Source organism: Sorex fumeus, unplaced genomic scaffold (genome assembly GCF_029834395.1).
Source record: "Sorex fumeus unplaced genomic scaffold, SorFum_2.1 ptg000231l, whole genome shotgun sequence".
NCBI lineage: Eukaryota > Metazoa > Chordata > Mammalia > Eulipotyphla > Soricidae > Sorex > Sorex fumeus.
The window spans coordinates 474,990-619,168 of record NW_026606288.1 but is presented as its reverse complement, the minus strand read 5'-3'; the positions used below and the strand labels follow the sequence as shown (position 1 = coordinate 619,168).

Below are 144,179 nucleotides of genomic sequence, written 5' to 3'. Positions count from 1 at the left end.
GGTCGTTCTGTTGAAAGCAAATGGAGCATCAGGAACGAGGCTGTTTCTCATAAACATTGTCTTCATAAGATTCAGCTGTAGACCAACCTTTCCACACTCACGGTCAAAGTCGGCCAGCATTTGTGCCAGTTGGCTGATGTTTGGTGTTATTAAAACAATGTCATTAGCAAAGCGGAGGTGGTGTAGTTGCCGACCATCTATCTTCACTCCCATTCCTTTCCATTCCAGTTGTCACATGATGTTCTCGAGGATGGCACTGAAGAGTTTCGGTGAAATGGTATCACCCTGCCGAACCCCTCTCTTGACATCAATGATTACTTCTTTGTAAAATGGTGAGATCCTGGTAGTGAATCCGCAATACAGCTCACGGAGGATCCAGATGTATTGAGTTTGAATGCCCTGATTGGCTAGGGCTTCAGTGACCGCTTCCGTCTCAGCAGAATCAAAGGCCTTCTTTAAATCAATGAACGTTAGACAGAGCGGCATCTTGAACTCCCGAGAAACCTCAATGAGCTTGGTTATGTTTGGTTATCATGTGGATATGGTCGATGGTGCTGAAAAGTTAGGAATACTTTTCCTGGCTTCTGCTGCATCTACCAGCACTTCTGCTCTTCTCTCTTTGAGGTCTTCCTAGATCGCATTTATAATATATACCAGACATAAGGCGGGAGTGATAGCACGATGGGTAAGGCATTTGCCTTGCACTTGGCAGACCCGGGTTCGATTTCTCCATCCATCTCAAAGAGCCCAGAAAGCTACCAGGAGTATCCTGCCCGCACGGCAAAGCCTGGCAAGCTACCGGTGATGTATTTGATATGCCCAAAATAGTAACAAGTCTCACAATGGAGATGTTACTGGTGTCCCGCTCGAGTAAATCAATGAACAAAGGGATGACAGCGCTACAGTGCTACCAGACATAAGAGTGTAGATTAGTGGTCTTTAGGCAGCAGTTCATAGACAAGTGTAGGTCCATGGATGTAGAAAGATTGAAAGATACTGGTCTCAGTCCTAGCTGAGCTCTCTCGTATGTCCTCAAAAATTTAAAAATGTGTACTTATACATTAATGTTACTTATGAATAACAGCACATTAATTTTCAGCCCTTATATTTTATTTTTGTATTTAGTTATTTGTACATCATCCTGTTTAGGAAATCCTTGTCATATTCTTCCTTGAAAATTTTTGTGATCATGATTTACCATACTGTCAGAGATGAGGATTCATGCATACAGCATTTCAACAACCCGCCCACGCCCCGATAAGTGTTCCTTTCCCTCAACCACTGCCTCAGGGTGCCCCCTTGATCTCCCCACCCCATCATGGTGAGAGAAGTTATGTTGATCAATTCACTGATTCTACTGCTTTGAGTCATGTATATACCAGACGTAAGGCAGGAGTGATAGCACAATGGGTAAGGCATTTGCCTTGCACTTTGCAGATCCGGGTTCAATTCCTCCATCCATCTCAAAGAGCCCAGAAAGCTACCAGGAGTATCCTGCCCACACGGCAAAGCCTGGCAAGCTACCGGTGATGTATTTGATATGCCCAACACAGTAACAACAAATCTCACAATGAAGACGTTATTCCTTTATTATGCTGATTTATATTCACATCTGAGAGAGGTTATCTGTAGATATCTAACCCTACCCTGCTGGCTAACACCAATCCTTTCATCTCATCCCTTCACCAGTGTGCATTTCCTGACACCAATGTTCCCAGTTTTCCTCCCGCCTCCCACCCAGCCTGCTTCTATGGCAGGTTCTCTCTCTCTCTCTCTCTCTCTCTCTCTCTCTCTCTCTCTCTCTCTCTCTCTCTCTCTCTCCCCTCTCCTCTCCTTCTCCCTCTCCCTCTCACTCCCTCTCTGCCTCCCACTCCTTTTTTTCCTTTTTAGACACCGAGGTTTGCAATACTGTTATGGAAAAAATATCATGCATATCACTTTAACACCTTTCAGCACCCAGTTTTTGCTCAGAGAGACTTTCACATATTCTTTTTTTTTTTTTACTTTTTGGGTCACACCGGCGATGCACAGGGGTTACTCCTGGCTCATGCACTCAGGAATTACCCCTGGCTATGCTCGGGGGACCATATGGAATACTGGGAATCGAACCCGGGTCGGCCGTGTGCAAGGCCAATGCCCTACCCGCTGTGCTATCACTCCAGCCCCAGTGACTTTCACATATTCTTAAGGCAAAGACTTCTCTATTTTAGCATTAAATATACTATGCATATGGGGTGTGTGTGTGTGTACCTTTTATCAGAATACTTCTTATGTATTTGACATTTCTCTTGCTTTCAAATTTTTAGTGTAATTGTCATATAGCAGGTATTTAAAAATTGAATTTAGCAGTCACTTCTGAGTTTTTAAAAAACTATATTTTTTCATAAATGACTGCTGCATTGGGTTTAATTTCTTTCACTTGACTATTATTCTATTTCTTCTTTGCCATGTTTCTTTTTATCTGACCTTTGAAATTAAAACTTTTAATTCACTGATACATTAGAATCTTCAATAATACTTTTTATTATTATTATTTTGTGACTAACATAGAGACAAAAACATGAAACATTGAATTATTAAAATCTAGAACTCATTAGTACCAGTATAATTTCCTAAAGAATGCAAAGACCCTAAAACCTTTGTCCTATTTACAACACAATATCTTTTGTGCTATGGCAATCATAAAAAATATTATGATGTATTTTCTTGTTAGTATTTATCCAAATTTGCCCAGTAGTCAATTTTGCTGAATTGACTTTTATTTACTTTTATAAACTATTACTTTTATTTCTGAGCCCGGCAAGCTACCGAGAGTATTCGATATGCCAGACACAGTAACAACAAAGTCTCCAATGGAAACGTTACTGGCCCCGCTCGAGCAAATCGACGATCAATGGGAGGGCCTTTACTTTGCTTTACTTACTTTTATTTCTATATTGCTTAAATTTTATTTGATGTTATATTCCTTATTAGAAATAATTTCTTTGGTACCTTCTTGAGGATAAATCTGCCAATTATAAATTCTCTCTCTCTCTTTCTCGCTCTCTCTCCCTCTCCCTCTCTCTCTCTCTCTCTCTCTCTCCATCACACTCCCTTTCTCTTCCCCACCTCCTTTTTCCCTTTTAGGCACTGAGGTTTGCAATACTGTTACTAAAAAGGTATCATGCATATCACTTTTCTTCCTTTCATTTGAACATAACTTTGTTTTACATAGTTTTGAAGGGTGCTCTTATTGGGTAAAGAATTCAAGATTGACTTATTTTCATAATTTTGTCCTTTGATATTATCTTATCTTCTGACTGTCGTAGTTTCTGTTGAGAGTTATTGATAAGTCTTATGGCAGGTAATGTGCATTTTTTCCTTTGGTACTTTTTTTCCCTTCTGTTTTTATTTTCAGCAGTTTTTTTTGTGATATGCCAAGAATGATTTTCTTTTCTGTTTTCCTGTTCCAGACATATTAAACTTCTTGAATATGTTTGTTGGTGTCTTCCGTCAAGTTTCAAAAATGTTTTGTCTTTACAGTCAAATATTGCTCTTGTACCAATCTCAATTTCTTGTTCATATAGGACATGATTTATATGTGTTCTAGATATGTTCTATTCATTCATGTGTTCTTATATTTTGTGAATACTTCTCTAACTATTTTTCTATTTCCTGCCTCCACCTGGATATTTCCTTTTGGGGGGGGGGGTCACACCCGGCAATGCACAGGGGTTACTCCTGGCTCTGCACTCAGAAATTACTCCTGGCAGTGATCAGGGAACCATATGGGATCCTGGGAATTGAACCTGGGTCAGCTGCGTGCAAGGCAAACGCCCTACCCAGCTGTACTATCAGTCCAGCCCCATCCACCAGGATATTTTGGGGAGGAGGAAGGTTTGGGCCATTCGTGGCTGGCCACATGCAAAGAAAGTGTGTTAATCTCCATCTGATCTGCTTCCACCTGGGCACTTACTACTGGCCTCTTTGCTGGTCCTCTAACCCTCTCTTCAATTGCATTTGTTCCTAATTTTTTGTTGTAATATCTCCCTTATGGCACTCATATTTGATTATTTAAAATACATTAAAATTGTCTTGTAAAATTTTTTTATTTTGGCTATACTTCAGCATGGGATGGAGCCATAGCACAGCGGGTAGGGCATTTGCCTTGCACGCGGCCGACCCGGGTTCGATTCCTCCATCCCTCTTGGAGAGCCCAGCAAGCTACCAAGAGTATCACACCCACACGGCAGAGCCTGGCAAACTACCCATGGCATAATTGATATACCAAAAACAGTAACAACAAGTCTCACAACAGAGATGTTATTGGTGCCCGCTCAAGCAAATCAATGAAAGGGAGAACTACAGTGCTACAGTGTATACTTCAGCATAATCAATTGCTTTAAAACCCGTTAAAATTGTTTAAACCTTTAAAAAAATTGTTCTAAAAACTTCACAGATGGAAATACTTGTTTTCTTTTTATTGCTTCACTTTTCATCCGTGGTTCTCTATTATTGGGGCCTGTTTTAAAGTATGTGTGCCGAAAATTATACAAATACTCTGGTGCACTGTGTACTCTTTCTCCAGTAAGACTTTTTCTTAGCTTTCATCTGACAATTAGGCTAAAGAATCCTAATCCTATTTTGGACTGAGTTCATTGCAAGCCTGGTTTCTGTTACTGTGAAAGTCCTTTAACCTTATGTACCCACACACTCTCCCCTTCCCATTATTCCTAAGGACCCATCTTTCCAAAAAAATCAAAATTAAAAGCACTTCTTTTTTAGTGAAACTTGAAATCTATCTGAAGTCTCTGAAGATATTTATTTCTGAAGATAACTGGAAATTCACCACAGTTTTTCATGCCCCAGTAGTCTTTAAGTCAGATTGTGCCTTAAGAGGAAAATAGAGTTGAAGATCAGTTTTGTTTATCCGTGTTTCTTTTTTTTCCCTTGAGTTCTTTCACCCTCATACTGCCACAATAACTTCCCAGTCACTTCAAACTTATCATTTCCAGGGCCAGAACGATATAGTACAGTAGGTAGGGTATTTGTCTTGAATCCCAAATGGTCCCCTGAGCATCACCAGGAGTAATTCCTGAATGCAGAGCCAAGAATGCCTCCTGAGCCTCACCAGTATGACCCAAAAATCCCTCCAAAACAAAACCAAATTATATAGTTTCCCCTCTTTTCTATTTGATTATGAAAATTGTCAGCCGTAAATAAATAATTCGCTGAAATACTTTCTAGTGAACAGCCATATATTCTCAAACCAGACGCTATAATTTGTTTCCTTTTATAATTGGCTTGTCATACATTGCTCCAAATACTCATCACTTTGTCCAACCACCAATCTGTTTTCTTTCTAATGGATTTCAAAACGCCATGAAGGATTCTGAATCCTTTAAATACTTCAGCATTCACTTCACTAACCAGAAATTTATATTGTTTTATTTATGATTTTTTTGGGGGGGAGGGCACACACTTAAGAGTGCTCAGGACTTACTCCCAGCTCTGCACTCAGGAATCAATCTTGGGATGGATTGATGAAAGACATTTGGGGTGCCTGGGATTGCACATGGGGCATGCCTGCAAGACAATACCTTCCCCCTGCAGTATCTCTCCAGCTCTGTGATTTCTTTTCTTTTTTCTTTCTTTTTTTTTTGGGGGGGGGGGCTTTTTTGGTCACACCCAGAAATGCACAGGGGTTAATCCTGGCTCTGCACTCAGAAATTACTCCTGGCGGTGCTCAGGGGACCATATGGGATGCTGAGAATCGAACCCTGGTCTGCTGAGTGCAAGGCAAACACCCTATCCACTGTGCTATTGCTCCAGCTCCCAGCTCTGTGATTTATTGTTTAGTTATTAAAAATTTCTTTATGACCTAGGATATGGTATATCTTGATAGAAATACCTTGCCTTTAATAATGCATATTCTGAATTTACCAGGTTAAACAAATAGTAATGAAGTAGAGAGTTTCATACTATTATTTATTTAATAGGGAAGCACACCTAGAGGTACTCACTGTGCATCTGGTACAAGAAACCAAAGTCAGGGTGTTAAAATAGGTTCTACCACTTTGAGCTCTATCCTCTGGACCCAATATTCTCATTTTTGTCTTGTATTGTGGTTATGTGTCACTGATTTCTTATAGAGGGGTTTTAAGACCTCAATTATGAATGGACATTGTCTATAATTCCCTCAATAACTATATATAATTTTTACTAACTCATAATGCAAACTATAACATGCTCTTAAACTATTATTTAAATAAAATATAGCAAAATCATCCTGTCTTAATCTTCCTTCAGAATATGAGCTCTACTTATAAATCTAATCCTAAATTCCCACCTTTTTTCACTTTCTGGTCACTTAAGTAATTGTTTTCTATAGAAGGATTCATCTTGAAATTCTTACTCCATATTATACCACATGTGAAACATTCAGATGGTTTTTTATAAAATGTTCTCCAGCTTTTCTAAGTATTTTTGGTAGAAGAATTGGAGCCAGACATTGCTGTATCCAGTAAGTGTATTTTTAAAGGAAGTTTTATGTCACCATATATAGAAGTCATACATCAATAAAAATTAAATGCAATGATGATTAGTTTAAAATGTTTATCCACATAACACCCAAAATAATCTTAATCTATCAGTGCTAGAAACATTATGCCTTGGGATAGCTCATATTTGCTAAAGTGATAACTAACATATAATAACTCAAGTTTGAAGGATTAACAGTAGAATGAACCTTTTTATCTTGAAGTACAGCTAATAATGAAACCAAAGGTGAACTTTTTGTACTATTTAGATGCTACAGTTCAGCAGGAAGGTTGTGTGCCTTGTATACAGTCTACCTGGATTCAATTCCAGGTACTCCATATGCTCTGCCCAACCACCCCTCCAAATCTGAATTCCCCCCCAAACATTATTTTAGTGTAGTCTTACGATTGTCTGATGATAGAAAAGAACTCACTTGCTATGAAAACAATTGCTTATATAGTAAGAAACATCACCCTTCACTCATTTGAAGTCTTCACCCTTCTTAATGGGCTGGAGCGATAGCACAGTGGTAGGGAGTTTGCCTTGCACGCAGCCAACAATGGCCGACCCGAGTTCGATTCCTCCGCCCCTCTCGGAGAGCCCGGCAAGCTACCGAGAGTATCGAGCCCGCATGGCAGAGCCTGGCAAGCTACTGGTGATGTATTTGATATGCCAAAAGCAGTAACAAGTATCACAATGGAGACATTACTGGGCCCGTTCAAGCAAATTGATGAACAATGGGAGGACAGTGACCCTTCTTAATGTCTCTCATCCATGTTCATTCTCCCATTTGGAATCCTGAAGATCGGTAATGCTTCACATACACCATGATAGATATTTGGGTCTTTTTCAACTCCTTTTTATAGAATCCTCCTAAGTCTCCTGAAATTTATAATGATAGTGATTAATATCTGTGCTATCGCTCTAACCTAAGAAGGGTGATTCTTGATCCACACACGAGTCAAGAAGCCCAAATAATGACAGGAAACTTCATTTCAGCAGTGGTGCTTGGGGCAGATAGGGAGGGTCTGCAGAGGCTGTGATAATCCCCCCAGTTTCCTCTGCAGTGGAGAGTGAGGTTAGGACCCAGGAAGTCCCAGCAGGGACAGACTCAAGAAGGAGATGGCCAATGGGGAGCCAGCAGAGGGACAAGAGGATGACTTGCAGGAGTGGAGAAAGGACTCAGCTTGGGTCTCCTTTTAAGAAGGATAATTTAAGTGGCTATTCGCACATTTCAGACCTGGAGGTGGGTCCGGCTTGCAGTCACATCTCTGTGCTTCAACTCCCTCTGAGTCCCTGACTGGTGGCTTTTAACCAAATAAAGTCCAGGCTGGAGAGCTTCCAGAGCCATAAAAGCAGCGGGGCCTCCCCCAGCCTGGGGAACTGGGTTTCCCCTCTGGAGGGATCGAGTGGACCTGCTGCTCCCCCCCAGCATCTGCCCAGCCTCCAAAGAGAGGGTCTTTCTGCTCATCCTGTGTCCCTGCCTGCTGCCCTCCCTCCCCAGCTGGGGCCTAGGCTCAGGAGAAGAGTAGGAGTACTGGGACTGTGGGTTGTGGAAGGGGAGGCAGTGGGGGGGGGGGCTCAGCTGTGGGATCTGGTGCTGGGAACAAGGGGACGGTCAGTGCGGGTGAGCCTGTACCATGGGGACCCTCCTGTCCTATGGAGAACTCAGCTGTCCCTGGTGGGAACTGCCACCTTACTGAATTTTCAGCATGGGAAGGGAGGAGCCTGGCATGATGGAAAGTGGGGGCATTTGGGGGCTCTGAGCAGTAACTCTAGTGCTTCCCTGTGTAGTGTAGCGGATAGGGCGTTTGCCTTGCACATGGCCAACCCGGGTTCAATTCCTCCATCCCTCTCGGAGAGCCCGGCAAGCTACCGAGAGTATCCTGCCCTCATGGCAGAGCCTTGCTCCCCGTGGCGTACTCAATGTGCCAAAAATAGTAACAACAAGTCTCACAATGGAGACATAATTGGTGCCCGCTTGAGCAAATCGATAAACAATGGGAAGACAGGAAAGGACAGTGATTAATATTGATGTCAGTTATTTTTATAAGCGATAAGAGGTGTGGGGCTGGAACTATAGTACAGCAGGTAGGGTGTTTGCCTTGCATGTGACCGACCCGGGTTTGATTCTCAGCATCCCATATGGTCCCCTGAGCAGTGCCAGGAGTAACCCTTGAGCATCAGCAGGTGTGACCCCAAAAAAGCATAATAATAATAATAATAATAATAATAATAATAATAATTTAAAAAATAAAAATAAATTTAAAAAAGAGATAAGAGGTGAATAAGAAGCAAAGATGTTTTATTTTGTTTTGGAACCATACCCAGATGTGTTCAGGGCTTACTCCTGGCTCAGGGATCACTCCTGGTGGGTTCAAGAGAGAATATGGAGTACCTATAATTGAATCCAGGTAGGTTGTGTAAAAGCACACAACTTTCCTGCTGTACCGTAGCATCTAAATACTACAAAAAGTTCACCTTTGATTTCACTGTTAGCTGCATTAAAAGATAAAAAAGTTAATTCTACTAAAGAAACATCCCCTTAACTAGTCAAATTCTTTTGTCATCTTGATACAAGAAAAGTAGATTATATATAAAAAAAAAGAATATTAGGGTAAAAAATAAATTTCAGATAATAAGTTTAAATATTATAACTGAAAATTAGAGTTCAGTTAATTAATCCTCTTTATTCAGAAAACAACACACCTGTCATCAAACAGGAATGCACCCACTTAATTTTTTAATTATTTTTTAATGAATTGGGCTGGAGCGATAGCACAGTGGTAGGGCATTCACCTTACAAGCAGCCAACATGGCCGACCCGAGTTCGATTCCTCCGCCCCTCTCGGAGAGCCCGGCAAGCTACCGAGAGTATTCGATATGCCAGACACAGTAACAACAAAGTCTCCAATGGAGACGTTACTGGGCCCGCTCGAGCAAATCGACGATCAACGGGAGGGCCTTTACCTTTACCTTTTACCTTTTAATGAATCACTGTAAGATATAGTTACAGACTTAGAAACTTTTGTGATTACATTTCAGTCATACAATGATCAAGTACCCATCCCTCTACCAGTGCCCATTCTCCACCACCAATGTACCCAGCATATCTACCACCACCCCCACTCATCCCTCCCCCAACCTACCTCTGTGGCAAGTATATTCCCTTTTACTCTCTCTCTCCTTTTGGGTGCTGTGGTTTGCAATACAGGTAGTAAGTGGCCATCATGTTTGTTCCATAGTCTACTTTCAGTGTACATCTTCCATCCCGAGGAAGCCCTCCAAGCATCATTTATTTAGTGGTCCCTTCTCTATCCTAGCTGCCTATTCCCCCAGCATGTGAGGCTAGCTTCCAAGCTGACCCACTTAATTTTTTAAGCTATCTTTTGCTTCCTTCTTAAAACTCTTTTCCAGTCCCCACTGAAACTATGTCTTCTGCATGTTAAGTTCATTTTCTCTTGTTCTGCCAGTAGTTCACAATGGGAACAGAATAAAGGAAATGAAATATTAAAATAAGCTGAACTAAGTCACAAATAGGACTTAGGAAAAAATAGGAAAGGAATTATAGGACAATGGAGTAACATTTCCAGAAGGCAAACAAGGATGTCCCTCTCCCCTGGTGAGTTATATAGACAGAGCAGAGGAAGCAAAGCATCCTGGGAATTAGGAGGTTGGGTTCCACACTCTCATTGATACTTCTTGTTATCTTTTTATCTATATCACCTCCTATGATAGTCTGGATCATTTTCCTAGATCTTAACAGCTTACCCTAGAAAGAAAGAAAGAAAGAAAGAAAGAAAGAAAGAAAGAAAGAAAGAAAGAAGGAAGGAAGGAAAGAAAGAAGAAAGAAAAGAAAGAAAGGAGGAAAGAAAGAAAGAAAGAAAGAAAGAAAGAAAGAAAGAAAGAAAGAAAGGAAGGAAGGAAGAAAAGAAAGAAAGGGAAACCAAATTAAACTAGAGGGAACTCCAGTCAATTTACAACTCAGAAAAAAAAACCCACATCATTCATTTTTTAATTTTTAACACAACCATTTTCTCTTTTCTGATTGGAGGCATAGAGATAGACCAGTAATTCTTAGTGGGAACCCTCTGTCAATTATGAGTTCGTTCTCATCTTAAACGGACCCCTTGCTAACACATTAACACTGAAAAATAGAGGTTTTGCTTGGTTCATTTCCATATATAGGTGTTGAGCATTATCGACTTTGGGGCATATTCTCCTTATTTTAATTTTAAGATGTCAAATGCAGTCTGTTGGGGGGGAGGGTAATACAGATGGAAAGATAATCATTGTCATGGTTTGAAAATTTATTATTTCTATTTACTCTGAAAGAACTAATATCTAACTTCTGAACTCATTGTTGAAGGCTTTTGGCCAGAGACCTTCAACAGTGAGAAAAAGACCCATGGAATTCTCTTTTCCTTGTTTGGAGGCAGAGAGGCTAGACCTACAGGAATGGTGGAATACATGTCTGATGTTTAACGGTGATGGTCTTGGCATCAGGGCCAGACTTTAAAACTCATTCACAGGCAAGGTTTGAACTCTCTCTGGAGCTCCAGTAGATACAGCCCTAGTAGTCTCTGAACATTCCTGGAACCATCCCAGTGAGTGGCCTTTGTTGTCCCTCAAGTGCCCACAGGCCCTAACACCACCTGATGGGAGCACTGAAACTTCAGTTCCAGCATCCTGAGTTTTGCTGAGGGTGGTCCTTATTTTAAAAGAGAAGTTGTGGGGCTGGAGCAATAGCATAGCAGTTAGGGCGTTTGTCTTGCACACGACCAACCTGGGTTTGATTCCCAGCATCCCGTATGGTCCCCCTGAGCACTGCTTTGGCTGCTGAATCAGATCTCCAAGCGACCTCTACAAAGGAGAATTTTCACAAGTATGGCATTCAAATAAAGTATTTGCTCGAGCAGGCCCAGTAACGTCTCCATTGGAGACTTTGTTGTTACTGTGTCTGGCATATCGAATACTCTCGGTAGCTTGCCGGGCTCTCCGAGAGGGCTGGAGCGATAGCACAGCGGGTAGGGCGTTCGCCTTACACGCAGCCAACATGGCCGACCCGAGTTCGATTCCTCCGTCCTTCTCAGAGAGCCCGGCAAGCTACCGAGAGTATTCGATATGCCAGACACAGTAACAACAAAGTCTCCAATGGAGACGTTACTGGGCCCGCTCGAGCAAATCGACGATCAATGGGAGGGCCTTTACCTTTACCAAATAAAGTATATGTAACAAAAACATAATTAGATAAAAATAGCATTCTATAGTTTCCGAGTGGGCATTTACAAATTTACTACTAATTAGAGCATCAAGAAGCAACATTTGCTTTAAATGTTTTGTTTTGTTTTTTCTCTTTATCACTTATCATCAGGGAAATGCAAATCAAAACAGCAATGGGAGAGCACCTCATATCAGTGAGATTGGCACATAGAAAAATGTCTGAAAACAATCAATACTGATGAGGACGTGGTGAGAGAGGAATCCCCATCTACTATTGGTGGGAATGTTCTCTATGGAAAGCAGTATGAAAACTTCTCAAAAAGTAATAACAATTTTCATATGATTCAGAGACTTTCTCTCAAATGCAGAATAATAATCCATGAAGAAAGACATTTGCACTCTAGATTTATTGGGGTGCAATTCAGAATAGCCAAGATCTGGAACAAACCTAACTGCCCTGTAACAGATGAGTAGATAAAGAAACTATGATCTGGGGCTTTAGAGATAGCACAGCAGGTAGGGCATCTGCATTGCATGCAGCCAACCCGGATTCGATTGCCAGTATCCCATATAGTCCCCTGAGTACCTCCAGGAGTAATTCCTGAGAGCAGAGCCGGGAGTAAGTCCTGTGCATCATAGGGTGTGTCCTGAAAAGGAAAAAAAGACAAAAACAAACAAACAAACAAAAAACACCCTATGATCTATGTATACTACAATGGTCCCAGATCACATGGTTTGAGATTTACTCTTTTATCTGACCCTCCTGATTCTCATGCTTCTCCACCTAGATCCTCAGACCTCCCCCATTTGTTTGCAGAGTCTGAGAGCTCTTCCTAATTCTATCTTTCAGTAGCATGTATTTGAGGTGTAGGGGTGTTGGGCCATATCCCGTGGTGTTCAGGGGCTATCCTTGAAGACTCAGGAGTGCCCCTGGTGATGCTCTCAGGACCATATGTGGTGTGGTACTGCAGGCAAGGAAGTACCTCTACCCCTGTACTAGCTCTCTGACACTAGCATTCATAGACCTTTTCACAAAACCTTTGTTTAAGGTCTGACTTGCCCAGATTTATGCAAGAGGCCTATTAGGTAGCAATTTGAATACAATTCCTGGCATCCCATAGGGTTCCCTGAGCCTCACCAGGGTTGATACCTGAGCTCAGGACCAGGAATGAGCCCTGAGCACAGTTTGGTGTGGTCCAAAAACCAAAAAAAGAGAAAAAAAGAAGCGAGGAGTGTGAGAGATAGTACGTGAGTTAAGGCATTCGCCTTGAATGGAGATGACCCTGGTTTGGTCACTGGAACTACATGGTCCTTAAAGCATGACCAGAAGCAAGCTCTCACCCCTGCCAACACAAAGCCATCAGTAGCCCTTGAGGAAACCTCAGGTGACTCAAAGGCCAAAAAGAATTTTTCAGCAACTTCTTTTATTTTTCATTTATTCTTTTTTTGCCTTTTTTTGGTCACACCTGGCATTGCACAGAGGTTATTCCTGGCTCTGCACTTAGGAACGACTCCTGGCAGTGCTCAGGGGGACCATATGGGATGCTGGGAATCAAACCCAGGTTGGCCACGTGCAAGGCAAATGCCCTAACTGCTATGCTATTGCTCCAGCCCCACAACTTCTCTTTTAAAATAAGGACCACCCTCAGCAAAACTCACGATGCTGAAACTGAAGTTTCAGTGCTCTGGTCAGGTGGTGCTAGGTCCTGTCAGCACTTGAGGGACAACAAAGGCCACTCACTGGGGTGGTTCCAGGAATGTTCAGAGACTGTATCTACTGGATACAGGGCTGTATCTACTGGAGCTCCAGAGACTATGTGATGCCAGGGATCTAAGTTAACCTTGTTCATGCAAGGCTTGTTCTCTACGATTTGAGGCCCTTTTTCTTCTGCATATTTTGATGTGGCAAACTTTAGTCATTTTGATTGGAGACCTTTAAACCTTTGAAGCAAAACCCTTGGCCAGCCAGCCCTCTTGGAAGAATTTCCTCATCACCTGGCACTAAGTAGCTCTGTACTTCCTACCTGTGGGAGCTGTCCTCCCCAAGGTTGTCATGTAATTACACAGGCTGCCTTCTGACAGAAGAACCAGCTAAAGAAATGGGTGGGTGCTGAAACTAATCTTTCTCCCATGGACCAATTAAAACGTCCAGTGGAAGCAATATATGCCTTTCCATCACACAGGAAGATATCCAAAGGGCACACAGATGTATCTGTTCCTATTCCACTCACATCCTTGACTTCTCTCACTGACCTGGAACAACCTGGAGTTGGGACAACCAGGGAAGTCAACTCTGATGGTTACACCCTCATTTTTCTGGACAAGAAACAGGAGATCTGCCTCATGTGGGAAATCTCAGACAAGAAGCCTGTTTCCCCCTAGATCTGTTTCCTCTGACTATTTTTCAATAGTGGTAATAATAGTACCTACCTGGACCAGGGACATAGCTCAAGTGATAAAGCACAAACTTAGCATTAAAAGACCCTGAGTTTGGGGCCTGGAGCAATAGCACAGTGGGTAGGGTGTTTGCCTTGTACGCGGCTGACCCGGGTTCAATTCCCAGCATTTCATATGGTCCCCTGGCGGTGTTCAGGAGTGAGTGCATGAACCAGGAGTAACCCCTGTACGTCACCAGGTGTGACCCAAAAAGAGAAAAAAATAGAGTCTGAATTTGATCTCCAGCAACATGTACAGCCCTGGTGACCCCACAACTGTCCATATAAGGGCCACTGGGTAGCTTCAGCTGAAGTTTCATAGGAGACCAAGCCCCCACTCCAAACACTGCCATTTGCAGTACCTACAAACAATAATAATAGTGCCTACACATGTATCATTTAATCTTTAGAAAAACCCTACAAAGTATGTATGCATACACTGCATACAAACATATCTTAATATCTGTATACACACATACGCTTATAGTTATGCATATACCCAACACTTATGATGGTGCTTGGCATGGAATATCAATATTGATAGGACCTAGTACTCAGTAAGCCCTTTTCTGGGGGGGGGAGAGGGTCACACCTGGCGATGCACAGGGATTACTCCTGGCTCTGCACTCAGGAATTACTCCTGGCAGAGCTCAGGGGACCATATGGGATGCTGGGAATCGAACCCAGGTCGGCCGTGTGCAAGGCAAACCCTTTACCCATTGTGCTATTGCTCCATCCCTCAGTAAGCCTTTAATGAATGGTGTCCCAATTATCCTGATGCTGTTGACAACCCTGATCTGTGAAGATGTTCTATCTGTCGACATTCCTCCCTATTTTGGGCGTTTGTGGTTTTAGGAAAACCCAGCTGAGGAGCTCTCTGTTTTTGGAGCATTATTTCATCCTGAACAGGGGCCCAAAGACAGTCCACTACAAAGAGCTGGGAGCAGGGGCAGGCAGAACTGTGAGTTGATAGAGAAAACCATGAGCATATTGGTTTCTTGGGCATGTCTGACTGCAAATACATGTGCATTTTGGGGGTAGTAGTGTTAAGTTAGCTTATTTTCATATGAATTCCGTCCTCTATAGCCCCCTAAGGACTGTCTACACCTCTCTTTAGTGCTGAGAACTCTGGGCCTAAGGTTTGTAAAGCAAAAGACCTATGAACGGGGCTGGACAGATAGTACAGTGGGAAGGGAATTGGTCCTGCATGCGGCCAACCCGGGTTCGATCCCCAGCACCCCATATGGTCCCCCGAGCACTGCCAGGAGTAATTCCCAAGTGGAGTAACCCCTGTGGATTGCCAGGTGTGACCCAAAAAGGAAAAAGAAAACTTACGGACTCTTTCTCTCACCTTACTTTTTTCTTGATAGCTGGAGTGAAGACTCTTTCCAAGAAAACATGGATGATAGGACAAACTGCCTTTACCCCAACCCACCAGTCCGCCCTCCATCTGTCCTGTCAGTGGTAAAGGGAAGTATAGGGGACAAGATGATGGAAAAAGTGACTCTTGCCAGATTTGCAGGTCTGGAATTCTGAGGAGCAGTATGCGGAGGTGAGCAGTCACACGGCCTTTCATCAGAGGTTGTTGTCATCTGCTGGTTCTTCATTAGGAGATGGAACCCTGGATTTCTGTTCTGTGAGCCTTAGATCCATCTGTGGGAAATCTTGGTGTTCCCAATGAGGCACCAGATGAACAGACTGCTCTGAACTTCTTCAAGATTATAAAACCAAAGATATCTGCTTACTTCAAAACATCCACAGTGACTCTGTTTTTCACTTTTATCTCAACATTCGAGTCTGTCTAATTACAGCAGTGGAGGGCATGAAAAACAGCTGGAAGGTGAGTGACCAGGGCTCAACAGATAAGTGTGTTCCTGGTGGTTGTTCCCTGGGTGGCTTTACATGAAGCAGGAGAAAAGAGGTGGCAACTTTAAAAAGGAAATCTACCATTTACTTTCTCTCACCTCTGTCACTCAGAGAAGTGGTTAGAAAATTTAGGATTGATGGAAGTCTGCATTGAGTCCCTGCATGACATGAACACTCACATTCTGCCAGCCCCACGAGGCAGTGGTCAGGCTTTGAATCAAGCCCACTTGTTCTGCATGGCATGGAAGATCATCCCCGCCACCCAGTTTCTCAGGAAGCTTTGGAAACAGGCAAGGGAGAGGAATTGTTCTGTTCAGGAAAGGAAAATTGATCCTAATTGTTTTTTTTTTGTGAGGGGGGGGTCACACCCAGTGATGCTCAGGGGTTTCTCCTGGCCTATACTCAGGTATTACTCCTGGCGGTGCTCAGGGGACCATGTGGGATACTGGGAATTGAACCCAGGTCACCCACGTGCAAGGCAAACGCCTTACCTCCTGTGCTATTGCTCCATCCCCCAAATGATCATAATCTCGATGCAGATGATGCTGGAGCAGTTTGTTTGTGGTTCCCAAGTTCTTGAATGTTTTCAAGCATGAAAATATTAAGTAATAAAGATGCTCAGACTCAGAGTAAGAAAGTCGAAACGTATATTGGAAAATAGAAGAGAAAGGAAAAGGAATTCCCCAAGTGGGGAGGAACTTAGTATAGGACTTAGTATAGAATCTATGAAAATTGGGCACTTGGCAAGCGTTACAGAGGATGCCAAGATCTAACAGATCCTTGTCTAGTCATTTGCCTTATGTATTTTCCATTATTTTATTCACCCCATGATAGCACAGAGGGTTGAGTGTTTGTCTTGCACGCCGTCAACCTGGGTTCGATTCCTCTGTCCCTCTCGGAGAGCCTGGCAAGCTACCAAGGGTATCCTGACCACACAGCAGAGCCTGGCAAGCTCCCTGTGGCATATTTGATATGCCAAAAAGAGTAACAAGTCTCAGAATGGAGACATTACTGGTGCTCACTCAAGCAAACAATGGGAGGACAGTGCTACAGTGCAATGCTACCCCATGATCCTAAACTCTGGGGAGGAATTTGATGATGGGCAATTGTTAACTCCCTGTTTATCAGAAAAAGCCCAGGAATTTGCCGCAACTCAAAAATGTAGAATGGGCCAGCCAAAACCAGGACTGCTCACAGCCCTGGCAAAGGTAAACTGAGGCTTCCTTTTTCAATCTTTGCCCCAGCCATTTGTGTTCTTTGCCTTTCCCTCACAGAAAAAAGAATTTCAGAAGGAGACAAATGGCGAAGTACAAGTTTATCAGTGAAGTAAAGTAAGGTCAGGAGAGAGGTAGGTTAAGAAACATACTCAAGAGAGAAGATGAACTTCTCCAGAGCAGAGAGCCCAATGCACAGATCTCAAGAGGGGACATGAGGGCAGCATGTGTGTTAGCAAGGTGCAGCCTGGCATCATGGGCAGGGCGAGGACAAAGTCTGCAAGTCCTTCCCCCTGCCCAAGCTTGTTTCAATAAGTTTTCCTTAACTGCCCCAGACCAGTCCTCCATTAGGGTGGTTTCCAGGGAGGACGAGCTTAGAGCAGTTGATGGACTTTTTTTTCTCTTTGGCTTTTTTGGGGTCACACATGGTGATGCACAGGGGTTTCTCCTGGCTCTGTACTCAGGAATTACTCCTGGTGGTGCTTGGGGAACCCTATGGGATGCTGGGAACCAAACCTAGGTGGCAGCTTGCCAGGCAAATACCCTACCTACTGTGCTATTGCTCAGCCCCTGATGGTCTTCTTTTGATATTCTTTACATGGCCTTTGTTCCAGAGGAAAAGCCTCTGCTTCAGGCATTCAGCCATCTCTTCTCTCAGGCTCCAAGTTCTGCATCTCAATGGTTTCTGCACTATCCTTTGTGTTCAAAGCCTCCACACCTTTTGGGCTGGTTCAGGATTCCTACACTATTTTCCCAGCATGCATTACCAAGGTTCCTCTCTCTTCCTCCTCCTACAAGTGGAAAAGACTGATTCTGGCACTGAGTAGAATTAGAAATCTGAAAGGCTGGTGCACGTACTAAGAGAAAGTACTTAAAATCCAAAATCTATCGTTTGAAAATGAAATTGATGGCACTGCCACATCTTTGTCAAAGCCTGATAATACTACTTTCTATGTTCTTCCCTAAGTGATATTTTGTTCATGTCACTTGAACCTAATATAGTTTTTTTTCCTTTTTCACTACCCCACCCCCTCCCTCTTCCCTGCCCTCTTTGTCTCCAGAGGCCTAGTCCCTTTGGAAATGCATTAGTTACCTAGGAAACCTTAATGTCATTTTTTTTTATGAGTGGAGTTTGGTGCAGCATAAAGTTAATTTATAGGGTGGTTAGGAATTCATGTCATGACTGGTGAAATAGGAGACTTTATTATGATTTCTATATCCACCTGTGTGGTAGGGACGCATATCTTCCCTCTATCATTATGGGTAATTTCTTGAAACATAATTAAGAATATGTATGCTATTTCACAAAATGAGTTGATTCATTGTTGTTCACTGTAATATGTTATATTGTTCAACATAAGCCCTAGAACATAATTAGCAATAACAACAAACCAATAATACATCACGCAATCTGTTAAGAGTTGAAGGATATGATGGAATTTCCTTTTAAATGATGAGGTGATTCTGCCTTAAAGGCAAAGGAGTAAGATGAGATTTTGAAATCCTTCAACTCTGCCTTTCATGTTCTTTGAGGTCCACATTAGGAAGCTGTATAAATCCTAAAATATGTCTTCTACTCCATCCTGCTAATTTCTTTCTGCCTTCCAAAGGGGAAAATATATACCCGTGAAGTTACATTAGAGAAATGTTTAAAGACAGCTTCCAAGTAACAAACAGGACATTCCAGAGTCAAGCTCCTTTCTAAAGGTTCCCCAATAGGGGTGGGGGTGCAGAGGCAGGGTTTTCAGGGTAAGGCCCTTTAGACTGAAAATCGGTGCCTGCGACAGGCATTGCCTGAGTATTTTAAATAAATGAATCCATTGGGTGGGGTGGTCTTCATCCTACTTTTATAGACCTCAGATTCTTGAACTCAGGCAAGAGTAAAAGCAGAGGACGCGGTGGGGGGGGTGGAGGGACAAATTCAGTGGAAACTTTGAGAAAAGGAAGGGTATGGAAGCTGGTACAGGAGTAAGAAGTAGGAAATAGAAAGTAGGAAGTGGGAACACCGAGTAAGAAGTAGAAAGTAGGAAGCCCAGGAAAGGTGGAAACCCCCTTATATATAAAAACCTCTTTTTATATAGTTTTTACTAGAGGGATAAATGAATAGACTGCTCTGGGCTTACGACACGCAAGACGGCAAGAGAGAGGTGCAAGGGATGAGCCACATGTTTAAAAGGATAATCTTGTGTATATCCTGGTTGCCAGTCCTAGGCCCATTCTCAGGAATTTTCCTCCAGGGTGATCCTCTTTTTTCTATTTTCCTCCTGTTCTTTGATTGCTGTATCACGGTATCACAGTCCTCCCAGTCCGCTCCTCCCGTTGTTCATCGATTTGCTCGAGTGAGCCCAGTAACGTCTCCATCGTGAGACTTGTTGTTACTGTGTTTGGCATATTGAATACGTCACGGGGAGCTTGCCAGGCTCTGCTGTGCAGGCGAGATACTCTCAGTAGCTTGCCGGGCTCTCCGGGAGGGGCAGAGGAATCGAACTTGGGTTGGCCATGTTGGCTGCTTGTAAGGCAAATGCCCTACCGCTGTGCTATCGCAGCCTCCTAACTTGATTGCTGTATCGACACTATAACACCTATGAGATTGGTTCTGTACTCCCAGGCCAGAGATTCTGCCAAGGACTTCTGAGAAGTTAAGAAACCTGTTCAAAGTCACACAGCTACTCAAGTTAAAGTCCAGGACTGTAAGATTTCCAAATCCATTCAATGAGTTTCTGACTAAGGACTTTTTTTGAGGGGTAAGGCAAGGATCTTGTTCGTTTTTTTTCTTTTCTTTTTCTTTTTTTTTGGGGGGGGGGTGGGGAGCTTGCTTTATTATTAATTTTTCTTTCCTTGGAACAGAAGGGGATCGTGGGAAGTTGCCTCCACTGTGAAATTCAGGGCGGCAACTCAGAGGCTAAAAGAATTTAATCCAGAGCACCCTTGTTTGTTGAGAGAACTCTGCGGCTAATAGCAACACTGTGCTTTCTCAAGAGGAGAGGGAAGACCTGGGCCGGCCAAATCCACTGACAAGTCACGCACTTTCTGGGGACAACTGCACCCACTTTGGAAAAGAAATTAGATCAAAACTTCACATAGGACTCCTCAGGGGAACATGGAGGAACTGCTAACTGGCCTGATGTCTGCTTCCCCTCGACTGTTGGCTAATCCTGCTGTAGCTGGCACATGTGCATCCAGGTGTAGGCAGCAATGGAATCATTCAAGTGCAGGAAACACACAGCTCCCAGGATTCTTAGGTTCCCAGTGCCTGTGCAACCACCTTGGCTTCACCTTAACTGTTTCAAAAAAAAAAATACACTTTCTGCTTCCATCACCCCAGGCAGTTATCTGTGCCCGAGTGTAGGGTGGGAATTGCAGGGGAGGGGAGGGCAGCAGAGGCAACGAGGGGCCTTCATGCTGCCAAACTTCTCCACAGTGCCCCCCAGTAGCACGTAGGTACAACTTTCAAATCGTTTTAGCATCCGCCAGGATGGGAAGTTGAGTGGTGCTATCTCCTAGGTCCTGGAAAAAAAGAAAACAAATGACAAAATATTAACATTCCCAGCTAAAGAGGCTCTGTCGATGGGAGAAGAAACCAACTTTGTCTTTGCCACCTGCCATCCCAGAGCGAAGAATCCTAGGAATCCGCTGGGCCCCAGGGATCTCATTTCCTGGGTTCTTCATCACCATCACCTCCAACGACTGAGCAAATTCCCACTCCACCCCCGCCCCTGCAGACACCGAGATTGACATGTTTTTAGCTAAGGTGAACGAGCCTTCTTCCTTCCAACGTTTCTCTTGCGCTCCTGTTCGGTATTTCAACCACAGAGTGGTGCTATTGCAAAAGATAAGGTGGGCAGAAGGCGCGCTCGAGAAATGGGCTTTTCAGGGAGAGAGTTTCCGAGGGGGGCTTTCACACTCTCCTGCGGATTCCAGTTCTCGCTGTTAGGAGTCAGGGCCTGACACGCAGAGGCAGCAGGAAGAAAAAAAAAAAAGAAAAAGTTCAGTAGCCTAAAAATACAATCAACAGATGGACCGCCAAGCCGGGACCACGGAATCGACGGAGAGGTGAGATGACTCGCTAATCAAAACAGACCTCACTGGGGAAGAACTTCCCTCCAGCCCCCTCCTCTGCCCCCCACCCCTCACCCCACCCCCCCACACCGTCTAGGGCACGAATTCTTAGCAGACTTCTCCGTTCCGGTGGCTCTCGGACAGACCACTCCGTTTTGTCTCGGATGATTGCTAGGGACTAAGAGAGGAGAAAGAAGGGTGTTAGTTGGAAGTCACAAAGTTCCACTGTCCCAAAGTGATTCTGCGTTCTGTAAAAGATTCCCTTTATTCTAGCTTATAAAAATATATCTTTCTACTCTTGGTTTATTTCCTTCCTGGCCACCTTCTACTCTAATGGCCTTCTTGCTCTCTCAGAAAGCAAAGGGACGAGCAGGGAAGGGTGTTCCTGGGTCCTTTTTAGAAGAGAGAACGTTGTTTTTTGTTTTTTATTTTTATTTTATTATTGATTTATTTTATTTTATTTTGTTTTTGGCGCTCTTAAAGCTGCAGGACAGTGGTGCTGAAACCTGCAGGTTGCTTGAGGGAGAAAATGCCTACCAGAGGGAGAAAAGGGCAAATGTCACCCTCTGCTCCTAGCCACCTCACCCTGCCTTGGGCTTTCCCTCAACCCCTCCCTTCCTCCCCCTCCCAAAGGCACCGCACATATTTGGCAAGATTAAGGTGCTACCGCTCGAATTACAAGATTTGCTGATTGCACGCAAAGACTAACCCACCAGTTCAGGACAAAACCCCCCCGGAGTTGGGAAACCCTGCAAAAACTCACCCTGCCGGGTCCTGCAAGGTCCTGGACAAAGTCCCCAGAGTCAGTGAAGAGTCAAGAGACTTTGGCAGAGCTGCCCCCACGGGGTTTGAAGCCCCTCAGTCACTCCCTTTCCTTTCTTCTCGTATTGTTTTTCCTTCTGATTTTTCAGATTGAAGTTTGCCCCCTCCTTCCTTCAGTCTCTTCCCTCCCCGGTTGCCAGTAACCGACTTGCTGCAGGCAGGCCGGCGGCCTTGCACATGTTTTTAACCTCTGCCTCGCTGCAGCCGAGCCCACCGCGCCTTTGAAAGCTGCCATCCTCGGGTTCCTGGAGGACCCGACGCTCCAGGAAAGCGCCCTCGGAGCGGGGGGCCAGTGGAGTTCTGAGACGGGGGCCTCATCCCTCCTTGGACGGCGGAGGGAGGCAAGTGGGGGGAGAGGGGGAGGGCGGGGAGGCGGGCCCGCGGGGAGAGAGAAAAGACGAACTCCCAATCCCGAGCACGCCCAATCCAAACCTTCCCGGTGCCCTGTGGCCTGGCCGTGGGGACCACTCGGCAGCCTGCTCGGGGCCGGAGCGGGACCTCGACTCTCGGGAGCGAGGGGAGGCACGGAAGGAGGACCCCCATCTCTCCGGGGACCGCAGGAGGTGCCGCGCCTGGGCCTCCGTGGACGCGGTTTATTCGATGTGGCAGCCCACAGCCAGGATAATGATGAGGCAGGTACAATCTATCTGGTACGCAGCCCCCCACCCCTACCCCCACCCCCGCCTCTCACGCCTACCCGCTTCCCCCCACCCCACCCCATCCCATCCTTTCTCCAGCCCCGCAGTTTCACACTTCGTGGGGCGCGCGATGCTGTCGCTTCTCCCCGGCGGGGACCAGATTCTCCAGGCAAAGGCGCCGGCGGCGTCTGTCTGTGCGGCCAAGGCCCTCGCCCCAGGCGACCCCGGGGCCCATTAGCCACCTGGAATTGTGCAGGGTCTGGCAAGGGGCGGGGGGCGACGCGATCAGGGCTCCGCTCCCCCAACTCCGCCCGAGCTCAAAGGCCCCGGCGGCGGGGCGAGAGGGTTCGAGGTGGCTGGAACTGCAGGGATGAAACGCGGGAGGCTGGGAGAGTTGAGGTTGGCCTCGCCACCACCTCCACTTCCCGGGGAAGGGGCGCGAAAACTAAGCTCCCAGGCTCGGAGGTTTCTCTTAAAAGCTCCAGTGCCGCCCCTACCCCCGACTCCCCACATCCCCCACTCTGTTCCGTGGCAATTGAACAAAGGCTAGGTGACTTAACGCGGTAAATGTCGAGAGAGAGAGAGAGAGACCGGGAAGTTGAACAAGTGAGGTTTAACCGGCAGCTAAAAGGATCGCGAAATCAGAGGGGTTTGGCCCCAGACCCGGCTTCCATCCTCCCTACCCCCCTTTCTCCTCGCCCCTTTTGGCTGGAATTAACCACCTGGTTGAGAAGGGAGTTGGACTTTCCCGGCCCTGCGAGGAGGTTGGTTTGTCTGGTTGGGTCAGGTCAAGGCGTTCCCGCGCTGTCCCGCGTGCAGACTCGGGCGCTGGGCTGGGGTGCTGGGGAGGGGTGGGCGGCAGCAAAGCCCGATTCCCAGTTTGGAAGGAGAAGCTTGGGGCTGGGTGAAATGGGAGAGTCGGGGTCACCCCCCTCCGCTTGCCACGCACTCAACACACAAGCACCCAACACGCGCGCGCGGGCGCGCGCGCGCGCGCACACATACACACACACACACACACACACACACACACACACACACACACAGAACCTCCCCCCTTCCAGAGGCTCCCCGGACCCTCCTCCACTCTGTACCTCCGCTCTCCTCTCCTCGGCCCGCTTTGCGCCCTGGGTTCTGGTCCCGCCAAGGGAGCGGCGGCGAGCTGGCTGGGGAAGGATTGTCCTCGGGCGTGTTCGGGTTGGGGGGAAGGAGGGACGGGTGGGCTCGGTAGGGGGTGGGGAAAGATCTGGAGCTGGAAGGGTCTAAGGTTTGGAGGAGGAGTTTACACATTAGACCCAATCCGCCAGAGGAAAAGGGGCAAGAAAAGGTCCCGGAGACGCGTAAAGAGAATCCCCAATCCAAAGAAAAGCCCAAGATCCATAGTCGTTTCTGCGAGAAAAAGAACAAATCCGACAGGCGACCGCCAGGAACATAGAAAATGGAATGAAAAGTTGAATATTTCGTTGTTGTTCTTATTTCCCCCCCCCCCCCCCATCTTGGCTCGCTCTATAAAGAAAATCAAAGGGGGGGGGCGGGTGGTGGAGACTGCAGAAGACTACTGATCTGGAACGTTCCGTGGGTTTTGTCTTATTTAATTTATTATTATTATTATTATTATTTTACCAAGGGGCTAAGAAGGAATGAGTCCAAGTCCCCGCCACAGCCCCGCTCCAGACCCAACTGGGAGAGTCGCAGGGCTGCGGGGGCGCAGGCCTGCGCGGGGGCGGACCGTGCGGCGCGCAAGGGGTTAAGGCGCTGAGCGCGGAGCCATCTGGCCGGGTTGGCTGGTTATAACCGCGCAGATTATGTTCACGGGACTCAGAGTTGAAGGCTCCACTCCCAGCCCAGCAGCTCCGCGCACGGCGCAGTGACTTTCTCCCCTGGCCTTTCTCCTTCTCCATTTTAGCCCCCGGCTGGGTGTCGCGGTGGTGGCGGCGGCGGCGGCGGCGGGGTGGGGTGGAGGGGGGCCACTTTGAATGACCGAGCTCGCGTGCACCTTTCTCTTCATGTCGACGTCCCTGGAATCGCTCACACGGATGCCATGGTTACTTCGGCCACGGTAAGGGGAGGCGAGCACGTTGGGTGGGCAGATTTCAGGGGCGCAGGAGGAGGAGGAGGAGGAGGAGGCGCGGGCAGCGCGGGTGGACGGACTTTGCCGGGAACGAGTGCCCAGAGCGCCCCCCAAACTCCGCACCCTGCCCCCCACCCGCCTTTGCGCCGCGCTCTCATTCACTTTCCCCCCCCACCCCCCCCCCCCACCCCAACGGCTGGTGCTTTCGCCGAAGTTTGCGCCGGGCTCAGGCCAGGCCGGGTGCGCGATCACAACACCCCCTGCACACGCGCCCGCGCACACATGCACACACACACACACGCGCGCGCGCGCACACACACACACACGCACACACACACACACACACACACACACACACACACACACACTCGCTTGCATCCACACGTTCCTCCCCACCTCCTTGCTCTTGTCCCTCGACTGCCCCAGAAGCCTCCCAGGATCTGGGAAAGTGATCAGGTTTAAGAGACCTGGATTGGAAATGGGGGGCGGGGGGGGGGCGGAGGCGAGGGGAAATGGGGACGACGGAAGGGCAGGAGGAAAAGGGATTCTGCAGAGCCGCCACCCTTCCCCCCACGCCACCCCTCTCTCTACACACCCGTCCGGGCTGCTCGTCGGGAGTAAGCTCCCCGCGCATCCTGTAACAAAAGCGGCTGGCGGACAGACCTCGGGCGGTGGAGAGGCCGGGGTACGCCTGGGCTTCCAGACACCGCTCCCTGCGCCCCGTTCCCCGTTCTCCCCGCGCCTCTTTCGGGCCTGTCCCGGGCACGGGCTGCTGGGGGAGGGGACTCAGAGCCTAGGTTCTATCTGGACTGTGGTTTCCCAGTTTGGAAAGTCTTGTTGGTGGGTGGGGGGCGCGCAGGAGGGAGGGGGGTCTGTCTCCTCGCCAGAACCTGCCAGCGTACCTGCTTTGCAATCCCCCAGCCACTGCTGGAAGCTTATTTATTTTATTTTTAATTCCTTGCCAACCACCCCGCACCCGGTCTGGCTCCACCAGGCCAGCGCCCACTCCCGTGGCCGTCCCACCCGAGGTCTCTGCCGCAGATGGGGGAGCACCGCGCGCTGGGCGCGCATCTGGAAGCCCACCGGAGGAGCTGCGGGGGCACCCGCGCGCGCGCGCGTGCGCGCGCGAGCCGTCCCCAGGGAATTCCTCGCGGGTTCCTTGGAGCCAGCTCTAGGAATTTGAGGCGGAGGTGTGGGAAGGCGGGGGCACCCCGAGGACTCGTAGACTTTCGATCAGAGAGAAAAGTTCCACGAGGGACTCACTTGCGCCACTGCCCCGGGACTGTCCTCAAAACTACTCAAGAACTACGGGACGCTTGGGAGTTAAAGGTTCGAGAAAGGAGGGGGCTGAATGGGGGAGGGGACTCTGCGTGTAGTTTTGGGGTGCGCGGGGCGGAGAGGCGCTGCTGCTGTGAGAAGAAGGGGCTGCCTGCCTCATCTGTACTTCAGATGCCCCAACCAACCGAGTTCCCAGCTCCAAAAGGGGTGGGGGCTGCCGCTGACTCTTCGGATTTGCGATGGGGTGAGGGGCGCAGGAGATCCAGGTGGAGCAACCCAGGAACCAGACTCCACATCTGGATGTTCCGGCTTCGGGTTGTAGGTTCCAAATCTGCAGGCAGCTTCCGGGACCAGAGCGCTGGACGCAGAGCTAAGAGCTCGGATCCCCACGCGCTGTGTGGACTTACTAAGATGTGTGCAAAGCAGGGGCGACATCAAAGAAGGGTGGGGGGGCACTCCCCCAGAATTAAAATCTGATGTTTGTGGTTTAACCAAGGACAGAATGTGCTGGGGGTTGGGGAGTGGGCTTTTAAAAAAAATTCGAGGGCTACCCTCCCTTAGCCAGCAAAAAAAAAAAAAAAAAAAAAAAAAAGAGCAAAAGAGAAACACGTCAATCCTTTACCCTAAATGTCAAGCTGGGAGAAATACAGGGAACTTTGAGCTCCCTTCCTTTTTCATCACACACAGCGACTCTCCAACACACTCAATCCCCACCCCCACCCCCGACCCCACCCCCCAATTCCTTTCTGACACGTTGTACAAAGAAAACTGAGAGGTAGAACTCAGAGGATAAAATTCTCTGTGCCACAGGCTGCCTTGGGGGCTCAAACCTGAGTAGAAGGAGAGGAAGCCCGCTCAGAAAAACAGGGTGAGAGGACCCAAGAAACTCCTTGGGGAGAGGGTGGAGACAGGATGGCAGCTGGATGTGGAGGACTTGGCTCCTCCTGGGACCCAGGGTCTGTCCCGCCTGTGGAGTGAGATCCTGCCCCTTTCCCTTTTGGTCAGGGAAGGATAGGGAGGCTTGAGAAAAATGCACCCCAAGACGTGCATGGGGTGGTCAGAGAGAGAGAGAGAGAGAGAGAGAGAGAGAGAGAGAGAGTGTGTGTGTGTGTGTGTGTGGTGGTGATGGAGGGGCGGATTTCTGCATCTGTGTTTCGGGGGAACCTAGGTGTAGCTATTAAGAAATCAGCGCCAGCCAGGGATCAGACCAGTGTCGGGAGTCAGAGAGGCAGGAGGAGAGAGAGGGGCTGTGTGTTCAAGACAGATGGCTCCTGCATGCCTGCACAGACACCAGGAGGGGGTGGGGCGTAGGAGGGCGGTGGGGGCGGAGGAGTAAAAGGTGTAGTGTGGAGGGTTGCAGCCTTGAGATTATCAACAGGGTGTGGGGCGTGTGTACGCATGTGTGCGTGTGCATGGGGGGGAGCGCGGGGGTATCTCTGCTGAGCAGAGTGTGAACTTTATGAGCATGAGCTGGGAAATTGGACTGGAGTGGCATTGGGGTCTGCAGGGATTAGAGAAGCATTTGCAGAGAAGGATGCTGGGTTCCTCTTCCCTACCACCCCAGAGAGGAGGGAATTGGAGAAGGTTTCAGAATGAGGGATGGATATTGAAGGGGGAAAAGTCCTTGGGTATTGGCACTGGATGGGGATCAGGGAGGGTACAGGCATAGAGGAGTGAGTGGGGGGATAGGGTTTGGGTGTTAAGTGCATCTTGTATTCTGTCCTATAAAAGACATGGTAGTAGGGAGGTGCATTATAAAAAGTTTCTTATTTGATGGAGGAATTCGCTGCCATCGATTCCTATTGATGATCAGCTAAGATGTCTGGAATGCCTGCTGTATGTTCAGACCATGGCTGGCTGGGGAACTGGTCATGGTGGCATAGGGCCCTGACAGTAGTCCTTCCTTCCCTGCTCAGCTCACACTGCCACAGATTTTGCCAGGAGAAATGACTAGCTCTCCAGGCTAGTTGAGGTTTCTTTGAGGACTATAATTCAGTTTCTAGAGATGTGTATGACACTGGGGGGCCAAAGGGGGAGCTGACTTGAAATATATCTGTGGTTTTGTAAAGAGGGGCATAAAGATAGGGAATGATGTAGAGGGTTGTGTGTTGGGAAGAAGCCGAAGGTGTTACTGTTCACAGAGGGAGTCTGAGTGTGGATCTGGGGATGTGTGTTGTGTGTGCTATAATTCAGACCCAACTGCAGGTCTATCTGGGGACTGAGCTTAACTGATTGTGTTCTGTGTCACCTCACTAGATGAATGGAGGAGGGTGGAGAACAGCCAGGGAAGATGCTGGTTGGAAGCCTTCATTATTGATGTCTTCTAAGCTCTCAGTATAAAGCATGCTCTGTATATACATATGTGTGCATGTGGGTGTGTGGGTGTGTGGGTGTGCATGCATGCACACACACACGCACCCATAAACTGGAGAAAGTCAGCAGGGAGGGTGGAAGTGAGTGTTTACTGGCTCTTGTGAAGGCTGGCTCTTTATTTTTTTGCAGGAACTCCATGTCTTGATGCTCAAATGTGCATCTTAAATAGAAAAGATATAGGGTGGGGGAGAGAGGTGGTATCCACTGGGTTGATATTGTGAGAGAGATTCCGTGAGGTGACCTGACCCAGGAGGGAAGCAGGGTGCTCTTGGTGGTAGGGAGGTACATTAATTGGGTTAGGATTGTTTCGGGCATTTTGTTCAACTGGAGGAATTTTTTTTTAATCTATGAAATTGTAACTGTGCTAGTTGGAAGTTCTCCTTTATTTTCTGGGCTTTGCATTTCTGAGTGTGGTGCAGTGGCCTGGAAGAGTTTAATCCTGCCAGGGAATATTTTGATTCTATTTTCCATTTTGGAACAGCATGGTTTGAGAAAGTTCTCTAACCTTGCTCGTCTTCCGAATCTTTTTCTGTCAAATGGCAGTTCCTGTAAGAACCCCGCAAGGAGGAAAGTTCACTCTGCTTTTCCCCAACATTCGATGTGTTCAGGGATATGAAATTATGCTTGTAAATACAACCTCATGGCCTGCAGGCATCTGGACCTCTGTAAAGATGGGTGCAGGGGTTAAGTCACTTACCTTGCATGCAACTGACCCAGTTTCAACCCCTGAACTTTATGGTCCTTAGAGCACAGAGCTGAGAGTGTCCCTGAGCTCTGTGGCATGTCCCAACCCCTCACAAAATGATGGAACTTATGTCAATTCCCCTGAATAGTGGCAAATTAGTAAAAATAATCTTGTTTTGGGGGCCACAGCAATAGTAGAGCAGGTAATGCATGGCCGACCTGGGTTTGATCCCGGCACCACATCTGGTCTCCTAAGCCTGCCAGGAGTGACTCCTGAGTGCAAGCCAATAGTTAGCCCTGAGCACCATTGGATGTGGCCCAAAACACAAATAATAATGTAGTAATAATTATAGCAACAATAATAATAACCTTGATATCCACAGTTCGTTTACTTCTCCCCCACTGAGCAAATAGAACTTTTTGTTATGACCTCAGTTTATTTTTCCCTAAAATGGAACTAGCCAAATGTGTTATAGTTGATGGAAATCTATATCCATAGATTTTGTGAGCTGTTCAGAATAAAGGAGGTCCCAAGCATCAATGTTATTCATGATCCGAGGCAGATATTTTCTTACTCTCTAACATTAACTCTGTGGAACACAAGGCCAGAGAAGACACCTTTTTCCTGGACATCTCTGTCTCCCCCATCTAAAACAAAGAGGAGCAAAGTCTAGCCACACTGAGTTGTCAGACACACGTTCTGGGTGTGTGTGCCTGGCCTTGGGGGTTGTGAAATGCTTTATATCCGGTGCAGCAGGTTGCTCTTGCTCTTTCTCCTGAGACCCAAATGGAGACAGAGTGGGACATGGAAACCCACGGAGGCCTCCGACTCTTTCCAGAAGTCAGCGCACGCTGACAACTCCTGGCTCAGAGTCAGACTCCCATCCTTGAGTTCAGTGGCCAGGCCATAAATAGTCAGGAGCTAAGCTATTTCCATGAGGCACTAAACCAATTCTCTTGCTTTTCTTGGCGAGATTGGGCCAATTAAGTTGATTGGAAGAGGTCACTGCTGATGGGTCTCACATTCCCCAGACGGGACAGGCCGGCAGAGTTTAATTACATAACATTTCCCATCTCTGCAGTTTCTCTCCCAGATGGATCGGATGCTCAGCCCTCGCCTCTTCCCCTCCATTCAGGATGCTTAATTGAGCAGGCAGCTTCTGCGGCAGCCTTCCCCAGACCCTTCCCGGAGCCATTCCGACACTCCCACCCCCACTGGAGGGGAGCGTAAATCCACGTGTTGGCTGAAGTCAGAGGGGAGTCAGGCTGACATAGAAGATCTGTAAAACCCACCACCCCATAGCAGGACCTCACCAGCTGCTGTTTTACTCTTTAATGAGGCAGGCAATTTCTGGCTGGTTGGGGATGTTGAACTAATGACCCTTGCTAGGGTATTAGATTGAGTTTTATTTAAAATGGAGTTGGTTGGAGAAACACCAGCTCCTTTCCTGGAGAGGATCTGAAGCTTCCTCCTCCTCCTCCTCTCAAACTCTTCCCCGCCTCCCTGCCCTTACCCCGTGTGTTACTGATGTAGTGAGTCTGTGGATGCACATGGTGCATGAACAAGACTGCAAGGAGCAAAAAAGCACAAGTGTGTGTGTGTGTGTGTGTGTGTGTGTGTGTGTGTGTGTGTGTGTAGTGGGGAAGGGGACATGAGCCCAGAAGTGAGTCTGTATGGCAGGAACTTTTCATACCACTTTGATGATGGATGGTAGGACACCTGCTTTGTCTTCAATACGATGGCATAGCTCTTTGATGGAGAGCTAGTTGTTGCATGGACTTCTTTCAGGTCATTCATATTAGTGGATGGAGGACATGTGAATTTTAAGGATGTAGGAAGCCAACCAGAGCCCGCTCGGGCAAATTGATGAACAATCGATGAACAGGAGGACAGTGCTACAGTGACAGGAGGCCAACGTGATGGCACCTCACTCTTGCCTGGAAAGGTTTCTATTAAGTCAAGGCTAGAAAAAGAGTATTTCAGAGGATTTACTTTAGAACCTGTGAAAAGCACATGCAGATGATCCAAGATCCTTAAAATATACATATTTTTTGTTCTTGTTTATGTTCCGTAATCAAGCATTCTACTACAAAATCCAATGAACTTCGTGTACATGGGCCTTGGTATGGGCAGAATGTATTGTCATTTAACACTATCATGCATGCAAGGGCCCTTCTCTTTATTGTTAGTTGGGAAGCCCCAGGAACTGACTCTGGCTCTGGGTATCCTCACTGTACAAACTTTTGAGTGTAACTTTACTATGGTTTAGGAGGAGTGAAATTTGGTATGGTCTGTTGTAATTGCTCACTTTTCAGTAGCACCTCCAGCGAATGCATTTGTGGAGCTACCAGATTTGTTTTGGCTGGAGTGATAGCACAGTGGGTAGGGTGTTTGCCTTGCATGCAGCCGACCTGGCTTCAATTCCTCTGCCCTCTCGAGCAAATAGATGAACAATGGGAAGATGATGCTACAGTGCTACCAGTTTTTTAAATGGATTTGTGCAGGGAGGAACTTTTGAAAGAATTAAGGTTCTTGCTCATTTAAAGTCAGAGATGTAAGGGTAAACAATCTTTATGATGTCCGAAGCTTCCAAGCCAAGATTATCTCAAGCACCCCCGAACCTTCTCACTTGGAAATGTGGGGAACTAAGTTTAAGACTGAGCTCTATCAATAATTACCTGTTTTTGTGTGATTTTGGATATCCTCTTGACCTTCATTTATGCATATGTAAATGAAAGGTTTGATCAGAAGATCTCTGAATCCCATTCCTACTGGACCATCTAGGTTTTTACGTTAGCCCTATCCGTCTCCTCAGTCAATGCTTTTATGCCTCATTTGAAGTGCATCTTGGCACACCCTAAATAAGCTCCCGTTTTTATCTTTGGGGAATGTCTGAGTCAAAGGCAGAGAGGCATGCAAAGAATTTGCCATAGTATAATGTTTTGTTTGGGCCACGAATTCTCTGTTAGTTGGCTTAGCTTATCCGGGTGTGTGCAGAACTGAAAGGAGTTAGATTTGGCTTTCTGGTCCACCTGATACTATGCATACAGCTTCCATGTGAGTCCTTTCAGTGTCAGTGTTTCTGATTAAGATAAGTACCCATCTTTAAAATGATGGATGATGATGATGATAGTTAATATTTGAGTACTTGCTGGGTGTCAGGCCTTATTACCAATACCACATGGCATTATCTCAATGCCCAAAACAATCTCATTTGCAGATGGGGAGAGGGAGGTTACTTGAGGTTAAGGACTATACTCACAGCTACACAACTGAATGTTCGTGTGCTTGACTTTCCATTCTGGGGCCCGTGGCCATTGCCATTTCTCCAGCTGCCCGTCAGATTCTTTCTTCTGCCTTCTGTGATGTCATCCAGATGAGGAATCATTGGACAGCCTTCTACCACCCCACTGCCTGCTCCCTGCTCTGCTGGAAAGTTCCTTTTCATGTGCAAGACAAATGTTGAGGCTTCCTAACCACCTGCTGGCAAGCATGTGTCAGATCTGTCTTAGCTCCCTCCGGCCAGCCCTCCCCCTTAGGTTCCCATTCTGTTGACAAGGGAAATCGGCCCTTCCAGAATGGGGGTATTGATTTAAGCCACAATTGCCTCCTTGTAAACTCTATACGATTGGAACTGGACATCTGGTTTTGATCCACACACCCAGAAGAGGTGGTAGGTCCCCACATTCTTGAGTCCTGCCATAAGGATTACACAGAATCAAAGTGAAAGAGAATCTGAAGGGAGAGCACAAACGTAGACCATGACTTTCCTTGAGGGTCCAAGGAACTCTCTCACCCTAGACAGGGGCCAAAGTGATGGTGGATTTCTTGCTGTAAGGTTGGAGGCTGGGTTCCCTAGACCCTGGCTGATCAAGGCAGAGTGGCTGGAGAATCCTCCAGTGCCAGCCCTAGTCTGCTGCAGTCTCAAAAGTAGGGCCAGAGAGATAGTAAAGGAGGTAAGGCAATTGCCTTGCATGCACCTGTGTTGGTCTTGACCCTGGTTTGAATTTCAGGCACTGCATATGCCCCCGTAAGGTCACCAGGACTCACCCCTGAGCACAGAGCCCAAAAAAGCCCCTGAGCACTTCTGGGTATGCCAAAAACAAAGAAACAAAAAAAAATTATAAACAAGAAGTAGAAATCCCAGAGGGCTCTTGTTTTTATTTCTCCCCGCACATATCTCTGAGATAATGAATGAGAACGATTTTGTTATGTTGCTCAAAGGGTCCCTCTCAGAGAGCAAGCTACCGAAAGTATTGTGCCTGTACGGCAGAGCCTGGCAAGCTCCCCGTGGCGTATTCGATATGCCAAAAACAGTAACAACAAATCTCACAATGGAGACATTACTGGTACCTGCTTGAGCAAATCGGTGAACAAGGGGAGGACAGTGCTACAGTGCTGCTACTCAAAGGGCTGTGAAATGTGACCCACAATGCTGGTTACTAATTAATGCCTATGTGCTTCTCAGTGTTCAGAATATATGTTGGCTTTGTTCGAAACAACCCCTCACAGCCGATTTTTCTTCTTTGAAAGAGATGATGGTGCTGTTATTTTTGTTTTTTCTTTGCTTTTAACTGATAGCTCATTCCTTGTACTTGACAGTCCTGCTCCCTCTGTTTCTAGGTCTAAGCCCCCAATATTTAAAAATATCCTCCCTGGCTGGCTCCAAATTATCCCCAAGGGAATATATTTCACGTTCTCAGTCTGGGATTATTTTCATCCTGGGTCTTGCTGACCTGCCCTCGAGTTCATAGGGCGTAGCTTCTGGTTCCATTGGGTTCAAGAGGAAATGCAGATCTGGAAGGTACCTGATTGCCAGCCAGTGCATCTTATGACTGGGAACGAACCATCTCTTCTGACCCCCAGCTCTCTATTTCAAACAGCCAGTTAAGCCCTTCTCACAGAGGGCTCGACCTAGCTGTATGACTTCGAACAAATCACTTACCCTCTCTGGATTTCAGTTTCCTCATCCAGAAAAGGACTTGAACCTCACCACCAGGTAAAAGGGGCCATGCCAGTTAGTTGGGGCAGTTCATACTTTCCTCCATATTTTTGTGATTCCCTAAGCCTCACTCTGGGCCCTGTCTGGGATTTCCAGGTGTCCCTGCGATTGACCGTGACTTCCATACAGAAATGTGAGGGGAGTGGAGGAGGCAATTAGCCTTGTGATGCCTGACAAAGTATGGGACATATGAACGAGTACATGTTTACAAAGTGCCAAAGAAATCAACTTGCCAGATTTGTGACAGAGTTAGGATAAAAAGTAGGAGGTGGGGGTGAGAGGTTTATGTGGGATAAGATTGTCTGTGGTAGCTGAATTCAATCAGCAACCAAAGGAAAACCTTATATCCACAGAGATGAGATAAGACTACCCTGCCTCCCGCATCCGGTTTTTAATTGATCCAGATATCAGACTCCACCCCTAACTTTACCAGAAACTACCTGTGCAATTTTGGGCACTGGTCATACCATATTCGATTTCATTCTTCTCATCTCTTAAATAAATGATTTGAAGGCTATGGGCTTAGATTATTCCTAAAATGATTTTTGCTCATCACATTTGGAAGAAAATCTGGGGCAAGTCCATCAATAAGGAAAATACAGGGAAATGTACAATACAGGAAAATGTCTTCATATTGTAAAAGCAATATGAGTGGCAAAAATGTACTTCTGTTCATGAACTTGAATTGGCTTTGAGGAATATGTTCTGTGAATATGATGGGTTTAGAAGTTCCCTGTTCCATCTTCACTATAAATACCAGAACCTTTCTTCACATGTTTCCTTAACCGTTTCTGGAATGCTCCCTATATTCCCCTCATGCCACCCTCCACAGAAGTCTGGGGCTCTCTTCCAGTCTTCCTAGGCAATATTACTTAACAACCTAAATATTCTTTGTATTCTCACTAGAATAGGAGCTCTGGGAAGAAAGGATCTGGTCTTTTCATCCTTTTTTCTCCCAACACCTTGAACAACGTCTGCCACACAAATGTGTTGGGTAAATGAATGAAGGATGAGGCTTCCATGGGAGTCACTTTTTCCAACTTTCAGAACTGTGGTAGATCTTACCAGGGGACCAATTGACTCTCCTGTTGACTTGTTCCAAAACTGGAACAAGATCATGCTGCTCCAGGTTCACTCACTCGGAATGTGCTGCTTCTTTCTGCAGAGATCCTTTGCTTTCACGGCTTCACCTGCCTTATTCTTCTACTCGTCTGACTCTCAGTCATAGCAATTGGCTGTTACTGCCCATGAATGAGAACTATACAATTCTAGATGCTTGGAAAACTCATGTTTAAAGATTATTCACTCAGAGAAACCTCTAGGTGACTGTCAGGGATCAGGCCTTGTACTTGATGCTGGTGAACGTGCAGAGATATTGCCATGGGTCTGACGTGGAGGGTCTGAGGCCACGGAGAAGGAAACCAATGGGTGGTATCTTTGTGTTTCAGGGAGACACGATGACAGCATGGACCATCAAGTGCAGCATTTTTGTGAGTGTGTGTGTGTGTGTGTGTTTCAACAATGATGGTCATTGCACTGTGTCAGGAGCAGGTGAAATGGTTCATGAACTGTCTTTTCTTCTGTGGAACAGTTACCATCTTCTGGTCTTGGATTTCCCTGATGCCAGACACATGGCTGCTCAAGTCCATTGTGATGGATCCCCTTAGTTTTTCTAGGGGAGCCCCCGGGGATGGGCCATCAGTGCTGTGCAGGTGTTGGGGCATGAAGAAGGAGGCAGGGGTGTATTTTTCAGGGGTGTATTTCTCAGAAGTCCTTCTGCTCCTGGCTGCATACGCAGGAGGCAAGGAAAGGAGTGCCAGACACTCATGCTGCTCTTCCCTGCACCGAGGATTGTCCTTTGACCGTTTCTGACACAGGGACAGACTGCCATCTACTGTCCACTTCTGTCCTCTGAGTCCTTCCTGCGCAGAATGTGTACCTGTGGGGCTTTCTCTGCCTCCCACATCCGGTTTTTAATTGATCCAGATACCAGGAGGAGAATTAGAACATCAGGTCCTTATTTAGTCATTTCTTTGGAATTTGGGGGGGGGGGGCTTCAGAAACACAGCACATCTGTGAGATGTTTTTCTTAGCCTGTTCACACAAGTGTTATTTTAAGACAACCTGCTCCCTGTTGGCCTGAAGGTTCTTCTACCCTCCTTACCAGGTAGGATGGGAATCTTGGCAAGCCTTGCAGTGTAGTTGTTGTGGTAGAGTTGCAAAGAATTAAGCCGTAGGAAGAGGGCTATCAATATAGAAAGTGGTCGATGAATGTTTGGAAGGGCTTCCCAAGGGCTTTGGAAGTTGGAAGACTGGAGGAGTCCTCATAGACTAGACTGATTCAGAAACATCAACTCTGGGCAGCGAGACCTCAGGTTATTTCCAGCCATCGCAGGTTTAAGTGGTCACCTCACAGGACAGCTGGAAAATGCTGTGAATGGGGATCCGAGATCTAGAATGGCCCCATCGACTACTACCCTATGACTCAGACTGTAGTCAGTCTAAAGACCCTCCTGTCCCTGACTCTATCCTAAGACAGGCAGGGAGATGACTCCTCAGTCCCAGCGTGGGAAGGAGCTCTGTGTCACAAGTTGAGATAGGATAACCAACCCACTTGGACCCTATGCAGGGAAGGTTACATCAAGGTATAGGCCTGACATCACCCTAGTCACATGGGGGGATGAGTACCCTACTGCCAAGAAATTCCTTCTTCATTTTTTTTCTTTTTGGGTCACACCCAGCAATGCACAGGGGCTACTCCTGGCTCTTCACTCAGGAATTACTCCTGGCAGTGCTCAGGGGACCAGCTCGGTCACCTGCAAGGCAAACGCTTATTCACATCACTCCAGTCCCTGGCAGAGGGTTTGAATCACAGGAGCTTGCCCCCAAAGCTTCTTTTTATCCTTGCAATGTCACAGCTCAAGTCTAAGAACTCCTCAGGGTTAGGAGTTTTTCAGCCATTGCTCTTATTGAGGCTTGGTTTGGTTTTTGAAGTGTCTGAGACACTGCATGTCTGGGATGAAAAATGGGGAGAAGAGTGGTTTTCAGGACTCATTCTAACTTTCTCTTTTTCTCCTTCTCTCAGCACTTAAATTATCGCCAAGGGAATATCTAATGTGGGCTTATTTCATACCCTTAATTTTGGGTATATGTATCTGCATGAGGAGAGAGATGAGAGAGAGAGAGAGAGAATGAGAGAGCAAGAGGAGAAAGAGAAAAAGTAGGGGCAAGGAGAGAGAGAGAGAGAAGAAAGAGAAAAAGAGGAAAAGGAAGGTCAGGGAGAAAGAGAGAGGAAATCTTTTTTTTTATTATATATATTTTTAAATTTTTTTTATTAGTGAAAAACCATGAGGAATTTTGCTCCATGAATGAAAGGCCAGCCACAGGCTCTAGGTGAAAAGGAAGCTCAGATAGAGAAGAGAGTACCAAATGAAGGGTGTTGTGAGGGCCCTCCCAGGGTGGGAGAAGCATGCTAAAAGTAGTCGATAGACCAAACATGATTGCCACTCAAAGCCTCTCTTGCAAAACACAGTACCCAAAAGAAGAGAGAGAGAATAAGGGGGAATACCCTGCCACAGAGGCAGGATGGGACGGGGGGGGGGGGGATGAGGGTGGGGGAGAGAGGAAATCTTTGACTGTGGTTATATTAGCAAGTTTAGGAAATCAAGTTGAAGTTGGGTTGGGTTGGGTTACAAGAGACCTCAGCTTGTTACTCTAAACCTTTGAAATTTCCTTTTACATTTGGCTCTTAGTTGAATTGATCAATATCTCCTTCCTCTCCTGATCCCATGTTTACATCTCCTCTAGGGGCAACTGTCTATAGTTACCTACTATCTATGCATAGTAAGGTACCCACTTTTTAAGGGAGTTTCCTTCACAGACAGTCAAGAAAGGAGCCATTAAAGACAAAAAAGTTGGAGAGGGATGCTTGGTGTTTATTGTGAGTTTTCTTGTGGCAATATTATGACTGTGGCTATTTTCCAAAGAGAGAGAAAACAGAGGTTGGGATAGAAATACACCCTAGACCAACCAGGGTGGAGGGAGATAATCCATTTCTAGCAATAGCCACAGAGCCAATCAACTTTCAGAAAATATCTGAATAATTTTCTATTGTGATTTGCAGTCATGGGTAAAAATTGGGGTAGGTAAGAAAGATCAGAGTTCCAGGTAAGGAAATAGGATGAAGAGGGTCTTCAAGTTGAGAAAACAAAATAATGGGTTAAGAGAATTGTGAGGCATCTAAGGAGGGTGATTCCAGAGAGCAGTGTGGGAGGATGTATTTGGGAAGGTGAAGAGTAGAATGGAACCAGCAATGGCCAGGTGGGGCCAGGCAAGACCAGGGATGGGCCTGAGGCTGGTCCTACAGGACCACTTTGGCCAAAGTACAGATGAGAACACCCGTTGAATGGTCCTCTGTGAAAGAATGACTTCCAGTTACACTGATGGAAGAGTGAATACATTTGCAAACAAATGAATGAGTTAGGGTTGGGGAGTAGGGAGTTAAGCCAGATCTGATCTGTGGATTCTGACCAGTATTGAGTCTCGTGGATAATCCCAGCCTGGGCAGATGGCTGCAGTGTATTGATTAGAGTGACTCTGGCCAGGGGGATCCAGGGCTAGAATTATAACTGATAATGCCATGACCTGTCTTGCTCCTGAGCCATTTGCTTTCCATGGGCTACCCCTGGAATGTAGACAGAGGCTGAGGTTTCTGAAGCATCTGATAGGTCCAGATTCTTGAACATCACTACCAACAGATGATGTGTGTGTGTGTGTGTGTGTGTGTGTGTGTGTGTGTGTGTGTGTGTTTCAGAGTCTCTTGACAGGGACCAAATTCTCCAGAACTTCTTTTGCCTCTAGTGAATCAATGGAGTTAGCTGCAGGACTATATTGTTTAACAAAAAGGAGAGCATGTGTCATGTTTGATAGTGTCCCAGACTGTTGGCATGCGGTCCTGCCACTTGAGACGGAGTTCCCAAGGACTCTCCTTGGGAAAAGCCCAAGAGAGTCAAAAAGAAGTTCACGTAATGTCTTTCGGGTCTTCGCTCAATCATCTCTGCCATGTTCTCACTATTTTTATCTCAGCTGGTACTTTAGATTTTTTCACTTGGACCAACTCCAGTTGCAAGTTTTGGACGGGGGCAGAAACATCTATAATTTTCAATTATAGATGATTCCAGCCAAGGTTGAGAACCATCCATCTACTAGCAGAATTAACCCACTTGGCCCCATCCCTCCTTCTCTGGCACTTTGAAGGACACCATTTGTCCCCATTCTCCCTTTTAGCATCCTCAAAGAAACCTCTGTTATTATTTTTTATTGGTTTTGGGGCTACAACCAGCAGTGTTCAGGGCTTACTCCTCACTCTGCACTCAGACTTGTTCTTGACAGGACTCAGGGGACCATTTGGGGTGTAGGGGATCAAACCTTGGTTGGCCATATGCAAGGCAAGAGCCCTACCCGTTGTACTTTTGTCCCTCCTCTTTTATTTAAGGATGCTCAGCTAATTTAGACTGAGTTCTACTATTTCTTCTCCACTCCATAGTTGCCCTAATGAGACACTAGAAACCGGAGAGAGAGATCCAAGGAGTTCAGCAGATTCTGAAGTGAACCATTAACCCACATTTAGTGGAGGGGGTGTTGAGGATGATTGGAAGGAACAAAGGAGAAAAGGGAACATAAACCAGTATTTAGGGGACATTAGATCCATGCACATACTCTGATACATGTCATGCATTTCTTCTTTCAGCAACCCTCAGAGGCAGGTATTATATCAGACTGGATTACAGTTTTCATAAGATGTTCAGAGGGTGACTTTTGTGTATTCTCTGAACAATGCAATTGCCTACAGTAGTGCTCCGCTTGGTGTGATGCTGACTTAGGTTTGTTGAAATCTGGCACTGATGAGATTAGGGCTCCCTCTCATCCTCCTGGTTTCTGTGGAATCCATCCCAGCATGAGTCTTGGGAGGGTGTTTGTAAAAGGTCCTGCCTGAGCCATACTTTCATGGACTGGCTTCCATATGGCGGAAGTGGTGTACCATTTTCCTTTTAGGAGGTCTGAGGTTTGCAGGAAAGCTGAGTTGTGGAGGCCAGAGAAAGAAGCTAAAAATCAAGATCTGCCAAAAAGGATTTAGGTCTGAAAAAGTTAAATCTCCAACCATATATTTTTGAATTGTAAACTATACTGTATGGAATCATAGCAATGCTTGAGTTTTTCTCTATGAAAAGATCCTAATCTTGTGTATTATACTGCCAGTATGTGGGGACTGGAAGTCTAGTACCCATGGCTGTGTGTGCACTTCAGATGTATTTGGAATTTGGGACTCTGCAGTTCTGAGTGGCCTGAATGTAGTGTAGGGAATCTAAAGTGGGTCAACACAGAACAGATAAGAGGTTGAGGAAGGTTATGTGGGCAGTAGGGTGGGGACAGGTATGGTTCTGCACAGGGAACTGTGTCCCAGACAGAGACAGTTTCTGCAAAGAGTAGAGGAACCATAACACTCCCAGGCTTGCTCTCTACATCGAATGGAACTGAAGTCCATTCTGGGAGATGAATAGCTACTTCCATATACCTGCAACCCCAACTCACACAATCATTCATTTCAGCAATATTCTGTTTTTTTGTTTGTTTGTTTTTCAGTCAAGGAACAGTGTTTCAGGGGGAAGAAAGCTGAGCAGAAACATTGATTTCTGGGTGTGAGGTGACGTTTTGTTCTCCAAAGTCTAAAGCATCAGGGACCAGGAACCATATAGAAAGTTGAGGAACATTAGAACCTCTGGTTGGAAGAGGAGTTGAGAGTGGTGTGCAGTAATTTTCAAATGGGATGGTACACAAGAGTTTAAAGAGAAAATATTTCTTGGAACAAGAGAAAGAAAACCATATTACACGCAGCAGGAGAGATAGCACAGCAGGTAGAATAATTCCCGTGCACAGAGCAAACTCAGGTTTGATCCCCACTACTCCGTATGGGCTCCTGAACATCATCAGGAGTAATCCTTGAATACAGAGCTGGGAGTAATCCCTAAGCACTGCTAGGTGTGATTCCCCCTCCCCCCAATTTTTAAATATTAAACCTCGTTACAGATAATTCTGCTATGATATAACATCCACGCAAAAGCGCAGGTTCTACTTTGTCAGTCACTAATAGTTGTAAACTCTTAGAGCCGTTTTTCCCTCTTCTGTACATTAGGATAGCAAACCCTACCTACTTAATATAATAGCCTGTTTGTGCTCAGCATTTGGTTTGGAAGTAGCTCTCCTCTAAGTCAGGCAGGGAGTATATTTCTCAAGGAGACCCTGCAGGTACAAGAGAGATGGCTCGAAGGGCTATAGTACTGTACCTGGCATTCAGAGGCCCCAAGTTTTTTTTTTATTTATTTATTAGATTTTTTTTTATTAGTGAAACACCATGAGGTACAATTGTAGATTTACAATTTTTTGTGCTTGGGTTTCGATTATACAATGATCAGATACCCATCCCTCCACCAGTGCCCATTTTCCACCACCATGGATAATATCCCCCCACCCCCATCCCCCCATCCCCCCCGCCTCTGTGGCAGGGCAATCCCCTGTGTTCTCTCTCTCCTTTTGGGTGTTGTGGTCTGCAAAAGAGGCATTGAGTGGCAAACATGTTCAGTCCATAGTCTACTTTCGACATGCATCGCCCCTCCTGGGAGGATCCTCCAAACACCCTTTATTTGGTGCTCCCTTCTCTATCTGAACTGCCCTTTCCTCTAGGATACCCGGCTGGCCTCTAAGTTATGGAGTAATCCTCCTGGTGCTGATCTCAGCTATTCTTGGGTATTAATCTCATACTTTGTTACTTTATATTCCCCAGATGAATGCAATCTTTCTATGTCTATCCCTCTCTTTCTGACTCATTTTGCTTAGCATGATACTTTCCATATTGTACCACTTGTATGTAAATTTCATGACTTCATCTTTTCTAACAGCTACATAGTACTCCATTGTGTAGATGTACCAAAGTTTCTTTAACCAGTCATCTGTTCTTCAGAGGCCCCAAGTTTGATCCCCAGAGCCACATGGTTCCTCTGAGACCCTCCAGCACCTCTGTAAGGGGTCATGAAGAAACTCTATAGATGAATTACTTCATATTTCTTGATGATGTCAGCTGGGGTACAGGTTCAGGGGAGACTGCTGTTTGTGAAGGACTACTTCTGGACAGAATGGCCAGAGTGGATACACATGGAGCAGAAAGTGTCTAGTCCAGGAAAGTCATTTTTTTTCAGGATGAGTTGTCAACCCCTTCCATGGGGTTGGTCACCTAATGTGTCTCTAACAGCTCTTGTTAAATTTCCACTCAAGTACATCTGTTTCTTCCTTGCCAGAGCCATGGTGGGTCTGGTTCATAGGGGACAGTCACAACTGAGACGCACCTCACCTCTTTTTTTTATTTATTTTCTCACCATCATGAAAATCTGAAATGACCCTACTCTGATTTTGTCACTGTGGCACCTTTTGTCTTCAGTACCCAAAGTCTTACTCTGATAACATGTTTAATCACTTCCTTCAGTTTAAGTTTTGCTGATAATAGGGTTTTTTTCCAGAGAGCTGGCTCAGATGCTCAGATGGTTGGTGGGTTACTCTACTGCCAGTGACTTCTGTGGCCGATTCTCCCACAAAACTTTCCTGTGGCTTCAGTACTTAATGTCAGCTTCTTAAGGGGTCCATGGGTTCCTGAAATTGTGCCTTTTGAAAGGGTAACTATTTCTTAGCGTTTCTGGACCATAGAAGACTTCCTTCTTGTTTTCAGGCCCGGGCAATTTATACATTTATTCTTAATGTTCTTTCTATTATACCTATGGGTTGGATACAGGAGGGAGAGTAGTACAGTGTACACAGTTTGCCGTCTTGAAGCAAGAATCCATTCAAAGTTCTAAAGATGCTTCAGTCAAGTGAGAGCTTGAAGTAGACAGTGACATGGAGTTACTGGTGATTAGAGACTTAAATCACTCAGGCCAGGGCCTGCTCCTTAGCAGGAACTTCCCAAACAGTTTTTGTTAGCTGTATGTTGTTGTGATCTATGATAGAGCATCATCCTGTCTTAAAAACCCATCTCCAACTCTTCTCACCATCCCAATATGGTGAAATCTAGACAACACTGCTAAGTTCCTTCAATGTAAAAGGATGCCTTTACACAGTTTGGGAAAATAAAACATGGCGCCCATGACTGGGAGCGCTAAATCACAGTTGCTCCAGCTACAATAATTACTGGGATATGGTTACATTTCAAAACATCTGACTTGTTGCTATTCTGGCAATATTGTGATTATTATTAATGAACCCAGAGGGGGGCATATACAATGTCATCTGAAGGAATCCAAAGGCAAGGAAAGCCAGCCAAGCATTCAGAGAAGTTAGCAAAGAGCCTGGATTCCGTTCTCTGTGGATTCACCTGGCTCAACTCTCGCTGCATCTGTAAACCACCCCCTCTCATGCTGAGTCTACCAGCTAACTGTCCTAGGGCCCCAACTCCATACCCCAAAGAGATTCGAATTGGCTCCACCTGAGGTCCCTGCTAGTTCATTAGCTGTGAACCGGGGAGCAGGGTCAGGCCATGCAACACAAATAACTTCAGGGGCCCAGCCTTTCAACAGAAGCACAGCTGTTGTCGGAGCCCAGGCCTATGGACTGAGCTTTAACCCCCAAAGTATCCATTAAACCACCGGTAAATCACTGCAGGACTGAGAACAGCAGTGGGCTTGCAGGGATTCTCAGGTGCGTTGGGATCAAGCAGTGGAAGGGCCGGAATCTTCTGAGCTGTACATGGAGCCTCCACGTGCTCAGTCACATGGAGGACAGGCCTCTGCTAAGGAGCAGGGGGAGGTGTCAACCCAGTGCAGGTCAATGTGGGCGACAGATGATCAGACCAGATGTAGATGCGTCGAGTTTCGAAATGGATAGGCATGCATGTGCCTGCAAACCTCTAGTTCTTTATAGTTATTTGGTTTGGGGGCCACACCCAGCAGTTCTGAGGACTTACTCCTGGCTCTGCTCTCAAGGGATCATTCCTGATGGGACTAGGGGACCACATGGGGTGCTGGGGAATCGAACCTAGTTGACAGTATGCAAGACATAGGCCCTGCCTGATGTATTATCACTCTGACCCTAGTTATTTTTCCTTCCTTCCTTCCTTCCTTCCTTCCTTCCTTCCTTCCTTCCTTCCTTCCTCCCTCCCTCCCTTCCTTCTTTCTTTCTTTCCTTCCTTCCCTTTTTTTTTTTATCTTATCCTCAGGGCTCCTCCTGGCACTTATTCAGGGGTCATTACCAGCCCTAGTTCTTTTCCTTTTTCTTTATTTTTCCTTCTTATTTATTTATTTATTAGTTTATTTGGGCCACACCTGGCGATGTTCAGGGGTCACTCCTAGCTCTGCACTCAGGAATTACTCATGTCAGTGCTGGGGGACCCTATGGGATGCTAGGGATCGAACCTGGGTTGGCCGCATGCAAGGCAAATACCCTTCCCGCAAATACCCTCCACACTGCCCCCCCCCTTTTTTGAGGTGATCCTCAGGGTTCCTCCTAACATTTGTTCAGGGATCATTCCCAGCAGTGGTCAGGAGGCCATATGCGGTGCCAGAAATGGAACTGGGGTGAGTCACATGCCAGGCAAGCCCTCTGTCCCCTCCCTGTACTATCACTCCAGCCTAAGCCACGGGTTCTGAGGGAGCCCCAAGGACTGGACTTCCCTGTCCTTTATCATTATGTAACACTTCAAGCAGGGCCTTTACCACGGAGATGAGCTGGAGATGAAATCTGCCTGTGGTTAAGAAGGTTTGATTGAGCTTGGTGGGCGGGTCCTCTCCCCTCCCTCTTACCTGCTCTGCTAGCACCCACGTGGCATCTCAGAGCTAGTCTTGGAGATGAGAGATTGGCAAGGTTTGATCCCAGATGCGCATCTTTAACTTCCCCCAGAACCTTTCCTCTTAGTTCAGGTGGCCCCAGAATTCAGATCCTCGTCTCCACACGTTTCCAATGGGCATGAGCTTTCTGCCTTTTAGTGCCCTGTACTTTTCCTGCCTAACGCAAGATTAAAACAGGAAGTCTTCATGTGGCAAAGATTTAGATCTTTAAATCCCAGGCAATTAGAGAACCCACTTCTAATCCAGCAGGAGGGTTTCTAATGCGTTGTTTTTTAAGGACTTTCAGTCTTTGCGATCTGCTTTATTTGCATGGAGGTTGTGAGCTAAATCGGACAGTCCACTAGACTGGGTGCTTTCAGGGTGCAAGTGCAGCTCCTATAACAACGGGGTCAGACAGACCCAGACCTCACCTGTTTCACAGATGAGGACACTGAGACTCAGCAGCCGGGCAGATCTCTGATCCCACGGCTCACTGTTGGTGCAGATTCTATTGTCTTTATTTTCATTTGATTTTCGGCCCTCTCCAGCAGTATTCAAGAGGCTCAGGGTCTCATCAGTAGGTCTTCCCCAACCAGTAGCTCAAGGCATAAATCCAAGGATGCAGAGCTTTTCAGGGCCCATGGGGATTACCTGGGACATCCCTCTGTGTCACAGGGCCATGCCAGGTAGGTGAGGCTCAGGAGCCTGCAAGGCTGATACCAGCAACACTAAGTGGTGCAAACACTCGAGCCCAGCTCAGGCACATGTTAGGCATATCTGATCACTCTACTGTCTCCTGCCCACCCTCCCCACACCCGCCCCTGTTGTCTTTCCTATAAACCCTCCTGAACTGCACAAGGTATCTAGCTCTTGTCCTAGCTTTTCTTTCTTTCTTGTTTCCTATACTATCTGTGTTGTTTTGTTTTGTTTTTTTTTTGTTTTGTTTTGTTTTGTTGCTTTTGGGATCACACCCAGCGATGCTCAGGGATTACTCCTGGCTCTGCACTCAGGAATTACTCCTGGTGGTGCTCAGGGGACCATATGAGATGCTGGGAATTGAACCCGGGTCAGCTGCATGCAAGGCAAATGCCCTACCCGCTGTGCTATTGCTCCAGCCCACCTATGTGTGTTTTAAATTTAAATTTTAGGTAAACAGCAGTTCTCTTGCTCCTACCCACCTGCTTGAATAAATCAAGTGAGGTAGGCCCCTCTCTCCTCAGACTCCCAGAAACTCCAGTTTCCTCCTGTGTGGTTCCTACCTCCCTCTGCTGGTCCACACTTTGCCTATTTTGTCCTTCATGGAGTTTCTAGCAGCCCTGCTTTTGTTGTTGTTGTTCATGTGATTCCCCAAAGTATAGGATCTTTCTGAAACCCCAAACCTTTCTTTGGCTCTTGACTTGCTTCATTGTCTAGGCCTGTGAGTGGGACTGCTCTGGGATTCTGTGCATTTTCATGAATAGAGAGTTCCATCTAATTGGACTTGGTCTCCACCAAGAACAAGAGGCCTTAACATAATACCTGGTAGTTACATTGAACTGAACCCCAGCAAACCTCCAACACTGCAGAGGACCCCAGAATTCAGCAAAACTCTTTTCAGAACGGATGCATCGTTGTTAAATGTATCTTTGCGGGAAGGTTTGTGGTTATATTTAAAAGCCTTTCACCCCCATGGGAAATTTCAGCCAGATAAGCTAATAAAGCAAGCAGATTGATTGCTTGTCCGGGCTTTAAAGTCTTGGCTTTCAGTTTCTGATCTCTAAGAATTTCCTTTGGTGTTAATGTTGACTTTAGGAAGAACTCTGCTTATCAGGTCATTCTTAGACCAGGATCCAGAAAGGTTCTTCTTTATGGAGATATCTAGAATGGGAGTTCCTACTATATGCTAAACACTGTTTTAGTGGCTCTAAGTATCACAGTGAAAACTTAACTCCCTTCTTTCATGGAGCTAACATTTCATGGTGACAGTCCCTCAACAGAGAAACCAACCAGTATATTAACAGATAAAATTTTCCTCCAGGGGAATCGGTCGGGATGGGAGATGTATGCAGACAGTAGATAAAGGACCAATAATCTCTCAGGGTCTGTATTGCAAACCATATTGCCCAAAAGTAGAGAGAGATTATGGGGAATCATATCTGTCATGGAGGCAGAGGGAGGGTGGGAAAGGGAGGTTATACTGGGGATATTGGTGGTAGGGAATGTGCACTGGTAGAGAAATTGGTGTTTAATTATTGTGTGATTGTAACCCAAACATGAAAGCTTATAACTATCTCATGGTGATTCAATAAAATTAATTAAAAAAAATTTCCTCCAGGATATCCATGCCATGATGAAAAAAAAAAGTGACATGACAGACAGGGGTCAGATTGTGTGTGTGTGTGTGTGTGTGTGCGTGTGCGTGTGCGTGTGTGTGTGTGTGTGTGTGTTGGGCAGTGTCTCACAGATCCTTTATTTATTTATTTATTTATTTATTTATTGCTTTTTGGGTCATACCCTGCACAGGAGTTATGCCTGATTCTGAACTCAGGAATTACTCTTAGGGATGCTCAGGACACCCTATGGGATGCTGGGGATCGAATTCGAGTTGACCACACATAAGGCAAACGCCCTACATGCTGTACTACTACTCCAGTCCCTCACAGATCCCTTAATGGGAGTTTATGTGTGTGCTGAGTTGTGTTAAGTTGAACTACTTGCTGGGAAGTCAGATCATCTCTCTGACTCCTCCCTCCGAATATATTGGAAGTCTCCCAGATGGGATGGGAAGATGCTGAAGAGCCTAGAGCAAGGATTAACACCACGAGTTATTCTTTGTAAAGAGGCTTTCTACCGGCTTTGTGGGTGATAAACCACGGAGGCACCCTAACAAACCAGGTACCCATAAGAGTAGATGGCAGTGAGTGGAGGCATCAGGGTGGGCTGGAAATGAGGAAGGTGGTGCCAAGCCAGAACATAGGAGACCAGGGCTGGAGCAATAGCACAGCAAAAAGGGCATTTGCCTTGCACGCAGCCGAACCAGGTTCGAGTCCCAGCATTCCATATAGTCCCCTGAGCACTGCCAGGAGTAATTCCTGAGTGCAGAGTCAGGGGTAACCTCTGAGCATGGCCAGGTGTGGCCACACTAAAAAAAAAGCAGGATAGGGAAGACCAGTTGTGGAAGAAAGACTGGAGGCAACCTGCTAGTCGGAGTGAGAGTGGAATCAATCTGCAATAGCAGAAGAAGCCATCAAAGATGTCAGAAGAAGCACCTCGTCATTCTCACTGGGGTTCTAAGCCCCATCCCAAAGCGTTTTCTCTCCATGCCTGAGGACTGTGCACACCATTACCAGGAGCAGGAGAGGAGGAAGAGAGAGAATGTTCAGTATGCTTCATTTATCTTATCTGCACCCTGAATTCTGCTCAGTGACCTAATGGGCATAAATTCTAGTTCCAAAAAAAAAAAAGTTGCTCCTTAAGCAACTAGCTACCAATGCCTGATATGGTAAAGTCTTAGGTTCTGTACTGGGGGAAACAAAAATGCATGGTCCCTTACCTCCTGGATCGTATAGTCCATCTAAGGAAATCTGACTTCCCCTGCTAAATAAAACTTGAGCTATCAATAATTAGGGCCATAGGAATGTTTCTCAGGGAAGGCTGAAGTTGGAGAGACTTGCAGGGCTTGGGTCTGGGTAGTACAGACAGAGGCACAGAGGTAGGAGAAAGCAGAAAACAAGGAGGAGCTGGTTTTGAGCATAGCACAGCGGGTAGGGCGTTCGCCTTACAAGCAGCCAACATGGCCGACCTGAGTTCGATTCCTCCGCCCCTCTCGGAGAGCCCGGCAAGCTAGCGAGAGTATTCGATATGCCAGACACAGTAACAACAAAGTCTCCAAAGGAGACGTTACTGGGCCCGCTCGAGCAAATCTCGATTGGTGGGGCCGGGGGTGGGGGGGGGGATAAGGGGTAGAGGACTCTGCTTCACAGCACTAAGGGAAACTGCTGCTCTGAGTAGTGCCCTTGTTCCTGGGTTTGAGGAAAAGGGCCTATGGTAGCCCCTCATGGTTTATCTTCCCCTTTCTGTTTACATTATTTCCCTCCTAAAAGTGTTCCTTGAACTTTCTGGAAACTGCTCTTGGGGTCTTTCCCTCTTTTGCTTGTCCTACTCTGCTTCTTCAGGGGTTCTGCTTTCCAGGTTTGTGGATTGGAATGTTTGAGGCTCAGCCTTCTTGCAACTCTCTCTCTCTCTCTCTCTCTCTCTCTCTCTGTATGTGTGTGTCTCTCTCTGCCTGTCTCTCTCTGTCTGGTCTGTCTTTCTGTCTGTCTGTCTCTGTCTCTATCTCTGACTCTCTCTCCCTCTCCCCCGCTGCCCTCTGCATTTTGCACTCACTGCAGTCGACCCAGGCAGAGTGGAGAAAGACCCTCCCAGCACCAGCTCTAAAACTCTGCCAGTGTGGTTTTACAGGGAAGAGGAAAAGCAACAACCAGCACACCAAACTCTCAGGTGTCAAGTACAAACAAATCATTTAGCCCCTCTGAGGTTGGCCCCAAACAAGCTACTGGTTTGTGAAGCCCCAGGATAATCTGTCTGATGTCAGCCCAGCGTTTAGTTACTTAAAACATTCTTGCACTTCATGTTGGCGGGCGCAGCAGTGTGGAAGCACATCCCTCTCGCTCAGTGCCCTTATTGGCCTCCGATGATTTCTCTCCGCCCCAGGTGGCTGGAATCCAAGACATGATTCTGAGAAGCTCTTTCTCCTGCCTAGTAGGGGAGTTTTTCTTTCTTTCTTCCCTGGAATATGGCATGGGTCAGAGTGACGCCCTGATATTGAGCAAGTTAACTCCTCCCATCCGGGGCCAAGTCTGGGTGAGGGTCTGTGATCTGGTTCCACAATGCTTTGGGAGAATCCCATGGGTGTCTTTCATCATTCTTCTGATTTCTAAGAATTTAAAAGAGCAACAGATCGATTTTCCTAGGCCTCTTGGAGAATGGTTTGCTCTTAGTTGACCTTGGGGGAACCCCTGGAGGGATGGAGGACAGAGATGTGTGGGATTCACAGGACCAGGTGTCATGGGCTAACTGCTGTCCTCAAATAGGAGAAACCAGAAGGCAGAAGGCAGCTTTACTAAATGGTAGTGGGGTATGATCAGAAATTTCTGACTTCTCATAGAGTTGGGAAACCTCGAAGAGAGGACAGTTGGCTCTTGGTCTGCTTGCTCAGGAATCTCAGTGGTCTGTCTCTGTTGTTGGTTCCATCACTTCTCCTCCTCACTTTAGGTTGAGCCCCCATTGCCACTGCCACTTCTGAATGACTGCAGGGTGTGCTGGGGCCACACACAGTGATGCTCTGACCTTTCTCCTGGATCTGTGCTCAGGGATCAGTCCTGGGGGTAGGGGCAGGAGTGGCTCAAGAGACCATACACAGTGCTGGGCATTGAGCTGGGGTTGACCTTATGCAAATAAGGACCTAATGGCATGTACTATCTCTCTCTTCTGTTTCTTCTAATTACCCTGTGCTGTCACTCTGAGAGGGAGAGTAGTGGTGTCTCTTTTAAACTCAAAATAGCACTTATGGTGAATACTTATTGTCCTGAAATCAGTGATTTGTATGTGATTTCATGAATTATTAAAATTTTCAGATCCCCACTTCCATTTTGCATGCATGGATTTTTCTATATGTCTCCCTCAAATCACCTATGAAAGCATCTCTATTTTTTTTTCTAGTGTGCTAATCTGTTTCTCCCAATCCTATGTATGCTCCAGAGGGATAAAACTTTTTGTCTCTTTGCTTCACTGTTCTACTACTGGATGATTCCAATCATTCATTTCTTACCAGCACTGTGTTCAGAGTCACATCAATGTGTCCTAGGTACACAAATATATATCCTATAGCCTGGGTGCATCATAGGATACACTATCCAGGTTGGTATAATGCACTCCGTGATGTTTGCACGATAAGAAAAATCTCTCAGTTCTGATTTCTCAGAACAGATCTTCATTGTTAAGTGATGGCGGATTGTCCAGGCTCATGAATAATTCTATGTGGAGTGACTACCTAATGTCTCTAAGCTTAAATGACTATGAATAGGAACACCAAGCTTGGAATCACTCTTTTGATTCCCAACCCTTTCCTTCACATTGTTTATTGATTAGTACTTCCACTTCCGGCTGGAGCGATAGCATAGCGGGTAGGGTGTTTGCCTTGCATGAGGCCGACCCGGGTTCAATTCCTCCATCTCTCTCGGAGAACCTGGCAAGCTACCGAGAGTATCCCGCTCTCATGGCAGAGCCTGGCAAGCTACCTGTGGCATATTTGATATGCCCAAAACAGTAACAAGTCTCACCGTGGAGACGTTACTGGTGCCCACTCTAGTAAATTGATGAACAATGGGAGGACAGTGCTACAGTGCTAATTCCACTTCTGCCCCTGTCTCATGTACCTTTCACCCCCTTCCAAAAATTAAATAGCCTGGTAATAACTATAGGCACCACTGGGTGACCATCTGACAGCTCTCCTCACCCAACTAGGCTTCCTGATCTTGGTCCTTTACTGATTTCCTTTGAAATGGACATATTTCTAGTTCTTTTATCTAAACAGAGACCAAAAACAAACAAACAAAAACCAAAAAAACTCAGGTCATCTTAAGAGTTTCCACTTTTTCTAAATGAAAATTAGGACTCCAGTAGTAGCATACTGCTTATTGGAGCTATTCACAGCTCCCTCTTCTCTGCACCTGACTCATGGATAAATGGATGAAACAGACAGTGAAAGTCTTAGGGGTCCATCCAGGAGTTGTTCTAACATTCAACATTGTTTTCTGTCTATGAAACCATGCTCATTTCTAATATATGTTCATCTAGAGAAGCAGGAAAATGTTATCAGGAATAGGGAGGAAACAATTTCCAGAAATCCCATCAATGATTTATTAGAGAGTAGTCCTTCCATATTTATCTCTGGGGGATAAATTTTGCCAACCCCAGCAGATGATTGAAACCTAAGATAACATACCGTGTTTTTTTTTCTATCTGTGTATACCTACCGCAAGGCTTACTTCATAAACCCAGTAAGTTGTAAAACAATAAGAGATGGACAACAATAGCTGATGATAGAAGTAGAGCTGTATACTGCAGTGAAAGTGATGTGGAATGAGGTTTCCCTCAAAATACCCTATTGTTTTTGATTTTCATTTTGGCTCAGACCCTGTGGTGCTCAGGGTCCCTGCTCTGTGCTCAGAGGATCATGTAGTACCAGGTATCAAATCCAGGTTTATTGGGACCAAGTCCTTCTTGCATGTGTTCTGCCCTTGAACTGTCTCTCTGGGCTCTCAGAACAACTTATTGCAAGTACCATTTGCAGACCACACTTGGTCTCAGGAAAGGCTGAGAGAGAACCCGTGGAGAAAAAGGGGATTCCTTACAACTCTTATAACTCCTTTGAATTTTTTTCTCTGTGTGGTGACAGTTTTGTTTCTCTGTTTTTGTTTTCTTTCCCTTTCCTTCTTTCCTTTTTCTTTTCTTTCTTCCTTTATTTTTTTTTTAACGAGGAGGCCAAACTGGCGATGCAAGATAGTTTTGATTGAAATTTAATTAGAAAGACATGAGGCAGAGAAAGAGAGAAGTACGTGTTTGAGAGAGAACACAGGCTTCTCCTGAGTGGGAAACAAGCAAACAGAGAAACATGGAGATGAGAAAATGAGACATGTGTTCAAGGGAGAATGTGGGCTTGAAAAGTGAGCCTGTCTCTCTCGTTTGAATCAGGGCTTCTTCCTGCTCTAGAAGAAATCTTTCACTGGCGATTCCCCTGAAATTCTGCATCGCCAATATTGCATAGCTCAGTACTCTGTGCTTCAGGGGACACACCTGCCCAGTATCCTATCACCTGCCACTTCTTTTCATGCTGTGGCTCCTTTGCCTCGTCCCACCTGTTTTAGACTGCAGTTGACATTCCTTTTCACACCCAGTTTTTCTGATTCTTTTTTTGTAGCCTGGATTTCTAAACATTACCTCTCTGGCTAGAGTGATAGCATAGCGGGTGGGCCATTTGCCTTGCACGTGGCCAACCTGGGTTTGATTCCTTCGTCTCTTTCAGAGAGCCTGACAAGCTACTGAGAATATCCCGCCCACATTCCAGAGTCTGGCAAGCTTCCTGTGGCGTATTTGATATGCCAAAAACAGTAACAACAAGTCTCACAATGGAGACGTTACTGGTGCCCGCTCGAGCAAATTGATGAACAACGGGAGGACAGTGCTATAGTGCTACCTCTCTGAGCTTAAAGACATTGGCATTTGGGCTGGAGCAATAGCACAGTGGGTAGGGCATTTGCCTTGCACGCGGCCGACCCGGGTTCGATTCCCAGCATCCTATATGGTCCCCTGAGCACCGCCAGGAGTAATTCCTGAGTGCAGAGCCAGGAGTAACCCCTGTGCATCACTGGGTGTGACCCAAAGAGGAAAAAAAGAGACATTGGCGTCTCTGAGAAAGGAAGTGCTTCTCAGAGCTGATGGAGATGCTTAGGCAACAAAAAGATCCCAATGGCCACCCCCAAGGACCTGCCCTGTGGATGATGAAAGAGACTCATCTCTCCCACTAGATTGGTCTTCCACGCATCCCATGATCCGGTTTTTTAATCCCCCTCTTCATATCACCCCTCCCACTTGCCTGTCAGCTCATGCTCCTCTCCCCTGATGTCACTGAAAAGAACTGGGGTTTAGGAGCGGGCTCTACTCCTTGTACCCCTTGGTGGTAGGAATCCTATGGGAACGCTTCCCCTAACCTCAGGGTCTTCTCCGTCTGTCTGTGTCACTCAGGGCCTAACGCTAATTATCCACAACATTAAAAGGCTGACCCGTTTGTTGACATGTCCCAGAGCACAAGCTACAGCATCATGCACACGGTGGTATCTCTTCCTCAGCATCCTGTTCCGTGCAGTGGGAATCTTCACCTACCTACCTCGTGTAATTGCGTGAGGATGGAATAAGGGCTGACTTGTCAGTTGCTGGAGAGAGCGCAAGGAGCACAGGAAGCATTTAATAAGTGGCAGCCGCCTCTCAGCTACATGTTAGAAAGGCTCAATGGATACCAGATGAGGATCGTGTCAATTTCCGTGTTTTGACTTCCCTAGTCTGTGGCAAATGCAGGCAGCACAGTGACACACCCTCCCCCCCCCCCCCCCCCCGCCACCCCTCTCCATGCCAGCCCACTCCCTTTGGTCTGCCTTTTCCTGTCCTCTTCTATGCTTCTCTTCGGCTTCCCCATCTGCTCACATGTGTGTGCATCTCTTTCCTACCCTCTGGGACTCTCTCCCGCCTTATCAATTTATTTATTCCATTCCGGAAGACCACAGTCTGGCCAGCAGCTTTCCCCGGCAGCTCTAACTGTGCACTGCACCATAAAACTGTTGTCTCTGGGCCGTAGAAATCTCTTTGATCTCCACCAAGCTGGATTTGGTCCCCTAAGCAGATGTGTCTGATCCTTGGAGAATTTCTTCCTCCCGTTTGCCTAGCCTCATGCCCCTCAGTGTTCTCGCTTGGATGGTTGTTTTCCCTATCTGCTCACTGGCCCTAGATAGGAACCCTCTGTCCAGTGGCTCCCAATAGGACCTGGCCACCATTACTCTCTGGAGTGCCCACCTCGGACAAGAGACTAAAGGGTGGGACACACAGCAGTCTGAGATTCTAACAGGTGTTCCAGGATCTTTTTTTTTTTTCTTTAATCTACCATGTACATGGGGCTGGTGCGATAGCACAGCGGCAGGGCATTTGCCTTGCGCACAGCCAGCCTGGCCGAGCCGGGTTCGATTCCTCCGCCCCTCTCCGAGAGCCCGGAAAGCTACTGAGAGTATCTCGCCCTCACGGCAGAGCCTGGCAAGTTACCCATGACGTGTTTGATATGCCAAACACAGTAACAGCAAGTCTCAAAAAAATGGAGACATTACTGGGCTCGCTCGAGCAAATCGATGAACAACGGGAAGACAGTGTGATAGTGTGACCATGTACATGATGGTGCAGGTTGTGCTCTGAGACATGTCAACAAAGGGTCAGCCTTTCAATGTTGTGGATGATTAGCTTAAGGCTCTGAGTGACACAGATAGTTAGAGAAGACTTTGAAGCATTCCCGTAGGAGTTCTACCACCAAATTGTACAATGGGAATGCTTTCAAGTATGAAGGAGTTATCAGTCATTTTGCCTTTCTGGAGCCAGAGGGCAGAAGTCAAGATGGTACCCACAAGGGCCAGAGAGATAGCACAGTAGGTAGACCATTTGCCTTGCACACAGCCAACCCAGATTTGCACACAGCCAACCCAAGTCTGTCAGGAGTTATTCCTGAATACAGAGCCCTGAGCATAGCCAGATGTGCCCTCCCCCTCAGAAAAAAACCTCCCCAGACCCCAAGATTGCACCCCCATTCCAGGTAAAGAAGCTCGAAAGGCCTTTCTTTTAGCTTTGAGTGAGCCCTGGCTCAGAGATACACCCTTCCATCCTCCTTCTTCACACAGGGATTCTTCCTCTGTGCATCCACATTGTCTTCCTTCTGCATGTTTGTCTGTGTTCAGATTCCCTTTTTGGCTCGTAACAAGTAAGTTCCCCCTCTGAGGTACTGAGGGTTAGAACTTCAACTTGCATTTTTTTGAGGGCATGTAAGTGTATGTGGGTGGGGGGTGGTTTACAAATTAACTGAAAGCAGGAAGGAAGGGCACTGATTGAGATTCAGTAATTGTTGTGCAGTATCTGCCAGTGTCTACCAACAAAGAGCAGCTGAGCTCCTGAGGGCTCCGTGAACAGGGTTAAACCATTGAGGGGTGTGTATGTCTGTCTCAGTTATGGGGATAGCCAAGGAGGAGGGTGACCTGATCTTCTTGACCAAGGGCATGGAAGATTCTGCAAGCCAAGAGCAGAAAGCTTCAGGGAAGGGTCAGCTGGTGAAAAATAGAGGGGCAGGAATGGAGGGCCAGGGAGCAGAGGATGAGGTCATGAAATGGGTTTGGCGGTGGACATAGAGTGAGCAGACCATAGGATTGGTGGAGTTGTTCTTTTCGCAGCCCTGCAGGTAGGCCACTGACTGATGGCCCTGACTTTTTGCAGACCTCAGTTTCCCTCATGGGTGAGTCTGAGAAGTGATGAGCTTTCTTTAGAGTGACTTTCTAGTCAGAACAGAATTCTTCCAGGGCTGGAGTGATAGTACAGCAAGGAGGGCATTTGCCTTGCGCACGGCCTACCCAGGTTCAATTCCCACCATCCTATACGGTTGCCTGAGCACCATTAGGAGTAATTCCTGAGTGCAGAGCCACAACTAATCCCTGAGCATTACCAAGTGTGACCAAAAATGCAAACAAACAAACAAACAGAAGCTCCAGAATTCTTCCTTAACATTTAATGGGTGGAACCAATGGGAACACTTGCCTTCTGCCCTGCTTGCAGAGAGTACAGCAGCCCCCTACCTCCATCCCCCACCACTGACCCCCGTGGAAATATCTTACCAGCAGGCTTACCTGCCGGCATCTGGTGTCCCGACTACTCACAGGTTTCACCTCCAGACTCCCGTCTCTGCCCACATGTTAGCTCGCTACTCCTTTTCATGATTCTCATTATTCTCTGACAGCGGCACACATCTGTCTTCAATCGCTGTCAGCCCGGGGAGGTGAGACCAGGCTTCTAGAACCCAGTTCCTGGCTGCCTGTGCTGACCACCATGCACTAGCCCAGGTGTGGAGGAGTGTGTGTGAGTGAGTGTGTGTGTGTGTGTGTGTGTGTGTATGTGTATGGCATTGGGGAGGGGATATGCTCCAGCCTTGACTTCAAAAAGTAGTGTATCCACATGGGTTAAATGAGCCTGTGATCAACCCTCCTTTGGTCTTTCATCTGCATCACACCAATCATGCATAAGTGTCCCATGCACACACAAACTTTATTGTACTCAACGGTGCCCTAGGAATACCATTCATCCCTGCTAGTCTGCCTGTCCCCTGGGTATTGTGAGATCCAAGTCTGCACTGTGATTATATGAGTGACAGTGGACAGGAAGAGAGATGAGCCTGAGAAGTAGATGTCTTATTTACTCAGCCAGGAAACCAATGGGAAACAGGACTGTTGACCCAAGGATACAGTTTGGAAAAAATCTGACGCTTCACATGGTCATGGTCATGGTCCTCCCGTTATTCATCAATTTGCTCGAGTGGGCCCAGTAACGACTCCATCATGAGACTCGTTGTTACTGTGTTTGGCATATCGAATACGTCACGGGGAGCTTGCCAGGCTTTGCCGTGCGGGTGAGATACTCTCGGTAGCTTGCCAGGCTCTCCGAGAGGGGCGGAGGAATCGAACTCGGGTCGGCCATGTTGGCCGCTTGCAAGACGAACGCCCTACCGCTGTGCTATTTACTAAAGTCTCTTTAAGATTGATTGATGCAGAGGTGAAGGAGAAGCAGGGAGAAGAGGCAGGAATGAAGTCCAGTCATTAGCACATAGATTCTCAGACTTTCTGGCAGGCTAAAGTGAATACTGATCCAGCACAAACTGATGACTGTTGATGATAGAGGGCAGGGGTGCAGGAAGTGAGTAAATAGGGGATACTTCTATTGCACGACTATCAATGACAACTTTCTATTTTTTTTTTCTTTTTGGGTCACACCCAGCGATGCACAGGGGCTACTCCTGACTCTGCACTCATAAATTACTCCTGGTGGTGCTTGGGGGAATCCTATGGGATGCTGGGAATCGAACCGGGTCAGCCGCTTGCAAGGCAAATGCTCTACCCATTGTGCTATCGCTCCAGCCCCTCAGTGACATCTTTCACATGTCTTAGACATCACAGTTAGGGGCTGTGCTGTAGGGCTCCCAGGCATGGTGGTCAGTGTGCAGGGATGACTCCGAGGATGCAGAAGGCTTTGCTAGTGGGAGGTGATCAGATGTGCCAGTCACATTATGTTGTCGTGACAACCAGGAACATCTCCACCCATTTCCAAATGCCCATTACCAGCCTCAGCACAGCCCTTTGGGAGATAAGCACAGACTAGATGAGTAAAAATCCTATGAAGGACACTCTACATCTGGGACTTGGCAACAGGCTTCAGCTTTCTTTTCCCACTCTTGAAATGGACGCAGTCTTGCATACCTTGACCTACGGTGCCACGTAGCACCTCACCAAGGTTTATAATCCAGGCCTCTGCTCTTTGAAACAGTGACACAGAACTACTTTCCATAGAGAACACAGGGGGCGGGAATGTGTGTGTGTGTTGAGGGGAGGGCATGGCGTCAGGGTGGTCCAGATTTGTTTCTGTCCCAGAGGTTGTGGCCTCTGGGAGTCCACAGTCACCTTCACGTCTCCTACAGCGGCGACTCAGCTGGGAGCTCTGGCATCAGTCAGTGAGGTGCCTGGACGCCGGAGGGAGGAGCTGGGTAGGGCTCCCTCTCAGCAGCTCAGCACAGATGGGATGATGAGGACCAGATTCCTTTTCTGAGTGATGATGTTTGCCAAGATTTTTACCAGGCTTCCTGGAAGAGACAGGGAACAGAGCTCACCAGCCCTCTGGAGTCACGTGATCAGGTCTCCGCTCGCTGGTCTTGAATGACTGCTCTGTGAGTAACATGGGGGCTCCCAGTTCTGGGGGTGCAGGGATGCAGGGTGACAGGTAGCTGTGGGAGGAAGGATGGAAGCACCTTCCCATCCCACACACAGACAGTGCTCCCCCAGGTTTGCTCCTTTAGTCTGGAGAAACTGGTCAGTTGGCCAATGTTGCTGCCTGGGTATGGAGTTGGGAACACAGAAGATACATTTAGGAAGTTATTTGATCACCAGAGAGAGCAGGAGTTGCAGCACAGTCTTGAACGCCCTCAACAGCAATTTCTGGGGGTTCTAAGACACCAGAAATCCCTCGTATGTGGCTTTTCATCTGGGGGTGCTGCCTCTCAGTGCTGACCTTAACCCTTTCCTCCTTCACCAACAGGTTTCTTTATTAGAGACCCCCATCGTGTAGTGGCTTAGCGAGCAAGCCCCCTGCCATCTGCTTCCAATACCAGTGTAACCCCAGAGTTTGTAGCTACCACATCACTGAATTCAGTGATGAGAACCAACCTCACTTGGCGAGAACTTCGAGGCCTATTGCTATGTTTTTTGTTTGTTTTTCATGAAATTCACTCTTCCCTTGGTCCATCCCGTGTTCATGCATGGGCTATGAGAGTTTTTGACTCTTTCTCAACCTCTGCCCTGGACTCTCCTCTGACCATGGCAGTACCAAGCATTCCAGCTTTTCTTCTCTCTGGTAGCGATTCTCAAACATTCTAGAATGTCCTTTAAACACAGACTTCCTAATTCCTGTTCTCCTATAGATTCTCTTCCCGAAAGTCTGATGGGTTCCAAAAGACTGAACCTGAGCTCCCTCTGGGCCTCAAAGCAGTGCTTCCTTCATGAACTGTTCTCCGCCATGCCCTGCTTGAGTAATGAAAGCACCTTCTCTTTGTCGCTCAGGTCAGGAGCCAGATTGCCTTCAAATGCCCCTCTCGTACTCCCCATCAATGCTAAGTCCTCATAAGTTTCACCCCCAAAACATAAGATCTTTTTACTTTCCCCACGTTTGGTCAAACTAGCTGGGTTTTTAGAACGAATTCCTGATGCTTCTGGGTCCTTACCAGAATTCTCTAGACTGGGTGTGATCCCTCTCCTCTTTATTCGCTCTCTCCCCTCTCCTCATCTCTCTTTCTTCCCCTCCTCACCCCTTTCTATTCCACCTCATCTCTCCTTCATTTGCATGTTGTTGCTGTTCCACAAAGTATACAACACACCCTGTTTCTTGTCTCTGCCTCTCCATTCCTGGACGTTTGCCTCAACTTTCCAGAACCATCTGTCTGTCCCCTTGTTGCCTGACTCTTATGACCCTTCGGGTGTCATCTTGAGCATGACCTGCTTTGGAAGGTTGTATCTTTGCCACGTCTCATCCCATAGTTTCCTGTCAACAGCTTCCAGAACACCCTGCTCTTTCCTTGACACCCCATTCCTCATTCAACACCTCCTCCAACACCTTGCTTACTTGATAATAGGAACTCAAAGGCAGGAACTCCTGTTGTTTTCATGGCGCTGTTGCCACCCAGTTTTCTAAGGAAGAATCGGCAAAGAAGTGCGGATGAACGAAGACGTGAATGAGAGGTGTTGGTCTAGCAGAGACTTGGAGTGGGATCAAAGAGGCAGGCTGGGATTAAGGCAGAAACTTCCTCGGGGTGGCATTACGAATTCCCAGAACAGGTGACTAACCCTCAGTCACTTTGGCAAACACTGCCTCCCTGCCTCCCAGCCCAGGTGGAAGAGTTGAGGGAGATTTTAATCCTTTCCTGCCAGAAGCTGATTCCTTTTGGATGGTCTCTTAAGACGAGCCCTGAATGATCTTGGCAGGCGCTGAGCTGGCCCTTCTTGTGACCAGCGAGATAGAAGAGGGAGGTGGACAAGCTCAGGTGTATGCTCACCCATACCTGTAGACTCAGCCCTCCGGCTCACACTCAAGAATGGGCCCCAACCTCTGCTCTGTTTACCAGCTAAGCTCTCTGTTCTGCTCTGGCTCTTGGCACGCCATGGGAAATCCCATTCGCCTCCCATGTGGATGCTGAGGCTCTGACCTCAGAGCGAAGTTGGTAGCTCCGCTGATTGCCCCTGCTTCCTCACTGTCTCTCCTGGGAGCACCCTTCTGTGCTCTCCTTCCTCCCCCAATTGGCTCTTCCCCAAATTGGCATTCCCCTTTGGTGCCTAGAGTTTGTCGGCACTTGGGCCACATCTGGCAGTCTTCAGGGCTTACCCCTGACTCTGTGCTCCTGGATTACTCCGGGCAGTGCTTGGGGGACCATATGCAAGACCAGGGATCAAACTTGGGGTGTCCCTGTGCAGGACGAGTGTTCAACCTCCTTGATTATCTCCCTTGTCTCGTTTCCTTCTTTTAATTCTCAAATGAAGTGATGAATTTGGAGGATGAAGACTCACCCACCTCCTTCTGCCTCAATTCCCCACATTGGTTCCGGTTCCTTCAAGCTCCTCAGAGGTGGCCAGATAGAAAAAAGAGCCCTGAGGGAGGTCCACAACATGCCCCTGCCCCAGGGCCCCTCAATGAAGGACCAGCCTGCCTTCACTCTCAAAGATGTCCCTGCCATTCCCTAGCTAGAGTGCCACCCAGTCCCAGGCTCTTTGTCCTGACACCCCAGCAAGAGGCTATTTTCTGGAGAACTTGTCAGTGATCCCACCCTCTGTTTGGTCTGTGTTTTTGTTTTCTAATTATCTTCAGGTTGAAATAGCAGTCTTGGAGCTGTGCCTGGCTGTGAAATTGCATTTCCATTTCTTGACACCTGCAGTTGTAATGTGAGCAAGGACAGACCCCCACTCTCTGCTCCCCCAGACCTGGTTGATCAAGTGGTTTGACTGGGGGTTTTCCCGAAGGGATTTTGGTTGTGGAACAGATTTTATCTGTGGGGTGGGCCTTTGAGGGGGCCCCCCTGGCCTCAGCTGCGTGGTCTTTGGAGTCTCTGGCATCATAAGTCTTTTCCTCTGCAGGCCTGCAAGCTCTGTTGAGCCGCTTGGTTCGAGTAAAACCGCCAATGATGGGGTGGGAGTGAAGAATTTGCTTAGTCTTTCCAGATGCTGATTCCAATTTGCAAATTGTCCTAACAGGTCAGCTTCTCATTCTACTTTTTCCCTGTTTCCTGATCCCACCTGTCAACACCTCTTGGGACCCTCTCTTACTCTTTTGTTCTTTTATCAACACAAGAATGAAAACCCAAGGGATTTCCCCATGTTCCATGTTCGCTATACTTCCGCTGGACCCAGGTTGGATCTACAACAGAGTCCCATTTAGTGATCTTTTCCTTCTATGTCCTGGGGCACGTCCCCCGGGACAGCAAAAAAAGAGATGAGGGTCAATACCAGAACCTTTGCTCCAGATTAAATGCCATTCTTCCTTCTTTCTACAAGAAACTGGATCAGAACCAGAAACCTTGTAGAAGTATATTTCTTTGCCTCAAAATGAGGCTCCCGAGAGCATTTGATTCCTTGGCAGAGGGCTATAAGTTTAATTAATTTTTCCCCTTTTCCTTTGAACCACTGGCAGAACACGCACATATATGCACATTCATGCACAATTGGGTGTGTAAGAATTTTAATGGCAGGTGGTGTTAGCAGTTCTCTCTCGCCTGATGCAGTCCAGGATTTTTCCATCTGGACATTTAGTGGGACCTCGGAATATTGACTTTCTAACCACTTGGATTTGGGTGGAGTGAGCAGAATGGGAACGGGGGAGAAAGTTCAAGGGGGAAATATGTTTCTATATAAATCACACGTGAAGGGAGTTTTGAAGTCGTTATTGCTTCAGGATGTGTGAACTGTAATTATTTTTTAAGGTCTTGATTTGCCCAATGAGCTTTTCCCAGGGTTACTGCTCCAAGGATGACGTCTTTGCTCTTAGGGAGCCCGACCTGGTCTGATAGGAGTTTAATCACTTGAAAGGGGGCTCGGGTAGGATCAGGTTTCTCCAGATTCTCAGCTGTGGTCAGCCGGCCTGCAGCACCCTGTCCAGATGACACCGATGATTAAGACAATGGAGTTAAAATGAAGAAGAGACGCTCTCTCGCTCCCTTTTTGAAAATTTATTTTCTAAATGGTTGGCTGCATAAGGTCATAAATCATTTGTTGGCTGAATAGTCATAAACTTGCCTCTGGCTCTTCTTGACTCTTTGCTTGCAGTTAACAGCACTGTTTTGCCTAGACTCTGGATGTGATTTGCGGACTCCCAAGCTTAGTGCTCCCTCCACCTCCTCACACCCTCCACCATACCAAACTGCAATCCCTATGTTCCATCTGTGGCCATCCTGCATCAGTAACGGTCATTCAGGAAGAGTTGTCAAAGATCAAATCCAACATGCCCTCTGTTTTTTGACAATATTTTTCATCCCCAGAGGACTGTAACGAGGAAGGTCAAATTGGGAGGGTCTACAAGAAAGAAAGAAAAAAAAGCAATCCAAGGGGCAGTCTGTGTTAGTAAGTCATGCCAATCCAAGATTTACTTCTTGGGCTAACTCCTTCCTTAAAGAAAACTGTGGAGGACTTGGGAAAACAAAGTCAAGAGAATACTGAAAAACCTGTATTTATTTATTTAATTTTTAAAAAATGTTTATAAGGAAGTTCACATTATTTGATTGCATTTAATATTCAAACACCAATCCCACCACCATGTTTTGGATGTTTCCATCCCAAACCCCAATCCCTATCTTAAAGCAGAACCGAAATAATATCTTTTGCATTGTTTGTTATGAAAAACCGCTGAAAATGCTACAAAACAGTATTCATAGAGGAAAGAGTGTGAGGATTGTTCTCTTTTGGTAGGGGCCATTAAAACCTTCTATAAGATATCACTAACATGTTGTTAAAGGTTGAGCCTTGTGAACTTTTGTTTCATACATATACATATATATATGACCTCTGAGTACTGCGAATGTGATCCAATCTCCAACCCCTCCAGACGAAGATTGACATGATTCTGCCAAGCACATGCCTGGCACCTTGTCAGCACTTCACAAATTATAGGAAATTGTGAATTTGAAGCAGCACTGAAGCGCCCCCTGCCACCCTGTGTACAACAGGGTACAACAGTGAGATAGCATTTCCTTCCCCCCTGCTGCTGCTTTTAGTGTCCTCAAGAGGCAGCTGGGCTGCAGCTGGGTCCTCTCCACCCACCTCACTTCAGCTTCACTCTTCTTAAGACCCATCCAATCACTCTTTCACCAGCTCCATGGTTGGCCAGGATGGGTAGTGTTGATGCCCCCATGTCAGGATCTGACCTGCTGTGTGTGTCGCCACATGCCCTGCCGGACCTACCTGCCTTTCTGGCTCTCCAAAGCACCTGCCCTGTGGCTTAGGAAAGCCCTGGAGGCAATTCTTGTGGAGAGATTTGCATAGTGACCCCTTGTGGGATGTTGTCACCTGGAGGGGACTGGACAGACCTTCCCTCATGAATGAGTTCATCTCATTCCAAAGGCAAAAGCCTGGAGAGGGCTGTGGAAGGTATCTCTGGGGAGACCTCCAGGATAGTATCAGCCTGGTCGTTGATCTGTCTCCATTCTGAAAGAGCATTGTTTTCAGAGCCTCAGCATTCCCTGAGCAAGATATTCTGCTGGAGGAAGATGCAGGAGAGAGAATAATAGTTAGAGTGAGTGTCTAGCATGAGTCTTGCTCATGTTCTATTCTGGCATTACATGGTCCCCAGAGCATTGCCCAGTGCAGTCCTGGAAGTCTCCAGAACCTTCAGGGAATCCTGCATACCTCTGGCACCATAGGGCCTGAGTGGCATCCTCCATCCCTTGAAACTGCCAACTCACTTGTCCAAGAATTGCCAGTGAGTCCCCAGGGCTCCTGAAAACTGCATAGGAGGAGGGCAAGAAAAAATATATTTAGTAGGAATAGTCTTTTCTCTTTTTTGAGGGGTGGGGCACACCTTGGGTGCTCAGGAGATACTCCTGGCTCGGCACCCAGGAATCATTCCTTCCAGGGCTCTGGGGACCATAATGGTTGTTGGAGATTAACCTCCAGCTGACCACATGCAAGGCTAGCACCCTATCCACTGTATGATCTCTCCATTTCCAATCCATTTCTTTTCTCTTCTTTCCTTTTCTTTTTCCCTTTTATTTCCTTTCCTTTCCTTCTCTTTTCTTTTCTTCTCTCTCTTCTTTTTGGTATTGGGGCCACACCCAGCAATGTTCAGGGATTACTTTTAGCTCTGCACTTGGTAACTACTCCTCAGTCACTTGGTGCTTGAGGGATCATATGGGATGCCAGAGATAAAAGCTTGAGGGATCATATGGGATGCCAGAGATAAAACCAGAGTGGTCCATGTACAAAGCAAGTGCCCTACCCACTGTACTATCACTTTGGCCCCCAATTCTTTCCTTTTCTAAAATACATTTATCCATCCCAAGACATCAGTGATTTCCAAATGCCTCAAGTGGACAGATGTCTATAATGAAGTGCCTTTTGTTTTGTGCTTATTTATAAAATGGTTGTGGTGAGTTGCACTTCCTAGTTTACTGATCCTCAGACAGGTGAGCTGCATGGATGACATCCATGTGACTTCAAATTTTCCATGGTCTTTGCCTTGTATTTTCTTTTATACACTCAAATTTAGAACCTCCATGCCCTAGCGTTAATTGATGGCATTTTGTCCTTTCTTCTGGAACAGAAGGGATAATAAGTGAAAAATTGTATCAGATCAAGATTCAATTTCATTAATTTGTTAGCCACTTGAGTCTACACAAGATAATCTAAGAGATACTGAGAGGTGTAAAAACATGCTCCCTACACTTTGCTTAAAACCAGTCAGGAGAGGTAAAGAAATACACAAAAAGACCAGGCAAACTAGCACAAGTACAAGAGAGATAATCATTGAGCTGAAGAGATAGTAGTGGCATTAGGACACTTGCTTTGCAAGCAGTCTTGAACCCTGGTTCAATCTTTGGAACCACATATGGTCCCCTTAGCACTGCCAGGATTGACCTAAGCACAGATCCAGGAATAGGTTCTGAGCACTGCTATACACATCCTGCACTGCTATATGTGTTCTGATTCCCGTGCTCCCCAAATATCAGAGTACACTGGGAATGTGGAGACAGATCTCCAAAGGCTTCCTGGAAGAGGTGGGAATTGTAGCCGTCATGGAAGTCTTGAGTAGGGCTCTAGATGATAAGCAGGAATGATGGACATGCAGCAGACTGAGGAGTCATCAGAGTGAGTCATGGAGATAAAGAACCCTCATGGAGTGTCCGTTAGGAAAACTTATGCAAGGGGAATGGTTTAAGACAGATCTTTCTTTGCCTGTGGTTGAATTTTAGAGAAGGCTTGTTTGTATGCAGACTGTAAGTGTTGAGGTATGGGGTCTGAAAATGTCCTCATATTGCCCAGCTGGTTTGGTCCTTTTAGACCATGCTGTTGGGCCACTCTCTGACTGGGAGGCCTTGACACTCTGAGCCTCCATTTCTGCCCCTGGTAAAATCAGGAAGTAGTTGAATGAGTTCTGTCTAGATCTGATGCTATGCTTTTGTGAACCTGTTTGAACAGGATGGGAGCATCCATTGTTAACTGCTTTCTTAGTGGATAAAACCTTTTTGAGAGTGGAGTTTCCACCCATTTTCACATGAAAGTGGAATTTCAAGGGTTATTGCTGGATCTAGTCTAAGCTTGTGGTTCTCTGTGTCCTGCTCTGACACAATTGGACAATGCCATTGATCCTGCTTATCTGGAAAATCTTAACAGCATTTCGATGACAGGACCCTCCCCCAAAATTGGGAATTTCAGGCTAGGTCAGGATCCCCTTTCTGCATCAGTTCCTGGGCACACAGTGCGTTGGGATTGTGGATGGCAGAGATTCCTGCCCTTCCTGATACAGGCAGGCAGATCCAGGGACAGATCCCCAAGTCTGAGAGAAAATAGGATCACCAAGGAGGATTTGTTTCAAATGTCAGTTCCTGGGCCCCAGCCCTGAATGGTGTCAATCCACTGAGCTTACTACAGCAGAAGATGTTCAATCATCTCCCCCCAAATCATTGATATGCGGAGTTAAATGTAGGGTGCTCCGATATAAGAACAATTTTGGTTCATCACCACCCAAAAAGGCCGTGTTTGACTGTTCTTGCATTGATTTGAGTTTATCGAGTTTTCTTTGCTGGTGCCCCCCCTCCCCCACCCCTTGCCTTTTGCTTGATATGAACATCTTCTTCCTGGGGGTGAGGATGGAGATGTAAAATATAAGCTAGAGAGAAATATAAGCTTCATTTTTTTTGAAGACTGATGCTGGTCTGCAAAAAAAAATGAAAGCTTGGGCAACGCTGAGCTAGAAAATGGTAAGATTTCTGCTTCTGAGCCGGTTTATGACTTTGAGTTCATTAGTGGAGGTAGTCATAGACCTGGGAAATAATGCCATCTCATCCTCTTCCCGTTGTCTTTCACATTTATGGACAGCTCACAGTTTATCCATGGAGGCTGCATGTAACTCTGTAATAGTTGCACCTGTGGAGACAGAAGCTCAAAGAGAGATGACTAGATCTTGTTGAGACTCACAGAAGTAGCGAGTTTGAGGAGCAGGCAGCCCAGCTCAATTCCTGCTCTGTGTTCAGGACTGGTCCTGCTCCATGCTGTAAAGGATACAAGGTACCTGTTCTCCCATCATGGACAAGGGAGCTGGAAGAGGCCAGTGCAGGCCAGTTGTCTGGGCAATATCCAAAGGGGTGGTGACTTTCGGCAGGAGCAAGTCTTGGATCTGGAATGCCGCCTGCGGCTGAGAAGGGCAGTTTTTGAGATGTGCACTGATGGGTACCAATGTTAGGATGGTGTGTGTTTATGTGATTTAATGCACCCTGAATTCACATAAGGAGCAAGATAGAAGGTCGGGCTCACTTCGTACTTGTCAGGGGAAGAAGTTAAGGCTAAAGGGAGTATTCCCCTAACTGAAGGGAACCTCAGTGTTGATGGAGTACTTTATCTGAACCTAGGCAACACACACACACCACCTCTGTACTGCAAAATGCTTCATTTTTGTAGGCAATCATGATCATTCCCTCCTCTGAGAGAAGTTATAGTATCATTTGTTCTGTTTTTAGATGTTTTAGATTTGGGGGTCTTACCCTGTTGTGTTCATGGACTGTTCCTGGTTCTGTGCTGCAGAATGACCCCTGACAGTGCTTGGTAGGAGGTTAATTAAATGCAAGGCAAGCATCTTTACACCCCTGCACTCTCTCTTCGAGTCCCATCCTCATTTGATTTTATTGAAGTGGAAGAGCACAGAAGTGCTGGGGTTGGCTCGTACATAATGGGGAAGTCCTTTGGAGTGTGGTCTCTCTGAGTTCTCAATCACTCCTCTTGCTCAGCATCGGGGACTGAATCTCCTGCATCCTGAGTCAATGGTCCTACTTGGCTACTCCAGGAACCATATTAGTAGCAGCCCCAGCAAAGTATGGCATTCACCTCACACCAGCATCCCTGATGATCTAAAGTGACTTTCAAACTTTTAAGAGTGGCTGCTGCTTAGCAAACATTTATCCTAGCAGCTTCTTTCCTCTGCTCCCATGGAGCAAGATTCAGAAAAGGGCCAGGCATTTCCTAGTACCTCATTACTTGTGAGTGGCAGAATTCCCTTTCCCCACAGAAATCTCAGCTTCCCCAAAGCAACAGATAAAGCTGAAATGCTGTACTACTGTACTGTCATTTTGTTGTTCATCTATTTGCTCAAGCAGGCACCAGTAATGTCTCCATTCATCCCTGTCGCATGCTAGTGTAGCCCAATGGCATCTGCTCTCTCCAGGAACTCACAGTGAGACTTGTTGTTACTGTTTTTGGCATATCAGATACACCACAGGGAGCTTGCCAGGCTCTGCTGCATGGGCAGGATACTCTTGGTAGCTTGCCGGGCTCTCAGGGAGGGATGGAGGAATCGAACCCGGGTTGGCCACGTGCAAGGCAAATGCCTTACTTGCTGTGCAATCACTCCAGCAGAAGAAGCTACGATAGATAAATAGGAGTAGGGATGGATCTATTGGAGGGGGGGGGGGCTTTGGGGGCCCCAGGGGCAATCTTCAGACTGTCTCTATTCTGTTTCCAACACAGAACTTTTCGCATCTCTGTGGAGAGCTCTTTCGCCTCGCGTGGCTTTTATAAAGGAGTAGTGCTTACAAGACAAGCCCTGGTATGTTTCACTGTTGCATACGATGAAGGCATCTGAACGGGGGCAGCTCTGCATATTCTGCCTCAGTACTGTCCCCAGTGGCCACGTGGGACAGGGAAGCCTGTCTAGGGGCGTGCAAACCTTGCCTGCAGGGAGACTTTTAGGAGAATGCACTGCCAGCCCCGGGAGTCTTCCACAACAACTTCTCCTTCCCGCATAATTCTTACGACAAGTTCTCCTTTTGATCTAGACATTTCTCGACCTCATTTCATTCGAAAAGTGATATGTGTGTGTATGACCTAATGCCTTTTGAGGGTGACCCAGAAAAAAGGGGGGAATCAAAGGGGAACTAGGGAATTGCTATCTGCTCAAAGGTCAGAGAGAAATATCTCCAGAAAGTCGACTCATTGAAATGTTATTTACCTTTTTTTTTTAATAATCCCCCTTGGGTAGATCTCCTGTTCAAACTTGAAAATGAAAATTCCTCCACTTCAAAATGAACAGGCAAGAAATGCAGTCTGTTGGGATTTTCCTCAATGAGGGCTACTGGAGAGATTACAGGGCCAAATTCACTGTCCCTGGAAAAGATGGGGGGGGGGGCTGTGGACATCACAGAAACCCACCATGCTTTAGAAGGTTCCCTCTGTGCCACTGAGGAATGTGCATTTGTCAAACTCCCACTTTGGAGTATAAGGGAAGGACATTGGCCAGAGTAGATCCTGGGATGTCCATTCTCTGATCTTCATTCGGCTTTTACTTCCTTCTTCCTGTAACATTGGGGATGGGAGTGAGAGCTGTAATGATCAATGATGCCCCACACACATATGCCCTTATGCTCAGAAGAAAAGGTCATCAGTGTGGGGTGACTCCTCTCTTTACCTGTCCTTAAGCCATAGTTGCTAAAGTATCTCCCATGAATAAAATGTGATCCATTGAGGCTGATGACACTATTGCCATCTTTGGAGCTGGACACAGCACAACATTGGGGCTGGCTGACCCAGGTTCGATCCTCGGCATCCCACTGGATCCCCTGAGAATCACCAGGAACAACTCTTGAATTCAGAGCCAGAGCACTGCTGGGTATGGCCCCCAAACCAAAAAGAAAAAAATACCCATCACAACATTGAAATGTAAAAGGCAGAAACAGATACACTCAGGAAGGTATCAAGTCCAGTTCCAGCAGTGTCCTTCACCAACCCCGTGACGTTAGGTGGTTCACCTTGTCTTCTGGTTCACCAGTGGAAAATAAAAGTGACCAGTTGGAACATCTCCCAGTCCCTCTGAATCCTAAAATCCTGCTCTTTGGCAGTTTCTGCTTCTGCATTGCTGCCATCCTCTCAAAGTACGGGTTTGGGGTAGACCGCCGCGCCCCCCCCCCCCCCCCCCGCAGTATGACCTTGTGTGGCTCAGAGAGCTCTAGCCGTTTGGTCCGACGGTGTCACCTGCAGCTATGAGGGGCTGGGACTCACTTAGGAGAGTGGAATTTGGGGGTTGCCATTTTCTTCTCCAAGGGATTGGCCCACTGCCAGATCCTCCCATCCCTCTGCCTTTCCCTGGCCTCACATGATGTCTCTGAAAAGATTTCTTGCGCGGCACCTGGTTAGACTTGTCCATTAATCTTGCTTCTTTCAAACCTGCCCTTGATGAACATCCATCCCTGAATTCCGACAGTTCAGAGAGGAGGTTCGTGTCACTGTTCAGCTACCAAATCAGAATTAATTGATTCCCCAGCACTGGATTGCAGAGGGAGAAACAGGTCAGTCCTATAGGTCAGGAAGGTATTTCAGCAGATAAGGCACTTGCCTTGCTTGCGGCTGATGTTGGCTCTGTCATCAGTAACCCCATATGGTCCCCTGAACACTATAGGGTGTGACCCAAACCCCTCCAAGCCCCACAAAAAAGAAAGGAAAAGAAACAGGCCAGTCTGACCCATTGTCTTTCCCATTATCTCTCTCCCTACCAATGTGTTCTCCTGGTCACTTGGTCCCACCATCCTTCCCACTGGATGGGTTGTGCTGGAGAGCTCCTGTAGCCTTATAAGTGGAGAGATGCTTCCTCCCCATTCTCCTTCCCCAAATTCTGCCCTCAGGCCCCTGTGCCTGCTCAGGCCCCACCTCCCCATGGCTCTTGCCCCTCCACCCACGCGGTTTTGCTCTGATGAGATTTCCTCTCTGAGGGAGTATTTTGGTCCTGTTCTCTGTTCCCAAACAAATTCCCCTGGTCCTTCAAATCTGGTTTCAATCAACATAATCACAGTTGGTTCAGTGATATCAACTCTGCCTTGATTTGTGTAATTCACGCTGTGTCCCCCACCTCTCAAGCTGTCTTATGTATACATACTTAAATGCATAGATATGTGTATATATTACATGTGATGCATGTCTATTGAAAAAGATCCATTTTCCATCATGCCTGTAATTCTTCTTCATCTTTCCCCAAATCAGTATCTCCATGCAGATAAATGTGTGTGTGTTTGAGGGGTGGGGGTTGTTTTGAAAATCCCAGGGGCTCTTTTGATTTTTTTTGAAGGACAGTCTCCAAGTTGGATTCTCTTTAGAGGACAGATGCTGATGGTCTCCTATCATAAATCTCCTCTGCCACCTGGGGAGCTGGGAAGGGTGGGGGTGGTCCCACTCTCCCTGATGCCAAATAGTGTTTTCACCTTCGTTTACATTCTGATCTAAGTCCTTTCTATCTGGAACAAATGAGATATGGAAGCTTTAACTCTTGGAGACTATTGAAGACAGGATGAGTTCAAACACAGAAAATAACACGGGGTGGGAGAATCTCAATGTACTCACCTCCTGCTGAATTCTGCCAGCCAGATAATGAAGATACCCCAGGATCCAGTGAAGTAGAACTCACTCTTTCCAATCACAGGAACACCCTCCATGTTTCCAACCTGTGGAACCATTAATACCCATCCCCTGAATTGGGCACAAAGACCTGGTACACTCAATTCAAGTTCTGTTGAATGGATGAGTGGGATTTTATCAGTCTGAAGCACATTTTTTTTTCTTTTTGGGTCACAAAGGGGTTATTCCTGGCTCTGCACTTAGGAATTACTCCTGACGGTGCTTGGGGGACCATATGGGGTGCCGGAGATTGAACCTGGGTCAGCCGCATGCAAGGCAAACGCCCTACCCACTGTACTATCACTCTAGCCCCTGAAACACAGTTCTTCCCAGACAAATCTTTCCATGGCCTGAAGTGTCTGTCTCCCTGAGCCAGCCATTTCAGGGAGAAAATATTTTTCAGTGACTTCTGAGGAATTTGCTTAACACCTTAGGAGTCAACTATTTTCCCCCCAAAATAAGGAAGGGGATGAAGGATTTTTAGGAAGGCCATGTGACTGAGACAAGGACAGTCTGCAAAGTGTACCCAGAACTTTGGAGTGTGGGGTACATCTAAGTGGGGGAAGCTCCTGGGGTTTAAGGACCATCTTCAGTGTTTGGCTTCATGGAAATGACGTGTCTTCACCTAACTGCAGATTGTGATGCAGGACTCTACCTAACTACACAATTGGGTGCCAGCCTAGAGCCTGTCCTTATTAGTTAGGCAGAGGGTATGTTATTTGAAGGTCGACAATCCTGCTGAAATGCGTGCTTCTTTCCTTTTCTGCAATTCTATAGAAATGATCTTTGAGGACAGATCATTTCTTTCATTTCACTATGAAGTGATGGTACAGGTGTAAGGGACTTGCCTTGCTTGCATCCAACAATGTAGAACCAGACCTAGTCCCAGCAACAGATGGATTGAACTGCTGGGTATGGCCGCATACCATACCCAGAGTGATTTCTGGACTATACATTGAAGTGTTCTTCCCCCTGCCTTTTGAAATAAAATTATATATATAGAATATAAATAATTTAGTGTATTTATAATCATTTTAGTAGCATACATTTGTTTCAAATTATCCATATCTTTGATTTAGTGGGACTCCCCTAAATTTTTGTTTGCTTGTTTTGGGGGCCACACTTAATTGTACTCAGAAGTTATTCCGGCCTCTGTGCTCTGGAGTCACTTCTGGAAGTGCTCAGGATTCATATATGGAGCCAGGGAGTCAATCTGAACTGGCCGCATGCAAAGCGAGCATCTAACTTTTTATACTGTCTCCTTGGCCCCAAGACTCCCTATATTTAAGAAAGCTGTGATAAGAATTTCTCTTTCTGTTTGTATTGTCATGGATATACTAGTTCATTTCTTTTATTACTTGAGCTCCTAAAACAGTGCGCAAAGGGCCTAGTGACCACTCCCTATTCTTTCCCTGTTCTCATTGGCCAAGAACAGTTCTGACCATCAGTGCTCAGGTGTAATGATGCAGTGCTGCTCAGGCCACATCATGCTGGGTTCTGGGACCACCAAGTCCACACCCAGTAGTGCAAGGAGGCCATGCAGTACTGGGGATCAAGCTTGGGTCCTTGTGCATGCATCCCTGACCCTTAGCCCCTCACAAGCTCATTTAAAATGAGACTTCCAGCATAAAGGAAAGATCTATAAGGCTGAGTCTCTCCCCTACTGAGAGGCCAGAGCTTCTTCTTGTCTCCTGTGAGTTTAGGAAACTGCATAAACCACCTCAGATTCGGGAGGGTGTGCCCAGTGCATACTGGTTGCACATCAAAAAGCCATGCCTGGATCTGTCATTTCATTGCTGACTCTTATCGCAGGGACAATGGTGGGGGCTGGGGGGAGGGTTCATCCGCACTCCTGGGTCATTCCACTCGGAGCTCTTGTGCAGCTGAGTGATCCATTGTGCTGTGCCTGTTGTTAATCCCCCATCACTGTGTTTCCCCTCGATTTCAGGTCAAGGGCTCTTCCCTCCTCTTTACTCTTGGTCCTGAACCAATACCTTCCAGTCTTCTTCAGATCCACAGTGCCTGGGGATGAGTGATGGGGGATGTGAGATGGCTTTCTGTGCTACTCATGTCTTACACCCCCCCCCCCCCCCACCATGTAACCACCTACAGTTGAGACCTGGAAGACTGACCTACAAAGTCTAAATGCTCACTCTGGCATGGCACATCCTACATGAGGATGTCTTTCACAATCACCTGCCAATTTTCAGGTGAAGGTTCAGCTAGGTGTCTGTGGAGAGAGCCTGTGACTTTTATTTATTTACTTATTTATTATTTTTTGGGATCATATCCAGCAATGCTCAGGGGTTACTCCTGGATTTCTGGACTATGCATTGAAGTGGTTTCCCCCCTACTTTCAAAATAAAATTTAGTATATGTACAATCATTTTAGTATCATGGCATCCATTTGTTTCAAATTACCCATATCCTTGATTTAGTGAGACTCCCCTAAACTTTTGTTTGCTTGTTTTGGGGACCACACTTAATTGACTCTGCACTCAGGATGCTGGGGATAGAACCTGGATCAGCCGCATGCTCGGCGAACTCCCTACCCACTGTACTACTGCCGCCCCTGAGCCTGTAATTTTGAAATTTCAAATGGACATCTCTCTGGTATTTGCAGAAGCCAGCACCTGCCTGAAGCTCCTGCCCTTCCCTTTGAGCAAACACAAATTTCAGTTCATTTCCTCTGTCACCTATCTCCTCTTCTCTCTCCATTTATGTGACAAATCATTTATTCCTCAATGTAGTTTGCTTCCAAGAAACCTGGACTCTTGTCTTCAAGCCCGTATCAGGCACAAAATGATCCTCTGCCTTTTCTGGACCACATGACAGACTTGTCATGGGGAGTAGGGGGTCTTGGGCAACAGTGACCCACCTGGATTCATCTTTCCCCTGTGTGTCCCCACCCAGAGAATGACCTTTGCTCCGGGAGTTCATTTCCTTTTCTTGTCTTTCACCTGCCCCTCTCGGAGAGCCCGGCAAGCTACCGAGAGTATCTCACCTGCAAGGCAAAGCCTGGCAAGCTACCCATGAGATAGTCGATATGCCAAACTCAGTAACAACAAGTCTCACAATGTTACTGGGCCTGCTCGAGCAAATGGATGAACAACAGGAAGACAGTGACAGTGACAGTCTTTCACCTTGCAGCACTAGCGAGTTGGAGGAAACTCACGTGCAAACGTTTAATGAAATGGTAAATGCATAGTGAAATCCTGCTGTTACGTGATTCCTGACCAAACCAGGAAGTGACTGATTCTGCAATGAGAAGACTTGGAGTAGATGGAGGGGCAAAGTGAGGCCCATAGCTGAGGCCAACAGTATTGACCATTTGCTCTGGACATCAACTTTCATGGCTGTGCATTCAGAGAGGTAGACTTTGGAGACAAGAAAGGGGTCAAGATGGAGGGTATGTTAAAGGGTCTGAAGATGACATGACAAGGCATCAGAGAGAGGGGAGGACTTCTCCATTGATTTCAGAATTTCTTCACTGGGGACAGATTTCTGGTCTCTGTCTTGTTAGCACAGATCTCCTGGCAAGAAAGTCATTGTTTTCCAGTGAAAGGGACAAGGTGGCCTTTGGGCCTTTTGGAGCTTTTCTGTCTCCATTGGTGGCAGGAGGACTAGAGGAGATGGGGAATCAGCTGCCTAGTGCACTGCATGATCTTATGTTGAACCCAGGGGTTCCTGGTAGACAGGACAGTACTCCAGCCTGCAGCCCTGAGGATCGGGTCTACATCAGCTCAGGTTGTTTCATGATGGCTTTATTTGGTCACTGTTGTTGCTGAGATCTCAATGGAAGGAGCCTCACTTGGGAAGAAGAGATATGGTGTTTGACTAGGTATGGTTCCCATTTCTGCATAATCAAGGTCTAAGGAATATTTTTTATGTACTCATGACAGAGGCCAGAGAGATAGTATAGAGGTTACTACAAATGCTTTGCATGCAGCCAACCCTGTTGGATCCCCAGCACCACATGGTCTCCTGAGCATCACTGTGTGGACCAATGGAGGCCCCCTGGCACTGCTGAGGTGGTTGAGGTAATCCCTAGCTCCACAGGACAGAAGTATTACCTCCCAGGACATTTACAAACTCTTCCCTTGACTCTTTTTTTTCCTTTTTGGCTCACACCCGGCATTGCACAGGGGTTACTTCTGACTCATGCACTCAGGAATTACTCCTGGCAGTGCTCAGGGGACCATACGGGATGCTGGGAATCGAACCCAAGTCAGCTGTGTACAAGGCAAACATCTTACCCGCTGTGTTATTGCTCCAGACCCTTCTCTTGATCTTAATAGAGTCACCTTTTGACTCCAGTGCTCTTGACCTCTAATACGTATCTTTATTCAAAAAAATTAAACTTTTTTTTTATTGAATGGTATTCTATGGTTTACAGGGCTATTATACAATGTTATTATTCTTGTGCTCATAATTCCAATTAATAAGTATCTTTAAAAATGTGAGTAGGGTCTTCAGAGAAGAGATAGCCTAACACAAGTCACCCAAAGTTGATCACTCAGGGGCCAGAGAGATAGTACAGGAAGTAAGGCATTTGCCTTGCATTTGGCCAACCATGATTCAACTGCTTATGGTCGCTGAGCACCTTCAGGAGTCACTCCAGAACATGGAGCCATGAAGAGTTACTGAGCATTATGGGCCTGGCCCAAATCCTCAAAAAAAAAAACAATCCCAGAGTGGTAATTAGCCAAACACAGTAACAAGTTTCAAAATGGATGAACAGTGGGAGGACAGTGTTTGCTTTTTTGGTTTTTTTTTTTGTTTGTTTGTTTCTTTTTGGGTTACACCCAGCAATGCACAGGGGTTACTCCTGGCTCATGCACTCAAAAATTACTCCTGGCGGTGCTCGGGGGACCATATGGGATGCTGGGATTGAACCTGGGTTGGCCACGTGCAAGGCAAACACCCTACTCCCTGTGCTATTGCTCCAGCCCCCTCTCTAGTTTTTAAACAAGGACCTGGGGAAAGGTCATCCAGAAGGGCAGCCTCTTCCTATGCCTGAAGGCTGATGGAAATCATGGAGGGATAGACATGGAAGGAGGATCCATCTTCCCAGCATGTTCCTGTAGATTCTGGGGCTAGGGTCAGCAGGGAAGGAAAGGGCACTCGGTATTCCCAGAAAGTTGGTTGGATTCAGCTGATATGGTTCCTGCTAACATAGGGTGGGCCTGCCAGTTAAGCAACCAATTCTCCAACTGAACTGTTTTTCTTCAGTAAAGAAAGGTGGTTGGGGAGGGGGGAGCGGGGGCAACCTGGACACTGCTCAGGGGCTACTATTGGCTCTGTGCTCAGAAGTAACCCTTGGTATTGCTCAGGGACCATACATAGTGTCAGGGATCAACTGGGTCTGGCTGCATGTAAGGCAGTACTCCACTCCCTGTGCTCTCTCTCCAGTCAAATTATTCACAACACCTCCTGAAATACTTCCACTAGTGTGCTGGTTTGCTGAGGAGGGGAAGGTGTCGAAAGTAGGTAACTTCAATTCCATGCATTCACAAAGCTGTTGGGGGCGGCCCTGGGGGGGGGGGGGTGTTAGAGCGTGAATTCCTTCGAGATTTTTTTGTGTTCTAAGGGGCTCCGGAAATAAAACAGGTACAGTTTGGAAAGATTAGGGTGGAAGAAAGACCTAACAGGAAAGAAATCATCACAAAAAACTCCGCCTTGAAAGGAACGTAATTTTACAGGAGCACCAAACAGTGCCTTTGCTGCAACTGTACGGTAGCCAGAGATGTGAACAGAGGCTAGGATAAGCAGGGCAGAGCTGGCCAGAGGTGGGGGTACTGTTGAGGTGAGGGGAGGAGTGGGAACAACTGACAACGATGCCAATAGTCAGCTCTGAGCAGGAAGATTCATTGCACATTTATTTACAAGAGTAGAGAAGTGGAAACAGTAAATTTCCTCCAAAGGGGTCGAATCCTGTAAGTGATGACACTTTCTTGGGATAGAACATTAGGTAGCCATCAAAATTTTGTTTCTGTCAAATTTTAATATGACAGAAGAAAATTTAGCTTATTAGATGAAGTGAAGCAAGAGAACTACGAACAATGTTTATTAAACAACCTCAATTAGGTAGTATGCAAACAAACTTGGCATTTGTTTTTAAAAGGTCAGTCACAGAGACTTCAGTATGATACTTGTAGGAAGTGATAGATTTCCTTGCGCATTTTTAATCTTTGAGAATGTTCTTCAGAAATCGTATCTCTGGAAAAGTATCTAGAACAACATTCTTCTACCTTTTACACCTGTATGCAGGTGCTTGTCCTGTATACTGTCCATGTACCAGCAGTTAAAACCAAGGTGGTAGACCAATTAGTTTTCAGTTTTTCTATACCTGCAGACAGGCAATGATTTGCAAACCCATAATTGAAGACTTCTGGTCTTTGTGTTTTGTTTATTTGTATTTGGGCTACACCTGACAGTGCTCAAGGTTTATCCCTGACTCTGTGTTCAGGGATCATTCCGGGGACTGGGGGGTGAGGGTACACCAGGGTTCCAGGGATCAAACTTGAAAGGGTCAGTCCTTGTAAGGCAAAAGCCTTACCTGCCATACTATCTATCTCTCTGGCCCCAGATCACTGATCTTGAGGGAATCTCTGTGTGTGTGTGTGTGTGTGTGTGTGTGTGTGTGTGTGTGTGTACTAGAGACCAATTCTGGGATTTCTTACATGCAAGACTCTCTACCACGAGTCCACACCCCCATCCTAGAAAAATACATTCTTAAACCAAGTAAAGTAAGTAAAGTAAAGGCCCTCCCGTTGATCATCGATTTGCTCGAGTGGGCCCAGTAACATCTCCATTGGAGACTTTGTTGTTACTGTGTTTGGCATATCGAATACGTCACGGGGAGCTTGCCAGGCTCTGCCGTGCGGGCGAGATACTCTCGGTAGCTTGCCGGGCTCTCCGAGAGGGGCGGAGGAATCGAACTCGGGTCAGCCATGTTGGCTGCGTGCAAGGCTAGAGTGATAGCACAGCGGTAGGGCGCTTGCCTTGCACGCAGCCAACATGGCCGACCCGAGTTCTTAAACCAAAAAAAGCTTAAATGCTATCACAGATTCATATGACTTCCTCAGAAACCCCTGGCAGACATGTATTGCCAGGTGTAAACCTGAGCACTGCCAGGTGTTCCCCACCCCCCTCAAAAAAAAAAAGAAAAGAAAAGAAAAGAAAAAGAAAAGAAAAGAAAAGAAAAAGAAAACAATAGCATGGAGTCTGCATTCTCCCCACCCCTAGAGTGGGCTCTCATCCCTGGAGCCTGGTTGACAGCCTGTATTTCAGAATTATGCACTAGAGACTTCATTCCTGGCTTTGCTGCTAAATTTTCAGCTGTCCTGTGGCCCAAATGTGCTCCCAGGCGAGTTATGCTCTCATGAGCTTGGTTTCTTTATTCACGTCCCCAACTTTCTTCTTTGTCATTCCAGGGTCCACTAACCTAGAGCCATCTACTATCAAGCAGATTCTTTGGGCTGCAAGATAGGACCTGAATGGCATTCTCATTATCTTCCTAAAATGAATATTTCTAACTTTGCAGCAGAATTGTCAGCTTGTCTCATCCTGAGGGCTTCCCTTACACCCATTGAAGGATTTGAGTAATAGAGCCAGGAATCTATATGTACGTGCATCACTGGAGGAATTTGGAGTCAATAATGGATGGCACGAAGAGTGGTAGTTTCCATAGTCTAGCCGTATAGCCCAAGGTTGCAGCAATCTAGTAGCTTGGGTACTGTAGATTAGCCACTCTGAGCTGCCTCCAAGGTTATGGCAATATTCACTTGGATTCGGATGACTGAATTCTGAGCACAGTTCCTAGCACAGGGAAGTGTATTGTGAGATCGCCTCTCATCACCCCTGTTACTACAGCTCTTCTTGAGTTGTCGTTAAGTGCCAAGAACTTTCTCTCACCCTCCCTTCTATTCATTCCCATATTTATGGAGATCTTGGGAGAAGTCTAATATCTTTCATTCTGGGACCCCAGGTTGATATTTAGGTCACAGGAATGAGAAAATAAATGGGAACTCTCAGCAGGAGAATGTCTTCTGCCTCTTCATTTTGATGTCTAGCTTCAGAAGGAAGAGGTATTTGGGAACCGCATACTTTACCAGGCTTCCAGATACTTGAAGAACTCAGCAAAGTAGACTTACTGTCTTGGTGAAGACATCAATCTCCAAACATGGTGTGTCCCTTGTGGGTTTGCCATGTGCTTACAATATACTTGCTCTCCCTTGAAAGGTGTACTTGGATTTGAGTTCAAACTGGTCCAGTGTATAATTTTCTTTTTTAAGCGAGAGCGGGCATTCACTGATTTTCATAGGAATTCACAATAAAGTTTTTCTTCTGATTTGCAAACCTTCCTAGCATCTTTAAAATATTATTCAATTCACAAATGTCTGATTTGCACTCAACCTTTGCAGGATAAGTCGGGTACAAACTGAGGTCATGGCTTCTTTTCTTGGCTGAGTTGGTGCTTTGTAAATTGTGTTAGTGTGGCATTCGCCAGCTACATTATTAACATCACCAAGGGGAACTAAGGCATATCATGTTCAAGGATCAAAACTTCCATGTGCTGAATCAATGCCAGTGTATTTCCAGACCCTTCCGTTTGACCACAGTTAGTTGGCAGCAGCCCCCTCCCTTGGACCTTGTCATTCAGCCACTTACTACTTCCACTGAGCTTCCTGGCTTCTCTGCACCTCCCAGTGTTTACCTGGACATTAGCATCTACTTTGTCCTCATAGCTCTCTTGTGATCCCTTCTCTGAACTCCAGTTCACCTTGTGCTTTAGACCACATGCCTGAAAATACTTGACAGTGTTCCTTCAAGCAAACTTAAAATAGAGAGATCCCCTGGAAATCAGTGACTCGTCAGTCTTTGTAGATTGGTCCAGTGGCAGAAACGATCATCTGTTGGCTAGAGGTGACCTCCTGGGATGAGCTCTCTCACATTTTCCTAGTTCCGTTCATCAGATCCTTGTCAAGTCCCTACAACCACACACACACGCCCCCACCCCCACCCCCAACTATATGGCCAATCCAATGTTAGGACACATTCCTGCACATTCTCGGGCTCCCACATATCCCCCGTGCTAATCCATTCATTAGCACCAAATTACAGAGTGCCTTGCCAAACCCATCAGGCATAATTGGGTTTTCTGAAGTCAGACCCTCCAATTACAAGAGTTCAGTTGCCTCATTAGCCCCGTGCATCCTGCAAAAACTCATCGTCAAATATATTTTCCTTCATTCTTGTTGTCATTTTCTTAATGCAGGTATTGTTGTGTAAGATTGTTTGTAATGCACTCTTTTGTTTAACCAACTGTTTGATCTTCAGAACACAATACATCTTCAGACAACTTAGAGCCAACCTTGGAAGAAGGGAGGGGGGAGGTGCAGGAGTAGGAGAAGGAAAAGGAAGAGGAGGAGGAGGCTTAGAGAGAAGACAGTGTAGCACTTGAACTTTGGTCGGTTCTTTCTATTCATCTCTCTAAGGATGCTCTTACAGTCAGAGCAGGGGAAGGAATAACTCACTTTGTACAAATTGGTGCACTGGAGATAAGGTAAATCTAAAGTTAAGTGCAGTCTGTATTTGATACTAGGGGGATTCTCTCAAAGTTCATGAACAGACAAAGGATATCCTTTTGGGGTAATCATGAGCCTGTGTTTGCCGCACTCTTTGAGTTTATAACACACAAGATTATCTTTTAGGAAAACTGTAAGCAGAAATTCTAGATCTAGAGTGACTTCTAAAGTCTACTAGGCTTCTAAAGAGTGACTTCTAGAGTCATCTGTGTTCAGATCATGGCCCTCCTTGGATCTTATTTCCTTCCTGTGCCCCCCTTTCCCACTGGGTAGCCCCTATGTCTCATGCCATGACCCCCTTAGATGCAGTTTTCACAAGTGCCCCCTTAAAAAAGTCATAGATTGAGATAGGCTGGTCCTGACTATCATAACCCTGAGCTCATCACCACCCACGCCTTCTGTTCCTAAATGCCTTAAATTTTTAAGCAGCAGTATCTTTCTCTTGAATTTTTTTTAGGTGGGTGGACAATACCTGCAAATGCACAATTACTTCTGACTCTGTGCTCAGGGATCTTTGTTGATAGTGCTTGGGGGACCATATACAGTGCCAGGAATGGAACCACGGTCCACCATGGGCAAAGCAAGTGCCTTAACCCCTGTGCTACCTCTCCTGCTCCTCTATTGTTCTATTCCTAACTCCTTTCAAAGCACTAGAGACAGTGGAATGTCTGTTTTCAGTTGCCATTTTTGGCTTATGTAAGGGTTCCATGGTTTGATCTTCTACTTGAGGGCGAGAATGGATGGTTCCTCCATGTCCCAGCTATATTTCCGGTCCTGGATGCTTGTCTGTTTTTGGAGGGTGTTGAGCCCCTTGCTGCTCCTGCTTGCCTTTGCTGTGTTCAGGGGCTGCCTTGCCACCTGTTTCCAGGTGGTCTCTACTTACTCTTCAGGGCATCTTGGGAAAAGGATGCTTTGGGATCAATTAATGCTTTCCAGAAAAATAAAAAAAAAAAACAGTTCTCAGGCTAGTCTTGATGCATTGCAGGTCATCTTCAGCCCTTTCTTCTCCAATGCTTTAGTGCTGCAGAAATCCACCTTTCCCCATCTTTGGGAATGCCCTCCCAGAACTTGCTGGAAACTCTTCCTAGCATTTCTTTGCAGACAGAAGCCAGATCCTAAAAGGATGCATCCAAAAGATTTGGGGTATGTGGGTGAGGGGTTAGGAGAGGAGGGCCAATGGTTCTGTTCCCATCAGCACAAGAATCACGGGGGGTTCTGTTGGAAAAAAATCTTTGCAGCCTTTACTTACCACACTGGGTAGCCATGGTGGGGGGCTGGGGAGGAGAAGGAAGACAATAGAACACTGTGTTGCCTTGCTGCAAAAGCGAGCTCAAAGCAAATATCATGGCAAGCTCAGTCAGAGCACGGCTCGATTAGCCCCACTGCTTGACGGAGGGTCCCTGCAGCTGTCGGGGAAAGGCGGCAGCAGACGGGCTGGAGCAAGACAAGCACACACAGGGGTCACCGGGCAGGCAATGGAATGGGAAGCCCCCATGGGAAGGGACCTGTGAGAGAAAGCACAGGGTTCGGCAACCTGCTGCCGAGCTGGGCTTCTTGGCTGGAGGTCCCCAAGGTGCTGGATAGGCTGTGGGTGGGGGAGGCAGCGGAGGTGACCAGCAAAGCGAGTGCAGACGTTTTATGCTGAGTGACCGACATATGGAATGTGTTATTGGGAAGGGTTACGGGCTAGAGGAGCTCCTCTAGCTTTTTTTTCAGGAGTGGGATGGGGGAGGGGAGGCCTCCAGAAACTCAAGGAGGTTTCTAAACAAAAGGAATTTGAGAAGGGCTGGAGAAATAATGAGAAATGCAAACTTGACCCAGAGTTTCGCTTGCTATCTCCCCCGCTTCTCCTCTGCCTGGCCATACCCACTTCCCGTTCTGCCCAGGCACCCAGGAAGGACACCGGGGATGTAGGGAGGTGGGTGAGGGGGAAGTGGAATTCCCACAGCCATCACTCGTCTCTGTTCCAGAAGGTACGTGGGGAGGCAGGCACATGCATGAAAGTGATGGTGGGACTATTCTCGTTTCCTGCTTTCTAGGTGAGTGCAGGGATGCCTAGAAGGGAACTAAGTAACAGGCTTGTTCAGGGAGCAACGAGGAAGCTGGAGGCAGTTTCCCAATCACTGTGGTCCTATCGACCTCTGGGAGTTTCCCCTTCCAGAATCCCCACATAACTGCATGCACATGTGCATACACTCACACACACTCACACACTGCAGCACGCACACTCACAGTCCAGCACACATACACACAGATGTACACATAAGACATGTATTCACACACATCATGTACACAAACATCGCAATGACACTAGGATACACAATAGCACTCACAAAGACATACGCAGGCACACTCACAAAAACCAAGAACACACATCACACGGACACACACCACAGTGACCCAGATGTACATTAGTGGCACAGATATACCACACCATGTTCACACAGACATACCACACACACACATCCACACACATGTGCATACATACACACAGCGGGGCACATCATCACACCACACACTGACACTAACAGACATGAACTTACAGCTATACTTTCTCACACAGAGACAAAGACACACACTTATGTGAGCACATGAATACACAGACACACACGGACACATAGGCACATGTGTGTTGCTGGCCTGTTTCCAAAAAGCCAGTTCTGGTTAAAACCACTCCCCTTCCCACTCTGACAGCTTTGGGACTCAGTCACCTGTACCCTCTACCTGACCCGGGCTCTGTGTCCTGGCCAGAAGTTTCTTCAGAATCTAGTGCCCAGAGCTTACTGTCCCACAAGGTGACCTGTGTTTGTGGTAGACAGATCTTCTCCTTGGGACTAGAGCGATAGCACAGCAGGTAGGGCATTTGCTTTGCACGCGGCTGACCCTGGTTCCTCGAGCACTACCAGGAATAATTTCTGAGTGCAGAGCCAGGAGTAACCCCTGTGCATCACCAGGTGTGACCCAAAAAGAAAAAAAAAATCTCTTGGTTAGAAGGAAGCCCATGTGGGTGCTGGGATACTGCCAGTACTGGGGAGTATAGAGGTACATATGCCAGAGGGGCCAGCAGTGGTGTCCAACAAATGTGACCTTGGCTCTTCTGGGGCATGTGTGACTCAGGAGGGGCTTCTCTCCCACTCCTAATGGTCTCTCTCCAAGGTCACAGGCCCGGGCCTTGGACTCGGCTCAGTTCCTGTACGGAAAAATGTGTTATATTTCTCCACATCCCTGCCTGTCTGTCTCTCGCATCCCCTCGCTCACCTGAAGTCCTAGTGTGGAGGCACTGGGAAAACTCCAGATCCACCAGCATTCTTGTCACAGGAGGGTTAAGCAGAAGACCTGGGGCCCCACATCCACCCCAGCCCGGTGGTATTTGGGAAGACAGAGGTTGGAGGGAGTGGGGTGCTTTCTCTTGCTTTCGGCCATGATTTGCCTTTGGTTGGAGGGCAGAGCTTTGTGTGAGTGGGACTGAAGGGGACAGTGAAGAGTAGCTGGGTGCAGCTGTGAGGAGCACTGGGATGGGGAAACTCCAAGAGGAGCAAGGATTCTCCCAGAACAGTACCTCTACACTAGCAGGTGGTGACTCAAGAATCAGCAGGAGCTATGCCCAGGGTCCATGTGGTTCTGTTTCTCATTGACTCCCAAATATATGATGGTCTCGGAACACCCGACACCTGAGTCTCCTTGGAAAATCCAGGTATTTCCTAAAAGAATCCTTCGGTCTGGAGCCTGAAAGGTAGAACCATGGGCCTTATATGCGGCCGACCTGGATTCAAATCCTGACACTGCATATGGTCCCGCAGAGCCAGGAGTAAGCCCTGAACACCACTAAACAGAAAAACAAAAAAGTATTCCTGCTTTCCTTGATCCTGAGCTAAGGAAGGCAGAAGATATGGATAACAGTTGGGGAAATGAAAACCTTCATAAAAGAGCTGTTTATCTCATCAGTTAGTGCCAAAGCATGAGACAGTGTATCCACCACAGAGACAGACTTTCCTCCCTATAATGATATACTAATATTGTTAATATTAATATATTATATAATTAATTTGTAATATATAAACTATTAATTATTGAATTGTTAATATAGTGATATAATTAGTGTGATGTATTGATATTAACATGTATAAAATAGCAGCTTATTCAGTACAAGCACAATAAAATATATATTGAATGTTTATTTTGAAATTAGATGAAGATTTCAGCAACTGTTATGGTAAATTTATAAATAACAGTGTAATAAATCGAATTTATAATTTATAAAGACCTTATGGATGAACTTCCAAAAGGGAAAACATATATTTCCCAGAGGAGGGCTGGTCTCCCGTACTTGTACTAAAAAAAAATGACATAATGCACAAAGACTTATATAGGCGATATAATAAACATATTTATTTAATAGATTAATACTAATGTTCAATGCTTTTAACTTAATGTGTTTTAATTTTAGCAAAATTAACAAGTTTGTCAAATATATAATACATTTTGCATTTAAAATTACCTAATAGAAGTTAAATAGAATTTATAATGTCTATTAAATAATAATAAAAGAACATAATGTTTGAAATGTATGTAGTAAAGTTAGCCCTATGGGTGCGTGATGCAATCCTCTAAAGTGGAAAGAGGGCACTTCCTAGATGGATACTGGCCTTACCAACTTATATAAGCAACATAGTAAACCCTCATTTATTTAATAGGTGTATAGTAATATCTAATTCTTTTCATTGTCAAATAAAAATGGAATGAGTGTCAAGTGAAATTCATTACAGAATTTTAAAGCAATCCTAAGTGAGATGATGTTTTGTGGTCAAGTGCTCACTGGTGCCTACAGGTGGAGCTGCCTGAATCTTCTCTCATCTCTGTAGGAAGGGAGGACAAGCCCCATTTCCTGGGAGCAGGTGGAGGGATGGCAAAAGCGCACCCGTCGGGAATGAGCCGGGAAGGGTTGGCTTCCTCCTGGGCTCTGCCTCTCTTGTTCTATGATCTCCGACAAAGCGATTTAATCCCTCTGAGCCTCAGTTTCCTCGGCTGGGAAGTGGGGTTAATCGCGGTATCTGCAGAGGATGCATTGCGATAATCCACAGAGAGTGTCCCTCAAAGTCCCCAGCATATGGCGCGGCTCAGTCAGTGCGAGGGGGTGATTAGCGGCGATTAGGGTGACTTGCGTCTGTGATTAAAGGCGGCTTTGGGTTCAGGGGGCACTGGTGCCAAAATTGCTTTCAGAGGACAGGCTCCAGGCTGGGTTTTCGCCTGGCCCAGCTGCCCTTGAAAGAGCTAGTGGACTGTTTGGGATTGGAGTCGTGATGTTTATGAAGAGCCTCCCACGTACTCCTGCTCTGGCAGGAGATTTTCCTCCCGTGGCACCTCCCCGTGGGGCCACACAAGCGGACAAAAAAAGACCCTGAGAAAGTTCCACCTAGGTGGCTCCCCACCTCGGTTTTGTGCTCCAGGAGGGCTTTCCAGGTGAGCCTCAGGAGAATGGAAGAGGGAGACTTTGCATCCCGCATAATCAGAAATGGAAGTTGTTGGCCAGGGAGTCTGACCAGAGAATCACAGATTGTGACTTTCAGTCCGTTTGTGACTTCCTCCCGAGTGGAATGGGTTGCTGGTGGGGCCCAGGGGAGGCCTTGGGGGAGCTGGAAGCTATATTTGACACAGCCCTGATGGCCAATCTGGAGCAGGACATCCAAACCCGTGTTCTGTGGCCAAGTCTTCGTGGGGCCAGCCAGACCAATCTGGTTTGAGTTGATCCTGATGGTGGTGTTTTGGCGGATGTGGAGTGAAAGGCCTAGGCATTGCCAAGCCAGCTGTGGTGTTGGTTTGGACAAGGCGCCCGGAGTATGAAAGGAAGTTGGCTGTGCTTTGGGATTTCTTTAGTTTTGTTTTTCTCTTCTGTATTTTTTTTGGGCCACACACAGCGATGCTCAGGTCTTACTCCTGTCTCTGATCACGCTGGCAGGCTCAGTGGGTCATACGGGAAACCAGGGATTGAACCTTGGTCAGCTGAGTGCAAGGCAAACACCCTACCCACTGTACTATTACTTTATTACTTACTAACTCTCAAGAGGAAGGGAATTTCTTTCCTTCTTCTGCCATTTGAGGGGAGAAGGGGAAGGCAGGGGGTGAGAACTGGGGGTGTCAGACTCAGTGGTTTGCAGAAACTGTTCCTAGCTCTGTTCTCAGGAGTGACCCCTGGTGCTGGACATTGAACCGGCGTCAGCCTCATGCAAGTCTTACCCCCTAAATGCTCTCTCTGCCCCCAGACTCATTCTTTATTTTTTTGGAGGGGGGGGTCACACCTGGCAATGCACAGGGGTTACTCCTGGCTCTGCACTCAGGAATTACTCCTGGCGGTGCTCAGGGAACCATATGGGATGCTGGGAATTAAACGCGGGTCGGCCGCGTGCAAGACAAACACCCTACCCGCTGTGCTATCTCTCCAGCCCCACAGACACATTCTTGACTAGGTTCCGAGGTAGGTAGCTGCCTTTTCCTCCTTCTTTTCCTCATTGTCCTCATCATTATGAACATAATTATTATAGATCAGTTACTCCACAGCCCCGACTAAGTAAGAATATTAATGTGTAGGTGTATAACACCTTGTAAATAATACTGATATCTGACTCATGGACCCCACTGAAGTATGAGGCAGAAACCTAATGCAAAAGTCATTAGATTGGGCCATTGTTCTCAGCTGCTTAAGCATTTAATAACCTCAGCTTGGGTTGAAGAGAGAACACAGGGCTTAAGGTGCTTGCCTCGCACTTGGCCAACACAGGTTCAGTTCCTGGCACCTCATATGGCTCCCCTGAGCCATGCCAGGAGTGATCTTAGATCCAGGAGTAAGCCCTGAGAACTATTAGGTGTGACCTCCAAAGAAACTACACACACACACATACACGCACGAACACACACTACGCACACACTATACACACACTACACAGACATGCACAAAATTTAAGAGTTTAACCCCAGTTGCTTTTTACAATACCATAAACATAAAACACTACTATAACCACACTATAGAAATTATAATAATTTTTTTTAAAAAAAAGAGTCTCCCGGCTACAATCCCAATTTTCTGAGTAACTGAAGCAAGCCACCCAAGTGTGTGGCTCCCACTGGGAAGTGGAGTTACTTCCTGCACAGAAATGGAACCCAAGCAGACGTCTCAGAAGATGCAAATAGCATGCATGGTAATAGCCCAATAGTAACCACTGCAAATAGCCTGATAGTAACCCATTATGACTGTAACTCACCTGGAGGGACAGGTCATGTGTGTGCGCAAGCATGCAAGCATGGGTAGGCATTCATCCACTTCATGGAGTGGATGAATATAATGCCCAGACCCAGGGAAAGCACCTTGATGAGATAAGTTCCCTAAGGACTAGGAGCTGGCCTGGCTCCCATGTTCTTTGCAGATCCTTCCTTGTCCACACTCGATGGCCATGAAATGAGTTTGTAGTCTGCTGAAGATGAAAGGAACTGGAGTTTCCTGTGGCTTGTGTCGGCATACCAAACTCCTTTAAGATCTCTCTGTCAAGACAGGACCCAGACAGAAGATTCCCGGGGCCCGGGGAATAACTGTGCTACCTTCCTGCCGAGGCCGCTAGTGCACATTTGTTTTGACATGTGCCATGCAGTCTCTCTCTCACTGCCTGGAGGCCAGAGGACGGTAGGCTTTGAACAACATCAAATTCCTTTCCCAACAGCTGTGTGCCGCACGCTTCCAGCTCCGAGCTCGAGGCGTGGAGTTTGCTTTCTGCAGAGGAGAAGGACCCTTATCCATCCAAGTGTCTCTACTGCTCATTTCCTGGTCTGGCTAGTTCAGAAGTGCTTTTCCTGGAAGGGAGGTGGGGTGTCAACCTCCCAGGTTTTCTTCTCTCTCTCTCTCTCTCTCTCTCTCTTGCTCTGCCCTCCCCTATCTCTCTCTTCTCCTCTCTCCTCTCTCCTCTCTCTCACTCTCTTTCTCTCCTCCCCTCTCCTCTCCCATCTCCTCTCTCCTCCCTCTCTCTCTCCTCCCTCTCTCTCCCTCCTGTCTCTTCTCTCCCCACTCATCTTTCTCTCCTCTCTCCTTTCTCCCCTCTCTCTGTCTCTCACCTCTCTCTCCTCTCTCTCCTCTATCTCTCTTCTCTCTCATCTCTCCTCTCTGTCTCTGTCTGTCTCTGTCTCTCTCTCTCTCTCTCTCTCTCTCTCTCTCTCTCTCTCTCTCTCTCCTCTTCTCTCTGCTTCCCTGTAGAAAATACCTTCACTATTGATTGCATGCCTTCCCACAAAGCAGAGAGGATATTCCCCAAATTGAAGACCTTGTCCTAGTTTAAATCCTGGACCAAGTATGGGCTGTGGCACTTAGTTTTTAGAACCCCAAGTTAAGTTATTTGAATAAGAGGAATTCAGTAGGAGGAGGCCTGCTTTGACTCTGTGTTCATGCACGTCCATCCAAGAGGTCACAGGGCCTCACGTAAAAGCTCACCGAACAGCATGGAGAGAGGGCACCCCTTCCATGTGTGAATCACAGGTGGTTTCTTGGGGGTGGAGGACACACCCATCAGCTCTTGACCCATTCCTTGCCCTCCCTTCGTGTGCCTTGTTTATCCTCAATTGAGATTGTAAGAGCTGCCACCTCTCAAGAGGCAGGCTCAGAGTAAAAGGGGAACATTTCAGAAAAGGGGTGTACTGCTGGTGGGTAGCTCTTGTGCTGTGGCACCTCCCCAGATCTCCTTCTGACGAGCTCATTTCTCATGGACTCCATGAGAAAAGGTCAAGCCTCTCCACACCTTCCTCCTTGGACAAGCCTTCCCCTCCCAAGGAATGTTTGGATTCATCCTGCCCCCAGTGAGTTCACCTGCCTGTTTCCAGTTTGCATCACATCATGCTATTTCCGGTTGCCAATCCCCAAGGATGCAGGAACCTAATTGGTCTGTCCTCACTGGTGTTTGTCGCACCTGCCTTTTGGCCTGGCATCTATGCATTTTAATTGATCTGCCCCTTTTCCCACGGCAGAGCCTGGCAAGCCACCCATGATGTATTCGATATGCCAAACACAGTAACAACAAAGTCTCCAATGGAGACGTTACTGGGCCCGTTCAAGCAAATCGACGAACAATGGGAGGGCCCCTTTTCCCTACCTTTGCTTCCAGACTGTTAAGAAATGAATCAAAACCAGAGTGATTGCCAGCAGAGGTATTGCCAGGATCTCTCCAGGCTTCTGTAATTGACAGGAAGGCCCCCTCCAGGGGGCAGTGACCTGGACTGAGAACCCAGAGATTTGAATTCATTCTGCACTTAAGATCTGGGAAGCAAGTTTTCCCAGTCATTTAAGATGGTTTTAGAATGACATTTCCAGGGGACTTGAGCAATAGTACAGGGGGTAGAGCATTTTCTTTGCACAGGGCCGACCCGGGTTCAATACCCTGCATCCCATATGGTCCCCCGATCACCACCAGGAGTAATTCCTGAGTGCAAAGCCAGGAGTAACCCCTGAACATTGCTGGGTGTGACTCAAAAAAAGAAAAAAAAAGTAATAGAATGACATTTCCAGCACATTCCTTTGCTCTTTGTCATTCATTCTTCTTTCACAGATTTCTTCTTCTTCTTCTTCTTCTTCTTCTTCTTCTTCTTCTTCTTCTTCTTCTTCTTCTTCTTCTTCATTCTTCTTCCTTCTTCTTCCTTCTTTTTCTTTTTATCTTCTTATTCTTTTTTTTTTTTTTTTGCTGCCTCTCCCTGAACAAGATAGAGGGGTTATCTGGCAGGATGTGGTCTTTGCGGCCCTTCGCATTAGTCAGAGACCTTGTCAAAGCTGTAGAAATTCTCCAAAGGATTCGGCCCTTCTGGACACAGCTGGACAGTGTCCTCAGTGACCCCAGTCAGAGCTTTCATTCCTCCAGATGCTGTGGCGAACATGAACTCTTTTGAATTTGCATACTCAGGACCTGGCACCTGCAGGACACAGAACTATGGTTGCTTGCTTTGCAAGCAGCCGACCTGGGTTCAAACCCTGGCAACCCTAGATGGTCCCCTAAGCCCCACCAGGAGTGATCCCTGAATGCAGAACCAGGAGTAAGCCTGAGAACTGCTGGGTGTGACTCAAAATTCAATAATAATAATAATAATAAAGTATTGGGTACAATGAAAGGTACTTCCACAGGGGAACATCTGCCTTGGGCTTAAGCAGCTCTTGCCCAGGCTACGTTCTCAGTAACCCCTGCTTTCCAGCAGCTGGGCCAAACCCAGGGTTGAAGAAGCCTTGGCCAGTGCCATGTCCATGGTCACACCCAGGCACTACAGGAACTGGTGACCTGCAGCAGGGCTGACCTTGGCAGGCATCAGACCCAGGAAGGACCAGGAGTCAACAGAATTCTGCTCACTGCTTTCACGAGGAACATTTTCATTAGGAATCTGCAGGGAGGAAACAGAAAGGAGGGCGGTAAGGCCCCTGGACAGGCAGCTTAGAGCCTGAGCTTCTTGGGGCGGCGCTTAGCCTGCTGGGGGCAGCTGTGCCGGCTCCAGGCTGGAACTTGAGCTGCCGCTGGAAATAAACTCTCTGGAATGTTTGAGAGCAGACACACACACACACACACACACACACACACACACACACACACACACAGCTCAGTGGACTAATGAAGGGCATCGAATTCAGAGCCAGACAGGGTGAGCCTGGCTCTGCTCTTGGCTAACTAGTTCTTAGATTGTTTCATGCCTGTTTTTGCACCTGAAATGGGAAAGGCAAAAACTTGCCTCTGTGAAGATGTTAGCAAGACGAAAAGTATCCCTTATTTTTGTGAATGATGTATTTTGGGGGGGGGGGGTGGGAGGGTCATACCTAGCAATGCACAGGGGTTATTCCTGGCTCATGCACTCAGGAATTACTTCTGGCGGTGCTCGGGGGACCATATGGGATGCTGGGAATCGAACCCGGGTCAGTCGTGTGCAAGGCAGACACCCTACCCGCTGTGCTATCGCTCCAGCCCCATGATGTGTTTTCTTAACGATACCTACCTTAAGGCAGCTAACCAGGCTAAAGGTTCACTGCCTGCAAGTGCGTGGAGTGGGATCTTTAGGTGCAAGCTAGGGTGAGCGATTGTGCCTGAGGAGCCAGCGAAACTGGACAGATTCAGCCCCTGTCCCTGCAGGCTGAGGTGGTCCTGGAGCTTGACTCCTATTTTCTCCTCCACTACGCTTCCTTATCCATTTCAGCTGCTGCTTGGATACCCAGAAACCCTCTCTGTGGATTGTAAACAGAGCCAAAGAGGAGGACTCAGAAATTGCTCTCTTTTTAGTATTTTGAGGGATGGTGAAACCTTGTAGGAATGTTGCTCCAGGGACTGAGAAAACACCATATGTGGGAAAGCATTTTGAAGTGAGGAAAAGAGCAAATGCAAGTTGGTCAGAATCTTGGAAAACTTGGAGCAGCCCAAACGGGCACTGGGGAGAGTGTCGGAAGGGGGTTTTACGGAGGTCTTTAACAGGTCTTTTTCCAATTAGAGCCAAGAAGAGCCTGGGGACCATGATCTACTTCAGAGCCAGGTCCTGTATTTTCTTTGGGAAAAGAAGGCAGAGTTGATTGGCTTCCAAACCAGCCTTGGCAGAAGCCCAGACTGCATCTCAGACTGGGAAGAGCGTCTTAGAGAGGGATTGATAAGAAGAGGGTGCTCGCGTTCAATCATTGAACACAGAGGCTTGATCCTGTGCAAGGCACCCAGTAAACATGAGTGGAAGAGATGGGCAAGGAGGCAGTCCAACAACCACAACTCAGCAGGTTCACTGTCTCTGCAAAAATGTGGGGGATCAATGGTTTAGCATCGGGGAAGAGCATGGAACTCATTGCCTCAACAGATGGATTCACTGATGTGCCAGGCCTAAGTCAAGCTAGGGTGTCCCCTTTGCAACCCCTGCTCCAGCCTCCTCTTGCTCCTCTGGTACTTTGTATGTATGCCTTGAGGGCTGGCCTGAGGCATCTATACGGTCACAGATGATTGAGTCCATGTTCAGGTAGCATTTTCAGTTAGGATTATGTGGCAGGTACCAGACTCAGAACATTCAGATAGGTCTTGTTATTTACCTCTCACACTACCCTACTGTCCCATAAGCCCCACGGCTCTTCTTGTGCTTTACAGCCAAGTTTCTCTCATTCTGAAGTCTGCAACATAACCCTCGGCTATCTAACCACCCCGGCTGGAGCGATAGCACAGCGGGTAGGGTGTTCGCCTTACAAGCGGCCAACATGGCCGACCCGAGTTCGATTCCTCCACCCCTCTCGGAGAGCCCGGCAAGCTACCGAGAGTATTCGATATGCCAGACACAGTAACAACAAAGTCTCCAATGGAGACGTTACTAGGCCCGCTCGAGCAAATCGACGATCAACGGGAGGGCCTTTACCTTTACCTTTATCTAACCACCCAGATTCTAGGCCTCCGTTTCCTCCTCGCAAGAATGAAGAGACTATCAGTGGCAATCTTGGCTTTGGACAGCTGTGTGTCCACTAGCCTGGGCTGGCTCTTTGTGAAAATGCTGGAAAGCAGATTAATCAAGTCAGATCCACAGTGAAACTGCTGGGTTTTCATGCAGCTTTGCAAATAATCTAGTAGCGGATTGTGCCCCGATGCTATTCTAAAGGGTCATGGCGACGTTTTTGGACTCGATGGTGCAAAAAAATAAGGTCGGTCCATAAATGACACTGGGAGTGTTTAGTCCACTTTTTCTTTTCCCAGGTGCCTTCCCAAACTCGATGTCTTTGTGCTGAGTTTGTGTGTTTACAGGTGTTGTGGTAGGAACCAGTCTGTGGAGAATTTGCAAACAGTAATAAGAGTATCTAATCATCATCACGGACCTTTGGTAGTTCTGTCTTTTTTATCTATTTATTTTGCAAGATGGAGGGTCTTCCAAGCATGCTGAGGGGGTTCTCTGGGCCACTTTTGGGGATGCTTAGTCAACTTAGCCAGGAAGTTCAACATGAGGACCTGGGTATGTAGTACTGCTTGGACCTAGCAGTGCCCAATCTACACCCAGCAATACCTGGGGAAGCATGCAGTGTCAGGGATCAAATCGGGTTGTGACACACAAGACATGCCCACTAACCCCTACACTATCTCTCTGTATCTCTCTGGCAACTCTCGGCAAACTCAGGAATTGGTCGCCCTCTCTGATGGCTCCAGTCACCCCTGCTGTTCCACTGTAGCAACCTGCTACTTGGTTGGGCTGACCAGGCTATCTGGGGTTGAGGGCATTCATTTCCCAACCTCCCTGCAAGGTGGCAGATGAAGTCATTGATTATACCCACTACTCTGAACATAGCCCCCTCTGACTCTTTGCCCTGCCCACCTGCCCACAAATGGAGTTCTATTTGTACCCTCCATCTCACCAACATGGGGCAGCTCAGTTCCTGGAGCCTGGAGAAGTTGAGTGGGCACACCACCGGGGTCACCCCACAGGTGCCCATGCTCAGAAGGGAGCCTCACACTAAGGGCTTAATTCTCTGGGGTTGCCCTCTTGAATCCTTAAGCATTTTATCTTGGAAGGTATATTTGGTAAGGAGAGCTGGAGCTTCCACACTCTTATACCTCCAGTCCTCACCCTGCCACTGAGTTTTGCCGACTACCCTGCCCTTCTTTGAATTGCCAGTTCTGCCTTCAACCCCCGCCCCCATAATGTATCATTCTTGATGCATTTCATTGAACTTGCAAGCACTGTAGCACTGTCCTCCCGTTGTTCATCAGTTTTGCTCGGGCGGGCACCAGTAATGTCTCCATTGTGAGACTTGTTGCTGCTGTTTTTGGCATAACGAATACATCACGGGGAGCTTGCCAGGTTTTGCCGTGTGGGCGGGATACTCTCGGTAGCTTGCCGGGCTCTCTGAGAGGGGCGGAGGAATTAAACCTGGGTCAGCCACGTGCAAGGCAAATGCCCTAACCACTGTGCTAACAATCTAAAAAAAAAAATCCTATGGATTTTTTTGAGCTTGCAAGATGAAAGGAATATCAGTGGGAGAAGGATTGGAGAGAGTCAGCTCTCCTATGGGAACCTTCTTTTCCCAGCATAATTGGATTCCTGGGGCAACGTGTGGAGTGAGCAGCAGTGTCAGCAACCCCTTCTCGCCTCTGACCTTGAAGGAGTCCAGGGAGTGGCTGCCATGGGGAAAAGGTGGGGTCCCCTTATCAGAAAAAGAGTCAGGAAACGGAAATTGGAGCAGAGGACCAGTGATGTTTCTTTTGCATGGGGGGAAGAGGGTGTGGGTGATGCAAGGAAACAAGACTTGAAAGGCAGTGTTGTTGGGGTCCGGAAGTGCATTAGCCTGGGCCGGCTCGGACCCAGGCTCTTCATAAGCTCAACTGCTCTGCTATTTCTTGTGTTACCTTTGTTTATTTCCCATCTACGTTCCCCCTGGAGTCAGCGAAGTCTTTCTGAAAATATCTAAGGTGAACCAAGGGAAGGGCTTTTATTTTCCATGCTTCGACAGAGCTTTAAAGAGGAAGCGATATACCCCTGGGGAACCCCACAAGGCAGCAGCAAAGGTAATTAAAGGACAGGAACCACAGGGCGGGCGATGGCAGCCTCAGTGAGCAGTGGGGATCACCCCTCTGCCACCCCTCCCCAGCTGGAGAGGATGGAGGGACCCGCCTTCGGAAAATCTGGGCTCTGCTGAGTGAGCGAGGGACCGGCCATACAGGTGTCTCGAGATCAGCCGTCTAATCCCACAAGGACTCAACCCAAACCCCATGTCGAGGCTCTCCTATGGCAACCGAACGAGAGCGTTGATGGGTTAAAATGCCATCGAAACCCAGAGATAACTGAATTAGAAATAGAACCCCTGAGAGAGCCATTTTGTAATGGAAACCTGAGAGAGAGAGAGAAAATTATTCTACCAGCGGTCTCGCTGCTCAGGGGCCAGGCCAGCCCATTCCTCTGAGCTGGTGACCGCTGCCACTCCTTCCTCTGCGGGGCATGCGTGACAGGGCTGCCATCTTGAGGAGAGAGTCTCTGGGGGACTCGTGGACATGTCCACTGGGGAACCTGGCTCAGCGCCCTGAACTCCAGCCCTCTCTCAGAGTAGGTAGCAGCCTTCCATGCGCATTGACAAAGGTAGGAGACTGACTCCCCAACAGCTGGCCGCTCAGGGAGGGGCCATCTCTGGTGACCCCCACCTCCCATCCTGGGGTATTCCTTTCAGACACTACTGGCTGCAGTGGGGTGGGGCGGGGGTGGGGAGGTGTGGCAGGGTTGGAGGGCCGGTCTTTTGTATTTTATTTTTTGGATTTTGGGGTCACACCTGGCAATATAGGGGTTACTCCTGGCTCATGCACTCAGGAATTACTCCTGGCGGTGCTCAGAGGACCATATGGGATGCTGGGAATCGAACCCGGGCCGGCCATGTGCAAGGCAAATGCCCTACCCGCTGTACTATCGCTCCAGCCCCAGGAAGAGCTGTTTTTTTGAGTCAGTGGATGCTAATAAAAGAAAGTCACTTGACAGGTTCAAAGTCTGTTTGTACAAGTGCAACAGGGTCTGGTCTGCTTAAACTCAGGGGACTTTGAAAGAAGAGACAGGACCTGGCCCACCAGTAGTAAGAGGTTAACAGAAACTTGGATGCCCAAAAGGGGGGAGGGGAGAGACAGACAGACAGACAGGCAGACAGGCAGACAGATAGACAGAGAGACAGACAAACAGACAGAAGAAAAGTGCCTGCTGTAGAGGGGTAGGGGTTGGGGGTGATGGGAGGGAACCTGGGGACACTGGTGCTGGGAAATGTGCACTGATGGAGAGATGGGTGTTGAAACACGGTATGACTGAAAACTCATCATGAACAGCTTTGCAAGGGTCTATCTCACAGTGATTCAATAATCTTTTTTTTTTTTAAAGGAAACTTGTTGGTATCAGGCCCATGCTACAGTGGGTCTAGGAAGATACCTCGCCTTTTCATACTGCTGCTTGCCTCTAATACTGTTAGGTTTATTGATTTATTTTAAAGTATGGTTGTGGCTTGAGGGGCAGAACACATGGCCTAGCGCAGGAGGCCCTGAGTTGGGCGCTCACCACCAACTTCCCTGTCCTCCACCCAGCACAATTAAAAAAAAGTGCAGCCCAATTTAAAAAAAGCTGAGTTTTCTCCTCTCCTTCAACAACAACAACAACAACACACACACACACACACACACACAGCTTTTTTGTTTTTCTAGTCACAATGCTAGAAGAGTGATCGTTGAGGTGAAGGCACTAGGAAGTTTAGGAGAGGAAGTTGCTTTAGTGTACAGCAGGGCTTCTTAAACTTTTCCATTAGCAAGCCATTCTTTTCACCCAAGACATGCAACTCGGGTGAGTGTTACAGACACACCTGGGATTCAAGGTGCAGTTGATTTTCAATTAATGTCTGATCAAGAAGCTTTTTACCCAGGCCGGATTTTTATCCATCCAGTTCCAGGGTTGCAGTCTATAGATTCAGAAGTCAGGCTGTGGGGCAGTGTTACTCAATGTGGGACCCTTTCTGTGGACCCCCGGATTATTCCAAGGGGACCACAGGTGTAAAGGGGGGAACCCATGGCAGGAGACTACCAAATGGTAGACCAGAGCACCCCAGAAGGTGGACACAAGGGGGACACATAGGAAAACGGCTGGGTAACTTCTGCGGAGATTTGGGGACTCCCATGAAGGCAGTAGAATAGTGTCCCCCTCCAGCTCCCAAAGGACATGGACTCGGTTGCTGATGGCCCCCTCCAACTCACACCTGTGTTTCCTTTGCAGCTCTTACAGGTGAACAAGGTGATGTCCATCTTGTTTTATGTGATATTCCTCGCTTATCTCCGGGGCATCCAAGGGAACAACATGGATCCAAGGAGTCTGCCGGAAGACTCTCTCAACTCCCTCATCATCAAGCTGATCCAGGCCGATATCTTGAAAAACAAGCTCTCCAAGCAGATGGTGGGCGTCCAGGAAGGCTACCAGAGCCCCCTGGCCAAGGCCGAGGCCCCGGCGCGGAGGCCACGCGAGACAGAGCAGGGGGAGCCCGCCAAGGCCGAGTTCCAGCCCGTGGTGGCCATGGACACCGAGTTGCTACGGCAACAGAGACGCTACAACTCGCCCCGGGTGCTGCTGAGTGACAGCACCCCCCTGGAGCCCCCTCCCCTGTACCTCATGGAGGACTACGTGGGCAACCCCGCGGGGGCCAACCGGACGTCCTCCTCCTCCTCCTCCTCCTCCTCCTCCTCTTCCTCCTCTTCCTCCTCTTCCTCCTCCTCCTCCTCCTCCTCCTCCTCCTCGTCCTCCTCCTCCTCCTCCTCCCGGAGGAAGCGCTACGCGGAGCACAAGAGCCACCGCGGGGAGTACTCGGTGTGCGACAGCGAGAGCCTCTGGGTGACCGATAAGTCATCGGCGATCGATATCCGGGGACACCAGGTCACGGTGCTGGGGGAGATCAAAACCGGCAACTCCCCCGTGAAACAATACTTTTACGAGACGCGCTGCAAAGAGGCCAGGCCCGTGAAAAACGGCTGCCGGGGCATCGACGACAAACACTGGAACTCGCAGTGCAAGACCTCGCAGACGTACGTGCGCGCACTGACGTCCGAGAACAACAAACTGGTGGGCTGGCGGTGGATACGGATTGACACGTCCTGTGTGTGTGCCTTGTCGCGGAAAGTGGGCAGAACATGAACCCGCCTCTCTGGTCCCCCCGTATATAAATTATTACTTTAAATTATATGATATGCATGTAGCATACAAATGTTTATATTGTTTTTATATATTATAAGTTGACCTTTATTTATTAAACTTCAGCAACCCCCCCCCCCCACAGTATATAAGCTTTTTTTTCTCAATAAAATCCGTGTGCTTGCCGTCCCTCCGGCCTCTGCCATCTGTTAAACGGACTGTTGCACGCAGCGGACGCACACCAGTGGGGTTTTGTTTGTGTGTTGGTTTGTTTGCATTGCGGTGTTGGCAAAGCCCGGACTTGCATTGGTCCTCAACGGTGCTCACGTCGAATGATGTCAGAGCTGTGTTGTAGACACAGTGATGTTTCTACTGCTAGTTTCCACCCCACCCTGCATCTGATTCATTCTTCAGAAGAACTCTGTTCACTTCCATTGGCCCCAGACACTAGGTAGCTTGGAGCTGGCACAGATCGGCAAGTTCACCCTCAAGCATTGGCTCCCATCTCTGCTATTCCTTGTGCCGATTAGAATTATGATCATCTCCCGTGTTACCCTCAGTCTTGGAACAATAACAACAAACCTGGCAATTTGACTGTTGGAAGTTTCTTTTCAGCACATTTGTTGGTTTTGGGGGGGGCGGGGTGGGGAGGGGAAATTGGTTGGGCTGGTTGAAGGGTTGGATTATCCTTGTGGGTTTGGGGGTTTTATTTTTGGTTTTGGCTTTGGTTTTTGTTTGGGTCTTTGGTGAATGGTTTTCGTCCTTTTAGGCTGTAGGAAACCTTTTTAACTGCTTGTAACAGGATTATTGTATGGTCCACGCAGAAGCAGACTCAAATGAATGGTGAATAATTCAAGACGGGGAAGGAATTTACCCATAGAAAACCTCTTGGGGCATGCCTTCTTCCCCACACTGGGTGGTCCCCCCAAGGACTAAGGGCTGCCTAAGGAATTAGAGTGGCCACACTTTGGAGTCAGACCCAGGTTCAGATTTCGGCTCCTTGCCGGGAGACTGGGGCTGAGGTTTGGTCTGTTCTCAGACTGTAGGCTTCTGAGAGTCAGAAAGTCGGGTGGGCTTGCTTGACTGCGGCCTGATCTTTTGGATGGGTGGGGGCGTTGGTCTCAACCAAACATCCCCTGTAGAATTTCTAACAGCGTAAGGCATTCAAGAATGATGGTTCCTTATCCCCACCCTTACTCACCTTCCTTGACTGTTGTGTTCCTCCCTGGTATTTGGTTGGGTCTCACTTTGAGAGGAAGGCTCAGTTGGAGGCAAATCTTTCCAGAGCGCGCATACACACACACACACACACACACACACACACACACACACACACACACTTCTGTTCTGTTCTCTCCTTGCCTTCAAGGAGGCAAGATGCAGGGTGAAGACAAATCCCTCAGAGAGGGATGAATGAGGACAGTCTGTGACTTCTCTCAAGGCCTTCCTCTCCCCTTTCCTTATCTTCAGGGCAGCCTTGCATTTCAGAATCAACATTGTGACTTAAAAAAATTTCAGAGGCTGGAGTAATAGCATAGCAGGTAGAGCGTTTGCATTGCATGCGGCTGACCCATGTTCAATCCCCAGCATCCCATATGGTTCCCCCAGCACCACCAGGAATAATTCCTGAGTGCCCAAGGAGGACATAGAAGGCTACCTTAATGGGGGCTGTTGATTTACTTTGCTCACCAGGAAGCAGTTCACTCTCGTGGGGCAGCAACTTAAGGACTGGAATTGCCTGTCTGGTCCGAAGCACCAGGAACCTACAAATCTGCCCCCGTGCCCCCAAGCCCTGTCCTAGACCTTCTCTGGCTTGCCCTGTCTTCAGGGCCTGTGTGTAGTCTCTCTGGAGCAGCCTAGGAGCTCTCCAACACCTGCTGTTTATCACATGAACTCCCAGAAACAAGCTCATCAAGTGGCAGCCACTTCAGTTCAGAACCACACTAGACAGTGTTGAGAGGGCAGCAAAGGAGGAATTTATGTGGCCCGAGTGCCCACTCTACGCTGAGCACTTGCAAACACAGCCAGCCCACTGTTCATTGTCATTCCTCTGGGTAACTCTTAGCAGCTCTTCCTATCATGCTCTGTGAGGAGGCAAGATGCAGGGTGAAGACAAATCCCTCAGAGAGGGATGAATGAGGACAGTCTGTGACTTCTCTCAAGGCCTTCCTCTCCCCTTTCCTTATCTTCAGGGCAGCCTTGCATTTCAGAATCAACATTGTGACTTAAAAAAATTTCAGAGGCTGGAGTAATAGCATAGCAGGTAGAGCGTTTGCATTGCATGCGGCTGACCCATGTTCAATCCCCAGCATCCCATATGGTTCCCCCAGCACCACCAGGAATAATTCCTGAGTGCATGAGCCTGGAGAAACCTCTGAGCATCGCCGGGTGTGACCAAAAAAGAAAAAAAAATCAAAGCAAGCCTTCTGCCTGGAAACCTTCGGTGGTATCACTTCCGGGAGCCATCAACCAGAGCACAGTAAGCCAACTGCTAGGCTAATTGGGGTGGGGGAATTCTCAGGACTCGACCTTACCCAGTCATTTGGCTGGGCTCAAGGAGCCCTTAGGTTTCCCTTCTGAATTTTCTATTCCAATGGATAGAGGGCCTTGTCTGGAAGATCTGGATACTGGAGGAGATAAATTTGGAAGACCCCATCCTCTAGTCCTGGAACAGTATAGTTCCTAGACAGCAGGGTCAGGTGTAGACCCAGCCTTGAGTGAAAGTTGACATGCTTTCAGAAAAATAAGAGAAGTGTGCTGTTGGAGTTAGGCCAGCTCCAGGAAAACGTGACTGTGGGCATGAGATGCAAACTGTTCTGCCAGAAAGTCTGGGCTTCAGTCCTTCTGCTATCTCTGCCTCTCCCAAGCTGGGGGACTGGCAGGGAGATCGACCAGGCTCTGTTTCAGAAAGTATTGTCCAATGAAGGCATCTGAGTGTTGGCTGAGTCAATGGACCAGGCTGATGTGCCCAAGGCAGAACCTTTCTGAAGCTTCGGGGGGCCTGTTTCATCCAAAGCACACATTTAGTGAGTAACAACATGTAAACAGGAGAGCCTTGGAGGGCTGGTGTTGACCTTCTAGAAATTTCCTTAGTTTCTTGTTGGAGTTTTATTCAACAAAGGTATGTTGCAGGGTCAAAACTTCGACTGGATAGGAGAAACCAGGTTTTGACACAACTTTGGGGACCATAAAGATATAAACTTGGATCATTACTGGGAACTCTCAGGATCACTGGGAAAGGCAGTGCCCAGAATTAAGGGGCCTCTTTTCCTCACTGGATGCTACTGTGAGAAACTCTGTTGGCATTTTAAGGTCTCTGTCTCTTAATTCTCTGGGGTATATGCTCAGGCAGTGAAGAGTGAAGGCATCAATTCTTTGACCTTAACATTTCTGAGCATTTCCTTGCCTGTCAAAGGAGGGCTGTGTCTCCTTCACAAGGCTGTCTCACAATGTAATTAAATCAACCAGTTCCTGGCACAGAGAAGGCTCTTTGGGTGTGGTGATTATAATGATGATGAGGATGGTGACAATGATATGATGATAATTAGCTCTAGGGGGATTTGCAGGAGCCCTCATTCTGGAATTGCTATGGAAATTCCAAACTCCAAAGAGTAGAATTGGTCCCAATTAAAGTGGATCAATCATCTCGGTAAGTGGGGTTTTCCCAGTTCCCATCTGCAGGGCTTGCTCACCAAATACCTACTCCAGTTCTTTCTGATGGGTCTTTAATCCTCCTCTGCTGAATCCCCAAGGAAAGTATTTCTAAGCCTTCAAACATAATTGCTGGGGAACCCATGTGGCTATCTGAAGAGATGACTTGTGTGTTGTTCCTTCTTCTTGCAAATTTATGGTACAGCCTTGCTCTTGTGCCCTCTTTCTCTATTCCTATCTCTTTCATTCTCTCTCCCTCTTCTTCCTTTCTCTCACTGTCTCCCCTTCTCTTCTCCCTCTCTTCTTTCTCACCCTCTTTCTTTCTCTCTCCTTCCTTTTCCCATGTGTATCTGTATGTATTGTATGGTGTTGGTGTGTGTGTGTGTGTGTGTGTGTGTGTGCATACTTAACTTTATTAGATAAAAACTCTTCACTGAAGCTCGCAGAGACCACAAACCACATGCATTAATTTTATCCCCTTTGTCCATGTGTTGAGGAACAAAATCCTTGCAGTCTATCCCTGGCTATTTGAAAGTTTGTCCCGCTACACCAGAAAGATGCATCCCCCAGATGCATCCCCCAGGTATCAATCTCTGAGGGTGGGTGAAAAGCCACACAAGACCTGACATTGTCCCTCTGAGCTCCAGCTTGGTCTCAGTGAAGTGCGCTGAAGCCAGAAGAAAACCAAGCTTCAAACCTAGGAGCCTCTTCCACTGCATATGGATGATCTCAGTTTGAATCTTCCTCAAAGTCCACCCATCTTAAGCATACCCTCAGCTCTTTCCATCACTTTACCAAATGACCTTGGTCTAGAAAACTTTTCAAAAGGTGAGCCTACTCCCCAGCAAGTGTTCTGTGTTGATTACCATATTTGGATATTTTTATTCAAGGGGACAAACTTGGGTCCGCTTGGAAGAGCAGGATCATAGAGCAGGTCAGAAGGAATCTGAAGACTTTTGGTCTATTTCCTTCCATTCTTGACCTGTATTTGGTTATAGTACATGGAAGAGAGGGGGGAAAGCAAGTAAGGGTATCTCTAGGTGTATCCTAGCATAACAAGTAGCAAGAAGATGTTCTAGAGACTGAAAAACCCTTTTCAAGAAACTGGCTACCACTGCGACTGACTAGGCTGAATTGTCGCAGAGCTCAGTAGTGACGTCACCCCTTCCATGACAGACATCTTTGCAGCAAGAAATCCTAAGTTTATTGGGAAGTGATGAAACACAATCTAAGGAGTGAGAAGGCCTTTCACATGGAGATTCATTGAGGTTGTGGGGGGAGTTCATGCATGTGTTCATACATGCACATGTGGGCATGTGCTTGTGTACAGATGCTTTGATATACTAGTCATTGATATATTGCTTTTTTCCCCAGGAAAGGTAATGCTTAACAAATAATGCTCTGGAATATGAATTTAACCTTTAAGAGACCTACTCTGGTAGCCAGCTGGGGAGCATATGGGAAAAGAACATTCTTAGAATCAGATAACAAGCTGCTCAAGATTGAGGATTTACAGACAGAAAAGGGACGAGACAGACTCCATCAGCAGAAAGAGAAGGTGTTGGAGCAGAGAACCCTCTCATTTGGTATGAAAAGTGGAAAGCCGGTGCTGAGGTTAGGGGGCGAAACATAAGATAAGGCCAAGAAATTTATTATAACAATTAAATAATGGTTATTACATCCTCAGTGTTTTGTCCCTGGTAGACACCACATTTACCCAGTTGTAACTCTTTTGTGCAGCTGAAGACACTGATTGGGACATGTTAAGTCCCTTGCTGAAGGTTGTACAGTATTGCAGGTAAGGGAAGGTGCTCACTGTGCATTCCTGAAGGCCTGTGGTTGGAAGCTAGTGCTCTTTGAACTGTCACAGGGAAGATGAAGATGTTGGGATGAACATGTTTCAGATGAACCCCCCTTCAGAGGGTCCCAATCATGGGATGGAAACAGAATTCAAGAGTGGGAGGGTGAGAGACACACAAGAAAAGATGAAAGGGTCAGTACAGTAGGGGTTCCCAACTTGGGAAGACCTGAGGGACTTTCAGTGGCTGGGTTGGGTCCCCTACCCCAAACTTCCTTTCCCCTGCCAACAATTTAACTATCACTGTTTCTGGGCCAAAGTGGATGGCACTAACTTCCAAAGTCAGCATTGCTATAATAACATGTTGGGACATCTTCAAAGAGGTAGAAGCTGGAAATGTCATAACTTTTCAGAATTTGTCAGAACTTTTAATCTTCCCCTATCAGACACAAATCTATTTTTATTCCTTTTATAGTTAAAAAATTGTTGAAAACCTTCCAGATTTCAGGGACCCTGTTCAATTAGACTCAGTACAAGAGAAGACATCCTTTCTGCAGTAAAAGTAACAACAGCAAGGGTGGAATCAGAAGGTATAACAATTCAGGGTAGTGCTGACAATGTTTGCGTCTCTTCCCAGTAACTCTTCAAAAGGAGTGTGCTCTATTTCAAAAGTTCTACTTACTACACAGTAGCAAAGATTTGGAATCAACCTAGATGTCCAGCAACAGATAAGTGGTTTGTGAAGAAGATATAGTTTATATACACATAGCTGAAATATTACATAGCTGTAAGGAATGATGAAATCATGCAATTCACTGCAACATGGATGGAATTGGAAGTATGTTAAATGAAGTAAGCCAGAAGAAGGATAAACACAGGATGAAATCACTTATATGTGGTGTTTAGAATAACTGGATAAGGGGATGAAATGGTTTAAAGGGGAAATGCTGAGATAACTCTGGATTCCAGTGTAAAGGGAGAAGGAAAGAAATAGACAGCAGGGGAGGGGTGAAGATACAGATGAGGAAGAATGGGGGGATCATGAAGCAAAGGGATTCAGATACATCAGTGGTATCAAAGAATGGCAGAGCTAAATATCCAAACCACAGAGTCAACAGTACTGAAATCATGAGACCCAAACCTTTTTTTTAAATTAATTTATTTTTGTAAAGGATCCCCATGAGGTACAGTTACAGACTTATAAACTTTCATGGTTATGTTTCAGTCATACAATGTTCAAGTACCCATCCCTCCACCAGTGCCCAATCTGCACCACCAATGATCCCAGTGTGCCTCCCCCTACCTCCACCTTATCCTCCCCACCCCATCCCACTTCTGTGGCAGGGCATACGCTTTTGCTCTCTCTCTCCTTTTGGGTGTTGTAATTTGCAATAGAGGTATTAAGTGGCCATCATGTTCGGTCTATAGTCTATTTTTAGCACACATCTCCCATCCCAAGTGGGCCCTCCAAGCACCCTTTACTTAGTGAGACCAAACTTTAACAACTAAACTGGTGCCTATCAAGATGGCATGCTGGGGTTGAGGCTGTAAGGGAGGAAATCTGTGAATATTGGTGGAAGGAAATTGACACTGGTTGTATGATTAGTGCTGGAATATTGTATGGCTAAAACTATGAATAACTTTGTAAATCATAGTGTTTTAATAAAAATGTTATGTATTAATAAAAATATCAAAAAGTTCTAATTACTAGATAGAACCCCCCTAATGTTGAGGGAAAATCAACAGATAAGCTGGATATAACTAGATGCTCAACAAGAGAGCTGTTGCAACCCAGATCATGACCGACTAAATGCAGCTTAGAACTGTCATCAGGGATGACTTCCTCTGGTTCTTAAGGATGAATAAGAGTTTTTCAGGGTAGAGGTGTGTGAATGCCAAGAAGAATATTCCAGGCAAAAGACAAAACTATCCAAATGCATGGGCCAGGGCCATAGTCCAGTGAGAAGGGCATTTGCCTTGCACGCGGCTGATCTGGGTTTGATCCCTGGCATTCTGTATGGTCCCCCGAGTGCTGCCTGGAGTAATTCCTGAGTGCAGAGCCAAGAGTAACCCCTGATCATCACCAGGTGAGACCCCAAAAGCTGAAAAAATAAAAACAAAGCAGACCATCTAAGTGCAGAATGCTGAAGGGAGAGAAGTGGGAACCAAATAATTCAAGGCCATGTAAAATAATCTTGACATTTAAATTTTAGTGCCCCGAGTTCGATTCCTCCGCCCCTCTCAGAGAGCCCGGCAAGCTACCAAGAGTATCTCGCCCGCACGGCAGAGCCTGGCAAAGCTACCCGTGATGTATTCGATATGCCAAGCACAGTAACAACAAAGTCTCCAATGGAGACATTACTGGGCCCGCTCGAGCAAATCGATGAATAATGGGAGGACAGTGACAGTGACAGTGACAGTGACAGTGACTTTAGCGCCTCCACTTTTAGTTTCAGGATCACTCCGAAGGGTAGATAAAGTAGATTGCTAGACCACATCCTTAGGGTCTCTGGCTCTTTAGGTCTAACAAATTCCTGAAGGATGCTGCTCTACAGTTGGAAAGTCACTAGATGGTAAAACAGTGAGGAGTCACAGGTATTTCTTTTATCCCAAATCTTTATTTAAAAGATGAAGTTGCTGGCAGTGGGCGAACTGGAGACAGTTCAATGAAGTGACAGATAGAAGGATAGAATGGGCAACACACGGAAGAATATGGAGTAAGAAGACCAGGAAAGTTCTGAGAAACATCACATGGGATGAGCAGATCTGTTTTGAGATATCCTCGATAACAGGTGATAACCAATTAAATGTGGAGGAAGGTGACAGAGGAAGGCACTGAGGAAGTGTCCATGATGTTCCCAAATCTAATGACTTAGATTTTGAGTCTAAGTCAAAATCAAGAAGATGGCAAGATGAGTGAGTGTGAAAGCAAGAATGACTGTGTGTTCGGTGCCCACAGATCAAGGCAGAGATACTCACTGAAGAATTAATTGTGGAAAACCAGCTCTGACTTACCAGCTGCAAATATCCCAGCCCAGAAAAGCCTCTCCATGGATATGTACATCTAGTCAGAGCTCAATGGAAGCCAAAAGGAGTTTAGAACTCATCAACCAATCAGAATGCAGAATTGCCACAAGGGAACTCAGAAGGCTTCCTCGGTCTCATCCTAGAAGACTATCCAGAAGAGTGCTTAATGCTGACTGAGGAGAATGAAAGGGAAAAGCTGAAATTTGGGGCCTCTGCATGTTCACACCAGTGTCATCCAGGGAGGTGCACCCTTGGGTGAATAGGGGGATCAGAGACATTTCTGTTTACATTTCATGTATTTGGGGGAGAAGGGAGAGGATTGGGTCACCTCCTGTGGTACAGGAACTAATCCTGGCTCCATCCTCAGGAGTGACCCCTGACGATGTTTGGAGAACAATATATGGTGCTTGGAAGAGAACTAGAGTCTACCAAATGTAAGGTAAAAGTCCCTAAACCTCTACACTATATTATACTATCTTTCTGGTCCCTTGACTTACATTTTAAAGGAAATAAATCAGATTTTGCCATGCTGAAAACTAAAGATTCTGGGGTTAGAGCAATAGTATAGCAGGTAGGGTGCTTGATTTGTATGCAGCCAACCCAGGTTTGATCCCTGTCATCCTATAATGTTCACCAGAGCAATTATTTAGTACAGAGCCAGGAATAATCCCTGAGCATCACCAGGTGTAATGCCCAAACAAACAAAAAACGCTTCAAAAGATTCTGGTCAGAAAGGACAGTTTGTGGTTGCTTTCTAGACTAGGTCTTTTGTCAGTTGTTAGTTTGTTTCCTTGCATGTTTCATCATCAACGAAGGAAACTATGCTCCTTGCTTGTTCTTGCATCCTTTGTCTGGCTCTGATCTCAGATCTGAGCTTCGCATATGAATTCCTTTTCCTTGGGGGCAATCTTTCCTGACACCTCCACCACCATTTTATACTTGCAAAGCAGTCAGCATTATATTTCATGTCATAGACTGCAAGTGAAATTATAGCTGTATAGTTATTTGTATAATTACTAATTTGATATGCCATCTCATTTGTCAATACTCTCTATAGGTAGTTACCATGCTGCTTTTAATCAGAACCATATGCTAAAGGCTGGCCACTAAACTGCCAGTAGATCATGAATCAACACTTGTACAACAGAATGAATGACTCCCCTTAATCAGTTGGGACCACCATGGGAAGAGGGAGTTGATCAGCCTCCAGGAGAATGGATCTCTGTGCAAGGTTCTATTGCTCTTTCATTAGTTCAATATTTGGGATGAAATAAGAGACTACGTCATGGAGGCGAAAAGCTCAACAACAATCATGACGTCCTTTTTAGTCCAAAGATCTGAGACTCATTTCATTCTCCAGTGAAGTGTGGGACAAGATCTCATATTGGAAGCAACAACTTTCAAATACAAGTACAAATACAGAGGAAAGGAACCACATGGTCACGAAATAGGGCCAGGTTTACACTTCTGATATCTCTTATATGAAAAACTCCATTGTGGATGGAATAGTCATTCCTTCGTTCAAGCAAACACTTATTCAACAAACTTTCCCAGAGAATCCCTCTTGGCCTAGAGCTACTGTCCTCTTAGTACAAACCAGCCTCTGAGGTTCATACCTTAATGGAACTTCCCATCCAGAGGATGTGATCACTGTCACTGCCACTGTCCTCCCGTTGTTCATCGATTGGCTCGAGTGGGCCCAGTAACTTCTCCACTGTGACAATTGTTACTGTGTTTGACATATCAAATATGTCATGGGTAGCTTGCCAGGCTTTGCCGTGCGGGTGAGATACTCTCGGTAGCTTGCCGGGCTCTCTGAGAGGGGCAGAGGAATCGAACTTGGGTCAGCCATGTTGGCCATTTGCAAGGCAAACACCCTACCCGCTGTGCTATTGCTCCAGCCCAGAGGATGTGATGAGAAAAGAAATTTAGAAACTAGAAAATATGTGATAGGGCCAGAAAGATAGTACAGGGATGAATGCATTTGCCTTACATAGAGCAAAAGTTGGTTTGATCCTGGGTACCACATAGAGCCCCTCGAGCATAGAATCAAGAATGAATACTGAGCACTATTGGATGTGACCTCAAATCCTGCCCCCTTTAAAAAAATAGAGAGAGAAAGAAAGATAGAAAGCATGAGCCTAAATTAACTTTAGCTAGTGGTTAACTCTTAGGAAGAATTATAAAACAGCAAAAGGACAGAGATTGAGAAGGGGGCAGTTAGAGGCAAGGTGATGGGAATATTCCAAGTTGATATTTTTATGACTAAAATGCTGGCTTCTCTTAGACCCAAGACCTCGTATGCCAGTCTGTCTAAGGAAGGCCAAACACATTTTGATTTTTTCCATGCAGTGGACGGTCCTAACTCACACAAAGAATCTTCATCCAAACAGCAAAAGCTAAGCTTTGACAATGGAAACACAAAGAGGTTCCCTTCAAGGGTCTCCCCATTCCCCAGATCCTGAGTAAGCTTGTGATCAGAACTTTAAACATCCTTTTCTCCCCATCAGATGGGAGCATTGTACACTCTGTGTTTCTCCCCAGGGGAGTCCCCTGGGACCTTCCCTCCCTCAAAGATACCATTGGCCCTGCCACACCTGCTTCCTTGACGAGAAACTCAGCCCTGTTGCCAGGTTCCAGAGTAGCTTCACTTTGTTGCCAAGGAAGGCGTCCCCTTACATCCTCTCTAGATGCCAAAAGGCCTGGGGTGGAGCTCAGGCAGGAGCCAAACTATTCTCTGGATCCCTGTACTTTGGGCTTCTGCTGTCAGTTTGTGCTGCAAAGGTAGAAATTTGTACAACCCAGAGCTTCTTTTCTGGCTCCAGAACTCTAAGAGAACTGCTTTTATTAATGTCAGACATGCTTCAAGGAAAATTGCTCTTGGACCTTCACCACAGTGACATTTTATGACCGAGTTATATGTACAACATGCTCTGAGTTTTCCTTTATGCGAATTGAGTATTAAACAATGTCCTGGGGTCAACGCCATGGTACAGCAGGTAGGATACTTGCCTGAAACGTAACTGCTCCAGGTTCAATCCCCAGCCCCATAAGGTTCCCTGAGCCCACGAGGAGTGACCTCTGAGTGCAGGGCCAGGAGTGAGCCCTGAGCACTGCTGGATGTAGCAAAAAAATAAACAAACCAAAAACTCTAGTTCAGTTGTAAAGGATCCTGGGAATTGGCTCCATCTAGTTGGAAGAAGGAGTGATGGGGTGAGACGTGGGCCAGTGGGGTTGTCCTTGAGAAGCTCCATAAAGCTGCTGGAACCTCTTCCACTCCAACCTCTGTAGACTGGTAGACTCAGAGACTTGAGCCAACTCAGCCAAAATCTTAGAGCCAAAGGTGGGACAGAGCTTAGGAAATAGCCAGACTTTAAAAACCCAGATCCCTGCCCCCTATGTCCACACTGCTTACACAGGCAACTTTCTGACCAAAAGCAGAGGGGTCGGTGGTGACATGAAGGGTTTAGATGCCCCATTCAAGTCAAGCGGAAAGGTGCCTCTGCTTCTTCTGGGGTCTGCAGACATCCTGAGAGTTCCACCTGTAATCGTCCTTCTGTTTCTTTCACACCCACCGCACTTGCAAAGGGTCCCAAACTAATTTGACCTACTTCCCCCTTTCCATAATGCAAAATCACTCAGCAACCTCCTTCTCCTTGGAAATCTATATTCTTTCTTTTTTCTTTTTTGGAGTCAAACCCGGCAATGCTCAGGGGTTACTCCTTGCTTTGCACTTAGGAATTACTCCTGGCGGTTCTCAGGGGACCATATGGGGTGCTGGGAATTAAACCCAGATTGACTGCATGCAAGGCAAATGCCCTCTGCGCTGTGCTATTACTCCAGCCCCTGAAATCTATGTTCTTGAGTAAACCAAAGGGAATCACCTCTGATTGCAACTGGACACCCCTGCTACTTCCTGGATTGTTCCAGCATCCCCTACGCCATGGTGCAATATCACCAATATTGACAAGTACTGCTCCTGGTTAGTGTTGTGGTGACTCAAGTCCAGGAGACAAGAGTCTTGAACCTCCATCCCGACACACATATCCAAGGGAGCTTAAGGTAAAGGTAAGGTAAAGGCCCTCCCGTTGATCGTCGATTTGCTCGAGCGGGCCCAGTAACGTCTCCATTGGAGACTTTGTTGTTACTGTGTCTGGCATATCGAATACTCTCGGTAGCTTGCCGGGCTCTCCGAGAGGGGCGGAGGAATCGAACTCGGGTCGGCCATGTTGGCCGCTTGTAAGGCGAACGCCCTACCCGCTGTGCTATCGCTCCAGCCAGATTCCTGCATTTCATTAGGTCTCTAGCTTTCTGTCTGCTGGTGGTGAGGAGGGTGGGGGTAGGAGGTGATACTAAGGTTGTAGCCAAATAGCACAGGTCAGCTGAGAACTGGAGCCTGGATCAGGGTCCTTAAGGGCCTGTGCTGGGCCTCCTTCAAGTGTAGAGAATAAGGGATTTCTGGGGACCTCCAGGGAAGAGTAAAAAAGCAGCAGTCCTTACTAATGGGAGCAGCCATTCTTAACTAATGCAGTCTAGTGGCACCTCCCTGACTGAACCCACTGTCTTATCTCATCAGGATTCCCACAGGGTGGAAGGCAGAGACACAATGCTTGGTACCAAGTTTGGCATCCAGGAATCTCTCAGCAACACTAGCTCCCTAGGTGAGGACATGCAGTAGGCCAGCTGCCTCTACCACAGCCAAGCCCACATTCTGGTCATGGTCACTCTTGCTTCTAGAACTGTAGCACTATAGCACTGTCGTCCCATTCTTCTTTGATTTGCTCGAGTGGGCACCAGTAATGTCTCCATTGTGAGACTTGTTACCTTCTAGAACAGGATCACTTTTTCTTGTTCAAAGCCCTCATGCTATAGACCAAGTCGGTTCTTCCAGGGATTGTGGCTTCTAAGCTCAGGCCAAATATGGAAGCTTTTTAGTGTCCTTGCCAAAATTCCCAAGGTTCCAGGTACATAGAGGATTCCTGATGGCTAAAGTTTTCCTTGCTCTATCTGCTTTTCCTGCTGCTTGGACTCAAGCATTACCATGCAGGACTCCCAGAGGGCCTCTCAGTGCCAGAGCCTGGGCAAGACCCCATGAATTTCTCGCCTTTGGGTTCTTATTGTCTCCATCAGGAGGTTAAGAGGTAGAAAAGATGCAGGATAGACGGGAAAAAAGCCAGTATGTCCTTTAAGAGCTATAGGTGTTGGGTCAATAGCTGGAAGGGCACTTGCCATGCACATAGCCAACCTGGGTTCAATCCCTGATACTACATATGTTTCTCTGAGCATTGCCAAGAGTTATGGCTCAATGTTTAACACAGAGTAACGTTTAGCACAGAGCCAGGAGTAAGCCCAAAGATCTCCTAGGTGTTTCCTAAAGAAAAAAAGTTATAGATGTGAATCTTAAACTCCTGCTCTCGCCACAAGACTCCAGAAGAGGGTCTTCAGAATCCTTCTCCCTCCACACTAGCTCTCCGACTTAAGAATCATATCACAGCACACCTCCAAGAAAGAAAGACACAGGTAGCTGGACTGCACTATGATCAACAGCTTTCACGACAGCTTGCCATCACAGCACAGGGCTCTTGCTTCACGCCAGCTAGCTGGTTTGTAGTGTGAGAACTTTGAGAGAGAGAGAGAGAGAGAGAGAGAGAGAGAGAGAGAGAGAGAGAGAGAGAGAGAGAGTGGTGTGGCCACAAAGACACAGTTCTGCAGAGAAAGAAAAGCCTGAGTCCTGGGGAGCTAAGGAGAGCGGTGAGATGGCTCACAAGGGATGCAGATGTCTCATCTGTCCTGAAGGTCCTAAGCACCGACTTTCTCCCCACAGTCTCCTGTTGTGGTCCATATAGAGCTGACCTTCCTGGAAGAGAAGGAATAGATGTGGCCAGCTGGTTACCAGGTGGAGGCCCTCTGTAGCTCCCAGGAGCTTTTGTTTTGGAGGATGAATAGCACAAAGTCATGTTAAAGGAGGGACCTCCTGAGCAGGTTTGAAGAAGGTGGGTGTGGTGGGGATCTTTCAGTGCTCATCTGACATCTGGATCTCACCCATCCCTCTGATCATCCCTGGCTTGTTCTTAGGACCAGTGGATGGATCATTTCTGCTTCCCAGCTTCTGAACCTTCAGTGCCCATCCTGGTTCTTAGTTCAGGGACAATCACATTTCTAGTGAGTTTTTTCTACCCCTTATTGCCATTACTCCTTCTGTCCCATACCAAACTGGCTCAGGTCAGTATGACTTGAATCTCAGGTCAGGTTCCTCACAGTGGGTCTCGCTGTCCACTCCAGCATCAGAGTCCACAGGCTGTGTTCCAGACTAGCATTGTGTGCTACTCTTTGCATTTTGGGTAAGTGTGGCTACAATCCCTCAGGAGTGCAGGACAGAGTTGGGGGCTATAAGAACACAGGCTTCTTACTGGTCCTGGCTGACCTGGTGCAGTTGGTATAAACAAGACAGAATTTAATATTTACCGAATGAGTAAGCATCTTTTTGTATTTTCTGTTCTACAGAATAAGGCAAGAAATTATTTAATCCGTCACATAAATATTTATGTAAAAGCATGAAACCTCAAAACTTTTAAGGCTCAGCAATTAAAGTAGAATATTCCATTATTTTTAAAATATGCCCAGGCAGAATGTCTTCTTTTAAATTTACTGTAACTAAATAAGCAAATACATCGTGATTTTCACTTTAAAAAACCCATTTTAATCTAAAAAAAAGAAGGAAATAAATCATGACAATGTAGAAGTGTTAAAAGCTAACTGTAGAAAAAATTAGAAATTATGGAACTATAACCTAATGCTGACAGTTCCATTCACTGGCTGGCATATCACTCTCTTATTTTTAATTATTATTTCCCATCTATCTTATCTGCACATTCCTCAAATTTGACAATAATTTTTCTACATTCCCTTTCTATAGAGAATAGGAAAGTTTTTTTACTTCTTTGTAATATGATTGATCAAGTATTTCAGAAAAGTTTATTTAGGTTTATTGATTCTTGGTATTGATTTGTGTGTTTTCAGATGTGTTAACAAATTGGGGGAAAAATTTTTGAGTTTCTTTTATGCATCAGTTTTGAAATATCCGGAAGTCTTCCTACCACTTTTTTTCAATGCAATGATTAATATTAAGTGCTCTTTGAATTGCCAACACTCATTAACCTGTCTGTCGTTAATATCCCCTTGTGCCTTTAAGCTAGCTGTCAATGGGAGCAGTTGACATCAGTAAAAGCTGTAAAATATTTTTCCAATGTGAACAAAAAATTCATTCTTTTGTTTGTTTGTTTTGGGGACACACCTAGTGATCTTCATGGGCTACTCCTGGATTTTTACTCAGAAATCACTACTGGCAGTGCTTGGGGGACCATATGGGGTCCCGGGGATCAAACCCAGGTCTGCTGCATGCAGAGAAAGGGCCCTACTTCCTGTATTGTCTCTCTGGTCAAACTCATTCTTTGTTTAATTGGACTCAATAAAACTCTAAGTGTCTACCCATTATGTCTTTTGGAAATGGATCCTCCCTATAATAAATTATTTTTCATCTAGGCCTAATATAATAAATTCTTTTTCATCTAGGCCTAATTCACCTTCTGGTCAACCGGTCTTAGTCAGGGTTGACCCTGGAACCCAGAAAACCTAACATACTCATTTCTTCTGCTCTACCCACTTCCTGTTCCCACCAAAAGTGCTGTTCTTTTGTCCCAGAGTTCCCAAGCTTCTGTGAGGTTAAAATAAAATGATGCCCATGTTCCATATTTGTGTGTAGAGAAAATTGAAACGACTTTCTGAACCTCAAAGGAATTGGCTTCAAGGGCCTTATCTACTTGAGTCATCTGGTCTACCCAAATGAGATTTGCTCTGGTTTGGCATATAAGGTTTTTCAGTTTGTTTTTTCAGCAGTACAGTCTGAAAAGGTTTGTTCTGTATTACCCATTTTTCTTTTAGAATATCCATATACTCCCTGGATAAGATAGTTATTAGAGGTGGGTGAGGATGAGGGGTCCCCCTTGACCCCTAGATGGCTGTAGCCTTTGTGGCTCTCGTGGTTAAGAGTATGGGCTGTGGCTCAAAGTCAATGGTTGGAAAACAATCTTACAGGCAAACAATGCCCTTAAAAACCTGGGGTAGCCATATTTATATCAGACAACATAGACTTCAAGTGAAATAAAGATTATAAGAATTAGTCATTTCTTAAGGATCAAGGGACCAATATACCAAGAAGAATTCACACTTCTAAAGATATATGCAACTAATAATGGACCAGCAAAATATCTAAAAACTACTAATAGATATCAATATGGATACTGGCAGCAAAAACACAATAGTAGTAGGAGACTTTAACTCTCCTGTATAAATCAATTAGGCAAAAACTCAACACAGAAACATTGGCTTTAAAGGAAGAAACAGAGGAGATGGGCCCAACAGACATACATAGGACTCTTCAAGCCCCCAAAGATCAATGATACATTCTTTTCCAGAGCACACAGGACATTCTTCAAGATAGACCACATACTGAGTTGCAAAATATATCTATATAAAATCAAGAAGATATACATCATATCAACTATCCTCTTATAATATGATGCGTTGAAAATGGAAATTAATTACCAACAGAAATAAAAGAGCTCAAACACTTGGAAATTAAACATGAATAAATAAGGATTTTCTGAGTGAAAAAAAACCCTTAATAGTATGGTTTTATGAAAGAAGGAAGGAAGTTAGGAAGGAAGGAAGAGCGAGAGGGGGATAAAGGGAGAAAGGAGGAGAGGGAGGAAGGAGGGAGGAAAGGAATAAAAAGGTCGGAAGGGAAGAAGAAAGGGAGGAAGGGAAAAAAGATAGTAAGGGAGCAAGAAATTGTTGATGTGGAAAGAGGGTCAATAGGAGACAGTGGTGGCAGGTGTGGTATCGATGTATTCTCAAAAGTTAACAGTATTGTGATGTAAATCAAGTCACCACAATAAAAATATAAAAATGGCAGGCAGGCATTGGGAGCCTATAATTTGTATTTGCTCTAACTCTGAATTTTGCTTGTTTAAAACTGTGCCATACTTTCATAAATTTTCTGTTTCTGAAACTGTGCACAAAAATTCGATCTTCCAAAGCATAATCATAGTTTACATAGAGGTATAAAGATAAAGTTTCCCATGGATCTGAACGGAAGTTCAAAGTGTAATTATACCCTCATCATTTTTTCACACAGTTTAACAATAGACTACCCAGACCTTAAATATATTTTCTAATGTACTTTCTTCACATAAACAGGATAGCACAGCGGGTAGGGCATCTGCCTTGCACGCAGCCAACATGGCCAACCCGAGTTCGATTCCTCCACCCCTCTCGGAGAGCCCGGCAAGCTACCGGGAGTATTCGATATGATATGCCAGACACAGTAACAACAAAGTCTCCAATGGAGACGTTACTGGGCCCACTCGAGCAAATCGATGATCAACGGGAGGGCCTTTACTTTACTTTACTTACTTTACTTTCTTCACACTTACATATTTGTTGATATTAATGAAATAGCAACATTCAGAAAACAAAATGGATGCCTAGGTATCTTAGGCATTTAGGTTACAACTGATTTTTGGTTTTGTTTCTTTTTTTGCTTTTTCAGTGTCGGAGATAAAACCCAGATTCTCACACAAGCCAGACAAATGCTCTACCACCAGGCTAGCTTCCCATGCCCAGAGATACATCTCTACTATCCTAGTATTGAAGAGACAATTAATTAAAAACACAGGGCTTACATACAAGTGGTACTACATGGAAAGTATCATGTTAAGCGAAATGAGTCAGAAAGAGCGGGATAGACACAGAAAGATTGCATTCATCTGGGGAACATAAAGCAACAAAACGGGAGACTAACACCCAGGAATGGCTGAGATTAGTACCAGGAATTTTGCTCCATGACTTGAAGGCCAGCCACATGTGCTAGGTGAAAAGGAAGCTCAGATAGAGAAGAGAGCACCAAATAAAGGGTGTTGTGAAGACCCTCCCAGGTGGGAGACATGCTAAAAGTAGTCTATAGACCAAACATGATTGCCACTCAATGCCTCTCTTGCAAAACACAGTACCCAAAAGAAGAGAGAGCGAACAAGGGGGGATGCCTTGCCACAGAGGCATGGTGGGACGGGGGGATGGGGGGTGGGAGGGATGCTAGGACCCGAGGTGGGGGAGGATGGGCACTGGTGGAGGGATGGGTACTTTATCATTGTATAACTGAAACCCAAGCACAAAAATTTATAAGTCTATAACTGTACCTCATGTTGTTTCACTAATAAAAAAATGATTAAAAAAATTAAAAAAAACACAGGACTGATCATGAGTGCTTCCTGGGGGTCAGGACGGGGTCAGGGGGAGGCAGAGAGGGAAATCAGAATAAAGTAAAGAGCTCCCAGAATTCAGATGGGATATGGAATGCAGTGAATGCAGGTGAAGAGAGCTGGATCTGCATATTATGTGAGATATGAGCAATGACTTGGACAGGAGGTGATTCAGTAAAGAGATTCATGACCATGGAAAGAGCATTTGGGATAGAGCGTTCCTGGGTGGGGCAGCATCTGGTGTCCTAAGAAACATAGGCCATCAAATTGATTTCATTTCCTGTCGTGACTCTTTGCTTTTCCCTCTAGTGCTCCAGGACACCTCTCTTTGTCTCTGATCTCCACTTCTGTTTCCCAAGTCTTTGTCTTTATAAAGCACTGTAGCACTGTCCTCATTGATTTGCACTCATTGATTTGCTTGAGTGGGCACGAGTAACGTCTCCATTGTGAGACTTCTTGTTACTGCTTTTGGCTTGTCGAAATACATCACAGAGAGCTTGTCAGGCTCTTAGTGAGGGCGGGATACTCTTGGGAACTTGCTGGGCTCTCCGAGAGGGACGGAGGAATCAAACCCGGTTCGGCCGCATGCAAGGCAAACACCCTACCCACTGTTCTATCGCTCAATGAAATGAGCCAAATATCTGCACACCCTTTGCAGGAGACCACAGGATGGAGGCGGCTGGCATGCAGTGCTCCCACAGAGAAAGCGGGTTAGGGTTGTCCTCTTGGTGTGGAAGTGCCAGTCTGGCTCTGGGATGGCAGTCTGGGTGTACAATGTCCAAACACGCATGCCAAGTAGAAGGGAAATGTGGGTAAGTCTGGGACAGAGACAAGGGGTGGAGGAGTTGACAGCCTGTGGCCACATCTTTCACTCCCTTCCCTCTCTGAGACAGAGAGAGATTCTCCTGTTATGTCTCCCCAAGGCAACCTGATATGTGGGACAGGGTAGTGGGGTTCAGAGAGGCTGCTGTGCCCCAGAAGGAGGTCAGCATTCATGGGATGGTCCAGGCATACCTAGTTGTTCCTCGGTGAGGATCTTTTGTGGGTGCCTACGTGTGTCCCTTTTTTCCACCAATGTGTTCTGAGTCAGTTCCCTGGAAGCTCCCAGAGGCAGGGGTTCCCAGAGCTTTACCAACAAGCTGGGGGACATGTGGGCGTCTGGGCTGTGAGCCTGGGAATCGGGGAGGGGGTGTCTGTGCAGGGAAGCTGGCCCACCCCAGCCATAAATGCCATCCTTTTAGGGACACGCAGGAGAATTTTATTGTTTCATTGAAAACTGAGCCCCTGGCCCAGCTGTTCTGCCAGAGAATTCCAGGCAGCAGGGATGGTGCGGGAAAGTGGGGAGAGGGCTGGGTTTGGGGAGTAGCTGAGATCTTGTTCCTGGCGTTGGAAGGGGGTGGGGGGAAATTGGATGCGGTTCCAGGGCTCAAATCCTTCTTTCCCCACACCCCAGGGCGCTGGCTCCACAAATGCTCATCCAAATCACCAGGACCCAAGTGTATTTCTACCCCCTTTAACAGTGCCAATGGGTTCTGAGCTGGTTCTGTCAGTCAAATTTAAAGGGGGTGGGGATGGCGAATACACTTTTTTTATTTATTAAAATTTTTTTTAATAGTGAGACATCATGAGGTACAGTTGCAGATTTACACATTTTTGTGCTTGAGTTTCAATTATACAATGATCAAACACCCATTCCTCCACCAGTGCCCATTTCCCACCACCACGGATCCCAGTATCCCTCCCACCACCCATTCCCCCCATCCCACCTTGTCTCTGTGGCAGGGCATTCCCCTCTGCTCTCTCTCTCTCCTTTTGGGTGTTGTGGTTTGCAAAAGAAACATTGAGTGGCAATCATGTTTGGTCTATACACTTTTAAAAAAAAATCCCTCGTTGGAGATTAGAACATATTCCTTGTTGGAGATAACAGGTCAGCCTGCAAATAGGAACTCACCTGTGGATTTGCTCCAGGAATGGTGCTAGGAGGGTCTACTTACACCCAGGTGGCTCTCCCCTCTGGATATTTCCACTTGGTCTTCTTCTTGTCATTTACATCCCCCTCTGAAGGGCCTCCTCACCGCCCCCCGCCCCCGAAGCAATCTCTGACACCCAGGATAAAGTTGTTCTTCAGATCAGCTTCAATCCTACCCTGATTATTCTCCCTGTTTACTGTCCGTGCTTAGTGGGTGACATCTTCTGCTTACAAGACAAGTGCCTGAGAGCTGGGACTGCATTCTTCCTTTGCCACATAATGATGGTCATTGCTAAGGGTTTCCAGCACCTAGCAGACATGCAGTTAGCATATCTCATTATAACGCCTAGAGTTAAGAACTATCCTGTGCATTTTCCTTGATGAAGAGCAGTGAGCAGGGTGATTAAGAAAAGGGACCTGAATTAAAAGAGGAAAAACGTGACTCTTTTCCCCCTTCCGGTATTATCTGCTCATAAAAATACTCCTTAAGGTCAGATTTTATTAGGTACCTGCCAGGCAGCCTGGAGACACTGAGATGGCAAAGGTTCCCACCGTGTATGAAGCCCATCTTAATTCCTCATGTCAAACACAGCCCAACTCCTTCCAGTCCTGAAATCTCCCCTTCACATTTCTAACATGCTTTCCTGCTTTCCTGCAGATTAATGAAGAGTTGCCATTTTAGATTTTAAGAATCAGAGAGAAAACATGTCCAGCCCTTCCAATTATTGTTAGGTTCTCCTGCAGCCAACAGTAGTTGTATGATGTTGATGAACTCACTTCCTTTCTCTGGGCCTCAGTTGCTTGGAGAAGAAAGAGTCGCTTGCTGCTAGCTGAGGTCCAAGGTGAGCTTCTGATGTTGGCACTCCATTAAATATCCACAAACAGGGAGAATCTCACCATCCAGCATCCTGGGCATTACAGGATGGAGAAGGCAGCTTCCTAGGGGTCCAGGTACCCCTCTGCTTGCCTGTCCCCTGAGCTGTCCTTCCCATACTCAGGTTGCAACATAAGAACCCTATTTGACTAGAGAAGAGAAGCAGGGTTGTCCCCTGAAAAAATGGCACCAGTTCTCTATCCACCCTGCCTTCAAGTTCTCTGCAATGTGAGTTTACATTCCTCTCCTCAGGAAGTGGAATCTAGCCCCTGCCTTCCCCCCCACCCCCCCCCCCGCCACACACACACACATACACTCTGTCAATTTCGCTTGGTTCTGAAGCTGCTTTATCCAAAAGAACACAAGATTCAAGAGATCTTATACTATTGCCTCCTTTTCAACTTCGTCTTCTTCCTCCTTCTTTCTCTCCTCTGTCTTATTCTTGACTTTGTTCCTCTTTCTTTTCCTCCTCCTCCTCCTCCTCCTCCTCCTCCTCCTCCTCCTCCTCCTCCTTCTCCTCCTGTTAGAGTGTGCTCAGGTATTTTGTCTTCAGCAGAGCGATAGCACAGCGGTAGGGCGTTCGCCTTACAAGCGGCCAACATGGCCGACCAGAGTTCGATTCCTCCGCCCCTCTCGGAGAGCCCGGCAAGCTACCGAGAGTATTCGATATGCCAGACACAGTAACAACAAAGTCTCCAATGGAGACGTTACTGGGCCCACTCGAGCAAATCGACGATCAACGGGAGGGCCTTTACCTTTACCTTACCTTTACCAGTCAAGATTGAACATAGAGGACTGTAGCCAAGATGGCCTAATTTGGTCAAAAGCTTTATTTGAGAAAAGGAAGGAAAGGGTATGGAAGCTGGAGCATGGGATCTTAAGTAGGGTGCTTAAGAAAGAAGGAAAACCTTTCTTTGTATTATTTCTTATTAGAGGGATGGCTGAGCACTGTGTCCTGGGTTTATGACATGAAAGATGGCAAGATAAAGAGACTTGAGAGCAGCAGGATATTTGAAAGAATTATCTATCTTCTGTTTGAGAAAAAAAACTACCCTGGGTGCATATCCTGGATCCATCCTGGGTGCCTTCTCAGAAGCTTTTCTCTGGGGCTATTCTATGACGTCTTCACTTTCATCCTCTTGATTACAGTGTGCTCAGGTCTCTTGTCCTCAGTAGTAAAGATTGACTTCTTGACATCTCCTCCCCCTCCCACCTCCCCTCTCCCCTGTCTTCCTCCCCTCCACCTCTTCCTCCTCCTCCTTTTCCTTTCCCTCCTCCTCCTCTTCATCCTCCTCCTTCTCCTCTTCTTTCTTCTTCTTCTCCTTCTCCTCCTTCTCCTTCCCCTTTCCCTTCCCCTCCTCCTCCTTCTCCTCCTCCTCTTCCTCCTCTTCCTCCTCCTCCTCCTCCTCCTTCTTCTTCTTCTTCTTCTTCCTCCTCTTCCTCCTCCTCCTCCTCCTCCTCCTCCTCCTCCTTCTTCTTCTTCTTCTTCTTCTTCTTCTTCTTCTTCTTCTTCTTCTTCTTCTTCTTCTTCTTCTTCTTCTTCTCTCTTCTCCTCCTTCTCCTCCTTCTCCTCCTTCTCCTTTTCCTTCCCCTTCCCTTTCCCCTTCTCCTTCCCCTTCCCCTCCTCCTCCTCCTCCTCCTCCTCCTCCTCCTCCTCCTTCTTCTTCTTCTTCTTCTTCTTCTTCTTCTTCTTCTTCTTCTTCTTCTTCTTCTTCTTCTTCTTCTCCTCTTCCTCCTTTCCTCCTCCTCCTCCTCCTCCCTTCCTCCTCCTTGTCCCTTCCTCCTCCTTCATCTCCTCCTTCTCCTCCTCCTCTTTCTCATTCAATTTATACAACTAAAGTCACATCCCTGGTAGCTTATTTATTCTTATTGAGCTCTTGCAACTACTATGGCAGTTGCTCTAGGTTAGCCTGGTAGAAGACCATGCCTACAGTCCAGCCAAGCCCTCTCTAGAATAGCCCACAACAACTGAGCACCAGACACATGAATGTGTCCAACCAAGACCTGTAAAACGATCCCAAATGGTATCAGCCTGTCTGGCTTCTATCAGCAGAGATGCATAGCTGACCCACAGACTGGGAACAATAGTAAAAAATGATTTAGGCTCATTTGTTACACAGCAACAACCAATTGATGATGTACCTTGGTTAACCCCCACAGTACCCCAGTTCTTCCTGATTATGTGCCCCTTAGCATCTGTGCATGTAGTAGGCCATTTCTGTCTCACACGGACTAATCTTTTTTGGGGTTTGGTTTGGTTTGGTTTGGTTTGGGGGACATGCCCAGTGATGCTCAGGGACTACTCCTGGCTCTGTGCTTAGGGGACCACATAGGGTGCCAGAGATGGAACTGGTGTTTACTACATATAAGAAGACTGCTTTAACTCCTGTAGTATCGCTCCAGTCCTTAATCTACTTCTTGACAATACAGCTTCCTTCCTGCAAGCTTAATCCTAGATATAGAAGCAGATGGAAAACCGCCTACAGGATGTTATTTCATTTTTCAGTGTGTCTTAAGAAATGAGTGGCATAAGGCTGATGCTTGGCCTGCTTCTGACATGGGAGTCTGGAAAGTTCATCTGCAGAATTACACTGATTAGACACATCTTAGAGATAAACAGCCCACCTCCATCTCAGTGGCCTGGGTGCTCAGGTGAAGTGGAAATTGGAGGCAGTACTGGTCACTTCATGAATATGGCCCCTGGGAGAGAGGTGTAGGTCTGGACAGGCTCCCCAGAGGAGGATTCCAAGAGGTCACTGACACAGGAATAGAAAGCAGGAGCCCAAATACACCTGCACCCACTCTTTTCTGAAGACCGACCTTGTTTTCTTATGTAAGCGCTCCGTTTATCTCCTCTATTCAATTAATATTTGTTAGTAGTCTAATGCAGGTAGGCACTTGACTAAGCCTGACAAAGATTGATAAGGTAGAGCTCAGAACTTCAAGGAACTTTCAAGTTCATGGTTCCAAGTTGTAGAAACCATTGTGAGCAAATGCCAAGGTTGAGGTACAGATTTAGTTATCACTTCTAAAACTGACAATAAAGCAGATTCATGAACTGTCATCCTCTAGAAAGATCACTGCAGTTATTTTTGATTCCTCGTACGCTTTTAGCAGTCCGATATTTAATTTTCCCTTTACAAATGCAAGTCATAGCACTGTAGCACTGTCCTCTCATTGTTCATTGATTTTCTCGAGCGGGCCTAGTAACGTCTCCATTTTGAGACTTGTTGTTACTGTATTTGGCATATTGAATACATCACGGGGTAGCTTGCCAGGCTTTGCCATGTGGGCGAGATACTCTCGGCAGCTTGCTGGGCTCTCTGAGAGGGGCAGAGGAACCGAACCCTGCTCGGCCAGGTTGGCTGCGGGCAAGGAAAAGGCCCTACCGTTGTGCTATCGCTCCAGCTATCGCAATTCATAGTCCAAGGCAAACGCTGTATTGCTAGCCCTCTCCCCAAACCCATCTCCCCTCATTTCAGTTCCAATTTATAGAGGCATTAGTTGAAAACAAAACTGTCCATATTTACCTATAAAAACTTTTTTGTTTGTTTGTTTATTTTTGTTTTGGGGCCACACCCAGCAGCGCTCAGGACTTACTCCTGGCTCTGGCTCTGTGCTAAGGAATCACTCCTGACAAGCTCAGGAGTCCATACTGGTTGCTGAGGGACAAACCTAGCTTGGCCGGTAATACCCTACATGCTATACTATCTCTTCAGCTCCTAAAAGCGATTTATATTTTAAATCCCATATCTGTATCTTCATGGTATGTTGTCCAGAGTCCAAACAATTCTCACCATCACACCCCCTCCACTCACCACCCACATTGACACTAACCATGTACACCTCTTATTTGGATATTTGCAAAAAAGCCTTCCAACACGTCTACTTCTACCCTCCTTCTCCCATACATTTCCCCCCAAGGCAGCAGGCAGAAGGAAGCTGCTCAAACCGGAGACAGATCCTGCTAATCTCAGTCTTTCAAATCCTCTAATCACACTCAACTCACTCAACACACTTGCAAGAAAATCCAAACTTCTTATCAGACCCTAGGAGATCCCGGGACCTGACTGCTCTCTGTCCTTCTCTTACACCCAAACTCCAACTTCTCTGGTCACTCGAGAGCTATTGCTTTAGTGTCAGTTTTCCAAAGCTTTTCTCCCGATAGGCCGTTGCCCTTCCTATTTTCTTAACCTGTAAACCTCTCTGTGCATCTGCTCTGAACCTGATTCTGCAGTTATATAATCACTGTATCACTGTATCACTGTCATCCCGTTGTTCATTGATTTGCTAGAGTGGACACCAGTAACGTCTCCATTCATCCCTGTTGTGTCCTAGTGTAGCCCAATGGCATCTGCTCACTCCAAGAACATGAAGAACCTGAAACTTTAGCAACCTCTCCTTACTCGTCCTTCCCAAAGCTGCCACATTGGGGGCTCTTTCAATGTCAGGGTAATGAGGCCCGTTATTGTTACTGTTTTTGGCATATCGAATAATAATTGAGCTCAACACAAATCCTTCCTCTTCTGAAAGATCTTTTTTGACTACCAGAGCTAAAATTATCACCATGGCATTAGCCCAGGCCTCCTCCACAACATCCTTCACTCTTGACCGTTTCATCCTCTTCAGCACTACCTACATGCATTTAGCCATGTCTTCGTGAATCCACCCACCTGTTGCTCAGCCCGAGCTGCCTCAGAGCAGAGGTCTCTGCAGACTTGCCTCTACCATGTCTATTGAGCTCTGTGAACAGCACTTGGAGGTTCTGGACCCTTTACAAGCATGTGTGGAGTGAATGTCTGTGTGTCACAGTATTCCCCAATGATATCAAAATATTACACTTTGTGCAAATAAACACAGCTCAAATATGAATCTGGAAATTCAGTAACGTGACTTAAATTCCCTTCCTTCTCTGCTTTTTAAAGGGGTTAGGGTCAGGAAGATGGAACAGCTAATAAGGTACTTGCCTTGCTTTTGACTGACTGGGTTTGGTCCCCAGTACTACATGTGGTCCCCCTACGCCCCCAAGCACAACCTGGAGTGATCCCTGAGCAGAGAGCTACAAGCAATCACTGAGCATAGTCAGGCAGGGCTCCAAAACCCAAATAAAATAAATAAATTGGAGCTGGAGTGATAGCACAGTGGGTAAGGCACTTGCCTTGCAAGCAGCTGAATGAGTTCAGTCCCAGCATCACAGATGATTCTCTAAGCAATAACAAAGTCTCTAAGCAATACCAGGCATTATCCCTGAGTGCAGAGCTAGGAATAAGCCTAGTTATAGCTGGTGTGTCCCAAAAAACAAATACACAGTTAATTAAGTAACTAAATTAAAGTACTTTTTTTCTTCTTCACATCATGCCAGCTCCTCTTCCAATTTAGGAAGGACTATAATTATTTCCATTTTACTAGTGAGGAAACTGAGGCCCAGAAAAGCTAAGTCAACTTCAGCTTTGCTGTCTTGACAAACAAGGTCAACTCACAGAGGCAAATTCTATCCTAGAATGGTGCACAGAAAAAAGTTACTGTGTTTTCCTCATTTTTGAGGGACACTTGCACTTTGTATTCTTGACTTTGCCCCAGAGATGATCCTTGCTCTCCTCAAGCCCACGTCCTTGCTATGTTCTGTTCATCTGCTCCAGGTTGGGGCTTTCTTCTGACTAGGAGCAGGTGCTGTACATATGGGTGTCTGGGGATTTAGAACAACACCAGGCTTCAGAAACCCCACTGCCCTAAAGCTTTCTGGTCAAGTGCAAATAAACAGTTGTCTGTGTGTGCTCCATGTCATCACCCTTAAATCTCCTCAATTGGCATGGGTTGAGGTGCAGACACCTAAAGACTTGAGGCTGACAGCTGCTTGGAGTAATTCAACCAGAGGATGACTTGGAGTAGATAAATCCATCCAGCATAGCAGCTTCATCTGCCTCCTGATCGTACACCAGGGCCTGGGGCTTCCCCAGGGAAGGCGGGCACTGCCACTCTGGAGTTTGCAAAAGGGCTAGCCCAGTGCAGCCTTGTCCTGGTAGGGACTATACTTCCCAGTCAGTAGGAGAAAACTCTGAGGTCTTTGTAGGTTTTCCTGCCTCTCTGAAACCTCTCACTGTTAGCAAGTCCTCAATTTCATCTCTGAAGACCAGATTGTACAGAGGAGAAGACAAGAACTCTGGTGTCAGAAAGAATTGGATTTGAGGGGCTGGAGCAATAGCACAGAGGGTAGGGCATTAGCCTTGCATGCAGCCAACCTGGCTTCAATTCCCAGCACCCTATATGGTCCCCCGAGCACCATCAGGAGTAATTCCTGAGTAAAGAGCCAAGAGTAACCCCTGTTCATAGCTGGGTGTGACCCAAAAAGAAAAAAATAAAGGAATTGGATTTGAACCCTGTTTTGCCACCCGAGAACACCATGTTATTGGGCAAGTTCCTTGACCTTCTGCCCAACATCAAGACTCTATCAGGATACAGGCATGCAGCCAAATCAGGTCATCTGAGAAGCATATAAAGAGAATATTTACAGTATTGTACCCTTGGGGACCAGAAAGCGAAGAATCCAGCACCCCAGGAAGGGCTGGAACTTGAAAACAAAATTTAAGGGGAGCCAAAAATCTGAGGAACCAAGAAGTAGATTTATAGCAGAATGGGTAGCAAGCTTGTCTTGCACATGGCCAACCTGGGCTCAATTCTTCACACCCCATAATGTCCCCAAGCCCTGCCAGGAATGTTCCCAGAGCACAGTTCCAGGAGTTAGCCCTGAGCAGTGTTGGATGTGTCCATTCCCCCTGGCCCTACCCAGATCTACAAAATCAAAATCAAGACTACAATATTTTCCTTCAAATTGAAATTGGTGGGGAAAGGATCATGGTGCAAAACAATACAACAAAACCTTCAATGAAAATAAGCTCCAACCATGCTGAACCATGCTGACTCTGGAGGTCAAAGGGAAGAATGTGCGTATATATGTTCTGTGTATTTCGTCCCAGTGATGCTGAGTGGGTGCATTTGCAATAGAACCTGAAATATATATTTCATATTATATATATTTTATATTATATATCTTATATTTTCTAGTCTAAGAGCCATGCATAAGGTATGCAGAAAGCCCATAGTTATGGAATTCACTCTCAAATCTCACTATTGATCTTCTTCCTCTCTGATATCTGTATCCTGCCCTTCCTGGCTTTCTTTTTCTGCTTGATCCTGTTTCTTAGTCTAGTGATAAAAAAACTCCCCAGGAGGAAAGAGGAAGTCGTCCTTCTCTGTTTAAGACAACCTGGCCCGCTTCTGACCTCTGGGGCTCTCATGGGCTGCACCCACCTTTAAAAGGCCTTTCTGGGGCTGTCTCCCAGGTGCTTGAAAAGTTTGACTCAAAATATTGATATCAGGCCAAATCATACTGGAGCAATAGCACTGCGGCAGGGCGTTTGCCTTGCATGCGACCAGCCCTGCCGACCCGGGTTCAATTCCCCTGCTCCTCTCGGAGAGCCCGGCAAGCTACCGAGAGTATCTTGCCCACATGGCAAAGCCTGGCAAGCTAACCGTGAGATATTCAATATGCCAAACACAGTAATAACAAGTGTCATGATGGAGATGTTACTGGGCCCACTGAAGCAAATCAATAAACAACGGGAGGACAGTGCTACAGTTCTACAGTGCTTATATTTCAGAGGCAAACATGTGATTTTGATGAGCAATCTCAAAAAGTCTTGAAATTCTCCCAAATAGATACTACACATCCAGGTGGGTTTGAGAGACCCGCCAGTGGTTCTCAAATATCATTATAAGTATCAACTCTTGGTGTGGTAAGTTTGGAGCAGAATTTCCAAATTCTGGAAATCCTGGACAATGGAGTTGAGGTGTCTCTGTCCCCAAAATGGTATCAAGACACCCATGGTAGATACAGAGAGATCTGCGCTTTTATATCCAGTCTGTGTCTTGGATTCTAGTTGGGCTTTCTCAATACCTTCCATGGTCAGGCTTCATTTGCCCTCATTTCTCACAACCCAGCTAAAATCTTGACACTTGAGTGATCTAAAAAGGGTGTGATATTATTAAGACATACTTGTCCCAACTCCAGGATATTCCCAGGATCCAGGGTCATGTGTCACCAGCAAAGCTTCCCAGGGGCATTGTCTTTAGGTGAGGAGGAGTAGCCAGCCCCCCAGGGGAGATGGTTAGAGCTAGGTGTGGAGAGAGATGTCAAAAGGGAGAGGACAAAATGACAAGTTGGGGGCAAGAGTACATCTCATGGCTAATTTCCAGAGACAAAGTAAACATCCGATCATTCTGATGAGATGATAAGAATTCCTGAAAGTCAAGATGAGGAGAGAAGAAGGTCATTGGGAAGCGGGGAGGGCGCCAGGGAGAGTTGAACTCAAAGTCATCTTGCAGCTCTGGAGGCGTTGAACAACATTACAGATGAAGACTTGGGGTTGCCCCATGGCCCAGCCATGCTCTTCCTGAGATAGACTCAAATTATTTCACAATCTTCCTTGCTCCCTCATGATTGACTGGGATCATATTATATTCAAGTCATTCCCTTCCCGGAATCGGCTCTACGTCTCCTGCTTCCCCGCCTGCCAGAATGAACTAATCCGTAGAAAGCAGAAACTTCCCGCCTCCACAAGCCAGAGACACACCATAAAAGACTCCCCTGGACTGCACTAAGAGGGTCTCTGCAGGCCTTTACTGTGTCCGTCTGACCAATGTACTCTCTTTTAATACACTTACTTTGCGCTCACCTCAACCTTCTCGCTCTCCTGGTAAATTCTTTTACCTCCCCACCCAGAGATTGGACCCAGCAGTGCAGAGGTTCACACAGCTTCTCATGCATCATAATTGACTGTCCAGCCTGTACCTTTGCCAAGGACTCAATCAGATGCCAGAAGAGGCAGGTTGGATAGGAATCGATCCATGATCTGTAACCCTGGGCCAGATCTGGTGTGGGAAGGGTGCTCAGTGGGCCCACCTTAGTCTTCCATAACCCAAGTGGTGCCAGCTCTATGGAAGGCGAGATTTGGGATGTGCAGTTCATGCTGTAGCACTGTAGCACTGTCCTCCCATTGTACATCAATTTGCTCGAGTGGGCACCAGTAACATCTCCACTGTGAGACTTGTTTTGGGCATATCGAAACACCATGGGAAGTTTGCCAGGCTCTTCCATGTGGGCGGGGTACTCTTAGTAGCTTGCCGGACTCTCCGAGATGGACAGAGGAATCAAACCTAGATCGGCCACGTGCAAGGCAAACACCCTACCCACTGTGCTAACATGGTTCATGTTACAGTCTTATTTTCTTTCTAGAAGACTTGGTGGGTGGACTTGGAGGATCAGGAAGAGATCAGAGCAGCAGGCAGGCCAGGGAGATCATCAATGGTCTGTCCCTACCCATCTACATAGGAGGCAACTTGGGTTTCAGACCGGCGTGGGACTTTGTCTGCAACTGACAGGGGTAGCCTGGAATGCACCTGGGCCAGAGGGGGCCTGGAAAAGTGGGATCATGCTGATGCTGGTGAGAGCTGAGCATGACTTGAGAGGTGGAGAAGGACATGCCTGGCAGAGCCAGGAAGGAGACGCTTCGGGTCGAGGCAAGAACTGTGTGTGGGATGGCTCGGAAAGGGAAGCTGGAATAAAGCCAGAGAGCGTGAATCCCTGCAGCGACCAGGTAAGCCAGGGGACTCTGGGCTCATCCAGGTTTTCACAGGAGTGTCTGTTTCTTTACCTCTCATGGGACATGTTGAGGAGGGGTTAGATCTCAGATCTATCCTCTAGAGACCAAGCAAAGATCGGATCATTGCTTGGTAGGACAGCAATTTGGAAAAATCAAGATGGATGGGGAAGGGGAGTCCGGGGAGTCTCAGTCACCTCAAAGCTCTTGAAGCTTTTATCCACATCACAGATGAAGACTCAGGAGCAAAGAGGACCTGAGTACAGGCCGTGGCCAGCATTACAGGGAGAGACCTAAAATCCCAGAGGGCATGGAAGGCAGGCCTGTCTAGGGTTCTGGCTGCTCCTTATTGAGGGACTTGGGACACCCACCTCCCCAGACTCCTTGGATGGGCTCCAGAATGCCAGGCAGCCAGACGTGAGCTCATGTTTACTCCAGGCATCCAGGCATGCAGCTGGGGTGCAGGGATAGGGGTGGGAGGCAGCCCACCCCTCACTCCACTGTTCCATCTTCACACTCCCAGTCACACCATCATTAGAAGCAAAGAGCCCTTGTTCCCCCATCCGGCCTATGAGGGCAGAGACCAGAGGCAAGGTCTCTGATTTTGATGACAGTTCAGTCCTCGAGTTCTGTAAGAACTGGAGGAATGATGTGGGATCAAGATGCCCTATTGGACCTGTACAAAGAAAACTACAAAACGCTACTTCAGGAAATAAAAGAGGACATGAGGAAATGGAAAGATATCCCCTGCTCATGGGTCGGGAGACTTAACATTGTCAAAATGGCAATACTACCAAAAGCATTGTATAAATTCAATGCAATCCCTATAAGGATACCCATGACATTCTTCAAAGAAATGGAGCAAACACTCCTGAAATTTATATGGAACAATAAGCCCCCACGAATAGCTAAAGCAATTCTTGGGAAAAAGAAAATGGGAGGAATCAACCTCCCAAACTTCAAACTGTACTACAAAGCAGTAATAATTAAAACAGCATGGTACTGGAACAAAGGCAGAACTGCAGACCAATGGAACAGGGTTGAATACACTGACATCTCTCCTCAATCATATGCTCATCTAATCTTTGATAAAGGTGCAAGTAATGTGAAGTGGAGTAAGGAAAGCCTCTTTAATAAATTGTGTTGGCATCACTGGACGGCTACATGCAAAAAAATAGGCTCAGAACTCTGCCTAACACCATGTACAAAAGTAAGATCAAAATGGATTAAAGACCTCAACATCAGACCAGAAACCATAAGGTACATTGAAGATAAAGTTGGCAAAACCCTCCATGACATTGAAGCTAATGGTATCTTCAAAGATGCCACGCCACTGGCCGAGCAAGTGAAAACAGAGATAGATAAATGGGACTATCTTAAACTAAGAAGCTTCTGCACCTCCAAAGAAACAGTGACCAAAATACAAAGACAGTCTACAGAATGGGAAAGGATATTCGCCGAATACACATCTGACAAGGGGTTGATATCCAGGATATACAAAATACTGGTTAAACTCCACAAGAAGAAAACATCCAACCCCATCCAAAAATGGGGCAATGAAATGAACAGAAACTTTCTCAAAGAAGAAATCCGAATGGCAAAAAAGCACATGAGAAAATGCTCTACATCATTAATCATCAGGGAGATGCAGATCAAAACCACAATGAGATACCATCTCACACCTCAGAGACTAGCCCACATTCAAAAGAACAAAAGCAACCGATGCTGGCGTGGATGTGGCGAGAAAGGGACACTCTTTCACTGTTGGTGGGAATGTCCACTGGTTCAGCCCTTCTGGAAAACAGTATGGACGATTCTCAAAAAATTAGAAATTGAGCTCCCATTTGACCCAGCAATACCACTCCTGGGAATATATCCCAGAGAGGCAAAAATGTATAGTCGAAGTGACATCTGCACATGTTTGTTCATTGCAGCACTCTTTACAATAGCCAGAAATTGGAAGAAACCTGAGTGCCCAAGAACAGATGACTGGTTAAAGAAACTTTGGTACATCTACACAATGGAGTACTATGTAGCTCTTAGAAAAGATGAAGTCATGAAATTTACATACAAGTGGTACAATATGGAAAGTATCATGCTAAGCGAAATGAGTCAGAAAGAGAGGGATAGACATAGAAAGATTGCATTCATCTGGGGGATATAAAGTAACAAAGTAAGAGATTAATACCCAAGAATAGCTGAGATCAGCACCAGGAGGATTACTCCATAACCTAGAGGCCAGCCGGGTATCCTAGAGGAGAGGGCAGTTCAGATAGAGAAGGGAGCACCAAATAAAGGATGTTTGGAGGATCCTCCCAGGAGGGGAGATGCATGTCGAAAGTAGACTATGGACTGAACATGTTTGCCACTCAATGCCTCTTTTGCAGACCACAACACCCAAAAGGAGAGAGAGAACACAGGGGATTGCCCTGCCACAGAGACAGGGGGGATGGGGGGATGGGGGTGGGAGGGATATTATCCATGGTGGTGGAAAATGGGCACTGGTGGAGGGATGGGTATCTGATCATTGTATAATTGAAACCAAAGCACAAAAAATTGTAAATCTACAACTTTAAAAAAAATAAAATACAATAAAGGGAAAAAAAAAGATGCCCTATTGGGTGGAGTGGAGTGGACTGGATGGGGAGAGCCTCAGGTAGTGAGGGACTAAAGGGGATTCATTTTGTCCTGCGCATAGGTTTAAGGAGAGAACCTAAAGATAGCGCTGGAGGCTTGACCTACTTCAACCATCTTCCAGCAAGCAATTCTCCAGGCTTCATCTATATAACCTTTCCCCCCACACACTGCGTTTGATATGAATTCTCAAATAGGAGTGTAGCGCCATAGCACTGTCCTCCCGTGGTTCATCCATTTGCTCGAGTGAGCACCAGTAATGTCTCCATTGTAAGACTTGTTGTTACTATTTTTGGCATGTCGAATACTTCACACAGAGCTTGCCAGGCTCTGCTGTGCAGGTGGGATACTCTCAGTAGCTTGCCAGGTGCCAGGTTGGCTGCATGCAAGGCAAACACCCTACCCACTGTGCTATTGATCCAGCCCCAAATAGGAGTGAACACTCTAAAATTTATTGTAAAATGCATGTGTGCATGCAACTTTAATCTCCATAGATAGCGGTGTGCCATGGGCACTCTATATTCTTTCCGTGAATTTCATGGGGTTATTTAAAATCTGCCCATGATGCTCTAAGTCTTGGTTTGACCCCAAAACCCATGGAACATCTACAAGGGTTGAACAGTTGAACAGTCAACAGAGGATGAAAGGGTCAAGAGTGAAGGATGTTGTGAAGGAGGCCTGAACTAATGCCACGGTGATAATTTTAGCTCTGGTAGTCAAAAAAGATCTTTCAGAAGAGGAAGGATTTATGTAGAGCTCAATTTTTTTGCCTTGATCATTATTTGTCTTTATTAATCTTGATTGCATTTATGATATTTATTTTTCTGGCCTCATCACATTACTCAGTACTTCCAGTGCTACACCAAAGAGCAGTAGTTGTGACAAACATTCATTCACCAAGTCCCAGCTGAGCAAAATTGCTGCCTTGATTCCTCCTCTGTTGAAAAGAGAAAAGACAGAGGTGGTTCAAGTCTGATTTTGCCTGCCTACCTGCTTACCTGTTTTCACCTGCACATGGACGGACAGTTTGCTAGCTGAAAAGGGAGTAGATGTGGTTGTGGAAGACTTTTCCCTTGCACCCAAGGTGGACATGATCCCTCCCCACTGCAACTTGTTGCATCCTCAGTCCTAATTCAGGTAGAATGGCATAGGACCAGATCAGGAAGGGATGTGACTGCTTGTACACATGGAGAGATGACCCAGCCTAAATACTCTAATGCATCTAAAACATAAGGTTTTCTCTGTACCTAGCCCTACCCCATTGGGAAGAGAACATTTTTTTACCATGTGGTGAGGGAGAACACCTTAGGGTCTATACCAGTATCTCTCCTCCCCTGCGCCAACACACACACACACACACACACACACACACACACACACACACACACACACTTTAGGGTCAGTCAAGGAAAAGTTTTAGAATCCTTTGGGTAAGGACAAAAGGAAGGAACCATTAAAGGAATACCTAAAAGGGGTAGGAGAGATAGTACAGTAGGTAGGGCACTTACCTTGCGTGCAGCTGGCCCAGATTTGATCCCTCGCACTACCTATGGCCCCCAGAGCCCACCCATAGTAATCTCTGAGTTTGGAGGTAGAAATAAGTGCAGAACATTACCAGGTGCATCCTCCTGACCAAAATAAAAACAATAACAAAAAAGGAATCTTAAAATGTGAAAGTTTGTATTCTGGTCCATTATGTTGTTGTGCAGAGTCTGATTTCTACATTAAAATGAGTTTTTTTTTTTTAAAGTTCCTTATTGTACAGGCTCTGTGCCTTAAGAATGTGGGAAATGTCTTAGGGAGGGTGGTCCCCAATCTAGGAAGGCTTGTGTGTTATATGTTCAGGTTTAATAAAATGATTTGTATTCCTGCCAAAGGGAAAAGAAAAAAGCATTAACTTTCTTGAAAATAATGTTCACTATGGGCATTTTGGTATATATTCTGAATCAAATTTTGTGAGAATTGTTACTATTTTTACAATCATTCTGGAAAAGGGTTGATATTTATTTAATGCATTTTCTTCACCTACCAAGAGAGTCATATCATTTTATCACCTTTAATCTATTTAGTGAGTTGCTTTACAAGACTTTATATTGTTATTACTTCCTGAAAATATTCATTTTGATCATGATATAGTATTCTAATACACTGTTGGATTGAGTTACCCATTTTTTTGCTTGAATAAGCATACATATGTTAAGATATAAAATAATTTATTTGAATTGTCATTTGTTGGCTTTCTCTCTCTTTTTCCTGGAGCAACTTACAAAAGACAGATTATTTATAGATAGTTTGAGAACAATATAAAATATAAAGCTCCTATAAAACTTTTGGACCTTGGTCTTTGATGACACATGTGTGAATTGGAGGGGAGCATTTAATCTTTCCATTTTTAAAAGATTTAACTTTCCTGGTTTTATCGTCTGTTACTTGTGATTTTTCTGTAATTGAATTTATTAAACATAGTTTTCCAGACTTTCTCTAAAACAGTTAATAAAACAGATTATTGTTTTAAAACCTGTTATACCTGCAGTTAATTTTGTACTCATCTGTATTTTTTTTATTTGTATCTTGTCTCTTTCCTTAACATTTTTACACCTCACCCGTGACATTTTAGAAGTATAAATGTTGTTATAAAATCAGCCTCTAATTTTGCTTAATTTTTCACTTGGGGGGAGGGTTCATCGTGTTGTTGCTCTCAATTTTATGTTTTAATTCCTTCTTACTTCTTTCAGTCGGCTCAGTTGCTCTTTTACTAACTTTGTGAGTTGAAAGCTTAGCTCATTTGTTTTTATTCTTTCTTGCTTTTTGATAAATGTGTTTAAAAGTGTAAATTTCTAAGAGGTGATTTACTCATGTCTATGTAGCTTGCCATATGGTGTTTTCACGTTGTTCAGATTTAAGTACTTCATACTTCTCTCTGCAATTTCCTCTCTTGCCAAAGGGCTATTCATTGATATGCCTTTTTAACTTCCAGTCATATGAGATTTTAAATCTCTGCCCTTTGCTATCAGGTCCTAATTTTACAGTATTACGGTCAAAGCATAGTTTTTGTGATGTTGTTTCTTTGGAATTCAGTGAGTCTTCCTTTGTCACCCAAGTATAATATTGACTTTGTAGACAGTCACAGATTCTTAAAAAGAATATGCAGAATATATTTATTACGTGTGAAATACATATGCATTCATTCAGGCTTATTAGTTATGTAGTTCAAATCTATCATATATTCTGTTTCTTTCGTCAGTTTGATTGCTTTCATAGAGACATGCTAAAAACCAACAGTGACGATAAATGGTACTGTTTTAAAATTATGTCTTAGCTTTGTATTTATTCTAATACTATTCTTTGCATGTTGATTACCTCATTTTGATTCCCAGTATCATGTGACTGATGGATATAGCCTTGCACAGCTATGGTGGCCCAGGTACCAGTACCACAGGATCTGAACAGTCAGGCACTCCTGGACCCAAGCATTGATCCACCATTTGGTTGACTGAGAATTGCTAGAAAGGAACCCCATGTCCCTTGAATACTACTTGGAAGGAAAAAATAAAATATAATAATGTTTTTGAGTTTGTTGTTCCAAGAAATGAAATCACTGGGTTATATGGAAGCTCTAGTCTCACCTTTTTTGGGGGGGAAATCTCTGTTTTATTTTGGAAAAGTGCATTGTATAATTTTTTATTGAACCATTAATTAATGGATCAGCTTTTTAATTTTTTGTTTAAATCATCCACTGAGTTTTTTTAATTTGTTTATTTTTTTTTCATTTTCTGAAAGTTCCATTTGATTCATTTTCAAATCTAATTCACTTCTTGATTATTTTTCCTCCTTACTAATCTTTGTAAGCTATGGTTTTATTTCTTTAATCACAGCAAACATTTATTTTGTATCCCACATCTGGTGACTTTAATAGCAAAAGCATTTGAAGGGGTGTGTTTGATATATTTTTTTCTGCATCTAGAGATGAGTAGAAGAGGTTTTCAATTAAATCAGAGGAATAGACCAATTTCTAGAATGTAATTTTAATGTTACTGAAGGGGCTCATACAGCATGCAGGTTTGAACTCCGAGGCCCAATCTCAGTTCTTCCTGTCTTTTTTTCCTCCTTTTAGAAGCACACATTAAAGAGATTGGGGAAGTTACATTTTCAATAAGAAGTATTGCTCTTGTGTTTCCTTCCAGACTTTTGAAACTTACTGCTGACTCCTGATTTTGTAGCTGGAATATAAGAGAAGAGTTTCATCTGTAGGAGAATGTGCATAAGATTAGGGGAGATGGTTTGCTTCTGGGTCAGGTACACAGATCCAGGTGTGCATTAAACATACACACACACACACACCACATAATAACATACACACACACACCACATAATAGCATCCACCTTTCCCCCAGATGGATTTAGAGAAGGGTTTTAAACCATAGACCATAGGATGTCAAAGCTCCTTAACACTTCAGAATAATGATTGTTTGGAGGACCCCTTGAACAATAGGGTCATCACTTTGATGAGGGCCCAAGAATATGGTTCTGCTCAGGGGCCTTGCAGTGCCCGAGATCACGCTGGTGGTATATGGGAGTCTCCAGAGCTGCAATTGGTGATGCTCGGGTAACCATGTGGTACCCAGAACTGAACAAGGTCAGCTGCATGCAAGGCATGTATCTTAACCACTAAACTATATCTCTGACCCCCAGAATACTATTTTGTTGTTGTTGTTTTGTTCTGTTATACCTGCCCATGCTCAGGAATTACTTCTGGATCTGCACTTAGTGATCACTCCAGGAGGGGCTTGGAAGGCCATATAGATTTCTAGGTATCAAACCCAGGTTGAACAGGTACCAGGCAGCACCCTACCTGCTGTACTATGACCCCAGTTTCCAGAATAATGTATTGAAGTTAGCTAGACTATCATGAAATTCATAAAATTACAAATGAAGCCAATAATCCCAAATCATCATTAAGATGTGATAAAAAATTATGATAAACATGCTTTTGGTAATGGTTTAAATAACAAAATACTGCAGAAAGATGAAAAGCTGCTGTATTTCAAAGTGAAGAACATCAGGATGTTTTGTGACATCTTCAACAATGACAACATCATCCCAAACTCTCCAGGAGTTCTCTTGTGGATAAATCACACAACTAGGAAAGTAATTTGTTTCCTAGACTCAAAAGAAGAGGGTTGGTTTCACTCCAGTTTGAGATTAATAAAATAAAATAGATTTACTCCCATCCAAGTTCTTGGATGAATTCTATTCAAAGGTATTGGGGGAAGGGGCATGGACTCTTGAGTAAGAACCCTTTAACTTAAAAGATTTTGTCACTGTCACTGTCCTCTCGTTGTTCATCGATTTGCTCGAGCGGGCCCAGTAACATTGTGAGACTTGTTGTTACTGTGTTTGGCATTCAAATGCATCATGGGGAGCTTGCCAGTCTTTGCTGTGTGGGCGAGATACTCTCGGTAGCTTGCCGGGCTCTCGGAGAGGGGTGGAGAAATCGAATTCCAGTCGACCAGGTCGGCCACGTGCAAGGCAAACACTCTACTCACTGTGCTATCGCTCCAGGTCAAGAAAAAAAGAAGTAGCACATTCCCAACGTGCCACACCATTCCAAGCCTAACTGACTCAGCTACCCAAGGTTTGACTCCAGGAAGCAAGCTGTTACCTACTTTGTTGGGGTGGTCCATGGTGCCAGGCAACCAGACTGGCCTTTGAATATGCATGATTTGGGTTGTGTTGTCACTTCTCCCAGAGCATCACAGAATGCCTGGTGGCACAGATGGGTCGGCTCTGTGCTCCCTTACCCAGAAGGCCTGGATCCATCCCAGGGGGAACAGAGGCACCAATCTCTGCCCCTACCTCCACCTCTGCTCCAATTTATGTCCCCCGCCTACTTTGGAGTCTTTACAGAAGGATAATCATCTGTCCTTCTAAGGACCACCATGCCATTTTAGGGATGGGAGAAGGGAATAAGAACCAAATTTGACTCTGCAAAATATGTGTTGTATGATGCATTGCATTGGTGACGTTACCCCATCTTTCAGATGGGGACTCAAACGCTTTGAGAACTTAAAAAATTTGATTCCATTGCAAGCCTAATAGGCAGAGGCCAGATTTCTCAATATAATGCAAAGATTCTCCATATAGCGCACCACCATCATTGAAATAGCTAATTCCATCTTTGGGGAATTCTAGCTTGCTAAACGTTTTTCCTACATAGAGCATTAGCTTATCCAGAGGGGTGGATGTACTAAGGATTAGCTGTGTTAAATGACAGTGTCCATTTTTTATTCATTCAACAATTTCTAAGGCACATCTTCTAGTGCCAGCACTGGGGCCAAAGCAGAGAGAAAAACAAAGCCTGTTCTCCTCCAAATTTACACTCTAGGTGAAAAAGGGCAAGAAAATAAGAGGCTGGTAAATATAGAGTAGATCAGATTGTACCTGGAATGATGCAGGACGATACTGGCGAGGCAAGGTAGAGGGGTGTTCTGGTGGTTCAAGTGGACTACTCAGGGGAAGTAAAATGTGAGCTGGGTCTACAAGGTGAGCCAGGGGGAATAATGAACAGTAAAGGACACTTGGCACCTGGCAGAAAGGAGGCCAGCATGGTAGGAGCAAAGAGGAGAAAGAGAACATGGAAAGGACAACATCAAAGCATTGTCATCAATTTTGAGGCAGAGAGATTGTTTCATAAACTAAGTATATGCGTTGCAGTAATAAGCCTAGACTCAATTCCTGGCAAGGTATGAAAGAAAATCCAGAGCACTCTTGGGAGCAACTCCAGAGCACAAAGGCAGGAGTAACCCTACCACTATTTGGATGTGCCTCCAAATTAAGAACAAACCAACCAACCAGGAAGGGCGAAACCACTATGCATTGTCACAGGAGTACTGATCAAATTACTGAAACCTTTGCACAATGGTTAGTAATTTATTGATCGTTGGTAATTAGCTGATTACTTTGCCATGCTCTCAACTGTTAACCCATCCCTAACCTGGCCACTCCCCCTTGGAGCTTCTCTCCAAGTAGTGCGTCATCTTCATCAGTTACAGGGGAGATGCCTGGCAAGTGGGAGACACCCTCATGCCCTTCCTCCTGCCCATGGGAGACATTTTTGGTTTGCTCCCAGATCCATCATTTTTTTTCTACTTAACATTTTGCATGTCATCCCAAGGCAAGTGTCATCAGAGGATCCACATCACATGGTAGGGACTTTTTTTTTATTTATTTGAAGAAGTAAGAAATTACTTTCATTGTTCTGAACAAGCCTGGGTTGTGAGGTGGAGACAGCTAAACAGAGAGGAATAGTGAGCAGGGACTGAGCAGAAGCCAATTGGAGATTGTTGTTAGACTCCTTCTTAAGGAGCGTGGCAGTGTGTTGGGAGGTTTGAACTGGCCACATTCCTCTACTTAGGAAACAGAGATGAGGGTATTTGCAGATGGTCATAAAAGAAAGACAGGAAGTGAGGATGATGATGGTTAGGATCTGGGCAACCATTGTATGGAGGTCCCATGAGCACAGATTAGAATGACTGTCGGTCCCAGTCTTTACTGGGGTTTTCATTCTAAGACAGTCCTTGGAATGAGCTACATTACGGAAAGCTAAAATATTGGAAGGTGTTTGACCTAAGCAATTGGGAAGAAATGTCTCTGTATACTGAGATGTGGATCCTATTGGACCAATTTTGTTGGGAAGATCTTTCATTGGCCATAAGATTAGATATTTATATTCTATTCAGGGGACATGAGAGCTACATGTTGGGCGTTTGTGTTTAAAACCCTGACAATGATATCGGTGATGGTGGGCTGTAGGGAGAGGTAGTGATTGTGGTGGAGATCGTGGTGCTGGTGATAGTGGAAGTGGTGGAGGTGATCATGTTAGTGACAGAAGTAGTGTAATTTCTAGAACTGGTGTTGGCGGTGATGGTGTGATGGAGGTAGAAGTGGGGGTGTTGGTATTAGGGGAAGTTTGTAGTTAGTGTAAGTGGTGGTGATAATACTGAAGAAGGTGGTGGTGATGGGGGGAGGGCATGGTGTTGGAGGAGGCAGTAAAAAAATGACAAAAAAAATTGGAAAATAAAGTTCAGGGGCTGGAACAATAGCACAGCAGGTAGGTCATTTACCTTGCATGTGGCTGATCTGGGTTTGATTCCCAGCATCCCATGTGGTCCCTGAGCACTGCCAGGAGTAATTCATGAGTGCAAAACCAGGAATAACCCCTGAGCATTGCTGGGTGTGACCCAAAAAACAAAACAGAAAAAAAAAAAAGAAAGTTCAGACACTGCGTGAGAAATAATAGGGCATGGGGAGAGAAATGAAGAGATTAAAGGAATAAGCCCTGAGGTGGGCTTAAAAACAGTAAAATGAAAGGACAGCAAAACCAAAAACTAGGAAAGGTGTTAAAACAAAAGCAATCCGCAAAAGGAGGAAAATGGAAAAGCGAAAGTTCTGGCATCCAGGTGGGGATGTAGTTCAAGGAGTAGGAGGATATGATTAACTACACATGTAATCATCTGGCTCTTAATCAATGAAGATAGAGGCTAAAAACTGCCATTGAGTGGATCAGCATTGGAGGCCTTGATAAGAGTTTCTGAAGTCCCACAGTGGGGACCAGGGTCAAGTGGTGAAGGTTCCAGAGTGAAGAGTAGAAAGTTACTCCCCATGGAAACATGAAGAGGCAATAGTTGAAAGGAAAAGTTTGAGATGTCATTTACCTTAAGGTAAAAACTATTCTTCATGTTGGTATGGAAATGATCCCAAAGGGAGGAGAACCAGTAAGGTGGGCAAAGAGACCAGTGCAAACCTAAGAAAAGAAAAGACGGGGGTCAGGAAGGAGTAAAGTAGTTCAAGTGGAATGTGGGAGAGCATTGGAGGACAGATGGAATGGGTAAGGGTAGGTTTTATCTATTCATGAAATATCATCATCTAGTCCAGGCAGGGACTTCCAAGTTGCTGGTTAGTGGGTGAGTTCGTTGACTCAGCAATTTTTGCAAAGATTTCTTTTCTGGAGTTTTGTAAAGGACAAAGCTCTAGTTCATATTGATTGTGCAGTCTACCTATACCCATTTCATTTTTCCACTTACAGAAAACTGAACCATTTTTCTTTGACTTCATTTTAATCCATTCATGTCCACCAAAAAATGTGTTTACCTATTTGGCACTTGTTTGTTTTGCTTGTTTTTGTTTGGGGGGCACACCTGGTGGTCCTGTGGTTTTACTTCTGGATCTGGTGATGCTCAGGGGACCATATGTGGTGCTGGGGATCAAACTGGGATTGGCCACATGCGAGGCAAAGCACCTTATCTCTTGTACTACCTCTCTTGACCCCAAATTTGACCTTTGGTATTACTTCCTGATAATGGCTTCTGAAATGACTCTAACTACCTGTATAATTTCCAGTCCCTTAGTACTTTGGACACCTCTTAAGACTTTGTTCAAGATCGGGCAAAGAGAAAATGGCCAGTGCAAACTAAGAGAAAACATATGAGATTCTAAAATAGAAACATACCCCCTGGATCAACTATTTTCTCACCACCCGCTCTAGCATCTAATGCAATAAATGCAAAACCCTCTGACAAACAACTCAGAAAACAAGATTAGAACATAGTTTCTTCTCCACCCCACTCTCCTATATCTGTCTTGTCAACACATGTAAAACTAACAAAAGAGCATCTGAACAGAGAGGAAATTTGGAATAAGAGCATCTACGATCCCTGTGACATGTGCTTAAGTGTGTGTGTGTGTGTGTGTGTGTGTGTGTGTGTGTGTGTGCGTATATGTACACGTGCATGAACACATACATACTCAAGCACACTTGGGGGAAGGATATTTCTTTGCCCCAATATGTGGAGGGTGAAAGGAAATCAGCTAGCCTCAAGGCCAGAGGAGTTTGATATTGGGGAGAAGGCAGAGAGCACAGTAGACTTGAATATTCTCTCCAGGGATCTTATTTAGGCAACAAAAGTTTTTTTCCAGGTGTAGTGAACCCCTTGAGAAGACCATGAGCTAAGGTGTTACAGGAAACAATGTTGGATGTGTGGCCTAGGAGGCCAGTTCTCCATGTGTTACAAAGAGGCTAGTCTCTTCACCTCATCTGTAAGGTACATGATAACTATATACAACCCTTAGGTCTAGGGAGGCAGGGAGAAGCAGCCTCCATGGTCCATAATCATACTTTGCCGTGCATTTCCCCCAAAAAAAATGTCCTGGAATACTTTAATCAACTCTCACAAGATTTCAGCCCGCTGGAGCCACTGATTGGGAATGTCGTCAGGGACTTGGAAGGTCCATCTAGAACCACCTTCTTATGTTCTGCACAAGATGGCTTGCATTTCTGAGTACTTGGACTGTGTGCTGGAATTCCAGAAGGTGCTTTGTGCCTCACTTTGGTGAACTGAGGCTTATCAAAATTAGGCTCCAGAAATCTAGTTTTTGTGCTAATTCCCCCGGGAGATATGGCAAAGCTTGGGAACCACATACTAATTTCTGGGACCAAGTTAAACTCCTTCAATGACCTGACCTGTAAGTCTATGACTTTGGTAGTGGTCCAGGGATAGGCATGTCCCCAGAGTTATTTCATCCTGCTCTTTTTATGTATGGAGACTAGGAGAGTGATTCCTTCCTTTGATAGTCATGAAATTAATATGGTATGAATCATATGTAACAAAGAAGTTAAAGAGGGAGAAGAATTGAGAGGAGGGTAAGGAGACAGGGAAGGATTCTTGGTTAGCTTTATCCTCAAACTCCCAGTTAATGAGGAAGGATTCTGCCACTTGCATTGAATAAAGGAGCCTTCTATAAGATTTAATGCTTGTTGGGAGATAGGAACAATGTGTCAGACAGGGAAAACTACCTGACACATTTCCCTGGACACAAAGAAATTCCCTGATGCACAGAAAAATTTCCCAGGTTCCTTTTCAGCATAAATGATCACATGACTAAGTCCTGGCCAGGAATATGCAAATAGAAATTATAGAATAAGCCTTTCAGGAACTCCTAACGGCAGGCTAAAGAAGAGACTTCTAACTAGGCAGTTCAAAGGCTAACTTATCTAGTTTTTAATTTATTTTATTTTAAAATATCCCCAATACTCCTGTTCCCTAGAATGAAGGGATGGCTGGAGTGAGGCCGTCATGGAACTCTGGGGTGGACTTGAGAAGAGAAGACAGAGTCAGTCCTCCCGATTCACCTGGAGTGTTGCATCGGCTCCAACTGTCTTTCACACAGGTGCCTCCACATATTCTGTAAGATCAGTTACAGGTCTTTAATTCCCAGAACTCTTTGTCTAAATGGCAGCAAAACAATTCTCAGGGGTGTGTGTTTTTTCCCTGGTGTATCTTCCTAGAGTGGTCCATACCACCACTATATGTACCCCTAACTCCCACGATGCACCCCCAGAAGGTCAGAGAAGCCCCGAGGAAATAAAATCTGAGCAGAAACCCCAGTAAAATTTGGGATTGAGCTTCAGAAA

General features: G+C 46.2%; 1 protein-coding gene across 1 annotated transcript; it reads left to right on the top strand.

Annotated features, from left to right (window-relative positions):
* Positions 1-24,727: 24,727 nt before the first annotated feature.
* Positions 24,728-98,970, top strand: NTF3 (neurotrophin 3). Its single transcript, XM_056108655.1, has 2 exons — positions 24,728-24,835; positions 97,876-98,970. Exons 1-2 carry the CDS (start codon positions 24,818-24,820, stop codon positions 98,782-98,784), a joined length of 927 nt encoding a protein of 308 aa, XP_055964630.1. The 5' UTR covers positions 24,728-24,817; the 3' UTR covers positions 98,785-98,970.
* The last annotated feature ends 45,209 nt before the right edge of the window (positions 98,971-144,179 follow it).